This window comes from Artibeus jamaicensis, unplaced genomic scaffold (genome assembly GCF_021234435.1).
Source record: "Artibeus jamaicensis isolate MK-2021 breed Jamaican fruit bat unplaced genomic scaffold, CSHL_Jam_final contig_490, whole genome shotgun sequence".
In the NCBI taxonomy this organism is placed as follows: Eukaryota; Metazoa; Chordata; class Mammalia; order Chiroptera; family Phyllostomidae; genus Artibeus; species Artibeus jamaicensis.
In genome coordinates this window covers 3,446,728-3,562,512 of record NW_026521861.1, presented here as the reverse complement: position 1 = coordinate 3,562,512, position 115,785 = coordinate 3,446,728, and the positions used below count along the sequence as shown (strand labels likewise).

Here is a 115,785-nt window from a genome sequence, read left to right as displayed (position 1 = left end):
ATCACACCCCCCACACACATGCCTAGCTACACCACAAAACATACACATTGAAATTTTGACTATTCCCTGGCAGCAAGGAAGGGAAATACCAAGTTGTGGCAGTTCTCTGGCTATAGAAGGTGATAGAAGATAAGAAGTAATAAAAGGGAACTTTTGCCCTGGCTGGTGTGGCTCACCATGAATATAACCACGAAGCCCCCCTGAGAACTATAGGTGGCTCGGTGGATTGAGCGCTGACCTGTGAACTGAAAGGTCAGCAGTTCGAGTCCTGGTCAGGGCACATGCCTGGATCGCAGGCCGATTCCTGGTTGACGGGGTGTGAGAGGCAACCAGCTGCTGTTTCTCTCACTCATTGACATTTTCTCTCCCTCCCTTTCTCACTCCCTTCCCCTGAAAACAAGTAAATAAAACCTTTAACCCCCCCAAAAAAGGACTTCTTTTACAATGACCTTTGTTTCATTTCCCCATGGTCCCAGAAATGGTTAATCCTCCTAAACAGGTAGGAGAAAATTTCTGCCTCCTATAAAGTTTGATTCCTGGAGGCAGCTTTTTTTTTAATCTAGCAAGTGTCAGATAATTGGAAGGGTGGAGTAACGCAGTAAACCATGACACACCTTTGTCAGGACTTGTCTGGAAGCAAAGAACTGGAAGAAACAAGGGGGAGAGAAGAAGAGAACATTTTTGAAAGATCACTCAGCTTTCACACATCTTGGCTGGGGCTGGATAAAAAAAGTGGGAACTGCAAACCTCTAGAAGGAAACATCAGAGAAAGAGAGAGGGGAGATTTATTCCAAGTTATTTCCTGCTCCTTCAAAATCTCTAACAAGGTAAGTAACAGGAAAAACTTGACCTTTCTCCCGTTTTGAGACTTTGATTTGAGGGTTGCCGTTTAGAACTTAAATGTTTGTTGGAGAAAATAAGATAAAGTTGTTGAATTCCAAGTGTTCTAGTGAAGTGGTTAACTGATCATAAATGATTACTCTGGTTTACCCATTCTGCTTAGGATAGATAGGTCTTTTAAAGGAATAACAGGAAAGATGCATCAATGGGAAAGAGAAGAAAATGGTTAATTAAGATAAACTGAGCTCTAGTGGCCAGATTTTAGGTATTATTTTCAGTATTATAAAATGGTAATTTCAGTATGGTAAAATGGTAAAGTTGTGTTATGGTATTTCATTTAGAATAGGATAAGAGTTTATAACATCTCCTCTCTCTCCCTCTGAGCCTCTCTTTCTCTCTGTCTCTGTCTTTCTCTCAATGCTCCCGCTTTCTCTGTGTCCCTCTCTCCCCTTGACAGCACAGTGAGGTGTAGGGAAGGGGGGCCTTCTAAAAGCAGCCCCTGAGCACTAAGTGTTGATGTGCTACCTAGACCTCGGTGCTGGCAGTTTCTGATTAAGCTCAAGAGGCTGGGTGAACATTGTTGTTTAGCTCGCTCTAAAATTACTGCTTTCTAATCTAAAGTAAAGGGAAATATCTGGAATGATATAATTAATCCAGGAATTTCCCGGAGGCAAATGTAGAACAAAGAAAGAAAAAATAAAACAAGAAAAGAAAATGTTGCAGGTGTCCACACTTTAACTGGCCAATTTGGCCCCACAGAATCATTTTGGGGTGAGAATTACCAGCTTTGGTGTTTCACTGTACCACATTTACTACTGACAAATTACCACTTCACTTTTTAAGTTACACGCAAAGCCACTGGCACATCACTTCTTTTGAGAAGCGGTTAATCAGTAGCCAAAAACTTGGATTCATTATGCCCACAAAATGTAGTAGGAGTTTATGAAGAGTTTCATTTGGAAAGCAGAGTTGTTCCTTCCACGTCTGCACAGCTCTCGCTCAGAGCTCAGCCGCAGAGCGCTGAGTCAGAACTGAACTAAGGCAGGCATCAGCCCCTTCAGAGCATCGGAGGAGCCTGCCCTGTTCTCAGGCCCTTCAAATACTCATGAAATTCTGAGCATGGAAAAAGCTAAAGGGGACAGTTCTGACTTAAGCTTAGACAGAAAATTCTTACTTTAGTAAAACTGATCAGGTCCTAAGAACTGACCTCATTCTCAGATGATACCTGAGCAAAAGAAATGTGTGTCTGCATGATTTGGCTCATTTGTTGTTACTAACAGCAGTAGGATTTAACCAAACATGGCTGCAAGTGAGTGGCATAAATCACAAAGGTGGTGCTCAAGCTTCCCCCATCCCAAGCTATGAAAATCAAGGATGCCAGATATTGCAGGTGGGCAAGCCCATTGATGGGGTGGAGACAAAACCTTCTGAGATGATCAACCCCAGGGCACTGGTTTTCTCTGCTGTCAAACTGCTCGGTCCTCCTGTGCTCACGCATCAATAGCTACTGGATGGGTTTTTTGCACTTTGGCCATTTTGTTGTTATTTTGTTTTAAAATGTGAAGTGTGCAGAGATTGGAGTAATAAAAGCTGTGAAAATACTTACGACACCTTAGCAGGGTATAGGAACATTTATTTTGAAAATAGAAAATACAAAGACACTTATCTTCTGTATTCCCTTCTTTGTATCAGAGACCGAGTGTTTAATGAGACGTTAGAACAAGATTAGGTCTCTGCCATGGTTTACTGCCGCCATCCTCGCTGGTGTGTGTGCTACACCCCGTCTCCACTGGACCAGTTTTAGGTGGATGTCACGTCATTTAAATGAAGTGGAAAGAAAAAACTCATAAAAAGTAGAAAAATGATTTTGAATTGCATTTTCTTGCATCAGAAAATGACACATGGGATCCTTTTTAACATCTTCAGTGGAGCATTAACTAGGAAATAACCATGAAGCCTCCGCTGAGAACCATGCATGGAAATTAGCATACTTTTGAAATTGAGAACTTGAATTATCTGCTCATCCTTAGTGCTAGTGAAGTAGCCCAAGCATCCAAGAAGTTAAAAATTATTCTGCTTGACTGTGCTTCCATTAAGTAGTGTTTTCAGAGGAGAGCACACTGGTGAACACTGCTGGGAAAGATCGGATCGGGCTCGTGCCTGGGCATGTAATTTCCTTTCCCTAATGTTAGTTATACTTTTTAAAACTATCAGCACTTAAAATGTTTTAAAAAAGAAGTCTTGTGGGAATACTGTAGGTCCCACAGGGTAATTCCAGCCTAGGTTTGTGCCTCCGCCCCTCATTTTCCATTTGATAACCCCCTTACAGAAAGTTTCCTTTCATATTGGTTTAAAGAAATTGATCTCCCAACACATTCCTGCCTCTTCACACTGTCAGTCTGGGAGAGAACCTCAGCAAAGTCAACAGAGCTCCATCCTGTACTTCTCAGGCCCAAGAAAGCACCCAGCTTGGTCTGAGACACATTTGAGGGGCTTCAGGCTGAGGGAGAGGCAAGGGGCTATCTACTTACACCCACCTAGGGCACGTTCCATCCCAGGGTACCTGCCAGTAAGGAGCCCCCAGTCCCTGGACAAGGGCATCTGATTTCTTAGCAGGCTGTCTCTGTGCCCTCTGGAAAGCAGGAAATGCTTGGCTTTTTGTTACAGATCTCAAGGCTCCATAATTAGGGTTTAAGAAGATGGAGGGGTTCAGAAATGTCTGTTATTTTTCTGGGTATAGGAAGAACAAGAAAACACTTGCCAGTTTTGCTGCTGGGACACTTCAAATCTTACCAAAGGGAGCCTTTATCAGCCTGCCTTGATGGCTACAGGTGGGATAAACTCATCTGATCCCAAATGTATAGCTGCCAGCAGCAACTTTCATTAAAGGATCAAAATAAGCAATAATTTTGGGGAAGTAAAAGTTTCCATGGATTGTTACAAACAGTTCCTACCAGGATAATATTTTATGTCAGTTCAGGTGCCTTCCTAGGTGCACCTATGGGCAACCAGGTGCATCTGAAGGTTTACTCGCTAAGATGCCTCCTAGTTCATAGTTAATGACCAATTTTTAAAAATGGGGAGGGACTTCAGGGGTACCAAGGCAATTAATGCTTCAACAAAAAATTTCAAAGAGAGTGTCTGGTTGTGTGTAGGCCGACATGGCATTAACCATGCAGGTTGTTACTGGAACACAGGCAGTCCCAGGTCACATTTAGCCTTCCGATGAGGCTAGACTCCCTTATTAAACTGTTTACGGAGCTCTCTCCTCTTGGCTCTGAAACACATACCTGCAAAAAGGCCTTCTGTGGTTTCTGAGATCCACCTAAGAGTTTTCCATGATGCCTCATTCCTTGCCTAGAGCTAGGTTTAAAAAACTTCAACAACCAGGAAGTTGGCACTTCAACCAGGCTCTGAAGCTAACTGTGCCAGCTTTGGTTAATTCTACTGGGTATTTGACCAGCTGGTCTTATGTAGTCTTGCTTTTCAAGCAGGGAAATTACTCAGGACTATATTATGACTTTCATGGGCCCTCAACACTGTTGACTTTGGGATCCCCTTTCTCCATTAAAAAAAAAAAGAAACTTTTAAAATTTGTATTTATTTTATAACTGCATTCAAAGAAGGTAAGCCAGGTTGGATTGTGTCCATTTTCCTTCTGATTTTACTTTTTTGGACACCTGAAAGTATGATGGTATTAGGCACTGAAGTCACCAGGCAAGAAAAAAGCTCGGAAGAAGAGATTTCCAACTATGGTTGTCCTGAGCAGAAGTAGCTTGCCCCAGAGTGCTAGAACCCAATTCGAACTTCATCCCAAAAATAACCTCAGAGGAAGGGAAGGTTGGGGGGTGGGGCAGTTGGAGGAAGAGGACTAAAGGGAAAATCAGATTGTAAGTCCTTCCAGAACCTGAGACAGGCGCCCACAGTCAAAAGAGCCCAGTTGGGCTGTACGGTCCTGTGCCTTTAGGCCTGAGCCCCATCCGCAGCCCCCCTGTGATGTCAGCCCTGCCTCATCCCATCCACACTCCAGGACACAACGGACAAGATCTCAATGACTTTCCTTCCCAGAAGCACAGTAAGCATGAGGGGAGGACATAGCCAACATCTATGAATAGGTGTTTCCTACATATTTCAATAGATTTTACACATATTTTCTTCATCTATTTTTTTCCATTTATGTCTGCAAAGGAGCACTCTAGGGCTGGTTAGCTCTGAAGAGAAAGTTTTGAATTGTTAAAAATATAAAGTTCCATACAAGTATGACCACTGTAATCATTTTTATCCTGATTTCAATCCTGATTTCAATCCACTAAACACCACTCTCACGTCTGGACTCTAAATAATAAAGCATAAATGGCATATATTCAAAGAGCTCCATACAGAACACTGAACATCCTGGGGTACATCAAAATAAGTTAGCTGAAAGCACCAGGTGCTTTGACAGGTAGCTATCCTTCAGCCATTTGTTGCTTTGGCAAAGAATGGAGGTTTTATGGTCAAGGTTAGGGCAGCCCCTCTTCTATGTAAACCCTTTAATGCCCAGCAGGGGGGCAGGGAGCCTGCTCACATACATCCTGAAAAATAAGATCTCAGTACAAGGAATAGAATCTAAATTGGAACTATGAGACTATTCTCCATTTTAACTAATACAAGTGGTAGGATGACTCATAAAGAACATGCACATGAAAGAATTGTGCTTTGAATTCCAGGAATCAAGTTTCAGGTTCTCAGCTTGAATAATAGGAATCTATGCTTTTGAAAAGTGAAGGCAAGGGGCATAGTTTTTTATGGTTTCTGGCTTTTTCCACAGGTGGCTATGGTATGGACGTGACCAAGAAAAACAAGCGAGAAGGCACTGAAGTCACCGAAAGAAGTAAGAACACGATATATATGTCACTATCAAAGTAATAAATATATGGAAAGAGTAAATAATTCATCCCTAATCCCACCATAACTACTGTATCATTTTTTCTGTTTTTTAACTTTTTTGCTTTTGTTTTTAAGGGTTTTTTACTTGCTTTTTAAAGGACTGTATCATTTTAAAGGTATTCCTAAAAAGGCTTTATTTCTTCCCATAGGGTGACTTTTGTTGACTTTTATTTTAATATACTCATAATCAAAATGTATTCTTTTTCTTCAAAAGTGAAAACTGCCACAATAGCATAAATAATAAAATACTTAAATTAAAAATATGAAAACTGCCACTTAAATATATAGTGTTTATAACCAGCATTTTTTTAAATTTTAATTTATTTATTTTTAGAGAGGAAGGGAAAGACAGAAATATCAATGTATGGTTGCCTTCTCGTGAGTCCCCTGCTGGGAACTGGCCTGCAGCCCAGGCATGTGCCCTGACTGGGAATCGAACCACAATTCTTTGGTTCGCAGGCCCGCACTCAATCCACTGAGCTACACCAGCCAGGGCTATAACCAGCATTTTTAATGGTTGATATAACATTCTCTTGAACAAATTTTCTATCGTGTATTTAACCATTTTCTTTTTTAGGGATATAGTGCAACAGAAAACCAAAAAATCAATAGCCCCATTATTGAAGGGACAAAGTTGGAATAACAATAGTGTCACGGTTGCAATCTACACTGAAAATTGAAAACAGACACATTTCTTTCATGGAACTGCCTAAATAACTTCAAAGACATTTAAACTATCCTCTTAGCAGCTCTAACTCTCGCTCATCCTGTGACTTTCATACGCCTCCAACAAAAAAATTCTGGCTCCACAGACTTAGAACTTTAGGTTAAATAACAGTTTCTCCTTATGTGTCAAAGAATCCCAAAAGTCCACGCACTGAGAGTTCAGTGAAAGCTCAAAGCTATTATTCGAATCAAGCTACCACTGTGATCTGAAAAGCCACTTCCCTCTGTGCATGCTGTGCTGATTCCACCGTATTCCCCAATCCCTGCTTCTGCAGCACAGCCAAGCTTGTCGGGGAAACGCGGTCTGAGGACAGAAAGGGCCAGGGGCTGCCAGTAGGACTGGCATGGGCTCAGCATTTGTGAGCAGCACAGCTTTGAGTGGCATGAAAAGATCTCTCACCATCTTCCATCTTTTCCCCTTCACCCCCAGCCCATAGCCACATGCATGCGCACACCACACACACGTATACATGGGCTTGCACACTGTGCATGATACACACACAGAAAGCTAGATAGGTGTCCTTTAGGTCCATCACCGAGGTAGGTAGTGATGAGGCATGGTGAGGGTCAGAGTACAAAATTGGCCCCACTATGGTTTGGGGACTCTATGCCCTTTCCCATGTAGCCACAGGGGAGAGGGTGACTTAGGAAGACATGATTTTTCTTCTGTTGTTTAAAAATAACACTAACAACAACTCCATTGGCTTCTGTGACCTCCATAGACTCACCATCTCTTGGAGTCTTGAGAAACTCAGTTTCGGGAGGCAAAGGGACTGTTTCTTCAAGTCTGTCTTTGATGTTCATCTATTCCCAATTGCACCAAACACCAAATGTGACTTCCCACCCCCTGTTTCTTCCTGTATCTCGTCACACTCAGAAATGGCCCTGCAGATTTTAGAATGAATTACGATGCCCTTGAAACACCCCCAGATTCATTTTAAAAAGTCAAGGTAATTATCCACTTCACAGTGAAACCAGCCAGGATGATGCCCTGGCCCCAGCTGAACTGGGTGACTGTTTGGAAGGGGCAGTGCAGAGGGAGAGTGTGACGTGAGGTACCTGAGAATGACTGGAGGTCTTGATCCTTCTTCAAAGGCAAATCCAGGCCTGGATTGGATCTATTTGTTAAAGGATTGACATTGAAGCCAAGACAACTTATTTTTAAAATCTGAGTAGCTGCCTCCTTTGGGTTCCAAAGGGACATAAACTTGTTTTCCAGGCACATTAAGCCCCACTGTTATCGCACATATTTCCATGTGCAGTGAGGCAGATCACACACCTTACCACACAGTATACATATATCTCCATCGAAGCTAATTTACTGCACCTATGGCAGATATGAGACTTTGCCAAAATACAGGGCTTTCAGTGCATTACATGAGATCTCATCTTTTCCTTGTCTTTTTCAGTTGTCACCGAAACAGTAACTACAAGACTTACATCCTTACCGCCAAGTAAGTGACAATCTCCAGAGCCTTCTTCTCAGGGAGTCGTGTGTGAAGGACACTGCATGCAACCTTTCCCAGGGGCCCCCATACTCCAGTAGAACAAACCCAAAATATCTGAAATCTCTTTTTTCTTTACAGTTAAGATGACATCAATTTATATACCGTAAAACCCACCAGTTAGATGTGTGTAATTCAATGGTTGTTAGTTTATTTGCAGAGTTGTGCAGCCTTCCCAAGAAATCGAATTTTAAAACATTTTCATCACACCCAAAAGAAACCTCATGGCCACTAGTAGTCACTCCCCATTCTCCCCTCCTCCCCAGCCCCTGAAAGCCTCAAATCTACTTTCAGTCTCTATAGATTTGCCTGATCTGGACACTAAAATGTTGAAATTCTCATGCAGCCTGAACATGGGTGGGAGTAGGGAACCACCAGGGAAGGAGGCTTCTGTTTGAGTCCACATTCCCCTCAAGAGGTCCTTATGTTTAGTGGATTCAGTAACAGAGATCTGAGCCCTGATGTAAGTCCTGCCCCTCCCAGGAAGCCCAGCACACGGTGGAGGGGGGAGGTGTGTGGAAATCCCACCCATCAGCACTTAAGGCTGGAGCATGACAGGCTGCCAGACAGAACACCAGCGGCACAGAGCTGTCACTCATTTCTCCAAAACTTCTAGGGGCTGCCAGAGCTGGGGCACTGACCAGGTCTTTGAAAACAGCAAGCCCAACCCAGGTCCCAGGCTCAAGGAGCTTTTCATTACTCACTACCTTTTTTAATATTTAAAGTTTCCTAATAAACAACCTGCTATACTTCCCCCAGAAGCTGTTCCTTTTAAATCGAGTGGAAGAGTTGCTGTAGACATTTGTAACTGAGGCAAACAAAATGGGAGCCTGGCAGCTTGCACTGTGGAAGAGAAAGGGAGCCATACCAAGGGGATCGTGGTTAAGAAGCCTGGGAAGGCTTCCTGGGGCAAGGGATGACTCCACCCATAAGTTGTCACCTCCTCTTTGTTTCTGCAGAAGGGGGGACCAGCAATGGCTATGCTAAAACAGGCTCTCTCAGTGGAGGGAGCAGCAGGCTGGAGAAGCAGAGCCTGACCCATGGCAGTAGCGGCTACTTGAACTCCAGTAAGTGCCTGCAGCTGGGAGGGTTTGGGGACGAGCAGACAGGGGGAGAGAGAGTCCAGCAAGGCGAGGGACAAAACTGTCATCCATCCACATGACCCAAAGGGCTGTGTAAATGACACAGAACCCAGGAAAGGTGAGACTTTCAAATCATCTGCATTTGATACCGACTTAAAGTGGGATCAGTTTTCACTGGTTCCCTAATATAAGTACCATAATTAATTAAGGAGGGCTTCATGAGGAGGTGCCTCCTTTCCCACTGAATCACTCGTGTTAAGCTATCTCTTTTAGAGAAGGGCATGCACATCTTAGGGTTTACAATTTCAATGAACAACAACTAAAGAAACTGAAGGATTGGCTCACTGTGTGCAGGGAATCTGATCCCACACTGCGTGAGTTTCCACTGGGCAAGCATCCAACACAGGGCCATTGTTCCACATGAAATGTTCTTTGAGGTTAGCTTGCACACTGAAATAAAACAAAACAAAGCAAGGGGAAAAAACAAGCACACACATAACCCATGAAGCCATTTAAGAAAGAGAAGAGGAAGACCCAAGACTGACCAAAGGTCAGGTTGACCAAGAGAAGTACCTGTCCTCATCTGTTGAGGAACCTTCCACACTGGATTCTGCTCTAGTCTCTCCAGCAGCTCCCATTAAAAGCCAGGTCCTTGAGAATAGTCCTATTGGAGTCCCTCCATTACTATACACGGCAGCCCAGTGCATCAAGGACCCCTGCCTCCCAGTGGTCAGCTTGGGGGAAAAGGGTGGGAACAGTAATGCCACCACCATTCCTGAGCAGCCAAGGAAATGCTCGGGTGAACCCTTTCAGGCTGACACCCTCTGGACCCTCCAGAGGACCCCTTTCATTATGAGCAGCCTGGTGTACTCAGTTAACATAAGAGATAGCAATCTGCTCAAGTGCTGTGAGGACTGATGTTTCTCTCCACTTGCAGCTGGAAGCACCCGGGGCAATACCACCACCTCCAGTTACAGGAGGGCTCATTCCCCTGCCTCCACCCTACCCAACTCACCAGGCTCAACCTTCGAAAGGAAAACTCGCATCACCCGCCATGGAACATATGAAGGTATCCATCCCACAGGCTTTGCTCCCTCACATTTCTCTCCGCTCTTCCTTTGTTTCTTTTAAGGACTCACATTACTTGGAGATTTAGATGATCTACCCACCCCTTCCTTCATTCACTCATTTAGCCACTTTCTCATGTGGTTATTTTATGTATTTGATACCACACAGAATGCCTTCATGGCCGCTTAAATGAATCAGACAGGGAGCCTGTCTTCAGGGAGCCTATAGTCTAAATAGACAAGTTAAAACAACAGATAAAAACTATAATGCAAAATATAAGGGGGTTATCATCTCTGGCTGAGTTTCCAGGGAAGAGTCTAGGGGGGGAGGTAACATCTGAGAAGGGCCTTCACAATGTATAAGATTTTGATACCCAGGTGTGGAGAGATGGGGTGCTCCAGGCTGTGGGGGTAGCAGCACAGCAAAGACAGGCAGGAGAGGTGGGACCTAAGTAGCAAGCAGCAGTGGTGCTTAGGTAAGAGGGCTTGAGGGACTCAACATCAGTGCTAGGCTAAGACGTTTGGACTTGACTCTGCATATAGTGATAAGCTGCAGTGATTTTTGACCAAAAGGGTCAGTTGGTCATATCTGAGGTCCAGGACTAGCACTCTGGACAGCCATGTGCAGGAAGAGGTTGAACATGATGACCAGTTAGACTGTGCTCCATTGTCCAGGAAGGGAGAACTTGGCGGGACAAGGATGGTGGCAGTGGGAGAGGGCTGGAGGAGTTGGAGGGAAAAGAGATTGCAGAGGGGGAGTTGACAGGTTTGATGATTGATTAAATGTTGAGAAAAAGGGGTGTCAACAGTTCAGAAATAGCAGAATTAAAATCAATGAATCACTAAAACAGTAACTAGTCCAAGTTTATTGAGTGCATACCACAAAGACAGTTTGCAGACTGGGAGCACTCAAAAAAAAAAAAAAAAACACAGAATGAGGTTCCAGGGTATATTGTTACATAGCAGCTCAGGTATTCTTCATGGTAACTGGTTATATTATTAGACTTTTCTTCAGTGATAGGGAACTGGTCAGCTCCCTGGTCATATTAACCTTGGGCAACAGTTTAAGTTTTGCTTATGATTTTCAGAGGCATAAGCCAGAAGCGACTCAAGTTATCTTGCAAAATCAGCTAAATTAAGCTTTGCTTGAGTGACTCAACTGGTTATGTCTGCTCAGGGAACTTTTAAGGCCGGTCTCCATTTGTTTTTGATTTTCACAGGAGAAAAAGGAGTTAGTGATTCTGCTGAGATTTGAAACACAGGTGATTGGGTTCACGTTGGCGCCAACCAGAGCATCAGGGAGCCTGTGTGGATGAGCTCAGTTATTTGGTCCTTAAATACAGCTGCTGGTGTGGTTTTTGGGAGGGAGAACCAAGTGGGTATTGGGACTCATAGGACCTGAGCTTGGGGAAGAAGTCGAGGCCAGATACTCCATCTGGAGTCATTAGTAGGAGGTGGAAAACTGAAGAAGCTGGCCTAGGAAGAGAGTAAAGCAGAAGAGAACAAAGCAAGATAAATTGGGGGAAGAAGGAGAAAAAAGAGCCTGAGGACACAGAGGAAGAAGAGTCTTTGAGGGGAGCCCAGGAACAGGCTGTGTCACTGAAGTCAGCACAAGAATGGGCTCAGGGTCACAAGGAGAAGGCAGGAGGCAGGTTATGGGAGCTGCTGGTGATCTGAACAGGAGGTAGTTTCAGTGTGAAACAGACTAGCCAGGCAGCAAGTGGGGCCCATAGTGACTGGAGAAGTAGGGTTAGGGATGGGTACCCCCAGTAAGGGATTTAAGACCCAGAACAGCCAGGCAGCTTTGAGGAGACCCAAATCCAGGTGAGGAGGGCCGTATCACCACAACACTTTCTGATGTTAGGTCTGCGTGGGGACTGGTACCTCCATTTTAACAGGATCCACACCTGGGATGGCCTTCACAAGATCAGAGACACCCTCGTGCAAACAGCATATTCACTCAACCAGGGCCAGTCCACCTGCACCAGCACGTGCAGCACTTACATAGGCAAACAGCTGAGGAATTAAAAAGAAAGAAACCCTGCCCCCTCCCCTCCTTTGTGCAAACCTTGCCCCCACTGAAGTAGATCAGGGACCAGACTGAAGGCCACAGCTACATCCAATAGGCAAAGAGGATTTAAACTGGAAGCCTGCTGAAGAGCACCTGTCATCCTCAGAAAGGAGGGACCCAGCACCACCCTCTCGAAAGCTGTTTGGCTTCAAGTGATCATTGGCAGAGGCAGACCTCAGAGATGTTGCAGGTTCAGTTCCAGGCCACCACAATGAAGCAATAAAGAGAGTTGTAGTCTTTTCAATGGTGGAGAATCTCAGTTTGTAGAAAATGCAACACCTGTGGAGCACTGTAAAGCAAGGTGTGCCGACACTGAGAGCTTTATCCTCTTTCCAGGGAGCTCCAGTGGCAACTCTTCTCCAGAGTATCCTCGGAAGGAATTAGGTATGTGCTTTCCTTATTTTCTGAAGAGCCAGTCAAAGGAGGCCCTGGGAAAGTGCCTGGGGTACAGGAGGAGGGAGCATCGTGAATTAAATGGATTCTTCTGAAAGAGTTTAACCTCTGCTGACTTATTTTTCTTTTGCTTTTCATCCTGAAACATTTAAGGGGACTGTCAACCACAGTAATTTGCCATCATAGCCTTTGCTCATGAGGCTTCTGAAACAGCAAGCTATTCATACAAGGCTCAGGCTTAGATAGATAAGCCCTAAGGCCAAGCAACTTTCACCATAGTGGTTTCAAAGGGGCATGTATTATGCTGAGTGAAACCCAAGTATCTTCCCTTGGCCTTAAGTTTTCTGTCCATGTTCTTAGATTCTCACTCTGCATATGGATTGATGACATGATCATTGCTTGTACAGTAGTTATAGTTTTATTTACTTACTTTCAGTGGGAAAACCATAGCAATCTCTAATAACAACAATAACAAACAAAGAAAAACTACAGGAAAGATCTGGCTGTCTTTTGATACATTTAATGAGTATGTAGTCAGCCAGTCCAAATGGATCATGCTCCCAAAGGGACTGCCTCAGCTAACTTAACACTCTAAGCATGAGCTAACTTAACATTCATTTATCTATCTCAGCACTCTAAATGCACTGGGGCCTTGCAAAGCTTTCCCTGCCTTTTAGCTATGTGGTCATCATTTATTAAGTACCCACTAGCCATAAGGAATCCTACTGGGAAAAAACATACTGTGAAAACAAACTGCTCCCCCCATCCAAATAGATCTACCCCCATGTCAAAAATATTTAGCAGGCCACCTCTTACATGTGCTCAAGATAACTTTTCTTTGTTTCTCAGCATCTTCTTCAACCAGAGGACGAAGCCAAACACGAGGTGAGCTCTATCTCTGGGTTTGATTCAGTTCCTTCAACGAGTATTTTCTGAGCATCTAATGCGTGTCCAACCTTGAGCCAGGAAATGGGAATGAGTGCAGATGAATAAATAAGGCACAGTTCTGCCCTCCAGGAGCCTACGGCCTCCTGGGAACCTTCCACTGGCTCTACCAGGATGGGAAAGGTAGATTTGAGGGCAGTCTAACAAACACGTGAGGCAGGAATGCAGACGCGTGGTAACCACCCAGGCAGTAGTTGGTTCTGCTGTGTGTGGATTGTCTGAAGACTCTGGTGCTCCATCTTGTTTCACTTCTAATCTCCTGGTTGACTCTATCAAGATGTGCTATGGTTGCCTTTATGCATCCAAACTGAGCAAAAGCTCCGCTCTTCCCAATTATTCCAGGGGACAAAGGGCTCTGTGACAGTTTTGCACTCTCCATGTCTGCTGATGGGTAGGGTTATAGGAGACAAATGTGGTCCCAGGGAAAGCTGCCCTGATGAATCTGATGAGGAGCAGGTGTCAGGCCCGTGCAAAAGGCAAAATACTTCTCAAGCCCCAGGAGTTCTCCATGACCAGCCTAGACTTCCTACGAACCTTATTGCCCCAGTGACTTTAAAGTTAGGAATGTACAAACCACCCACAGCTTTAGGCTGATAGTTGAAAGATGACAGTCTTCCGTCTGAAACTAATAACATTAAACTACCTACACTCTGCCCTTTTCATTTCTGAAGAGGCCAAAATGGCTAAGTAAACACTATAAGGTTTTAGAATTCTCTCACTACTACCTGAGAGACCCTGGAGGCAGGAAGCAGCTTAGTTCTGGCAGTTGGGAAATGAGTGATTGGAAAGGGGCTGGCCATGGATGATTGTGATGGAGCCCACCCTGTTTGGCCTGGGGTTCTTCATCAGGACGTCTCCAGGTGGCTGGAGGTGTGCAGTGGGCAGGGTAGGGTGTAGGGAGAGGACGTCTGCTTTTGAGCAGTACTCATCCTGAGTACTCAGAGCTCAGTGTCAGGCACTGTGACCCGAGTTCCTTCACTCACAGCCTTCTCCGTGTCTCCTCTTGTACAGAGAGTGAAATCCGAGTGCGACTGCAGAGTGCGTCCCCATCAACCCGATGTAAGTGGTCACTGTCTTGCTGAAAAGAAAGGATCTGGGAACCCAGGGTTCTGTGTATATGTGTTCAGTCACTCAATCAGTAAATGTTTCTAAGGGCCTTTGTGAGAGGCACCCTGGGCTGGGTGCAGGGGGTAAGGAGCTCAGTAAGTCACCATCCCTTCTAGTTCATCATTCACAGACTTAAGGGGGACAGAGTCAACAACCAACCATGACAGCTCAGGGAGTGAGGGAGCCAGGGTCCTGGGAAGCCTTCCTGGGTTGGTGTCTGAAGGGCGGATCAGTCAGGCTCCACAGGATGAGCCAGCAGAGACATAGGAGGAACCCATGTTGAGACTCTGGAGAAACGCTACATGTGGCTAAAGGAAAAGCAGCAGGAGGAGACCTAATGGGATCATTAAAATTAGGAAATGTCAGAAGTAGAGGGAGAGAGTTTTAACTCGACCTCAAATGTCAGGGATTCCCCAGTCTCGGTCTGCTGACTGTGTTAGATTTCTGTTGTTCTTGTTGAAGGTTACATGACATTTTGAAATGAGCCCAACTGTTAGGAAGGAAGCCAAGTACAAAGAGTAGGAGGAGAAAGAGCTGGGTGGGTGGCTCAGGAATCAGAGATGGGCACTTGCCCAAAGAGCTCACTCAGTGCCTGGGGTCATGGGGTCTCACCCTAGGCCCGAGGATGCTGTCTCCCTTGAGCACTTCCAGGCTTAGGGTTGCCGAGTCCAAAGGATAGGGATCTCAGGGAAAGGGTCCCAGGCAGTCCTCCAGCACTAGCTGGCTGTGAATCTTTTGGTCTCCTCTTATGCATTGCCCTTGCACCATGCTTCCCTCCTCGCCTCCCTCCTGTCCTGTTTGCCACGTGGGAGGCACAGGGAGTCTGCTCCACGATGTCACCTAGGTACAAATAATATCGGCCAGACAGCCTTGAAATTAACTCACAAAGCAGCATAATGTTTAGGAGTGGGCCACAGATTCCTTTGACACTACAGAGCATACAAGGTCAGGGACCCAACACCTGAGGTGTCCTGTGCAGGGGTTAAAATCACGATTGAACCATTTGTTTCAAGGGGCCTGGTTCTCTCACTGCCCTGGGTGTAAATTTCCCTTGATCCAGAATGACAGTGTCTTCCAGTCACAGAGTCATCCTGTGGTGTCTGATGAGGTATAATTATGAAATGTCTACCGACGTCTTTGACCTCCATGTAGAGGCACTAGATTTATGAGGCCATTAATATTACAAAGTGCCAGGTTATTAAGTGCTATAAATTGACAAAATGTAAAAGTCATAAGGCTAACCAAAAATGTCCCAGCATGTGAAGCAGATGCCACCCTCCCTCATATTCAGAATGCCATAAATGTAACTCCCACCGCACTTGGACTCTGGAAAAAATCCTGGGCCCAATGAAAACTGTGAGGAATGCTTTTACAGGGACAGAACTGGATGAAGTTAAACGTTTGCTCAAGGGGAGCCGATCGGCAAGTGTGAGCCCCACCCGGAATGCCTCCAGCACACTCCCCATCCCTAAGAAAGGCACCGTGGAGACCAAAACCGTGACAGCGAGCTCCCATTCAGGTAAGCCCCACAGCCCAGGGCTGCCATTGAGGGAAGGGAGCAAGGTGGCATATCTGTGCTGGCCCAGGAACTCAGCTGTACCCTGGCAGGCCTTTCCAGCTGTGGCAAAGCACTGCCCTTTATGCAGCATGAAAATGTGGGCTGTGCCCTTCTTACGCCCCTCTGGTCGGCCATCCCATGTGCAGCCTGGAATCGGGCTCTATATCCTACAGAGTCTCTCCCAGAGGTTCTTGACATCTCCGGGGAATGTGCTGGCCAGGCTCCCCAAGTGAAGACTGTTGGGAAAAGTTGTCGTGTTTTTGCTCATTCATTAAGTGAATGTTTGTTATGAGCCTCTTCCATGCCAAGCACCAGGCACTGAGGAAAGGCAATGAACAAGGTAGACACAGCCACTGCCCTCGTGGAGGTGAGGGCCTCTAGAGGGAGTCAGACAACCAAGAGATCGCAGTGAGGTCAGATGAGTGTTCAACGTTCATCTGTCCGTGCCTACCAGGTATAAGGTAGTCTCTGTGGGAGGCACAAAGAGGAATAAGAAGGTTCTTGGGGGGAGGTGAGGAAAGAAGCTTTCCTGTCATTTGCTACTACAAACAGACCCTGAGATTATGATCTTCCTTTTTTTTAATACAAAACCATAACCTCAGAGCACGTTATGACCTGTGTGGCCAGCTCCATCTCGTATGAGGAGTAGGCAGAATTGGCCTCAGGTTTGAAGAAGCACCAAAACCTTCTCTTGGGGACAGAATGCCCCTTGGGTCTCATTGGCAAGGAGAGTTGAAGCAGAGATGGCTGCCATCCGTGTGGTGTGGCCCCGGAAGTGATGTCTCCCTACCGGTGCCGGCTGTGTGCCTAGAATTTTACTGTTGGCATTCGCTGTGGAGCCTCATTGGCTGCGGGGTCTCATTCGCTGCACCCCTGTATCTCTGAAGATGGAGACAGAAACAAATAGAGAGTGAGAGCACTGGTAGGGACAGCACACCAGGAGGTGGGGAGGGGGACTTAGAAGGAGAAATGGGTGACCCCATAGCAAAAGTACCTACTTTAGATTTCATCAAGAGCTAACAAGAACTTCTAAACCAAGAGATCAAGTTTGTACCAGCTCTGAGGTTCCAGACAGAAGTGGGGTGGCGAAGGACCCTGGTTTGGCCAGAACGTTGCCTCGATGTGGGATTTTCAGGGCTAAACCAGGAAAGTCCCAGCAAACCTAGCCAGCTGGGCCGCCCTAGCACACAGTGCTGCTTTGTCTCTCACTGGGGTGTGTGTGTCTGTATGTTTCCAGTGTCTGGCACCTACGACACAGCCATCCTGGATGCCAACCTCCCCTCCCACATGTGGTCCTCCACCTTACCGGCGGGGTCCTCCATGGGGACCTATCACAACAACATGGCAGCCCACAGCTCGTCCCTCCTCAACACCAACGCCTATTCCACAGGGTCAGGTATGTGACGTACAGAGTGCACCCACTCCCACCTCTGAGCCCACCACTCTCTCACCCGAGTGACCTGCTGGCACATGCTATCCCCACAGCTTCCTAGGAAGGCTTTCTGTGGCCAAACATCCAAAGGTGTTTCCACTGGAACTTCAGTTCAGTTCAATCTCTAAGGTGTTTCTTTTGGTGGGTCCCCATAGAAGTGCATCAGGAAAAAAAGAATGGGAAAGAACATGACAATAGATGCAAGGAACCTACTTTCACTTGATGTGGATGAGCTGTGATCTTGAGCAAGTTATTTAACTTCTCTGGATTTCAAGTTTCTTTTCTGTAAAATGGTAACTAACAAGTAAGGCTTTGGCCAGAGCCAGTGTCCACACCAGACCCGACCAACCTATGACCAACCCTTGGCTACAATCTAAGGCACCACAGAGAGAACCTAAGATTTTCCCAACAACAAATTTAACAAAATACGAAAATGCAACCCTGGCATTTCTTCTGGAGCTCCTGTGGCACCCCCCCCCCATCCTGGACTGGACGTCCCTCTCACCAGCCTTCCTCTTCCCCTGCAGTATTCGGAGTTCCCAACAACATGGCGTCCTGCTCCCCGACTCTGCACCCTGGAATCAGCACTGGCTCAGGTCAGAGCTCGCCCACTTCAGCCACCTTTTCCCAGTGGTTTGCTCTAAAAAAATATCAAAATAGGGGTGTTCCTTCCTGGTGAGAAAAATCTAATGGTTTCTAGAGAAGACGTCCTTTCTGCCCAGAGCACGAGGACGTTCCTGCTTACACTGTATGCCAGGTAGTTGCCCGGGGGCTGCGGTAGAAGGCACAGAGCCCGACCCCTCCATCAGAGACCCAGCTCAGTCCCCAAAGGAGAAGCCTAAGGGCGGGAGGGGAAGGGGGCAGGGGGGCCAGAGATCTCACTTATATATTTTCTCTGTGAGGCTTGGCTTAGGACATTCCAGGTAAAGAGCATTGTTAAGTCAGAAGGTTCTTACTTCAGATCTTTTTATAAATACAGTAGTTCACTGAAAGCTCAAATTTATTCACTCTATTTCCACATACATTGCAACTGCCTGGATGTAAGTTACCAGCCACATCTTTTTTTTTTTTTTTTGAAGGAATGTGCCTTCTCCCTGCGATATCATGACTAGTAAATATAGTGATGTGAGCCTCCTTATTTACTTGGCTGGCATATTTCCAAGTGCAAATTAAGCGTTCTGATTTTCAGTACCTCTAATTGACTAGCATCCCACCAAACCCAGAAGACATCTGGTTTATCTTCATTTCCTCTGCCTCTGCTTCTGCTTTGCAGAGTCCTGACTGAGGATATTGGATCGTGATCTTGTACCCTAAACACTAGATGGGGTAGAATAAGAGAAGCCACTAGCCGGGGAGGAGTGAGCTTCTGCACGTTGTTAAAAACAGCCAGTCTCTGGAATCAGAATGGGGCTGAGGACAGCGTGATGCATTTGAGTTAGAAGGAAGAGTTTGAGGGAAAACAAGGGCTCCGTCAAGTTTATGCCTCTTGGCCCATTGGCATCTGTATCCCATGCCCACAGTTCCCACGCTGCACACCAAGGCACCCTAGGGTGCCAGAGGGAATGGGGAACTCTGTGCCATTTTTAAATTTCAAGGGTATTTTTAAATCAGTGAAATCAGTCAGACCCTATGCAAACTACCACTGCAAGTTGTATGGACATAAAACTATTCAAAAAATGGAACTGTACATAACTTTTGGCCTGGGGTGGGGAGGTGGGGAATAAAAATAATTGCTGTGTCACCCAGAACATGAGGACTGAGAAAGTTTGGGAATCTGTCCTATGTAAAGGCATGTATCGTGAAAGTGGTGTTGGGACTGGTGGGGGCAGGGGGTTCCTTAAGCTTAGGACCCTCCTCTCTGCACCTGCACTCAGCTGTCTTCAATTCCTCTCGCAGTGTTTGGCATGCAGAACAATCTGGCCCCCAGCTCTGCCACCCTGTCCCATGGCGCGGCTACCACCTCCGCAGGTCAGTAGCTGAGGTTTGGAGCTTAGGGCTGGGAAGTAACACCTCTGTGCAGCTATAACTCACAATATTCCTTTTCAACAACTGAATCCAAGGGACAAAGATGTTCCTAAAAATCAATCGACCTTTCCTGCCAAAGAAACAGCCCCACCCCCACCCTAGAGATGCTAACCTCTATCATTCACTGGCTCAGATGTGTGAAACCACAGGGGAGCATTGCTGTGGGTGTCACCTGTGTGTCCCCATGACTCACTGCAAATCAGCCATCTGGCTGACTGCATGGTTTACTGCCTGTGCACACGTCGGGGAGGTGGACAGAAGAGGCGTGTCAGCCCTGGCCCTCCACTTCCTTACCATTTAGTTGGAGTGGAAAGTACAGTAAACGTGCAATGGTTGGGGGATTCTGTAAGACGACATGAATGACATTGTGCAGAGTAGGTGTGAGGGTTGTAGGGCTCAGAAGGGAAGGTGATGTGGGAGGGTCTAGGAAGAGTTCATGGAAACGATGACCTTGACACCTGCCCTAGAAGGATGAGAATTATACCGCAGAAAGTTCCATTGCTGCCCCCATAGCTCAAGAGAGTGGACGTCGTTATTCATTGTTCTTCATTTCATTATTCATTCATTATTATTGTCTTCCTCTCACGTGGGGAGGCTGTCTGTCTGCCAGGACCAGTCAGGCTGCTTCAAAGTTATATGGAGCTGCCCTCCCACCCTGGTCCCACTTACTCAGTGGTTCTCTCTTGCAGCGTATGGTATGAAGAAAAACATCCCCCAGGGCCCTGCCACGGTGAGCACTGGTGTGTCCACCTCTGCCGGTGAGTGCTGTCCCCAGCTGCCAAGGAGAATTGCCGTGTGGTGACAAGTCAGGCAGGAGGGGGGGTATAACCCATTGTATTCTAAGGCCCGAAAATGGGCCTCTCTGTTATTTCCAGAATTGAGCAGAGATGAGCATCTCCCTAACTTTACCTTGACCTTTCTGTCCAAGGGGTGCACGAAGCTCCACACACCTGCCTAGAGTCAGACATTTACACCCCAGCTTCCACCTTCGTCTGGAAGCCCCTGTCCTGTTCCTGTTACATGTCACCCACTGCAAGGAACCGGTCAAAGCTGCCATACCCTTCCTGCTTTCTATAGAATCTTTAGCAACTTGGGCTCACAGCACAGGGTTGGCTATTCCCTCCGTTGCTCTGCTGACGCCAGCGTGTTTCCCTCCAAACACTGTTCTAAGTGCATGGACCACAGACATAAGCAGAGCAGGCCAGGTTCCTGCCCTCCCCAGGCTGACAGTTGCCATGGAGGCAGATAAACATGTAGACAAAGGACACAAAAGCAATTTGAAGGAAAGAATATGTGAGGTGGTAGAAAAGGTGATGTGTGTATATTAGATGGGGTAGTGAAGAAAAAAAAACAGGATGCTAACATGAGACCTGAAGGATAGACACAAACCCACCAAGTTTAAGAAGGGTCTGTCTGAGAAAGGGACATTTGTCCATTCACTAAAGATCCTATAACATCCAGGTGAAAGACAGCCACAAGCCAGCTACCCAGTACTTCTCACATGAACCCAACCTCATCACTAGGCTCAGCCAAGCAGGGGAGGTTGTCTTTGGTCCCCAAAATGCTTCTTAGCAGCCACTGTCAGAGAGACCAAGACCCTTGGACACACACCCTAATCTCTCTTTTCCTCCTCCCTCTTCTCTTCCTGCTCCTTCCTCTTCTGGTCATTTCTTCCCTCGGCCTTCTCCTGGCACCTTTTCCTTCCTCCTCACCCACTCCCCTCTCTAGCCTGTACCACAAGTGTCCAGAATGATGACCTTTTGCACAAGGACTGTAAATTCCTGATCCTCGAGAAAGAAAACGTGCCTGCCAAGAAGGAGGTGGAGCTGCTGATCATGAACAAGGACAGTGGAAAGGTCTTCACTGCCTCCCCTGCCAGCATCGCTGCAAGTATGTGGGAGCCCTAGTGACTCGGGTTTCAGAAGCCTGGCAGGCAGTGCAGAAGACCAAATGTCCAAGCAAGGTGGTCTGAGATGCTTTGATAGTGAAAGCACAGTCATTCATTTAAACTTTTAAAAAAAGGTCTGCCTTAATAGGTTGTTCCCAGGGTCCACCTTGAATGCAGACAGGCCAGGAAAGTTCTGGAAAAGAGCTCTCAGAGGGGTCTTTGGGCAACAACAAGACTCCCACTCACAAACACAGAAGGGGGAATTAACCCCAGGAAAGCTGGATCCTCTTCCTACCAGGCTAACTGCTACTTCCCCAAAGGGGATGGGATGTGGAATGTGGCTGGAGAGTGGGGAGAGAATATCCTGGATTGTCATGGGTTGTGCACACAGCTTCCTTTTCAGAGGACACCCTGAAAAAGGAAAAGCAAGCTGCCTACACCGTTGACACCAACCTGATCTCAGAAACTAATGGTAAGATCAAATCTGATCGCTGTCCACCCTGCCTTCAGCTGATCCACATTTCATTTATTCATCTGTCTCCTGAGACCTCACTCCCCAGAGTGGGATTCCTGGACCAGCAGCCATGGCAACACCTGGGAGCGTGTTACAGATGCAGACTCCTAGGCCTTAGCCCTGGCCTGCTGAGTGAGAGGCTGCATTTTAACAGCTTCCAGTCGACTTGTATGTGCACAGTATTGAGTCAAAAGCTTTCCCATGATATGAGTAAGGTCTACAGTGGTATTTTTTTCTCAGTAAACTCATCCTCCCCTAATTTTTAGAACTAATAGAAAAATGCTTTGCAAAGCACTTGCTAGCTTTATTTTTTTCTTCCCAAATATCTGGATCCTCTCCTAGTTAAATACATTGCTTCACTGCTCTGTGTCCTGAACAATCTCTCCAAATCCCTAATTTCAGAGTGGTCAGTAAAGGAAGGAAAAATATGCTATAGAACATTTTTTTAAGATTTTTTAAAATTTATTTTTAGAGAGAGGAAGACATGGGAGAAAGGGAGAGAGACATCAATGTGTGGTTGCCTCTTGAGCACCCCCCAGTGGGAACCTGGCCTGCCTCCCAGGCACGTGCCCTGACTGGGAATGGAACCAGTAACCCTTTGGTTCACAGGCCGGAACTCAGTCCACTGAGCCACACCAGCCACGGCCCATAGAACACTTTTAGATAAATGCAAATGGACTCAGCCACTGTCCTTACCATGCTAACTCTGAGTCTTCTAAGTTAGCAGTTCCTTACATTTTAGGGATGAAAATGGGGCAGTGGAGCCAAAAGACCCTTTTAGAATCAGATGAGAGCTATACACAGTCTTCCCAGAAAATTCTACACATGCCCACGACACTCAATGGTCACATCACATCAGGAACTCACGAACAGCCCTCCTCCCAGCCCATCCTTTCTGTCGGGTTCCTTCCACTGCAGGTTAAGAACTTGCATTCAAAGTCCCTTAACCAAAAAAAAAAAAATTAGGAGTCATTTCTCACAAGCACTTTAATTGTTTGAAAGCAAGGTCACCTAACGTGATCTTCTGAAAATGTCTTGGGCTTTAAAGTTTCAGGTTACACAAGGGTTATGACACTGCCTTTTCCCACCACTGATGGTTTGCCAAGCTACCTCTGCATCAGTGTAATTACTGTAATTACTCGAGGTGCCTGGGGGTGGGGATGGGGGCATATCTATCTAAAGCCCTGCCCAAACTCTACACATAGGCTGTCCTGTGGGCTGCTCACATTTAAGCACTCAGGCCAAAACCTCTGTTCCCGGTGTTTGTCTTTCAGGAGACTTGAAGACGGTGTCCACCAAGGGCAAGACGGCCTCTGCAGGTAGGTGATACCGGAGGGTCCTGCAGTGACGGAAGCCCGTGAGGCCGGTTATGATGAATGCAACAGATAAGGCCCCCTAGCCTGGAGCCCGTGCACACCTGAGTGACCCAACTCTGAAGAGTGTCCCTGAAGGCTTCAGGGGAGCAAAGTGGAAGGCAGTGGAGAGGGCAGGCCGGTTAGAGCTGGCTGCAGAAGCTTAGTTCAGGGGCTGTTGCTCACAGCACACCCACGCTCACCCCCAGGCACCAGCTATCTGCCCTCAGGTGCAGGGTCTCCCCACAGGACAGGAGCAACACAGCAGGGCCGCCGCTGTCTTATTCCCCTAACCCCCCAACACACAGAGGCTTCAAGGCAACACTGATTCACATGTCTCCAATCTTTACACTCTCCTCTCTTCCTCCTGTGGCCTCATAAGAAAGGCAGAGCAAGGCTTAGCACCCCATCTCAGATACTAAACACCAAAACAGTTTTGTAAAAAGAGAAAAGAAAATGTACTGGGTACCCTGTGAGTGCTGAGTGTAATTCTAGGCACTTGGGAATTACAAAGAAAGAGTGGTGAATACTGAGACATGGGGATGGGAATGCCTCTGATTTGGGCTTAATAAAATGCAGGAGGTGGCAGCAGATCAAAGTTTATAATCCAGATTTTTTAAAGATTTTATTTATTTTTAGAGAGAGAGGAAGGGAAGGAGAAAGCAGAGAGAAACAATAGTGTTGGTTTCCTCTTATGCACCCCCTACTGGGGACCTAGCCTACAACCCAGGCATGTGCCCTGACTAGGAATCAAACCAGTGACCCTTTGGTTCACAGGCCCATGCTCAATCCACTGAGTTATACCAGCCAGGGCCATAATCAAGATTTTTAAATCTGGCTGTCTGTTTTATATCCTCTGCTAATTACCCCCATGCCTCTCATTTCATTCTACAACTTAAGGCCAGGATAGTCAGACTTCTGCTCTTCTTCACCAGCCATGGCCCAGTGTTCGTTCATTCCAGGGCCCAGCCTCATTCTTCACTGAGCTACACAGGAACCTGAGAGACCCACTTATGCTCACTCGGGCCCAAAAGTCACCAAAACCCAGAAAATTTAGAGGGAATAGAGCTAGAGCCACCCGCATTCATCCTACCCTTTCCCCTCTCTTCCACAGAAATGTATGGCTACGACCGACAGAACGGTGTCAGTGGCGCTAAAGGTGGCGGCGGCAGAGGAGGTGTGGGCGGAGGTGTTGGCGGAGGTCCGTTGGCGGCGGCACCAGCCTGGTGCCCCTGCGGCTCCTGCTGCAGCTGGTGGAAGTGGCTGCTGGGCCTGCTGCTCACCTGGCTGCTGCTCCTGGGGCTGCTCTTCGGCCTCATTGCTCTGGGTATGTGGCCCGGCTGCCCATTCAATGGGCAAGGATTGGGGCTAAGGGGTCAGACACTGTAGGTGCAGATGAGAAAAATGAGGCTCCAGGAGACACCTGGTGAAGGTCCCAAGGCCACCTAGTGGCAGAGCTGGAATTCTAATGCCACTGTCTATCCTCCCACCCCACCCCCACCCCCACCCCAGGCTTCTGGTTCTGCAGCCTGGCTGCCCTGAGTCGTCAGGCCATGCGTTCTCCCAGCATTCCTGCCCTCCAGGCCCTGTGGGGTTCACCCCAGCTCCCAGGGAGAGTGAGGGCCAGCATTTTCACCATCTCAGATGAGAAGACCCACCCCTGGGCCAGGTTTCGCTAAGGCTCAGTGATAATTTTGAGTGGCTAAAACCTCTGGTAGCCATAAGCATTCCAGCAAAAGGTCCCAGGGCCAGTGGCATGAAGAAGCTGCCACAGACCCCAGAGCACCCAGCTGAGGCCCCCAGTGGGGAGTGAGTGTGCACTGGGAGGGCGCTGGCCCTGTCCCTGGGCTGACACTCCCTGATGTGGTCCAGGGGAGGAGGTGAGGAAGCTGAAAGCTCGCGTGGAAGAGCTGGAGCGAATGCGAAGCAGAATGCAGCTGTATGAGAAGATGGAGAGGGGGAACACAGGCGAGCTGCAGGGGGAGGCGCCCAGCACAGGCACAGGCGTGGGCACGTCTGGCCTGAACGGCTACGGTCAGGAGGAGCTGTGGCATTTCATGAGGAAAAGGCTGATGATGGAACAGGAAAACGGTGAGCTCAGGGGCTAGCACACTCCCTCCACTCTCAGTCCTCTCCATAGTCTAGGGAGGGAGGGAGGAAAACTGACACCTGGAGACAACTGCCCAGCATCACACAGCTGGCACATTCTAGAATCTGACCACTAGTCCTAGCTTCGGTTTCTGCCCCATCCCCTGCACCCCACAGATCCTGCACACGTGTGTGTGCACAGATGTGTGGCCAACTCCGGTTTTCTGTCTCCCACAGGCAACCTCCTAGGAAGCCCTGGCCCTAAAGGTACTGCGGTAAACTGAGCCCTTTCCCCTCATTTCTTGAACTTGGAGCTGTGTTTTCTGGGTGGATTGGAAAACTTTTTCTCCAAACTCTGAAGGACGAACAGTGGAGAAATCTTACAGTATCTGTTGGGAAGGTTGAGAATTGGCTTTACAGTCAGACTGTCTCAGAACAGGAAGGGACTGAAGGCCTCCTCTAAGAGGGGCCCAGTGGTGTGCCAAATGGCACAGTTGGTGACTGAGAGGAACCCACACCCCACACCAGCTCCCCTTGAAGTGCCGCTCCCCTGCTGTCAGCTGGTCTTAAACACTGTCCTTGGGTTCTCACCGCATTCACAGTCTTCTCGTCTTTCTTATTTTAGGTGACATGGGAAGTCAAGGCCCTAAAGGTAACTTTTACTGTGACTATTAGTGAGGTCGATGGTGTGAAGCAATCAGCAGGTGTCAGAGAGCCCACCCCTCACTCTCCCGGTCACCTGCCCCACCCTGACCCCATGGTGGTAGGACCGTGAATTGGGGAGCAGCCTGCAGACCCTTGTTCTCTCTGGGGCAGGGGCTTCATGCCAGAGCAGGGTCTACATCCCTGTTCTTCACCCCTCTCAGGGGACTCCCAGAACACAGGCCTCAGGTGGCCTGTGTCAAGAGCCTGCCTCTCCCCCAGCTCCACAAGGCAGCCTGAGGGCCTACTACTACACACCCCCGCCCCCTGCCGGGACCCCTTGGATTTCTAGAAGTCCAGATTCCTGGGCCCTGCCAAAAATGAGAAGTTCCTGAGGCAGAGCTCTGGGGCTAAACTGCCCCCTCCCCTCAGGTTTTAATCCTGATGAGTCAGGTCAGGAACCACCATTCCAGGTGAGCCAGCTGCTCCCTGGGTCTTAGCTGAGGGAGGCTGGGAATAAGACCCAGCAGCCAGGGACTGAGCTCCAGGGGGGCACCCAGTAGGAACACCTGCCTTCAGGGGGTGTGCAGGGCATAGTCACAGGAGCAGGTACACCACAGTTGGGGGATGATCTCATGCTAATGTGTGTAGTGCACACTTATGTGCTGTAAGAAATTGATGTACTTCTTTAGAAAAGTGGTTTGACAACCAATGGGACAGGCCCTTGGATGGGCAGAAGAGGTCCCAGGGACCCTTGATGAAGCCGTGTGGGTGTCACAAACTTCAGTGTGTGTGAGAATTGACAAAAGATTCTGAGCTCTTCCTTCCAGAGCCACTGATTCGGCAGGTATAGGTGGGTGGGGCCAGGGGCCTGCAGTCTTGATCTCCCCAGGTTGCTCTGAGGCCAAGGGTGCAGTTTATTCTGAGAATCACTGTTTAAGGTAACAGGGTAGCCTCTGAGCTTCACCTCTATTCCCGAGATCCCTGTGCAGGAATCGGGGTTCCTCCACTTCGTGGTCCTCTTCACTTCAGGATCCCCTACCCCCATCCACACACCCTGGGTCACCACCCCAGCCCCCCTTCCCCACACCTTCCTGACCATGCTGGGGTAGGACTGGTGATCCTGGGGACCCTGAGCCAGCAGGTGCGGTACAATACGGGATACCCAGTCAAATTCAAATTACAGGCAAACTACAGATGATATTTCACTGTATGTCCCAAGTATCACATGTAACATACTCATACTAAAAATGTATTTGATGTTTTTCTGCAATTCAGACTTAACTGAGTACCCTGTATTTTTATTTGCTACATTTGGCAATCCTACCTGAATCCCACCTGGTGGCTCCTTTAGGTAGTGGCCCAGGCCTTGTGGCTGATCTCTCTCTCTCATCTCTGTCCCCACAGGAGATCGAGGGCTCCCTGGGACCCCAGGTATGTAACCTCTGATGGTGTGGCTGGTATCATGGGCTGCTCAGTCCCAGCTCCCAAATTCTGGGAGGAAAACAGAGCTGAGGGATTTTCATGCATCCACAGGTATCCCTGGGCTCTTGGGACACCAAGGTCCAGAAGGACCAAAGGGACAAAAAGGCAGCATGGGTAAGAGCCGCTTTTCTCCCTTCCTTCCTTCCTTCCTTCCTTCCTTCCTTCCTTCCTTCCTTCCTTCCTTCCTTCCTTCCTTCCCTCCCTCCCTCCCTCCCTCCCTTCCTTCCTTCCTTCCTTCCCTCCAAAAGCATTTCTTAAGTGCCTGCTGTGTGCCAGGCCATTTTTCAGCACCGGGGAGACATCAGTAAACACAACAGATAACCCCCTGCTCATGTTTGAGTGGGGGAGAAAGACAACAGAATGTTTAATAAGTAAAGTAGTAACAGAGTAGGAGGTGGTTCGGAATAGGCAAGACAGAGGCTGGCAGGACCCTGGGAGTCCCGAGGGGGCCGTCAGGAAAGGCCTCTCACCATGAAGGTGCTGTTTGAGCAAACACTTGAAGCTGGTAAGGGAGCCTGGCTTGAGATCTTGGGGAAGACATTTCAGGCAGAGGGAGCAACCACAGGCCCAGGGGCGAGGGTGTGCCCACTGGTCAGGGAGCAATGCGGACAAGGAGGAGGAGGTGGAGGCCTCAGCTGGAACCCAGGAGTCAGGCAGAGGGTCCAGAGTGAGGGCAAGGTGTGAGGCTGACCAGGCCCTGGAGGTCTTTGTAAAGACTTCTCCCAGTGAGGTGAGAAGCCACTTGCTAGTTTGGGGCAGGGGTGGGACATGATGATCCTCTCCATCCTCTTGCATTTTCAAAGGGGTGCTCTGGTTTCTGGGTTGAGCCTAGACATCAGGAGGCAAGGGGAGGTGCAGCACAGAGACTCCAGGCAGGCGTCCTGCCAGCGAGATGCTGCCTGTGGAGCCCGCAGCTCTGGCTCAGGGTCCCAACTCTGAAACAGCCATTTCTGTTTCTAGGAGAGCCTGGCTTGGAGGGACCTGTGGGCCAGAGAGGGCGCGAAGGCCCCATGGGACCTCGTGGTGAACCAGGGCCACCTGGGTTTGGAGAGAAAGGGGAAAGAGGTAAGAGGTGATCCCTTCCCCAGGAGGATCGGCTACATCCATGCTTCCTTCTTCCATCTCCCTCCCTCCCCCTCCCTCCTTTCACTAGCATTTGCTGGGCACCTTGAGCCAGAGTCTGCACCAGCCTGGTGGGGACAGGCTGGCTGGTTCAGGCTTCAGATGAAGAACTGTGCTGAGCTCAGAATGCATGGAGAATGTGGTCACAGGGAGAAAGGGGTCTCCCCGTGTGGGGCAGGGAGGAGTCAGGGCTGAGATGAAGAGTTTGTGGCAGGGCCTGATGGAAGGCGGAGTGGGGCTCAGGCCCTCGGGCCTCTCTTGGCTGGAACTAGTCAGGGAAGGGGGCATGGAAAGCCCCAGGCCCAGGCCCAGGCCCAGCCCAGGAGGGGCCTAGGAGACTTTCCAGTTAGATTTTTCACACGAATCTGTTTTTATCAAGAAAAACCAAGTACAGACACCAGAAATTCTCTCAATGCCAACAGATTATGAGCAAGAAGCTTTATTTTTAGCTTCCCTTTCTCTTAAAAATATTACCGAAGAAGGCAACAAGTGTTTATCGAGTACCTCAGGTGCCAGACATGGAGCATAAAGGCTCTGAGGGTAGAAGGTGTTCTGCTGACCTGTGGTCTCAGGGAGGCACCAAGTGGGTCAGAGGTTACCGGCAGGGAGGGAGCCATCCCTTAATGACACTGCCAGCCCGGGTGGGCAACCACACTGGGGGACTCTCTCAGAGTGCTCATTTCTCCCCAGGGCTTGCTGGTGAGGTGGGCGTTCCAGGCCCACCGGGTGTCCCAGGTTTTGTGGGTCCCAAAGGTAAGTCAAGGCCCCAGGATGGTCCCCAAGTTTACTCTGCCCAAAATGGACCACAGAGGTCCAGGTGCTGGGATGCCAGGTGGCCGCCACCCCCTATCCCAGGCTTGTGAAGGGGCAATGGGACCTGAGAGGGTCCCCACAAAGGAGTGCCTGGGGGTCAGGATGGGGCTGGTTTTGGCTGCAGGGTGGATTTGGGGCTGCGTTTTCATCTATTTTCAATGGTGCCATTATGTGGACCCTAAGTGAATAGATAGAAGTCAGACAATTTCCCCACCTGTCTGCACGCACTGGGGCCCAGGCGCACACACTCTGAAGCAACCTGTCTGAATGACCGGGAGGATGGGCCTTCCCTGTTTGATGCCTCTCCTCCTTCCCCCGCCCCAGCCCAGATGTTTCCCTCTGACTAGGAAGGAGCAGGGGTCCCGTGATCCCACCAGCCTCAGCTTCCTCCCTGAGGAAGACCTGGCACTGGACTTAGGTCATCTTGGACCCACTGGCTCTGGGGTCCTGACAAGAACCCATACCTTGCGGGGGCAGATGTCCCTGGCCTGCACCCAACCCTTCTGATTATTGTCATTTTGTCATCCTTCCCAGGTGCCAGTGGTTCTCCTGGCCCACAGGGCCCACCAGGTCAGTGCACTGCTTCTTCCTATTAATACATGCTATTCTGGGGAAAGAAAGGGATGCTAAAAAGAAAAACAAACACCTCTTAAGCAAAAGAAGCAATTGTAAAGAGAGCCTGGGGGCACCAAATGCACATCCGCACTGTGTCTCCTGCTGCTGAGGTTGGGAGCTGATGGGCCCTGTGGAGCCACTCTGGCCGCCCCGGCAGCAGGCTGCTCCTCCCTGCCCTGCAGTGCCTGCCTCCGCCTCATCCCTGGGGCCAAGGCTCGTCCTGCTGTCTTGGGAATCTCAAGCTACAGCCCATGTTGTAATGCAGGTCAAGGTCCCTGCCAGGGTCCCAAACTTGTCCTTATGACTAGGGCCTGCTAATCACAGGGGCAAAGGACCTGCACCAGGACGATGTAGAGGGGACATGGGGTGGAGTCTGCAGAGAGCAGCCCTTGGTTTTTACTCCTGAGTGTGTGTGTGTACCTGGGTGTGTGCCTGCGTGTGTCTCTGTGTGCACATGTCCGTCCCTTCCAAAGCCACAGCACTCACCTGCCTGCGTGGTCTCCTCTACCTGCAGGCCCTGTAGGTCTCCAAGGGCTCCGAGGTGAAGCAGGGAGCCCCGGGGTCAAAGGTAAGCTTGTGGGGAGCAGCTGGGAAAGGTGTCACCCTGTAGGTGCTGGTCACTCAGGAGGAAGGTCTTGGGGGGGGACAGAGGGTCAGATGGACACAGACAACAGCCTGTGCAGGCTGATGGAAACATGAGGAGACAGGGAAGTCAGGGTGGTGGGGTGGGGGTGCCTGTCTTCGCACACAGACACACCCTTCTTGGTCCTCCTCACCCAGGCTCTTCATACCAACTTGTCCATTGCTTTTTCAGGTGACAGAGGACCTATGGGACCACCAGGGCCCAAAGGTATGTTGCTCCTACTCCTCCTCAGACATCACCAGAGCCTGCCTGACTCCCAGGAACCCAAATGTGACTCAGGCCCCGGTACCCGGGAGCACACATGGCTTCAGCTTCTGGACCCTGGGGCTAGGAGGGATGTGCCTGCCAGATGGAGAAACTGGGGCACAATGGGGGGCTACAAAGCACCACCATCATAGCACTCGGGGTGGTAAGGGCGCAGCATCGAGGACCTCCTGTGCCCACAGTGCTCATTGTATGACAGCAGAGTCTGGGCTCAGTTTGTGAGGACATCAAAGTTCCCCTTGGGCTTCACAGGGGACATGTTCCCTGCAAAGATTCTGCTGACAGTAGCTTCCATGTAAATGAGAACCATTCAGCAGCAAGGCTCCCTACACCTAGGTGGGAATGTTTTCCTTGCTATTTACTGATGCTTCCTGTCCACCCCATCCCCCCCACCATGTTTTGTTTTAGGTGACCAGGGTGAGAAAGGACCCCGAGGCCTCACAGGTCAGTCCTACATGGGAATCCATATTGATTATTTAAAGACTTTCCATAGGTCTGTTAGGCACTGGGGTGGGGGCAACACACAGAAGTATGAGAGAGAATCTCCATCCACTTCAGAAAACTTGCAGTCTAGCAAAAGGCAGATGAGATAAAGCCTGGACCGCAGTGTAAACCAGCATCAAGATGTAGAGTCCAGACAGCGTATGTTTGGGGCAGAAAAGGAAGTTGTGATTGTCACTGATTCTTTTGGGGAATCAGTTGACAAAATTAAGCTCTTTCCAGAGTAGCAGAAAGTTGGCGCTACTTGTCCCCCTTCTTCCATTCACCTCCTGCCAACTTGCATGATTTAAAAGGAAATTAGTAGTAATGGTACTTTGGATATAAGGGGTAACTCTCTGTTAGCAAGGAAATAAGACTCGTACACATGCAACTTCAGCCCAGGTGTGGCTCCGGGCAGTCTATGCCTGCTGCCCAGGTGGCCCTGACCATAGAATCTAAGCAGACACTGTGTCCCCAATCTGTTTGGCACCCCAAGCTCATCTGGTTGGGAAGTGGCAGGCTTGGGGATGGGCAGGGAGGGTGCAACATTCTCCCATTATTAAGGATGCAAAGCTTGAAAGCTTCCAGCCAGCTAGTCCACTTCCTTTGCAGGTGAACCGGGCTTGAAAGGTCTGCCTGGTGCTATGGGCGAGCCTGGAGCTAAAGGAGCAATGGGTGAGTGTCCCAGGGGAGCGAATGCAGCAAGTCTGCTCCACTCTGGCGTCATCATGGCTGTAGAGCTGAGATCCTTCTAGGGCTACCTCTCCTGGTCTCTGACCTGCCCACCCTTCTAGTGGCTCTAGTCACAGGCCATCGGGGGCCTGCACATCTCTCCTGGGGTTCAGAGAGCAGCAGTCACCTATCTGGGTTTCTCACTGCTCTGGGGGAGACTTGGCAAGCCTTGGCCTCCGCCCTGGTTCCTGCCCCCAAGCCACTTGGGCCTCTGGGGTGGGCAGGCAGTGTGGGAGTACTCCGGGATCTGAAGTATTCCAGACATACCTGTGACATCCCAGGGCCGGTCTCACAGCCAGATCCAGGGTTCATCCTAATGCTGACCCTCACCAGGGGGCCTGTCAGCCAGGACATGGAGCTGGTTCCCCCAAGGAACCTCAGAGGGCCAGGCATTTAGCACCAAGTCCCAGAAGCGCTTAAGCCCTTCCAATGGGGTATGTGACCTACTCACTTTCTCATTCATTTAACAAAATGTTAGGAAGTACTCACTCTGCGCTGGGCAAGTAAGATGCTTCACCTCCCACAAGGGGGGATAAAACCCATATAAAGTGACAAGTGTCATGAAAGGTACAGAGTGCAAGGAGGATAGAGTGGAGAGAGAGCTTTCTTCCCGCCAGGAAGGTGAAGGAGGTAGCATTTCGGATTGTCCTAAAAAGTAGGGAAGATGTTGATCAAGATTAACTTGGAAAATTCCATGAGAAACAACATAAGAAAGGAAAGGCAGAGAGGTAGGGAAAAGCAAGACATAGTCCCAGAAGGACCTCTGAGAAGGTCGGATCATCGGAGCAGAGGAAACAAGAACTTGGAAGACCCTGACTTCTAGGGCCTTGAGTACAGGAGGCCGGCCTTTGTTGGGCATCCGGTGTGTGCGGAGTCCTGCCAAGGGCACTGGAGGTCAACAGGGAGCCAGGGAGCTGTTCTTAACAGGAGAGTGGACGGCTCCTGGTTCCGGATGAGAGGGCAGGGAGAAAGCTGCATCCAGGGGGTGCAACAGAGACTGGGCTCTTTCTGCTTTTGCCGGCCTTGGGAAGGACCCATGGGCTCCCCACCTGGGAGACAACATCATATGAACCTGACGGGCAGCAGAGGGGGGCGTCCAAGAACAGCTCTGGGAGTTGCTGATGAGCTGTGGTTCTGTTTTCCTAGGACCGGCGGGCCCTGATGGACACCAAGGCCCAAGAGGTTGGTCACTGATCGGCTCTCCTCACCCTCACTGCCTCCCCCGCCTGCTACGTGCTGACCTGCCCATGTCCCCAAGTCACAGTGCCCGGGGTGGGGGTGGGGGGGAGATGTGTCATGTAGAAACACACAAAGCAGGGTCTTATTAGCCTTCTCCGCCCCACCTGCCTGCGAGTTACTCAGTAAAACCCCAAGAAAGCCTCAGCAGAAGGCTGGTTCAGCTTCCCCAGAAGGAAGACATTCACACATTGGTCATATTCTCTCCAGGTGAACAAGGCCTCACAGGGATGCCCGGAACCCGAGGCCCCCCAGGACCTTCGGGAGACCCAGGAAAGCCAGGTAACAGCTGGAAGAGGGAGCCAGAGCCCTGCTCTGTGAGTGTGTGCAGGCATGTGCAGGCGTGTGTGTGCGTGCCTTATATCATTCTCCTCCAGCAGCGCAGCAGGGAACCACAACTGCTGGCTTGTGCTATGTGCAGGGGCAGTGTGTCTTGATTCCTGAGTCCCCACGTCTGGCAACTGGGAAGAGAGAGCTTAATGGTTAAAAGCAAGGAGCTGTAGAAAGGGGCAAGGACTCTTCTTTAAAACTGCAGAGTTTAACACCACTTCAGTACCTTGCTCCTCTGAGCCTTCCCCTCTGGTCCACCTCCTCTCGGACTGAGCCTGGACCCTCACTAATTCCTGCCAGTCTGATGAGAGAGGCCATTGTTAGCATCTCCATCGAAGGCCCGACAGGAGCAAGATCCTCAGGGCTGCAGCAGAAGCAAATCAGAACACGCCAAGGAAGCTGAGAGGGGCAAAGCCTTCTTTGGCGGGCAGGGATGAGCAGGGTCCTCCTGGCTGCTTTTTTCGGTGCACAGTTTGGGAGTACCACGCAGGGGGTCTGGGGGTAACCTGATGGCTCAGTTAGAGTGTGAGTTTTCTGGGTTCATGGCTCTCAGGTACCAGTGGGTCTGTGACCCCAAGAGGCTGAGGAACCATCGCCCGATGGAGCAGTGGGTCACTTCACTGCTAAGTCCAGGAACTGCTCTTGGTCCAGTGCTGGGAGGACCCTGGAGTCTGGCTGCCCCAGACTCAGAGCTGGTCCTCCTGCCCCACCAATCCCACCTGCTCCTGCAGCTGAGGGTGTGGCTTCTCAACCCTTCAACCCTCCTCTTCTGTGTTTTGTTTCCCGTAGGCCTCACAGGACCCCCAGGACCTCCAGGTGAGTCACTGGGTCACTCCCACTTCCAAACATCACCCACAAAGCCCCCCATTCCAGCCTTCCAGCATTCCGCAAATGCCTGTCCTCCGATCACCTTGAGTTTCCTCATCCCCTCCTCTCAGTCTCCCAGAGAACATAGGTTTGAGTCCTTTTACTGTGAGTCTTGAGAAGTTTGAGGAAGGAAAAATATTCACAGAACAACCTAGAAAGCCATTCTGGTAGAAATGAAGTTAGCTCATGTGCCAATTCTGCCTGCCTGAGCCCTGCTCCCCTCCGGCCCAGGGCGCAGGAGTTGCACTGGCCCTGCATGGCTCCCGGCCCCATCAGCGAGAGAGGGAGGGGGAGCTCACCTCACGGGTTCTCTGGGACAGCCCAGGGGTCAGAGTCTGTCGTGTGGTTGGGCCTGTGTGCACTGTCGCCACGCCCGACCCCAACTACTAACGCAAACTAGGCAAAGATGTAGAATGAAGTCAAGCAGCATATTCCCCCTAGCGATGAGGGCACAGGGACCCCTTCGGGGGCTCCCTGGTGGAGTTGAGCAGACAAAAGCAGCAGCTGCAGGAAGCCTACCACTGCCCCCCAACTCTGCAGGGTCAGATGGGAACAGCAGCTGCTTTGCAGGCTGGAGGAGGGCAGGGATCCCCTAAAGCTGAGTCCCTGGGCCTCCGTCTCCCTCAAGCCCCACTGTTGCCCTGTTTCCCAGAGAAGCAAAAGGGCTCAGAACAAGAGGATCCCCTAGAAGCACCTCCGCTAGAGCAGAAGGCAAATCCAGGCAGGTCTCTGGGTTGCCACCAGTAATAGTGGCTCTGTAGGTCACAGGCAGGAGCACTTGTCACTATCAGAGGGTGTTTGGACTCACTGGGCCAGAATTGTCCTGACTACCTTGTTTTTAATCACATCAGGACTTCCTGGAACTCCCGGCCAACCAGGGACTAAAGGTAAGTGATTTTCCAAATTTCATTTTCTTTCTTTTCACAAGTCATTTTTTTTTTTTTTTTTTTTGAGGGAAGAAAAGGATTGGCTGGAGGGAAGCCCCCCTCTGGGCAGAGCCTGGATCAACAGTGGCATCTAGTGGCTTGAGTGCAAGGCTGGAGGCTGGGGAGTCAGATGGTGCTAAGCCCCAACCCTGCCCCACACACCTCCCTGGAGCCTCACGTGGTACCTGCACGCCTCCAGGCCATTGTTGGAGGAGGAGCTGGAGGCTGCTGCTCCTGCCCCCAGAAGCTCTTCCATCCCCTGACCTCCCACTAGTGCTCAACCCCCTCGCTTAAGCTTGGTGCCCTGTGACATGACTCTCCCCCGCTGGGAACCACCTTACTTTATCAGTCACATGGGGGCTTTAATGCAGGCAGTGGGAAGAGTCTTAAGAGGCTGCTGGGAAGCGCCGACCCGCATCGGGTGGACCCGGGGGCCAGCCAAGTGATCCCTATGTGTAGATGGAACTCTCCAGTTCCGCACCATCAGGCCCCAACCCTGAGCCAGTCCAGGGGTAACTGTCTGTGCTCAGGGACGGTCTTCCTCCTCCCGCCCCTGCGACCGCACATCCTTGAACCCTGACGGGCGGTGCAGCTGCGCTCTGTCATGACCAGCCACTGTCACCTTGGAAGGACCCAAGGAACAAAATAAATACTTTTTAAAAACTATTTCCAAGGACTGGTCAGACCAAGGCGTTCTTTTAGGACAAATGAATGTAATTCAGAATAACAACAACTGAGTTCACATGTGGCAGACAGAACTCTGGGCCCATAGATGGTGGATCGCTGGCACCTTTAGTGAGACACGTAGGTTTGGAGACTCCCAAGAACACCTGGCACCCTGCCCTCCCAGGGCCCATGACCTCCTGTCCACAGGGGAATTGGGACCCTCCCGGGACAATGTGCACAAAAGGTGGACATTTTACTTAATACCAGCTGCGTTCCAATGAAATGAACTCAAGTACTTTCTCCTCTCTTGACCTTGACTGCCAGGGGCTGGTGAATGACAAGCGGAGACCAGCCCTCCACTTCCCCTGACAGGGGCTCATGCTGCTGCCCTCTGACCTCTCAGTACTTCTCCCACTTAAGCCTGTCCCCAAGAAGATCCCGAGCCACCTGCTGTGGGAGAAGTGTAGGAGTGGGAGTGACTGTACAGTCAGCCTTATCCCAGCCTCACTGGAAGGCAAACTCTTTGACATTCACCTTCAGGGAGTCCTAGCTTCTTCCCAAAGCTAATGTGAGCCAAGAAGATTGATGTTCCAGCTTCCAGGGTCTCCAATGCAGAGACTGGTGCTTGAAGTGTCCTGAACATGCCCCTCAGTTCATTAAAATGCCATTAGCCTGCAGGTTAAAGGCCCAGGAGTGGGTCTCAAATGTAATCAGACGCCTTGGAAATGACTTCCTGGGCCACTAATTGATCCTGGAAACAACCACTCTCCTTTTCCTCCCCTCCCAGGTGAACCAGGAGCTGCAGGCAAGATCATCAGTGCAGGTAGGCAGGCCCTGTGCTGTGCGCTCTCAGACCCAGGCATCTGCCCCGGTTCTGCCTTCACACCCTCAGGAAGCACCAGTCCGTGGACATGGTGCTATGGGCAGGATGCAGTGTGGGCGGGGCTTTTCGAGTCGGCAGCAAGGTTCGGGGTGGAGGGGGGTTAGTTTTGAAGCAATGAGAGCAAGAGGCACTGAGTCAGCCTGGGCTGAGGTCCCAGTGCCTCTGAGCCAGAAGAGTGGGGTTCAGTGCTCCATGTGTCTTCATTTTGCAGAGGGGTCATCGACTCTCACTGTCCCAGGTCCTCCAGGACCTCCTGGACCCATGGGACCCCCAGGACCTCCAGGTATCCCAGGTCAGTCTGTTTCCTTGCTTCGCTCCCAAATCAGCAGCAGGCCTAGGTTACATTTGACTAGGCCAGTGTCGACTCAAATTCCGAAACCCAGGGTAGGACCTGGGGGGTGGGGGCAGGGGCAGGGAGAGTAAGCCCACTCCCAGGCAGCCCTGCACAGGCCTCCCTTCTCCGGGCCCCACAGCACTGTGAGGGGCTCCAGCTTGTAAATGACTTGCCCAAGGTGGCTCAGCTAAGACGCAGCAGAGCCGGGATTTGGCCCAAGCCCTTCTGCCTCCAGAGCCAGTGTGTGAGGGGTTAGAGCCCTCGGTCTTTGAACCATTTCCTCCTGGAAAACAACTGGATAACAGGCATCAAGGGCAACAAAAATGCCAGGGATCTATTTGAAGAAAATATCCCCAAATTGTCCAACGAAAATGAAATTGTTACAAAAATATGAGGACTTAAAAGAAAGTTGTTAGTAGACAATAATGTTATTTAAAAGAGTAGAATGTTCATTAAGTGTGCTGTGTGGTTGCAACAATATTTTTACAAGATGCAAGAAATGCTGGGAAGAAATAAAATGTTACAAGTTAAAGAATTATGGGTGATACTTTTCTCCTGTCTTTCCAAAAGGCCTGTTTATTTTGCTGCCTAGATGGGTTTGAACAGGGCAGGTTCACTTTTACACAACATTTCCCAATGAATATATTGGACCTTTTTTGGGAAATTTGTGGCCACCTGAAAAAACTCACAAACAAACCTTGTGCTTTTCTTAATAACATTTTCTTTCCTCTGGCTTGCTTTATTGTACGAATATAGTTATAGAATACATATGACGTATAAAGTATGTGTTAATTGACCGTTACTGGTAAGGCTTCCAATCAACAGCAGGTTCTTAGTATAGTTTTTTGGAAAGTGAAAAGTTATATGCAAATTTTCAACTACGCAAAGGTTCAGATTCCCTGACCCCCATGTTGTTCAAGGGTCAACTGTGTCTATTCTTTAATTATTAAAAAAATGTTCACATGTGAATGAAATGCATGGTTTAACAAGACCAGTGCAAGTGCAGACCAGCCTTTCCTCCTGATAAGCTCTAGTGAGTCGGGGACAATGGGAGTGTTCCAAAGTCCCTCGTCACTGAAGAGCAGTGTCCAAGAGGCCAGTCTGGCCGTCCCAGGGGCCCGAACCTGGCAGAGGAACCGTCGCCCGAATGGGCCTGCAGGCTGGCCTCCAACTGCACACTGCTCTCCAGTGAGCAAGCTGACCTCTGGGCCACTGTTCTGTGGCTCGCGAGGAAGCTGCGTGTGCGCCCTGGACTTGCGTTTCCCTCAGCACTTCCTAGAACTGTGACCCTAGAGATGTGACAACGCCCTTTCTTCCCCAACCCCATTTCCAGGCCCTATTGGCCCAGCTGGTCTTCCAGGACAGCAAGGTATGTCATGGCTGAAAGGTTGCACGACTGCGGCCTCAGTCGGGAGGGCTTCCTTCCCGGGTGGGACTTGGGCCCCAGTCTGTAAATGAAGCGAGAGATGTGTCTTTGGGGTGTTGGGGGTGGGGAAGGGGGTGACAGTTCTGCATCGAGGGCTTTGGGAAGCCTCAGCTGCAAGAGGAGACACCTGCTCTCACCCCCTTCCTTGTCTCCGAGAAAGCAGGCAGGGGTCCACCGCACAGGGGATTGAAGCTCTGTGGCCACCGGGTCAGGATCAAGCTCAGCTATGTTCGCAGGCCTCGGGCCTCTTGTGACTAGACCCTAATAGTTGTGCTACCACTTAGAGACTAAAAGAAAAACAGTCAGGTTTGGGAAAAGCCCATGCACTCCTCCTGGGGTGTGTCTCCCCAGCAGGAAAGTGTGCAGCCACTCTCTGGCCTGCCATGCCCCAGGCACCTGGGCTGCTGGGCCAACCACTCTAACTCCATGTCTCCCCATAGGCCCACGAGGGGAGCGAGGACTCGCTGGGGAATCGTTCGTCAGCAGCACCTCCATCTCCGAGGTCCTCTCTGCTCGTGAGTGCCCCATGTTCTCCAGGGCAGGTGATGTAGGGGTGGGAGTGGAAGAGAGGTCAGCACCCTGGGGCCTGTGGTAGCTACGCCAGTGTGTCATCCAGAGCCCCAGATGTGGGTGAGGATGGCCAGTTCCTCTGCAATGCAATGCCAGGCAAGACTGAACAGCAAGGGCTTTGTCAGCTGCAGGGGGTGATTCACAGGGGATGGGGAAGCTGTCAGAGAGGTTCTCAGACTCCAGGGGCCCAGGGTCACACAGGGCCTCTGGGGGACCCAGACACTGTTAGTGTTGCTGGCAAGAGGACTGCCTCCCCCACCTGCTGGGAACAGTGACAAGGGTCTGTGGGATCTCAGCCTCAGGCTTGACCTGGGAGGACAGTTTCCCGGATCCTTGTTCTTTGAAGAGCCCGGGCAGAGAGGATGCTGGGCCTCTACCTCAGCACCTGAGCACCTGGCCAGCCCTGGTCCAGCGGTCACACGCGCCAGACACGATGCCGTGGCATCTCACTGAGTCTTTACAAGGCCCCTGTGACACAGGTCTTATGCCTCTGGTTTACAGAGGAGGAAGCTGTTGCTGACAAAGGTTGAGAACTGGCCAAAGTCATCAGCCAGAGGTGGTGGAGCAGGGATTTGAACTCAGGCTCTGTGACACTGAAGCCATGTTCTTACCCATCACTCAAACTCCCCGAGAGTTTGACTTTAGCCCTGCCCTGCCTCTGAGCAAGGGCACTCCTAGCAGAGGGGGTGCTTGAGGGTCATGTGCCATGACCCAGGGCCTGATGTGTGGGGTGTAAGTATAGCGTGTGGTGCTTGACACTGATGATCTTGGCGAGGGGAGAAGGTGGTGGAAAGCAGCCTCACATCAGCTTTTGCTCATTTGTTTCCTTCTCTCTATAGAGGGTGTTGATTTACGAGGTCCTCCAGGCCCACCTGGACCACCTGGGCCACCAGGTGAGCATCTCAGGGACCTTTGGAAGGAGGGGAACCGTGGGGCACAGGAGGACTCAAGGACTTAGTGAGGAAGCCAGGTCCTGCTCCTGGGTTTGGCATTGCCCCTTCCTCACTCTCTTCTGCAGGACCTTCCACTCCAGGCCCACCACAACCCCGAGGCCCAGCAGGGGGAGGCACAAGACAGTGGGTCCAGAGCTCAGGCTTCTTCTGGGCTGGCCCTGGGAAAAGGGCTTTCCCACTGCTTCTCCTGAGCAGAGGGTTCGTGGCCCAGTTCTTGGCATTAATTAATCTTGTGGGTTCTCTTCTTTAGGGAAAGGCTTGCCAGGTCCACCAGGCCCACCAGGATCTCTCCTGGCCAACTCAGGTAATGTGGAGTCAAGTCACACCTGTTCTCCACCTCAGCCCTAACGCCGGTACCTTCCATGGCCACAGGCATTCGGTCTTCCTGACCTACTACCTTGCTTCCTCCTCACTTTCCACCAGGGTGTGGTCACATAAATTCCATGCCACCTGCTCCATGTACAGAGGGTAAATGATGATAACCCAGCCACCTGATATCCTACCTGAGGGAGGGAGCCAGTTCTGCCCTTGGAGAGATCCGGGCTGACTGGCAACACCTGGTTCCTGTCCTTGGGTAGCCCGGGTCTCATGAAGTAGGCAGGACACACATATATGAAATGAGATAAGTGCTGACAATGCAACATAGAAACATATGGCAGTAGCTTTAGAGCAAATAACCCAGAAGTACCCCCTTGTAGAAAATTCATCCATCCATTTATTCATTTATCCACTCATTCATGTAACCATTTATCCTCCATCAATCCATCCATCCATCCATCTACCCGCCCAAGCATCCACTTGTCTATCTACTTCTATCTACTCATCCATCCATATAACCAACCATTTGATAAATATTGATCAAGAATCTGCAGTGTGATGACTGCTGTGTTAGGTGCTGCTGCCTCACAGAATCATTGCGTCCACACTCAAAACTATTTCTTTCCTCTGCAGAGAACTTCTTCTCCGGCCCTCCAGGCCCACCTGGTCCCCGAGGCCCTAAAGGTGACAGAGGTCAGTGAGAGAGTGGCCATGGAGGCAGTGAGGAGTAGGAGTAATGCTGGCTCCCAAAGCCTGACTCAGACCGACATGTACTTATTGGTGCTAAAGCCTGTGGGGAAGAAGAGAGGGAAGAACTGAGCGGCTGGAGGGAGGACGGTGTGGGGATGTGGGGACATCCCTGCCCAAAGGGAGCTCATGGTGTCACTGCAGAGACAGAGACAGGAAGTCATTGTTGAGCCACGTGCAGATAAGGGGAGGTGACGCGAACAGTGCTTCTCATTTTGGATTCCAGGTGATCCCGGATTCCCTGGCACTGCTGGTGGTCCCTCTCAAGGTAAGTACCGTAGGTGACCAAAGTTCCTCTCCCCTTCTTCAAGCAAGTCTGATCATGCTAATGAGAACAACAATTCATTCATTCATTCATTCATTCATTTCTCCATGATTCAGTGTTGATTAGGTACTTTCCACATGCTAGGATCTCTGAGGGGCCTTAAGGAGTTTCCATGTTAGTGGGGGCAGGAGGGAAGAACCCCCACATGTAAAGATGACTAAAAATGCCAGTGACGGAAGGTGGAGACAGAGCAGGCCCTGGGAGCCGGGTGCAGGGGGTGGTGGCTGGTGGTGTGCAGAGGGAGACCCGAGGCAGTGAGCCAGCTGCCGAAGGAGAGGAGGAGGGTCTGGCCTGGAGAGCTCTCATTGCCAGGCCCCTCGCAGACAGCGGCTGCTGCAGGCACTCCTGTCCTCTTTTGGGAGGGCCCCTTCTCTTTGCCACTGTCCTCTTTGTTCCACTGAGGAAGACCCCCATCCCCAGACTGTGGGAGCAGTGCCTGGGCCCCTCGTTTGGACCCTACGGCAGAGAACCCAGCTCGGAGGCCTTCCCTTCTTCCAGGGGGATCATCATCCAGCACCATGTTCATGCCGGGCCTGCCAGGCCCACCGGGGCCCCCTGGGCCTCCGGGCTCCATCAGCAGCTCGGGCCTGGAGATTCAGCAGTACATCTCTGAGTACATGCAGAGTAAGTGTGGGGTCCGGCAGGGTGTGCGTGTGCACGTCTGTGCGTGTGCACGTCTGTGCTGGAGGTCAGTGTCTGTACGGCCAGGCCCAGGCCTTCCTCCCCTGCAGCCAGGACAGCAGGTCCGTGAGCTCCTGCCGTCCAGCTGCCCACACAGATGACTTCAGCCTCACCCCTGTGGAGACTCACACACCCACACCCTTGTCCACATGCATACACAGATACACACTCACGCTCTCACGGGTGCACTCCCCCGACCCCATCCCTGTGCTCTTCATGGATGTGTGTGATTCCCACAAATGTGGGCACCAGAGATCTGTCCAATGGGTGGCTGACTAGAGTCTTCTTGTTGGTCCACAGCCCTCCAGTACTTCCTGACCCAACATATTCCTTGGTTTCTCCATGTATAACAAGACATCTGGCTCCCTGCTGGCCCTGCCTTGGGCCTGTGTGGAGTTGGGGCAGGTGCTTCATCAAGTACTTCAGGTCCCCTCCATGAGGAGGACGTGCCCACTTGGGGACATGCTTGACCTTGCTTTATTTCTTTGTTGGCAGGCGACAATGTTAGGTCTTATCTCTCTGGAGTTCAGGGTCCCCCAGGCCCTCCTGGGCCTCCCGGGCCTGTCACCACCATCGGGGGTGAGACTTTCAACTACGCAGAGCTGGCAAGCCTCGTCGTGAGCTACCTACAGAGTAAGCCTCTCCTGTGGCCCAAACGGCCCTTCCGCCCAGGCTGCACTTCTGTTCCTCGAGTCTCATCTCCCCGTTTGCTGTTGGCTTTTCCTTCTTCTCAGTGTGATGTTCAAATCTGAACTCCTGGTGATCGGGTCTCAAAAAGGGCTTGCTCAGATGAAGGGACACTGCAAAGCCATGTTTAGTGAGCCCTCTGGCTGTGTGTGACAAATGCGTCCTAGATAAGGGAAGAGGGATCCTTTGGGCTGGCAAGGTCTCTGAGGACTTAGACTAAAGCATGTTCCCCAAAACACACTCACTTCTTATCAAACAAGAACAAAAAAAATGCTTGACATTTTCATGCTTTAAAAATAGCCTCCTGACGCTCCTTTCATTCATTTCCGGAATGGAAGCAGCCAGTTGCCCAGGTCTTTGTGACTCTGGGGCAACGGGGTGTTGCTTCAGTGCAATAGGCAGGTAACCCGGGTTTCCCTCCTGACAGCTTCAGGGCACAGCATCAGCTCGTCCGTCACTTCCGAAAACATCTTGGCTGTGCTACAGCGTGAGTCTCCCGCAGTGGGCTGGCGGCGGGCCCTTTGCCTTCTCCTGACTGCCCTTGTCAGGCTCACCTTGTCCCTCGGAGCTTCGTGAGGGCTGCACAGGGGAGGGAGGCCTTCAGGACAAGGAGCCATTCCCTCACTCCTCCCAACCACTGACTGGAAAGGGGGCAGCAGGGCCCCCCCGCCCAGTGTCAGCCAGCCAGGCAGGCGCCCCTCCAGATACCGATGAGCTTGCTGGATCCCCCGTGGGCCTGAGACCTAGAGCCACACTCGTCACTCACCAGCCAGTCTGTGTGGGGGGACCAGGCTCTGGCTGTCCCGGAGCCTGGGTGGGTCCATGCTAACACACCCTTTCCTTTCAGGTGATGACATGCGTCAGTATCTACGTCAGTACCTCGTGGGACCCCCGGGGCCCCCAGGGCCACCAGGGCCACCAGGAGCCGGTGGAGATTGGTCCCTCCAGTCTTTGGACTACACAGAGCTGAGCAATCGCATCCTCAGCTACATGTCGAGTGAGTGTCTGTCTTTTGCAGGCTAGGGCGGTCAGGAGGGCCCTGGATGAGGACATGGGGGCTGAACCTCCCCAAAACGGCCCACGGACCCTCTCCTGCCAGGCTCCACCAAACCCAGAGGGAGTAGGCTACCTGCAGAGCTATTCAAACCCGTGACCCCAAAGCAGGTCAAGGAGCTGGGCCAGGGAAGCCAGAATGAGTGTCTTATGCACCATCCTGTACAGAACTGTCACACACCTCACGCACATTCCCTATACACACACTCACACATACACACTTCCTTACACAAATTTGTACAGACAAAACACACATGCACACTTCTCTATGCACACTCTATACACATATGCACACCTCTATACACACGTCTCTATACACACCACTCACTTCTCTGTACACACACTTCTCTATACACACACACTTCTCTATACACAACACACACACTGCTCTGTACACACACTTCACACATACACACTATACACACATGCACATACTCCACTCTGTGTACACAAGCACACCCAGCAGGATGAAGGTGCAGGCCCTTTTTGGACCTCTGCTTTTCCAGGGACCTGGGGCCCCTCCTCCTTGGCGGGGTTACCCAAGATTGTCTCTCTGTGTCCCTCTCTCTGCCAGTCCCTTCCTGATGCCTCTCTCTTCCCCTTCTTGCCCCCACTTCCATTCACATTGCTTCTGTCTGGCTTCCTCTTACGGGGGGTTTCCCACTGCCTTTCCCTATCTGGTCTAAATCTATCACAATTTGGGATTTTGTTCCTCAGGTTCTGGAATCAGCATTGGTCTTCCTGGCCCCCCGGGCCCCCCCGGCTTGCCAGGAACATCCTATGAGGACCTCCTCTCCTTGCTCCAAGGTAAGGCTGAGCAGGGAACACCTGTCCAAGCGATTTGAGATGGAAGGCAGAGCCCCTCGGTCTGGACCACAACCAACTCCCTGCTTTTCCTTGGTATGTCAGGATCTGAATTCAGAGGCATCGTTGGGCCCCCAGGCCCCCCTGGGCCACCAGGGGTCCCAGGCAATGCGTGGTCCAGCATCAGCATGGAGGATCTCTCTTCTTACTTGCATAGTAAGACATGGGGAGCGGGGTGAGGGCAGAGGACTGCAGCCTGGACTTGGGAGCTCCGGGTTTTAGTAAGGGCAGCTGTGGCGTTAAATCCGTTTACCTGTTCCCCAGTCCTCCTGCAGCATGTACAGGGCTGGGCCCTGGGGCCCTGGGGCCCTGGGGAGGGACGTGCGAGCTTTGAGGTGCTTTTAGCCTAGCAACAGGCGAAGTGGGGAGAGACAGTGCGCCCCGGTGTAGCCCTCAGAGAACTCCACGAACCAATGAGTATGGCACCAGTGTGATCAGGAGCCAGGGCAGGGTTCCCACTCCCAGAGGCGGGGAGGACATGACCTGGGTTGAACGTGGCTCAGAACTGGGAGTGGGATGGCCAGTCATTCCCTGGTGGTGCTCTGGGTGTCAGCTGCTCCCTCCTCATCCCCCTCCTCTGCAGAAGGCACCACCTGGGGCCCTGGGTGGGAAATTCGGTGTTCTCAGCAGGGCCATCTCTGATCTCTTGCTTTTGCCTCCCGCTCAGCTGCTGGCTTGTCCTCCATCCCAGGCCCCCCAGGTCCTCCGGGCCCCCCAGGCCCTCGAGGGCCTCAGGGTGTCTCAGGAGCACTGGCAGCCCACGCGGCTGAGAACACCGACAGCTTCCGGAGTGAACTGATCAGCTACCTGACGAGTAGGTGCCCCTAACATGGCTGTTGCTCATAGGCCCTTTCCCGGGCCTTGCTTCTCTCTGGGAGGGGAGCAAAAGGCAAAGGACCCCGAGAGACCAGTATGTGAATGCCACCAGCCAGGGAAAGCCCAGGGGCTTCCCAGCCAGTACAATCCTGTTCACGGACAAGTGCCTTGCAGTTTATTACATACCCGGTTTAGGAGCGTGGAGACCCCGAGACAGGTCTTAACCCACTTCTTCCTCTCCACCCAGACCTGCGCTCCCACTCACGCAGCTCCCCTCCACAGGTCCTGATGTGCGCAGCTTCATCGTGGGCCCCCCAGGCCCTCCTGGGCCCCAGGGACCGCCTGGAGACAGCCGCCTGGGGTCCGCGGATGGCTCCTACAGCCGGAGCAGCAGCTCTTCCCAGAGCTCGTCGGTCAGCCGGGACACGTCCTACAGCTCTTCCATGGGCGTAGGGGGGTCCAGCGGCGGCTCCCTGGGTGAAGGGGGAGGCTTTGGTGCAGACCTTCGCCTGGGCCAAGGCTACGGGACAGCAGGAGGTGGCATGTATGGTGGTGACGGACTGTTCGGGAATGGCCTTGCTGGAGGTCTGGATTACAACGAGCTGGCTGTCCGGGTGTCCGAGAGCTTGCAACGTAAGTCGGGAGACAGTGCTATGGGGGGAGTGGGAGCACGTGAGCATCTCCACATCGGGCCCAGAAACTGCCCCTTGTTTTCGGAGTGCCCAGGCTGGGAGCCCCGCAGCACTGCAGTCAGGACCTTCAGGGACTGAGGACAGGACACCCCAGCCTAATTTTCTCCCTGCTTGGTTCAAGAGGCCCCCAGGCAGGGCTGGAACCTCTGCTGCAGGGGACAGAGAATGCTGGGGTCCCTGTACTTTGCTTTCCACTAACTGGTGTGGGTCTCGGGAGTCTCTGTGACTGCGACAGTTTCTGCTGGGCCTGAGGGGAGGTTGCTGGCTAAGAAGCCCTCCCTCCCTGCAGCTTGTCAGCCAGTTGTGCAGGCAGGGCCTCTGATGACAGCCTGCTGCTCAGGGCCTGGCGCCGCCTCCAACCTAGTCCAGTGCACTGGGCGCTGGCTCCCCACGGTGAAGCGTGTGCCCACACTCCCGTGTTTCACAGGTCAGGGCCTGCTGCAGGGCATGGCCTACACCGTCCAGGGCCCACCGGGCCACCCTGGGCCTCAGGGGCCCCCCGGCATCAGCAAGGTCTTCTCTGCCTACAGCAACGTGACTGAGGACCTCATGGACTTCTTCCGAAGTAAGGGCCTCCCTAGATCGTTTTCCCAGCACGTAACTTGCCGCACAGTCTCCCACGGAGCCTGCTCCACAGAGACCTGTCTCCTAAAAAACCTCATCGCTAACACTCCAGATGCTTCGAATCTGACAGATTCTGAACTTCGTTTTCCTCTTCCAAGCCCAAACTCTACCACTGCCTTAACCTGTGTTACTTTGAACAAATCACTGTATCTGCCAGCTTCGGGGCCACTGCTAGTCTAAGGCCAGTTTTTCCCCTTGCAGCTTATGGAGCCATTCCAGGACCCCCTGGGCAGAAGGGAGACATGGGCTTTCCAGGACTCAAAGGTAGGTGGTGGCAGGCAACAGCCACCGGGATCCTGAAGAGCAGCCCTGTGCCAGTGCTGGGCTGGGCGCTGTGCCACTCCTCCGGGCCCCGGACCCTGCCGTATGCTGCCTCTCTCTCTCTCCTCCTAGGTCAGAGGGGCCCCGCTGGGCCACCTGGCCAGCCTGGGCCACCCGGCCCTCGAGGGCACAAGGGAGAAAAAGGAGACAAAGGTAAGCCTCCACTGCCACAGTTTCTGGAGTGCTGAGAGGAAGATTTGTTCCATAGCAAGCCTGAAAAATCAAGGCAAATGCCAATTACTGAAGGCAGAGCCTGCCAACAACATAATTAGCATAACAATCAGACAGCTGGGGAGAAAGGAAGGCTGGTGCCAATGCAGGGAGGAAGAGGAGAACCAGTCTGGTAATCAAACGGGGTAAACAATTTAAATAAACTGATAGTCTTACAAGGGTTTATCTTTCAAGCCAGTTAAAGGACCCACAGGCCACAAGATATTTTTTGACTTAACTTTCATTTTCTAACTTTCAGGTGACCAAGTCTACGTCGGGCGGAGAAAGAGAAGCATCGCCACCAGGCCATGAGCCGCCCTTGGCGGACCAGCCCTGAGACCAGTTCTTCCCATGGCTTATGGTGCTCTTCGGTCACAACCTCTCTGAAGGGTGAAAGCTGGAGTCCCAATATCCTCCTGACAACAGCATAGCTGAATAATCAACTAGAACACTTCCTGTAGTCTGAAACAATATATGCACACATAAATAATCCAAAGACACACGATCGAGCAGCGTCTCAGGGCAGCCCTGAGCAGCTGCAGCACTGTGGCGTGAGACCGACTCCTCTGCTTTCTAGCCCAGAGCCCTGGGCTGCTTCAGCACTTAGTTCAAGCCTTAACCTAGTGAAGCCAGGTACATAGAAGTTGGCTCGGGAGTCCACGAGCTTTGCCTAAAAATGAGCTCAGAAAAATGGCACATGGGGTGGGAGATGGGGGGGGGGGCACCTGCCTGGGGTTAACACTTGGTGGGGTATGTGCCAGCTAATGCTTTAAAGCTGTGCTATAGGCTCCTTCCTCCCCTGTTCACTCCGCATTCTCTAGGCACAGAAGAGTTGGCTAACAAGCAACTCTTGCAACGGAAAAGTTAGGAAATTCACTTCCTCTGAAGGTGGCAACAGGGTTTCTTTCTAATAGTTATTTCTCTCTACATATCATAGTCCCACTTGCTTAGAAAGTCTGTTTGACTGTCGCTATGACCTGTATCCACTGGACGGCAGCAAATAGAAAAAAGGAGGGCAAGGGGCATGGGAGAGGGGGACAGGGAAATAGCAATCCTGCTGCGGGGACAGATGTCACCTCTGTTCTGCACTTAGGAAACGGCACCGGGTACTGGGCGCAGTTGGTTTTTAAAGCACTTTTCAATGTCTAAAAACATTAATGTGGTCTATTTGATGGAAAGTCATTTCAAATGTAAAATTTCCAATTAAAGGATTTTTTCCCTTTTTTAATATCATGTGTAGTCTGATTCATCTAACCAAAATTAAGGGGGAAAAAAGAAAATACTTTAGGTTTGACTCTGACACTACTGCAAACACAACATTCTGGGCCAGTTTCTGGCATTTTGTTAAATCATTGAGATTGTTAAAGGCAGACCTTTATCTGTAATAATTCAATTTGGGCAATTACAATCCATACACATAAGTCACTTGAAATATACAACAGATGAGCAACAGAATTGTTCTCAATGTAGTGATTTACCCTGGAGCAAAGTAATTATAATTACAGAGCAAGTAATATGGAATACCGAAGTGCCTATGAAGGAAAAACGCACAAATATCAATGCCCCACAAAAATGCAGAGTAAAATCAGACATGCAAATTCAAAAGAGGCTAACTTTTGAATTGGTTACAAACTGTGACAATGGCTGGATAATTTAAAGTGGAGTTAAATGAAATCTTCTGTAACTCCGTTCTTCTAAAAGACTGGATTGCTTATTTCTCAGGTGGCCTCTCCCAGCTATCTCACATACTATCCTGGGGAAAAAACACAGCGCTTAATTCCACAACACCGAGCGACCACTGGCACAACCACCAGCCAAGCACCACACATCCCCCATGGTCTGTTTGCCTCCTTGGTCATATCCCATTAGGACCTGCTCTGAATCAATGTAGGAACTCTAAAAAATGAGTCCAAAAGGCTTTCAGAATTTCAAACGACTTCTTACTTCCTAATGAAAACTCACTGCGTATAATAAATGACTACACTGCACCTTTTTGATGTTTTAGTTTTACCTAAAGTCTGAGTCTCTTTAGTGCTGTAATAGTTTCAAGGGCTCAAGTATTCTATCCCCTTTGATGATACTCACTTGGTTAATCAGTTTTCCCCTCCTTACCTTTCTAAGCTACCCGAAAGTCTCCAGAGTCCTAAAGCCACATGAAATGGGTGAAAGGACAGAACCCAGGGAAAAAATGGGCAGATACGTCCTCAGCTGGATGGCAATGACTCGGAGCCTCTTTTATTTCTATTAAAAAAAAAAATGATTGGGGTTAAGAACGAGCTCGACACTGTACCATGGTCCTGGATTAGAAAGGGACATGCTTTGCCTCTCTCCAGCCAAGAACACTTGCAAAGAATGAGGCTACTTTTAGCAAAAGTGAGGTCATATGGCTTGTGAAATGTTTGGTGAGAGGAATAATATATCCCAAGGGGGGAAAAATAAAAAATATATACATACGTATGTTGGTGGAAATAGGTAAAGCGCCGCTAGTTAAGTCAGAAACAGTCAGCAGACCTGGAGGACTGCAATTGTCCAAACAGAACCAGGACCAAAAAAGCTGCAAGATGTTCTCATCCACGACAATTCAGTTCCAATGGTTCTCAAGGAAAGACGGCTTCTCAACACAGATTAAGAAATAACTTTATTGTTCATTTGTCAATCCCATGATTGAAAAGACACGTTGCTCCCAAGTAGACAAGAGGCATAATCTGAAACAAAGTTCTTTCTGAAAATTTAGCTTGTGAAGTTATCACACTGCAAATCAGAGGATCACAGAAAGCTGCAGCCAACATTTAAAACTGGTGTAACATTCCATCCAAAGCTTAGAAGCAGAAATTTTAAAGCTGTATCGAAACCATGTCAGCCACAGAAAAGCAACAATAGAGGCATTAACTGTTGTGCCCTCAACTTAAGAAAAGCATTTAAAATATCCCATTTCCTATAAAAGACCATTTCCCAGAAAAGAATTGATTTATTTAATCAGAAGACTATTAGAACTAGAACTAACTCTCCTCTTTCACCTCAGTTCTAGGTTTTCCTTTATTCAACACTATCTCTAGCTAATCATTTGACAGAATTTGGCTTCTCAGAAGAGACTTTGTCATTTAAGCACAGTGTGGAATGGGAAAGAGTGTGTAGTTACAAAGAAACTGAAAAGAGTACAAAAGACAGTCACTTCTGAAACTCACGGATACTCGAGAAATCAGAGACCCTCCATTAGAGTGGATCTCATATGCCTGAGAGCTTTGTGCTTAAGGAAACACTACTTAGAGGTAGCTCTGGTTCTGGTTTATATTTAATTACAATTTGCTGTATCCTGTCAGAGGAAAGTTCTAATATTTTCAGCCAAGTATAAGCACTCAATTTCTTCCTTACCCACCCTACAGCTTCCCCATAGAAAAGGGTAAGAAAAAGCTTAATTGTGACTCTGTACAGAATAGCAGCAAATTCAGCAATTCACTCCCAACTATGGATTGACAGGACGAGGAAAGGCAACCCGGTGCAACAAGCTCCGTGAGCTAGACCTGCGGAAGCGTGGCAATCTGGCGTAGTCACAGCACGCAGGGAGAAGGGGGGTGAGCAATCAGGGTACACACGTGAAGAATTTCTTTTACGCATTTCATAGCACATTTTGCCACAGCAAAAATCAGGAATGGATTTGACTGCATTCTTTGATTTGAAAGAAGTCTGCGCCCCTCCCCCACTCCCCACCTACACTTCATGCAAGCAAGATCACTATCATCTGTTGGAATAGAGGGCCTAAGAAGACCTGTGTAGGGACAGGTACAAACAGCACATTCTGTAACAAAACACTTTTTCAAAGTATTTATGTGACTTAAAGTATTAAAATGAATGTTTCGCCTCTGTACGTTATCATTTTATAGTCCTGCACCCACAAGAACACGATACATTTGAAAGAGGACTCAAGCATAAACACTGAATCCCAAGGGCAGTGTTTAGGGAGATATAGCAGTTGAAGAACTAATCAGAGTGTCAACGTTCTACTCTGAGCCTCTTTCCTTTACTCAATACTCTGAACGTCAAGTTGAAAGAAGTAAAAAGACTCGAATATTCAGATCAAATAAGATTATGTGCCACAAACTAGCACTCAAAATATCATTAAAATGGTACTGAAAAAGTCACTGCCTAAAGTATTAAGTTTTGAAAAGCCAATAACCTGAAAATTTCAAAGAAAGTGGTTTGAGAAACTTCCTCTCCTCTCCCTCTTAAAATAAATCATTAAATACACTAAGTAACTTTATACTGTCATTTTTATAATATAAACAATTTCCATCATCATCCTGAATATTACTTTATAAAGATATATTTTTTAAAAGGCTTTCAAAACATTTTTCAACCCAGCATTTGAGAATAAAGCATTAAAGGAGTTTTGTATACAGTAACACATTCATGTGAAAAGTGTATGAATTTACAACCATACATAATATATGTGTGTATATATATATATATATTTATATTTATATAAAAAACAAACTTGGGCAGAAGTTAAGGCTACCTACAAAGTGTCCAAGTAAATTATGCTTGTGAAAACAATCACAAAATGAAAACCACACATGCATTTAAATCATCTAAACCACTGATGAAATAAGGTTCAGTACTCAAAGTTTTCAAATTAACTGCAAGAAAGTGCTACAGATATTTACATTTTCTTAATATGATAAGTGTTCCCACAGTAACATTTAAATTTTCCACCAGCATCAAATGTAACATAACAAAAACTGAAACTTGTACGATTTGGTACCTAGTCCTCTTAGAAGAGAACAGGCTGATGGCAGGCAGCAAGCGTCACTTACAAATGTGCCGTCTCACATGCCACAGTGCAGTTCGTAACACTGTCCAACTGACACAGGCTCGGAATTCTAAGCCGCAAGAGGGACTGAGAGTGCGCATTTCATTAATAATTACACATATCAGCAACCACATGATAAAGGATTCAGGCTTTTCCCACTAAAATCAAAGTAAATAATTTAAACATAGAACAAAATAAAACCAAAATATAAATGACTTTATTTCAAAACAACTAAGTCATTTCCAACATTTGCCTCTTTTAATTTTTTTAAAAAAGCCTCTTTTGAGATCTACTTCAGAAAATACATTTATAAATACAACTCAGAGCCAGCAGGCCTCTGACAGAGTTCCCAATGGGCAGAATTTGCAAAGATGGGGGAAGTCATTTAACCTGCTCCTGAATTATTTTAAAAAATAAGTTGGGATAGCTAACTATTTCTTTGAATTTGTTGAGTTTTACGTTTCCAATGAGAACATCTAAAAGCTACTGTTTTTCCATTATTCCCAATTTTGTACAACATATGTTTTAGAATGAAAATTTCTATCAAATGGTAATAGAAGATTTAAAAAATGATAATACTTAATGCTAAGGATGTTTTGCTGAGTCAAACAAGGAAACCCTTTTTTAGACTCCAAGTTTAGTGTTTTAGGCACTGCCTTAATAAAACTAGCACCCTTGAGTATTAGCTCATGCCTAAACAGACAACTATTTTAGACAGATTACTGAAATAATTTCTCTTGTAAAAGAATTTCTTGCTATTTGAAGATAAAATAGGTGTATTTAATAAATCGGTATCATATTTTGAGCAACTCCTAGCTTTTTTTCATGAGAGCTGATTTACCAGAGAAAGTTATTCCAACTCTCCACAGCAGAGTTTCAACTACAGAATCCAGGCATCATTGAGAAAAACCAGTATTTACTAATATTCAGTGACATAACAGGTTTTTAAAAAAATAACTTTAATCATTCTATCTTTAAGAATTTTTTTAGGTAAGTGTCTAAAGAACACAATTTTTAAGATCAACATACAAGATCACCTTAGGGAACTGCTGCAGGACGCTCTACGCCAGCACGGCCCAGCACCTGCCTCAGTTCCTTTCCCGTCACCTTTGCTAAACAAACACGACGCACACACAAGAACCACCGAGAAGGTGAGCAGATGATTGTCTCCGTGCACCTTCTAATGCAGACTGCGGCAGAAGATGAAGAGAACAAAACGACCTATTTTAAAAGCCAAACCAGACCACAGGACACTTCCCATTGTTATGATCCAGTAGAATGCAAGCTAGGAATAGGGTAGAATTTGGAAATTCGACTCTGCGTTGATGGGTTAAGGCATTCAGACTCCCCGGTCATTTTAAAGAACACTTCCTGTTCCTGCAGTTTCCTGGCAAATTCTTCTTCCAGTGTCTTAAAAAGGAAGAAAAAAGAAAATCATGTACTGGTATTACAAACAGAATTTATTCTGACAGCAAGATAAAGCTCTTCTCCCCAAACACTCACCCTGTGTATTGCCCTATGGAAGACCAGACTGTTTAATAGCTAAGATCAAAGGCTGTGCAGAGCCCTGGGTTCAAGTCCTAACAAAAAAAAGTTGCTCGGGCAAGATCAGGTAAACAGGGAGGGTGGGGCACAGGGTCACGCCATTCTGGATGAAAAGCAGGTGAACACTCAGCAATGTGGGCAGATGCACCCGTAATCACCAGGAGGAAATGAGCAAACGCGCGGGGAGTCTTCCTAAACGGACCTATCTTCGTGACAGCACAGATGGAACTGGAGACTTACGTTAAGTGAAATAAGCCGGTGAAAGGCAGATACCCTGTGATCTCACTTATAAGAGGACTCTCACGAGCAAAATGATCTAATGAGTAAAAGAGATCCAGAGGCCTAGATCCAGGGAACAGACCGACGGCTGTAACGGAAGGAGGGAGGTGGGGACTGACGGAAGGGGTTAGTCAAAACGTATGAAGGACCCATGGACAATGGTGTGGGAACTGAATGTGGAAGTGGGGTGCAGACTGGGTGGAGGGGGGCATGGGGGAGAAAGTGGGACAACTGTATTATCATAAACAATAAAATTTTGTTTTACAAAAAATTTCACTGAAGCCAAATGCAGCCTCTCACAACAATGCCAGCTGGTACTCTGGTACAGATGGGTTCCTAGAACACCCAACTAGCAGGGGAAGCCTGTTCTACAAGGTGCCCGCCCCCCAGAAGGTAATTCCAGGTTCTTCTGGGGGGTCCCCCCATACACCACCATGACAACACCTGAGACGTTCTGGAAGACGAATGATCTGGTGGTGGCAGGCAAGCAGGGAAAAGGCGAGGGAACTGAAGGCCAGAAGGCCCATGAGGACATCACTGAACAGTTTTAAGCAAGTAGTAGGATGACAACACGGAAAAGAGAAACACATGACTGAATGCAGGTTATCATGGAAATGAAAGATGAGTCAGGTTCCTAGCCTACATGTCCAGAGAACAGCAATGTGAGAACACCTGTTGGTGGAGGGAACTGGCGAGGAGAAAGGCGAGGTGGAGACAAGAAAAAGGACTTGCACACTCCTCCTGCTTTGCTTGCACATCATGCTCTGCTCCGCTGTATCTTATTTTTTAGGTTTTTTAATTTACTTTTTTCCATTACCATTTAACCTCCTTATCCCCAGTATCTTGAGCTTAACTCCTTCAGAGCAATAATCCTGCTGATCTATAATTACTTACCACTAAATTCTGAACTTTTGGAGCACCGGGACTTTGTCTCCCCACCTATGAATTTCCTGTACCTGACACATAGTAGGTAAAGAGCCAACAGCTGGGAGGATGGGTGGATGAATGGATGGACAGACGGACGGATGGATGGACAGATACAAACATTTGAATTAAAGTTTTTTAAATTACCTTTTTCCTAGGTCTCAATTTCTCTCTCCATTCCTTTAATTCCTGGCTGTGTTCTTCATCTAACTCCTTTAGTTTCTGAGTCTCGTGTTCAACCAATAGGTGACACTTTTCATTCTGAAAATAAAGTTTGGGTTAAAACACTTCAGATCAACATAGCAATTTTTCACAAATACAATTAATTATCTTCCAAAATAATAAATTACTCATCAAACACTAGGCTCTTACTGAGGTTCAAATTCTCTAAAAACCAAGGGCCAGAAATTATGAAACGGGTCATAGCTTCAATTTTTTAAAACTGATTTAGAGAGACAGGAAGGGGAGGTAGGGGGAGGCAGAGAGAAATATCAATGTGAGAAACATCACTTGGTTGCCTTCCTCACACGCCCTGACTGGGGATCGAACCCACAACACAGGTATGTGCCCTGACCAGAAACCAAACCCATAACACCTTTCAGTTTACGCCACAGGGGTGTCCCACCTGCAGCCTGCGGGCAGCATGCGGCTCAGGACGGCTGTGAATGCGGCCCGACACAAAACTGTAAATTTACTTAAATCATGATGACATTTTTTTGTGACTACGCGTCACAATGCATTTAATGTGTGGCCCAAGACAACTCCAGCGTGTCCCAGAGACGCAAAAGGCTGGACAGCCCTGGTTATGGGACAATGCGCCAACTGAACCACACCGGCCAGGGCTGCCTACATCATTTTGAAAACACTGTTCACCTTCTTTGAAAAATACACTTAAAATAGTCAATACTGCTTTTGAAAGACTCAACTTCTTAGGTTATAATTTGGCTTATATTATATTACCCACAGTTGTAAAAAATCCAAACAAGTGCCTATGGCATTTTGTTTGGTTTATACAGGAAACAAACGCCGGCATTTCTGTAAGTACAGGGCAGCTCGCCGGTCTCCAGAGAGCCTGGTTAACCGCACATTTCCCCGACTCCGTGCCGCGCATCTACTGCCAGCTTCGTTTCCGCGCTTCGGGCCTGACCTGCAGCTGGTGCAGCTCTCGGACGTTGGCTTCACATTGCAACTGAAGATCCCGCATTTGATTTTCGTGTTTTTGATGCTGGGCCATTCTCTCATTTTTCTGCCTCTTTTCTTCTTGAGCAGCAAACTATAAATAGGAAAGACACAGGTAAATATGGTTAACGAGAAATGTAATTTCTGCATCTTCCAACGGTACAATTAAGGAATTTAACAAAAATGTAAAGTACAATAAATTAAAACTGCAAGTAATAATATACTGTGAGTCAAAGCTGGAGTTTATATCATGGGGAACGGAGGGCCTCTGATTAAAACTCTGTCCTTCCTATCTGCTAAGTAACCTCAGTTCATTTGTGTATGGGACCTGTGATTATGAAACTATAGTGAGACCATGTGTTTTCACTTAAAGGTCTGCCCAAGTCACCTCATTCCCAGAGCTGGTATTAAGACCGGTCTAGCCCACGACCTGGGGTGGGCAATGGGAGGAAGGGCACTGTCCCCTGCGGCTGCCTCCCTTGGAAGACTAAGTTGGTACATGCTGTATATCTAGCCCCAACCCACTGAGCTGAAGTGACCATCCAGGTGCAAGGTGGCTCTAAATAATTACATCACAATCACGTGGCACTCCTAAAGATCATTCACATTTGTTTAACCTTAAAGAGAATAATTTGCTTATTTACCTGTTTAATTTTTTCACGGTCCTGATCTGGAGTGGCCGTTGAGTTAATTCTCAAACTTTTCTTAAACATGGCCATTCGAGTCTTGGCTTCACTACGCTGAATCTTGGGTAGCCTTGCTCTCTCTTGAGTCTGTCTGTTTTTCAATTCCTCAATAAGTCGTTGATTGTAACGGTGCATTTGTTCCGTTTCCTAAGAAAGTTTTACACAGAGCCCAGTGATGCAGATGCAATACTCAGTACCTACAAAGGTGTTCAAACATGCCATTTTGTCGTTGCTGTTTCCCAAAATAACTGTCTCCCTTACTGAATACAAACCAGCAAAATATTAGGCAAAAAGTAATTTGTAAGAAAAATACAAAACTATTAGTAATAAGTATTGTGTTGAAACTCTCAGTAAGTACAGGGAGTCCACAGGCAGATACCTGAACCATGAATGGACCCACAACAGCTGCCTTTCAGAGACCAAGATGGACCTTATCACAGGCCACTGAGCACTGTGATGAGTACTTTCCTCGGAACGTGTGAAAAAGAAGTCTGCAATCATGATCAACACAGAACGAATTACTCCCAAACTTTACCAGAGGCATTTTAGGGTCAAATAAAGAAATCTGATTGCATTTTCTAAGAAATATGAGTTTCAAAAATAAAATTCTCACTCTGCAAACTCTAAAATGAACAAAAAAAATTTCTTTCATTAACCTTCTCATGGCGCTTGAGTAACTGGTGTCTTTGCATGAAATACTGATCTTTAAGTTGCTGTTTGAGCAGCTGGTGTTTTTCTTGTAAGTGTCGCTCCTCAAGTTCCCAAATTGCAGCTTCTCGAGCTGGAAGAAGAAAGCAATTTTCCAAATGTCACTTTGATCTTCTTACTAATGCATCTTGGTCTTCATTTTAATATTTACATAATATATATACACTACAGTATATAGTGTTCTATATACTATATATATAGTATATACTATAGTATATAGTATAGTTAGTGTTCTATATACACTAACTTTTACACACTGACATTCTGAACTATAAATGAAATATTATCAATATAAAGATAATATCTATCATTACTTTCAGTTCTGTTCTAATGTTCTATAACAGAATACCCCACCCCCAATACCAAAATTCCATTTTGTCATCTTCATAGAAATTTTTTTTTAAATCTGAGCTATTTCTTAGGGCAAATAAGTGCTTTAACTCCCATTCTATCGTGTAGCCATTAAGTATACTGACAATCGTAAGAAATAATCAGCATACAAAATTATTCAGGTATATTTCTAGATGTTTTAAGAAGTATGTATTTATGTTCACTTCTACTGTCAAAAAGGAATTCTGTATCTCACAGTATTTCTTAATAATTTTTTCTTCTTATTTACCTCGACGTTACCTTCCCTTCTATCCCTCTGGCAAAGGAAAGCACCCTGACAGTTTCCGAAGCTCAGCTCAGCACTGGTTCTGAGACCCAGTCTGCACAGTCCGCACAGCCCCGCGTACCTCTCATGAGCTGCTGTTTGTTGTTCAGGCACTCTCTTTCGATGTTGGCTAACTCTGCCTTCTGCTGTTGGATGATCTTTTTCAGGGAGCCATCTAATTCTTGTTGTTGCTTCTGAACAAACTCTTGTTCCTATCAGACGTAGTTAATCATAATTAGTAAGTATTCACTGAGCAAAATGTCCATTTATCTATATGACTGCATATATTAGTGGTTAGCAAGACTTCTAAACCAAATTTCTGAAGCTAGCAAAATTTTAAAATACCAAAATTATATAGTGCACATATATATATAAATGCATTAGGCACCAAATTCAAGCCCAGAAAAAAATACTAGGATACTTATTATGCTAAACTCTTTATTAAGAATAATATCAATAGGTTATTATTCACTCAGAATTAAAATGCCCTGATACACGATCATCTTTGGGGAAGTAATAAATTTATATTTTCTAAAACTGACTATCTATTCCACTATGGTGTGCATACAACAAGAACAAACAAGAAATGCCTTTCAGAAAGGCAATAAAGAGCAAATAAATAATAAGCCCTGGCTGGTGTAGCTCAATGGATTGAGCGCGGGCCTTCGAACCACACAATCGTGGTTCGATTCCCAGTCAGGGCACATGTCTGGGTTGCAGGCCCATTCCCTGCAGGCCAGTTCCCAGCAGAGGATGCACGAAAGGCAATCATACATTGATGTTTCTCTCCCTCTCTCCTTCCCTTCCCCTCTAAAGATAAATAAATAAATAATCTTAAAAAAAAAAAAAAAGAACAAATAAATAAAACTGTATCAGAATTTTATATTCTCTATTTTCCCAAGAAATAAAGAGTTAGGGAGAAATACCACGCCTATATCAGCAGAGAAAGATTGTTTCTGTATTGACAGCTGGTGCCTAAAAAGAACAACAGTTGAGGACCTAGCAAGAAAGTGAGCTACATGTTATAAATCTATAAACCAAATTCTTGTAATCAGAAGACTCTACTACCATGTTTGGGATTTGCTCATTATTCAGTAAATACTTATTAAGCACATACTATTTTCCTAAGTGCTAAATTTATCCTAGCTTTAAAAATATCCTTCATTACAGTGTAAGAAAGAAAATGTTACAATGACTTGTGAGCTTTATGCTAGAGCATACATTTACTGAAAAAATGCTGTAGTATTACAGTTTGTGATTAGTTCAAGGGGTATTCTGATCAATTTGAACGTGGATTTAAAAATTGAGTGTTACCCTGGCTGGCATAACTCAGTGTATTGAGCGCGAGCCTGCAAACCAAAGGATCGCGGTTCAATTTCCAGTCAGGGCACATGCCTGGGCTGTGGGCCAGTTCCCAGCAGGGGACATACGAGTGGCAACCATACATTGATATTTCCCTCTCTCCTTCCCCTCTAAAGATAAATAAATAAAAATAAAATCTTTAAAAAAATTGAGTGTTGAAGCACCGCTTCACCTATAATCCCTCTTTCTGTGCACCCTAGAGAAGATAAAACCCCAAGATCCTCAGTGGAACTGAGTGTTAGGCCTCGGACAGACCTGCCGGATGCCGACCGCCGCCAGCCCGACCTTCAGCGCAGCGCTCCTCGGGATGCTGCCCTACCACTGCGCCTGTGGGTGAGGGGCAAGTCTCACCCTTCACGATGTCCTTTAAAGTAATTCGGGGTCACAAATGCAAGTGTCTCTTCTGCATCATAATTTGTATTTTAGCATAAATACAAGTATGCAGTAGCAAAAAGACTATGAATTTGCTTCTATAAAATACAACTGTCAACTTGACTTATAGACACCTACTAACTTTATCACAGCAAAACATAAATAAAACTAAATGAATATTTAAATTCAACTCTACAGAATAAGACCTTTGAGTTGGGCGGGGGAGTTGAGTTTTATTTAGAGACAGAAAATCTCCATGTCTATCTTTTCAGCAGTTACAACAAAGAAAGTTGTTCAAGTCTTTCTTTGTCTTACAGTATATATACTACTTATAATAAAGTTGTTTTCCTAATTTCACTATAAAATCTCTATATGCAACCTTGTTACATAAACTTACTATAATCTCTAGATATATCAACGGGTTTTCTTTTGTTCAACATTTTTACCATTGGTTTGCATAAAAAACGTTTTAAAAGTATCTGTGTGGACAGAAACAATGGGTCGAAATTAACTAGCATAAATATAAATATTACATTTAGGCTCAAAGAAATCAAGTGCAAAAGTACAAGATGGGGTGAATAAATATTTGTGTGAAAATTTAAAAGGTTTAAGCCTGTACCACTAAAAAAGTGAACGTAATTTCTTATCAATGCAATTTTTGGTCACATTACTGTATTTATGTCTAGATAAACAATGTAAGGATTCAATTTCACAAAAACCTTTATGAAGCACTTAGTACAATGCCGGGCACTGCACTAGTTACAGGGTTACTAAATCTAATAAAAGATAGCGTTGCCTTCCAAGAACTTCTACTCCATTGGTCCCAAACTGGTTATCAGTTCCCATAAAGAGTAGTGGGCCCCTTTCCTTTGTATTGGATTCCAAAAGTTCTCAAGTTAACCACAAAAAACTCAAACCTGGGACTAAAGGGTCCAGAAACCACGTTGCACAATGAATGACTGAGAGAGCTGCAGCATGCCCTGAAGTGGCTAATAACAAACAAGAGGAAAAGAAGAGCTAAGACTGTTGCTAGAAGCAGGCAGAACTAGCACTGCTCTGCTCCAGGAGATGAAATGTGAATCCATAGGTAAGAGTCAAGGTAGACAACGTATGGAAGTGCTTGCTGACAATCAGAGTTAGCAAACACACCAGCTATCTCATAGACCTTGGACTTGAAAGGTCCCTTACATACTAATTAATATATTTTATTACCTCAAAAGAAATGAAATTTTCATGTTATTGTGCTTTCACTAAATTTCCTAATTTCAAAAGATAAGTACAATATGTTCACAATGGAAGTTTTAATTAAAAATTACTCTTAGAATAACATCTAAATGCATTATGTTGTTCAATTGAAAAAAAATTACTCTTAGGATCTAAATAAAACGTGATGTTACATTCCAAAAAAGATTGTACAAGTTACATTCACCCTATAAAAAACTAACAGATTAATCTGATCACTACAAGTAACAAATAATTTAAAAATAGATATATAAATTATAAAATGAGTGCCCTTTAAATGTATAAGTTTGAATTTCTGTAAGTAATTTTACCATATAATCAGATAATTATGAAAATGAAAAATAAACTTTGGGTTCTAAAAAACTACACGGAAGGGTTACGATATATTGGGCTATTTGTACAGAATTTTATCACTTTAACACAAAAGAAAAGCTAAAAATGGTAATGATCAGAAAAGTGAACGTAATTCATGATTTTTCCCTCTCATTGAAAAAAACTGCTTTGCTTACATTTTTAGAAAACTATAGAGCCCAACAGCTGCCAATGATAAAAAAGTAAGTCTAATTTCGGGAGAGGGGAAGAGAAGGCTGAAACCAAGCTGTACTCTATCTGCTCCAGTTGTGTGTCTCCAACACACAAACGGAAGTTACAGTGTTCGGTGAGCTCGTCACTTCCCGACAGAAACTGCGAGAAAGAATACAGCCTTGAATTCCAGACTCAATTTAAAACTACAACGAGAAGAGCAAACTCACTATTCATCACGGACAATTTGAATAGTGAAAACTAGAGTTAAACAAAACTAAAATCACCACTTTTAATATGGCTTTTCTGACCATATCCATAATTAAAACATCTACATAAACACATATGCAATCAAAATGTCACTTCACACAAAGATAGAAATCTAATCACAGCATTCAATTTCTCACATGTGCAAAGCTCATAAAATAGCTTTGGGAAGATATTTCTTGAAAAATATGGGCATTCGAATTACAATTTGGGGTGGGTAGATGAGAAAGAACACTGTGTGAGAAGTGTTCCAGCCCCACCGCACCGCCAGTGCGTTTGTGGCTTCAGGCAGACCACGCGGACTCCGTGCCCTGACATCTGCATCTGTAACATGAACAGCCTCCAACCCCTTGTAAGGGTGGTGGCAGGGAGAGCAAACGTGCCGACTCTGAAGAATACTGTTCTGTCGTGGTCATGTCAGGTTATTACTGTTACTGTCATTAGTGACATATCATCTACCCATCTTCTAAGATTTTAACAAATAAAGCTAACAATGAAAAGGCACATGTGAGCCACAGAAAAAGCAGGTAAAACAGGAGAAGGCATCCTCCTATAGGCACGCGGGACTTACGTCCTGCACTGAAGGGGCGTTGAAGACTGCACAAGATGACAACTGAAAAGACTGAATCATGACCTGAGCCACGCCCTGTGGATCAGAATACAATGCACCTCCCAGGTGAGAACACAGCTGAATGACTTCTTGTAAATGGAAAAATAATTACACAAATGTTGAGTTTCTTGAGGCCTGAAACAGAGGAGTCTCTTTCTCCTCTATAAAATCAAAGATTTGAACTACATCGATGGTTTCCAAGCTCTAGTTTGCTGACATTGTTTTCTAAATCAGTCAAACCCTTTCTAAAAAACTCACCCAAAAGTCTAGCCACTGTTAATATAAAAAGAATGGTTTGCATGAGAAAGATGTAACCTGGTAGCCAAGGAGAGTGGACTGGAATGCGCATGTGTGAACAGTGACAACTTCACTGTCCTAGTCAGTGGGGGCAGTAGATGCTGCTGAGTGAGCATGTGTACTGTGTGGCCGTCACGTTCAGAATGATTGAACCAGTACAGCAACAAATCTGCATTAAATTTTGCATTAGACTCGAACATTCCTCTGTGGAAACTATTCAGATTCAGAAGCCTATAGCTATGGGCAACTGGTGATGGGCAGCTTCATCACAGCAATGTGCCCGCTCATGCATCATGTCTCCTGCAGTTTTTTGGTGAAACATAGACCCAGCTGACTCAGCCCCCCAAAGCCCAGATTTGATGCCCTGCAACTTCTGGCTTTTCCCAAAACTAAATCACCTTAGAAAGGGAAGGGATTTCAGACCGTTGATGAGATTCAAGAAAATACAATAGGGCAGCTGATGGCAATCCCAACAAAGGATTTTTCAGAATGTTTTGAACAGCTGAAGAGTCGCTGGGAGAACTGTGTGAGGTCCCAAGGTGCCTACTTTAAAGGAGACTGAGTCATCTCCTACTTTGAGGAGACTGTACCTACGTACCTTCCTCAATAAATGCCTCCATTTTTCATAACACATGGCTGGACGCTTCCTGGACAGACCTTGTATGTAACATGTATGGAGCAGATAAGAAGTGGCACTGCCTGAGTTGAAGTGGAAGCAGGAGCATGGAGCCCCCTAGTCCTTACTTTGAAGGACTCTCAAGGTGCTTCTTCCAAACCCAAGAGCTCCTGGAAGCACAGTTTGAAAACCACTGGACCAGATGATCAAACATTCTAGCTCCATGATTGTATGGCTATTATTTATAAACTCTCAAAAAAGTTTAAAACAGACTCTGTGAAGTTATCAAGTTTTATCACCTCCATTAAAAGCAGTAGCTGAAGAGGAACTCTTTTCAAATTTGTCAGACTACTGAATTCTTCATTAAATTTACAAAAATTATTGCTTTCAGCTTTAGTTGGAAAACACAGGCTAGCACCCAAAGTTATATGAATAATCACCAACAGAGTTTTATTAAAGCATAAGATCACCTAATTCAATCAACACTAAATTCTTAATTTCAACTCTATAGTCTGATATAATTACCTTTTGGAAGTTAAAAAGTCTATATGCTTTTACAAAGCAAACCCATCATCATACTAGGTGGTTTGAAATCCAAATTATTCAAACACAGATGGACAACCAGCAAGGACTTCCTTTTCACCTATAATAAGACATGGCCGACAAGCACGAAGCTAAGCTGGTAAGAGTTTAGATTTGGCACAGACAGGGTAGCTTTCTCCATATGTATATGGAGGGAAACATGGTTCAGGGTGTGAAATGTGGAACCAGACTCACTCGGATAAGAATTCTGGTTCTATTATTAACCAGACCTGTGACCCTGGGAAAGTCACTCAACTGTCCTGTGCTTTAGAGTTCCCTCACTGTAGGATGGAGGTGTGATAAGAGTAACTACCTCATTTATCGTAAAGTTCAGTGAGTTTATACATGTAAAGCATTTAAACAGTGCTTGACACTTAGTAAATGCTGTGTTTGCTATTTAGTGATCTCTACAATGGCCAAGATGAAATTTTTCACTCACTCACAGCAGAAACTAAATTTGTTTAAACAGGCTAGTTTTATTGAAATCTTAAATCCTGAGATATTTTTATTTTCCATGGTGTTAAAATAGCCTCCCCTTTGAAATGATGGTGACAAGTAAATGGCAGTTTTTAAAATATCCTTACTTGGCAAAAACAAAAAAAAAAAATGTTTAATGGCAATCCATTTATCACGGTCCCCAATGTTTTTTTGTTATTTTTATGTTTTTTTTCATGGGTCTACAAAACTTAAAAGTCTGGGAACCACTTTTTAAATTAAATAAAACCACATTAAAGAGATAATATAAAGCAACAGTTAATATATAATCCATGTCTATTCTTCCTTTCATGACATATGTAACTACAAATTGAGCTCACCTTGCTTTGCCTCCAGGCTGAGTGCAAACTTAATTTTAAAAAGATCATTCCTAGCATAAAGAAACCTTGTAGAGTCATGGGAAGGAATTCTAAAAGAATATGTTGAAAATACTCATGTATCTAGTTTTATAAGGAATTCGCCCATCTTAATTGGCTCAGCCTTATAATCCAGAATCAAACTTATAACAAACTGCTTGTTTGATAGAATCCAGAATCAAACTTGTTTTTACTTATATGTGTGTGTGTGTAAAAACAATCTACTTTTTAAACTGCTAGATTCTGAATCAAAAAGAACAGACTTATATTTAAAATCAGGTTTAAGTTGCTTATGTTGTTGAGTTTAACATAAATGTTTGGTATATCATTTAATATTACCATTGACCATTTTTCTTTTAACTGAACTTTTTAAAAATGATGGCCTTTTACAGGCATTCTTTTCATACTCACCCTCCATATTTTTCTGTCCTGAAAGACTTTTATCAAACATTTGCATTACTACTTAAAAATATAAGCCTCCATCATAATTAAAATAATACAGTGGATTATACATTAACATACTTATTTATTCATCTGGCATCAACTTTCCAAACATTCCACTTAACTTCATGTTAGCAACTTAAATGTCACCATTAGTGTGCATTTTATTACTATATAAAGAGTGCCCTGGGAACCTCTGTATGAGGAAAAGTCAGTATCATATAAGTACAGTTAAGAATTTACCCTTTCAACCACGGTTTATTGAGCTGTGAGAACAATGCTGCTCTCTGTTTTTAGTAGCATTAAGCTGCTGCTGTTACCTGAGCATGCTGGCTTTGTGCAAGCTCCTCTTTCCTGCGTTTCATAAGCTCTTTTCTCAGCTCTTTGGGTGCTTTCTCCACTTCATTTATAACCTACAGTGTATAAGCATGCAGGAGGTGGGGAAATAATACTTTCTCTACAGCAAGCATTTATGTGAGCAGACAAGCTACAAGTCAAATATTACAGCTGTTAAAAAGTTTAACATGCATTAGCATAGGTGTTAGTTTGGTGAAAAAGAATGAAAGGACAGAACATGCTTAATCTCAGTGCAGAAAAAGGACCATGTAGAAGTTAATTAGTTGCTTAATTATCCCTATATATCATTCCCTCTTAAAGATCCAAAGACAATCAGTAAAGGATTACTTACAGCACCAATGCTGAACTAATTAATGGTAATAAACTCAACTAACCTTGAAAGTTCATAAAATTATAAATTTATCTATTGACACTGAAATATTGGACATAAGGAAAGCTAATGCCACTTATAAAAGCAAAACATTGTGTCCTGGCTGGTGTGGCTCAGTAGACTGAGTGCCAGACTACAAACCAAAGGGTCACCGGTTCAATTCCTTGCCAGGGCACATGCCTCGGTTGCAGGTCAGGTCCCCAGCTGGGGGCACATGAGAGGCAACCACACACTGCTGTTTCTCTCCCTCTCTTTCTCCCTCCCTTTCTCTAAAAAAATAAATAAAATCTTTTTAAGAACGAAAAAAAGTAAAATATTTCATAACTTTATTGATAAAACCAAAAAAATAATAATTTCTGCCCTGGCTGGGTGGCTGAGTTGGCCACTGTCCTGTGGCCAAAGAACTGTCCTATGCACCAAATGATCATGGGTTCGATCCCCAGTCAGAGCACAACCTAGATCATGTGCTCTGTCTTGGACAGGAAGTGTACAGGAGGCAACTGAGTGATGTTTCTCACATCGATGTTTCTCCATCCCTCTCTAAAATCAATAAAAATATCCTCAGGTGAGGATTAGAATAACAAAAAATAATTTTAAATAAAATCTACTAAATGAGACAAAAAAGAAAAACAATAAGAAAAGTAAGCCTCAGAATACACAACGGAGAAAAAATGGATACTACATTTTCTTTTTTCTCAAAACATACCATTTCACATACGGCGTGATAAAAACGAACATATCTGATGATTTCGTGTTGGATTAGAATAGCATTCTCCTTTGCTGACAATTTAATCCAAACTTAACTGTCAAGTTTAAAATTAGTAACATAAGCACTCATAAGTTTAATATGTTATGATTATACCAGATGAAGTATATTATAAAACAAAGTATTTTTTAGAGCTCCCTCTTTTAAATCATTTCAAAATCCAAGCTATATATTCCACCTATAAATAGACCAACTTTGAATAAACGATCATGTGTTTACAAGTAGAAGCACCAAAAGCAACCAGATTCCAAATCACCACATGCTACTGATGGTCTGCGGAAGAGACTGATTTTGATTTGACACAGCACATTTAAAATTTCCCATCAGTAATTCCTCATGAAACCAAATCACCATTAAAAGGAAGAGACTCCCCAAATCCAAGAAGTTTAGTGATAAGGGAAAAAATACATAATAAAATTATTTAAAATATGCATATCATGATCTTAAACATATTCACTGGCTAAAACTCTCCTATCCAAAACAGTAATAACTAGACACTTTCATATACTTAGGATTAAGTCATATATTTACCTGGGAAATTTGTTTATTTAATCTGATATTAAAAATAACCTCTCAATGAAAATTACCCATGGTCTCAAGAGAATGAACATGTAGCCTCAGCAAGTCATACGTCACATGTAGAGCCGTTCTACATACAGCGTAACATGTGCCGACACTGTAAGTTTTAGAAATGGTAGCCACAGCAAATGAGATTATATACCATTTCATTCATCTTTACCTAAAGAAATCATAGAACACACTGTGTTAATGTATGATTCTATCGTTTTTAGAGTAGATCCTCAAGCTCAGTAATATCATGTTCAATTTTCTGCATAATTTAAATGTTAAAGTCAATGAAGCTGGGTATTTAAAACATACAGAAGTGAAAATACATTCACTAGTTTGGCTGAGATATTTTGGTTTCAATCTAATAGAAGTAATCATAATTATTACCCCTGGGATCTTTATAATCATGAAAAGGTAAATGCTTTTCCTAAACTAAAGGTACAGAATAAATCATAAAACTATCTCTGAAAACTGCTAATATAAAATGTTCTCTTAGTTTTATTTAACTTGGGGAGAAAAAGACACATTAATACAATATGTAAATGTTCTTTCTCAATCAATGACAATTCTTCATACCACAAATACAGATTCTACCACCATATGGAATGGTTTCAGGAAAAATGAAAAATTTCATTCTACTCAAATGACTTCTCGGATACTTTCTCCATGTGATTCTTCAAAGTATCTCACAAGCTGACGAATTTATAGGTATTATTTCAGATTTCGTTTTGGCACAATGACCAAGAAAGGCAATCCAGCTAATAAAACTAGATTAAGTATGAATTAAATATTACAAATAAATAATAAGATGAATTATTATTGCCACCTGCAAACACAATGCTCTAAGTTTTCTTGAAAAAATATTTCTGTGACAGGCCTTGAATGCTGCATTAATGAAAGAGAAATGATACTATGGAAGGAAAATGAAGACCTGGTTCAACATTTAGCTGGATATATAATGGTAATTCATGACCTTAAACGGGCCATTAAAAGCTCTTCTACTCCAGTCTCCTTGGTAGTAAAATGGGGTAACAGCTGACCTTACTATTATCCCACATGACTATTGAGAAGACCAAAAAAAAGAAGAATCAATGCTATTTAACTAGTATTATTATCACATATTATTTCTGATCCCATTGACATTCTTACATGTGCATTAAAAATAATAGCTTTTGTAATTAAAAATAGTAGTTACACTTACCTCCTTTTTCCGGTTCTTCAACATACTCTGAAATTTCGACAACTCTTTCTCTTGTTCGCCTTTAATGCGTTTGGCTTCATCTCGCAAGCGATTTGTGTGCTCTTGTTCCAGACGTTCAATAGTCTGTTTCTGCTGTTTTTCTAGATTCTCAATTTCTTGGTCATATTGTCGCTTTTTGCTCTGAAAAACAATGTAGCTCGATTATCACTTAACTTTTCTATCACTCATATTAAATCACTAGAATGAAGATGTTTACTAAGAATACCTAACTAGCATTTTAATTTAGTGATGTAAATACAACCTTTGTAGTAATGAACAAGTCAAATCAACTAAAATACGGTAAGCACTTCGTTTCTTCTGAAGTGGAAAATAAATACAATTGATGCCTGAACAGATTTGAACTACACAGGTCCACTTATATACAGATTTTTTTCAATAAATATACAGGTTCTGCATATACGGATTCAACCAACCACAAATTGAAAACAGTATTTTTGATCCCCACAGTTGGGAATCCATGGAGGCAAAGGGCCTATTTATTATACGCACTATTCTACACCGTATTGTATGCGGGACTTGAACATCTGCAGATATTGGTATCCATGGGGAGTCCTGAAACCAATCTCATGCAGATACCGAAGGACAATGTAGTTAAGTTTTGGGGGAGTTTAAAATATTAAACATGGATTTCCAACTGCACAGGAAGGGGGCAGTGAGGGGGTGAACAAATGCAGGGTCACTGTCCCTAACTCCCTGCACTATTCCGGAGTGAACTGTACTTTTCTCTATTTTACAAGTACTGGAATGTTCAAAATTTTTACAAAATCCAGAAGAATGGCCAGTTGCTATGAAGTACCAAAGTTACGAAAAATTTCAATATTTATACAATAAAATGTGTGATAACTCAAAGATCTTATCTGAAGTCTATCTTAATTATGAACCATTGTCATTTTCAGATTTACTCTTCTTCATTAAGATGCTTAAAATAAAAATCCTATTTCATTAAAACAAGTCTTTTGGAATTATAAATCCATGTTTCAACAAAAGACTGATGCTTATAAAAAACTTGAATAATACTGCAATTTTAGATAAAGGTTGAGTTAAATATTTGTAAAGGGTGTTTTCTTTAAACAAATTAAAATGCGAAACATTCTGAAAAATATCTGGGGTGGGGAGAAACACAGCTAAGGTTCTGGAAAATAGAATGTTAAGTACCATAAAAATATTTGGTGAAGAAAAAAAGTTCATTTTTTTTCTTAGGAATTCTCAGTTGTGATTGAACAAATACAATCAACAGTATACTCTTTACATAAAGGAATTCTTAGCACTTAAAATTACAAGAATAATAAAAGAACTATATTGAAGTTCTTATATTGCTTATATGCTTATATTGAAAGCATAAGCACTACAACATTTCAAATCATCTTTTTTCTAACTACATTAGGCTACATGTTCAACATAAGTCATCAAAAGTTACATCACATTACTAATTCCTTTTCTTACTTTGAACATAGGTAAAAACCAAAAATCTCAGTTCCAATTATCCTTGATTAGTTAGCACTAACTTCTCTAACAGCTGTGAAAAGGGAAATAGAAGCTTAACTGTAGGAGCCAGAGAATTAACTGTGTTTTGAAAAAGCCCCCAGTAAATTCCAATACTCAGCAAGGTTTAAAGATAACTGCTTAGACCTGCTTAAAATCTTGAGAGTCCAAATCTGAGGGGTCAAACTGTAACACTGAAAAATTACCCAGCAATAGGCACACCAAAGAACTTTGTAAACTGTCTACTAGCTCCATGATTCCAGGTTTTCATGACAGATGCTAACCAAAGAAAAATGAAGACAATCATCACACTACAAATCAGTGATGGGAAGACTGGATGGAAGACCCTTTTGGGCAAAGGTGGGGGGAGAAGGCATCAAGAATACTAAAGAGATAAAGGCCATCATATCACAAAATTTAAAAAAAAAACTAGTCATCAGAGAATACATTGTAACTTCAAAAAAATTTAAAGCACCAAATTTTATAACTAACAAATCGGTACAAATATCTAAGACTTTACCATCATTTCTTGCTCAAAGCGCCGGAAAATTTGTTCTCGCTGCTGCTGCAGTTTGCCATTGAGCTGTTGTTGGGCTCTTTGCTCTTCTTTTTGAAGAAATCTTAATTCCCGAAGTTCCTGGCGCCTAATAAAATACAACAGCAATAATAGAGCAAAGTAACAAAAATTATACCTCTGAAGTAATTACACCTTGAAAACATTATTTCAAAGTAATGCTTTTAAAAAAACTTGAAAAATATTTTTTCAAATGTATAATAAAAGAATAGTTCCTAATTAGCCAAGACTTTGTTTCTCTAGTCTTTAGATTTTATACAAACTGAAAACAAGTCGCAAAACCAGTTTTAATTATGCTGTTTCTCTACTCACCTAAGAAACCTCAACTCTTCAGTTTTGGAATCACTATCTGTGACTATCTTTGATGTTGTTACACTCACTTCTACACCATCAACAATGAATTTGCGTGTTTTCTTCAATGTTTTCTTTTGTCTTCTTGTTTCCTGAGTGAGATTTTATTTTCGTTAGGCTTTACACGGACAATATTAGAGATAGAACACATTTCCTTCTTTAAAAAAAATCTGAACAGCCATGAAGACTACAAATATGAAGAATATAAAGCAGTAAGGTTCACCTGTGTAACCAGTTATACCATCTTATACTTCATTAGACTTTCACATGACTTTACAGATGAAATCAAAATTTTTTCAAGTGAAATTATGCTTTTTGATGATGTACATGTATAATTTTTATGATACCACACTACAATCAAGCACAATAGTAAGGAGCAATTCACATAAAAGACTAACTAGTAAATCTTTTACACACTTACCCCTTTTTTCTCCCTCTTTTCACCTTGTAGGTTCTCAGATGATACCTCTGCTTTTCAGTTTTAGAACCACTCACAAAACAAAAATGAATTCCTGGGAATCATGCCATAAAAAATCTAAATCAATAGTGCTGACGGTAGCTAGGAATTTGTATTTTGAAAAGGACTCCCAGGTAATTTTTAAACACTGCCAAAACTGGGAATCTGAATCTACTTCATCAGCAAGAGTATGAACAGCTCTCCTCCATCTCAAGGCCTGAGGTGAATATGTGATTTTAGTTACTAAAAAGACAGCTCTATTTGTACCTCAAAAGAACCTTATTTGCCTCCTCGCTACTGCCTACAATTCTTTAAGACCAAACTCTTCACTCCTCAACCAGTATTCAAATGCTTTTTAAATGTTAATAAAAATAATAGAAGTGTACCACTCTCACGAATACATTTGATAACATAGTAAGTATTGAGGGCAGATAATTACTTGGTTTTGATACGGAGCGAGAGGTTAGAAAGCAAAGGGAGCAGAGGTGGAATGTGAAAACACTAAATTCAAAATGCATTAGAGTTTTAAAGCTCGTCTTCAGCACTTCCTAGTCACCTCTTTCGATCTCTTACTGTTCTGTTCCCCAGGCTTCCAGTGTCCTCACACTCCTGTCCCTGAGCCCTGTACTGTGGCCCTCTATCCAGGCTTCCTCTACGATCTAAAGTGGGCATGCCCCCAAACTCCATCTACCTCCCTGAACCCTCCAAACTTTCCATTTCTTCAGTTCCTACTAAAATATCCATAATTAACATGACCTTAATTCTTAAATTCTTAATCCTTAAAATGCAGTAAGTTATTGCATTTTAAATAAATATTAGGTTCTAAGTGGAGTGGCTCAGTTGGTTGAGCATCTTCCCACAAAGTGAAAGGTTACTGGTTCAATTCTCGGGGCACAGGCCTAAGTTGCAGGATAGGGACCGGTTGGAGGCATGCGAGATGCAACTACACATTAATGTTCCTCTCCCTCTCTTACTCCCTCTCTTAAAATAAATAAATAAAATATTTTTTTAAAATTTGTATATTTTGCCCTGGCTGGTGTGGCTCAATGGATTGAGTGCCAGCCTGCAAACCAAAGGGTTGCCAGTTCAATTCCCAGTTAGAGCACATGCCTGGGTTGTGGGACAGGTCCCAGCAGGAGGCAGCCAGAGGCAACCACACACTGATGTTTCTGTCCCTCTCTTTCTCCTTCCCTTTCCCTCTCTCTAAAAATAAAATAAAAATCATAAAAATATTAGTATACTTTTATAGTATAACTTGAAAGTTAATATATATAATTACAGTACCTATTATTAAGTCAGTGAATGGATGTTACATGTACAGAATTTCAGTCAGTGAAACAAAATAAACCAAAGATAATTGAGGCCAGACATGCAGTAATCTGGGGCAGACAGGCAGGCTGGTCCGTCCTGCCCTGGAGTCCTGTCCCTAAGGTCAGTTCCCCTAAGTTATTTCTGCTTTTTACAGTCTTCTCTTCTGCCACCTGCCACAATCCAAAGTCTTTAGTTGGTCCATAGCTCACCTAGATCAGAATTCCATGGGATCTTTTGTTACAAATACTGATTCTCAGGATCCACCCCATCCTTCTACATGGCTACACCTGCTAACTCTTAAGCACACTAATATTTGAGAATTATTCTCTAGAAATTGCAAGTGTGCTGGGTTTTAGATTTTAGTACTGCTTGTTTTCCCACTATGGTTCTCATGGCAGTAGTGACAGCTATGACTGAGGAAGCAACAGTGGTCATCTGTATGGTCCAATAGCAAATCGAGGGCTATTTAAACCCTAAACATGCTTTAAAAAAGATCATTATCTCATATATTATTCATTCTTGCCAAAATAGCATCTACATATGTGCAATAAGAGAACCCAAATCACAATAAGCAACTATACTATACTGTTTATATCAAGTTGGCAAAAATAAGCAGTACTACCAAAAAATTTGAAGGTCACATTCAGAACCTCTCTTCTTGGTTCTTTTCAACTGATTCCTTCAAAGTCTTAAGAATTTTATAGGGAAAAAAGAAGAAAACTTTATAGGGGTAATACTATATTGATCTAGTGCTGTTTTAGTTCCAATACATCAGTTTCAAGTAAATACTGAATTGCCAAAATGACAAAGAAAAACTCAAAGGAGGACCCATGCACACTTACTTGTAAAGATATGGATCCACTGTCTTTAGTTTTGCTTAGGAAGCTAGAGATGGATAAATTCAAGTCAATGCTGCTATTATCAGCAGTGGAACCAGTGCCCGAATCTGTATCATTTTCCTTTTGATTCTCAGATTCTGGTAGTAACATGGTTTCAGTTTTTGATAAAGCACCTCTTTCCCCTTTCTTTTCTGCATCTTCAGAGTTGATATTAATACTAGGTATTGGAGCAGGCTGAGGTTCACTGGGCTGTGAAGCAGCAGCAACTTCAAGTTCTGTTTTAATTGGCACTTCACATGGAATTTCTTTTAGTTCTGTATCTGTCTGGGTAGTGGCTTCACGAACATCCTGAATTTCACTTCCTGAAGCCTTGTGGTCAGTATGAATCACTGAACTTCCGACCTCTACTTCTTCAGTGCTACTTGACTCAGTAATTTCCTCGGCTTCATTTGTCCTGGTCTCCACTGTGTTCTCGGAAATGTTGATTAACTGCTTTTCACCTTTATCTTCCACAGGTTTTTCATCTATTTCATTAGTATCAACCACTTCTCTAACAGAAACGTCCTCAGCACCACCAGCCTCTGGACCCTCCGCGGGTTTGCTTGCTAATTCCTGGCCTACTTCAACCATTTCTTTCCCATCGTCACTCTGAGTGTCCTCCACGATGTTTTCCACAGCCTTCTGAGCAACATCTACCGCCTCATCTGTTCCTCTCGCATTGCTTGCAGCACTGATCACATCTTTTTGAGATTTCTCATCTTTTCCCAAATTCTCTTGGACATCGTCCTCCTTTGAAAGCTCAACTTCATTGTCAATTGCCTGAATACCTGCCTCCTTTTCTCCAGTCTCTTGAGAAACTAAATCCATTGTTTGAATAGTAGTATCTTTAATTTCTTCAGATTTTAGAACCGTATTTTCAAATACGTTTTGCTTTTCCTGATCTCTTTCTTCCTCAGGTTCCATATCCTGTTCCACATTTGTTTCTAAAGTTATCCTATTATTCTCTTTTCCTTCACTGACTGAATTCACATCTACTGTTTCTCGGTCTTCCGTGTCAAGTGGATTTTCAAGCTTGGGTCTCTTCTCCTCTCTCTCGTTGTCCTTTATTACTTTTCTGTTATGGAGCTCAGCCACAGCTTCTAAATGAGCATCATTAATATGTTCATTGATACCCTCCACAACTTTATCAGGCTCACCAATAGTGGGTTTTTCATTAATAACTCTGCTGTTAAATTTGTCTTCAGGGGTATTACATTCTGTTTTTTCTGAGACAGATCCCAAAATGCAAGCATTCTGTGAAAGTTTATCTTCTTCAGAGCTGGCAATACTAAGGTCAGAGGAGGCGCGCTTACTTGCAGGTATTGGCTAAAAAAGATTTCATACGTTTTTAGTGTTAAAACAAAATGGTGGTGAAAACAACATTTTATTTACTATTTATTTACTTATTTATATTTAAAATTATTTAATTCATGTATAATCTTTATTCAGTAAATCTAATGAAGTTACAAATATAATTTAAAGAACTGACAAGTCTTCACATAATAAATATGACAAAAATGGGCAGCAAGAGTAAACTTGCTATTAATCTTCACCTCCAAAATTAAAGGTTTTGTTCTGCTCCTCATCAATTAATCCTTAGACACGGGTGCAATCATTCCTCAAAAACCAACTCTAAAAATTACCTAAATACAACTTCCTTTCTACTACATACTGACCAGAGAATTTTCTGGTTCTTCATCGTCATCATCCTCTTTTCCATCTTCAACTTCTTCTGTTACTTCAGCCTTTGCCTCTGCAATCAACTCTCGGACTGGTCGGTTAGAATCCACAGTAACAAAGGGATGCTGTTGGATCATTAAAAAGGGCATACTCAATAACACTTGAAATGCTTGCTTGTAAAGTAGTTTCAAGAATATAAAACATATTATTACTTGGTAAAAATATGAATATACCGGTAGGAAAAATACAGACACGTCAAATAATGTCACACCTGGGGAAGGAAGGAGGTAGAGGAGATAGTGGAGTGGGGCAGCCTGCAACCCCTGTTCTACCTGTTTTTAAGAATCTGGAGGAAATATGTCAAAAATAATAACATATCTAGATAGTAGGAACATGTACTTTTACATATGTTTTAAAATCCCATAATCTAAAATGTAAAGTAAAGCCCCAGCCAGTGTTGCTCAGCTGGTTGGAGCATCATCCAGTGGACCAAAGGGTCAAGGATTCAATCAGTGGTCAGGGCACACACCCGGGTTGCAGGTTCAAACCCCAGTCAGGGTACGCAGGCAACCGACCAACTGATGTTTCCCTCTCTCTCTCCCCCTCCCCCTCAGAACAATGAAAAAATGTCCTCAGGTAAGAATTAAAAAAATGAAACTTAAAGTAAGTTTTAGTTGTACATTACCAGTTCTTAAAAAATAACAATACGTATAAATCCAGTATAGAGCCTCAGTGGAAGAGTAACAAAAAGCTTTAAAGTTCTGTTCAAAGTGTCTACAAACACCTGCTTTTTTGACATGATTCTAATGTTCTTAAGAAGCGTAAGAAGACCCTTTATTTATCTCTGTATACTCAGCACTAAGCTGTGTCTGTCACAGACTAAAGTCTTCAAATGTGGGGGTAGCAAAAGAATAAAAGTGTGCCCTAGGGATTCACTTGTTGCACAGGACAAGGCGATTTTTCCTGCTTTCTCTCGATTTTTCCTGCTTTCTCTCGTGTAGATACATCAGTTAACTAAAATGCAGGAGTCAACAAACGACAGAAATGACCCCTGAAAGTGGTGTCATTATAACGCAGGACTTGAACAGTAATTCAGCCTAAATGCCTTAAGATTTGCCTTTCTTTTTGTTCACCTGTAATATGAATTATTTGATGTTTTATTTCAAATATTATAAACAGGTCCTGCTATAAAACAAAATTATCCAATCACTTTCACACCATTAGTTAAAGTCAGCAACATTTACTAAACATTCACCCTCAAGAGACATAAAAAAATTCATTAGCTCATGCCCTTGCCCCCAAGTTGTTCACTTTCCAGTAACTGGAGAGAGAAAATGGAAGCAAGTAACAAAGTGAAAATAACTAACAAAATAAAAAGGACACAAACTGAAACAAAAAAGCACAGGAGGAATGATTTATAAGTCAAATGCCTTTTAGCAATGGCAACGCTATATTTGTAAAGCAAATGTTTACTACTACAAAGTACTCTGAGTTGCCACAGAGAAATTCAAGTGGAAGGAGAGCACAATGAAAGAATGAGAAACTACTCTTCTCTGAAAGATGTTAAAACAATTATAAGGTTTACTGCTGTCATACTACTCTTATCTTACCAGCAGTAGCTGAGACGTTGTCCACCTGGAATCCACGTTTTTTTCCAAGCATTTCTTTAGAAAGTCCTTAAAATTTGAAGACCTTCAAAATAAAATTTTAGCAATGACATTCTATTTTACATCATTGTTAAAATCAAACAAAGCTCTGATAAATTGTGCTTATTTCATTATGTATCCAACAATATCAACTCAACATAGGAGAACTAGTATGAGAATATTAAGTTTGTGTAAGTTATTCATTTATAAATACAATGAGAAATAACCACATATTCACAAGTATACCAAAAAAATCACAAAAATTCTTCCACAAATAAGATCAAACAAATATATGCCTCACTTTCTCCTGCTACAAAAAACACCTTTTTCAGTGAAACTCCAGTCCCTGGTATTTTCAAATTTATGGAAAAAGTTAATTATGATAATTTATATGGTCGTTAAATCTTAAAAATACCAAAAATCAGTTTTCCACATCATATAATCTTTGTACCGTAAATTTAAATACCCTTGAAAAGTTGGAAGAATAAAGCATCAAGTTTTACTTCTTAAAAAGGTTTGTTTAGAGTATTTACCATTTTGATGGCTGTGCTAATGTCGGGGGTTCAGATTTTGCTATTTTTAGCAACACCCGCATTGGATTTAATTCATGATGAGGAGGTTCTATCTCGGCCATCTCTATTAAAGTGATCCCCAGGGACCAAACATCAGCTTTGTAGTCGTAGGGTCTGTCCTTCGACGTTTCACACATGACCACCTCAGGAGCCATCCTGTGAAAACAGAGAACTGAGAGTTACGATATTTAACCTAAGATAGTATCACTAATTATGTGGTCAAATTAATGAATCTATTAACTGCTGACATCACTAACACCGTAAATCCATGAAAATGAATACATACCAATATGGCGTGCCAATAAAGGAATCTCTTCTTTGAATTGTCCTTGTGTTTTTAGCTGATACTCCAAAATCCGCTTGAAATAAATAATCATACAAAAGTGTTAATTACAGTTTTAAGCAAAGTTCACTGTAGTCAACAAAGGGGAAGGTATATCAAGTCTTTCACGAGGCCATTCTGAGTAAAGGGTAAGAAAATAACTTCTCTACCATCCTAATTTTGACCACCCTCTTTCTACCACACCCACCCTCAAAAACTGCCACAGAAAAGAGTCCATCATTAATACACTAATACCACTATCTTTATACACCTTCAGATCACAATTTCTCCAGAACTGAAGGAAAAATACTAACCTTAAAATAGACCAGTCTATCCACCTCAAACAAATGCTATCTAGTGCTATGTTATAATTAAATCAATACACATGAACATTTTTTTGTAGTGTGAAAAACAGAAATTATACCAAAGCAGCTTTATGACAGCATATGGCCTGCTAACTTCTTCATAAAATTATATTACAAAGAAAAAAACTCGAAAACATGCTTTCTAATTCAAATTACAGAAAAAGACCAACGACCAACGATATGGTCTAATTGGTTGTTAACCCCGCCTGTTAAGCTTACAGCTCAGACGACCATTAATGGCAACATAAAACCACTACTGCTGCCTAAACTACCTCATGCCGACATATGCATACCTATTAGTTTCATGGTGGACATGCAACAATTCTCCAAATTAAATAAATACCAAAGTGCAGCATTGAGTGCTCACGCCGCAAGGCCTGGCACCTGATATATACATAATGAAGGGTAGCTACTATTTTAACCATATCTACAATTCTCACCTTTGTGATATTTTGTTGACAGAACTCTTAAAACTCACTAAACCCTGCCTTGTAGTAGTCTAACTATGTGTTTATTATATGGTTCTCTTTGTTTGGTTTTTGACCATACAGTTTTTCTGCTTAAATATAAATAAGCAACTACCTATTGCCTATGGAATGAAGTTCAACCTTTCTAATATAAAGTACAAAGTCCTTCATTACATAATTAATGTTTTATAATTACTAAAGGAATAAGCAAACAGAATATACTATTTTTTGTGTGTATACTGCACTCCTGTGTATAACGCATACCTACATTTCTATGCATATTTCTATGCATGGATTATTATCACCCATGTGTAATGCACATCTTTATTTCTCCCTCAAAAATTTGGGCAAAAAAAGTACACATTATACATGGCAAAACACAGTGTTATACTTGGAATATATTGTTTACAGAAGATGCAACACAGATAGATTTACTCAGGACTCCTCATCCTATTACCTGCCCCTACCTCCTCTACTTAAAAGCTTTTTATGCTCTGGAGGAAGGAGCTGAGATCACAACATGATACTCCTGCTAGAAGAGGTTCTGTACTCAGGTAAAGTCACCGTGGCACTTATTCCAGTGGTTTCCTAGAAAGTATTACCACTATTCTTTTTAACTTTCTCCCCTCAACATGACTGGGGAAGGAGGTCCAGAAAGAGGCCTGAACAAGAACTATCTAGTGTCAACATTCATACTTCTCTAAGCACTCTTACAAACAGGAAGGAAACTAGAGGGACAAAAGGCATGTTTATTTTCTGTGGAAAGGGGAAAATTAAGTTTGCCTTGTGCTTTGTATTCCTACTTATAATGATGTGGCATGTACACACCGTGGCTGTCTCATTAAAGATGCGATCTAATGACATGATCCATTTGCCATAACGTGATCCAATAAGATAATAAAAATGTTGGTATTGTAATATGGCTCTGGAAGATAGTACAGTTGTATACTTCTGTGTACTTTTAACAGGGAATGAAGCTGTATTTACAAATTAAAGATTTTATTTATTTAATTTTAGAGAAGGGGGAAGGGAGGGAGAAAGAGAAAGATCAATGTACGAGAGACCCGTGGATGGCCCCGTGTATCTTGCATGCCCCGAACTGGGGACCTGGTTCGCACCCCAGGCATGCGCCCTGACCAGTAATTGAACTGGCAACCTTTCAGTTTGCAGACTGGCACTCAACCCACTGAGCCACACCAGCCCAGGCTGTATTTACAAACTGATAAAACAGAAATTGAAACTGTTTTATATGTCAACCAACTTAAAACTATTTGGCATTCCTAAATCTTCCAGTATATACTTATTTTCAAAGTATACAGTATTTTATACAAAAGTATGTTCCTGTATTCAAATAAGATTTTAATACACTTACAGGAAAACATTCATTAAAAATGGATCATAACATATTATTTCAAATTGAGCTATGAGACTTCAAAAAATGATGGAAGTCATAAAAGAGTAACCTAAGTCAGAATTACAAAAACTCAGAAATGAGGTGGCAGAACTTGAAAAAATCAGAAATAAAAAATCATTTTAGAAAAAAGACTAAACTAGGAGGAATGCAAGAACAGATAAACACCACAAATTCATACCCACTAATTACACTTCACACCCATCAGGATGGCTATCATCACAAATACAGAAAATAACCAGTTTTTGTAAGGCTGTGTAAAAAACTGAAACCCGTCTGCATTACTGGTATGAATGTAAAATGGTGCATCTGCTATGAACAATGATATGCTGGTTCCTCAAAAAAGTAAACCCAGAATCACCACATAATCCAGCAACTCCACTTCTGGATATACATCCCAAAGAACTGACAGCAGGGATTCAAACGGGTATTTGTACACCCGTGTCCACAGCAACATTCTTCACAAAAGCCAAAAGGTGGAGTCAACCAAAGTGTCCGTGAATGGATGAAGGATAAACAAAATGTGGGAAGGGTGTGTACAACTCAAAATATTATTCGGCTTTAAAGAGGAAGGAAACTGACACATGCTACAACATGAACAAACCCTAAAGATATGCCAAGTAACATAAGCCAGACACAGGACAAATATCGTATGATTCCACTTATAAGAAGTACCTAGAGTTGTCAAATTCTTAGAAACAGAAAGTTAATGGTGGTTGCCAGAGACAGAGGGGAGGGGGCATGGGGAGTTAGTGTCTGAAGGGTACAGAGTTTCAGTGTGGAAGGCGAAAAACTTTTGGACAGTGGTGATGGTTGTACAACAATGTGAATGTACTTAATGGTACAGAACTGTACACTTAAAATAGATAAACAGTACATTTTGTTAAGTATATTTCACCATAATAAAAAAAATGGAGAGCCCTGGCTCAGGTGTGGCTTAGTTGGTTAGAGCGTCATCCCATAGATGGAATGGTCATAGGTTTGACCCCTGGTCAGGACACATACTCAGACTGTGAGTTTGATCCCCAGTCAGGGCATGTACAAAAAGGCAGCCAATCAATGTTTCTCTCTCACGTCCATGTTTCTCTGTCTCTATCTCTCTCCCCCCAACCCTCTCTCTCTAAAAGCAATGAAAAAATGTCCTCAGGTAAGAATAAAAAGAATAAAGATTTTGAAAAATGAAGAAAGATGAAAAGAACTTGAGAGAAAGTTATAAATATTGATAACAGGCAAATCCCAGAAGTAGATAAAAAACCCTAAAGAAGAAAGTCAATGCAAGGGAACAGAATATTCAAATCAGTAATTTCATAAAACCTTTCTAAAAAAAAGTTGGATATTATAAGAACATATATTTTATTTTAAAAAGTCTAGTCAAATTATTAGTATTGGCATTTCCTGACATCTAGGAAAAAAGGGCACATTACTTGTAACAGAAAGAAAATCGTTTTGCCACCAGACTTTTCAACACTTTATGACAGAAGAAAACACAGTAACATTATTTCAGATACTCAAGTAAAAAAATGTGAGCCAAAGATTTCCTATCCAGCAAAACTAACCTTTGAAGTATAAAGAGCAAAATTGCTATAATTATATAGAAACTCAGAAAGCTCTTCCAGAGGAATCTACCAGGGAATGAACTTCAGACAACAAACATGACCAAAGACACATTGACACATATGGACTAGTGATTAGCATTAAATATAGAAATGAGGATTAAAATGAGTTATTATGGTACATTCTAAATCTATCATCAATGTCTTTGAGAAGCAGGACAGAAGAAAGAAGACACAGATGTACTACAGGAGAGGTTAGGTGGTGGTGGGTTGGGGGAACGCACCTTTATGCTGGATTTGAACAGAAAACGTGGGAATTCTTTGACAGTCTAACTCTGTCCTTTGGAAAGGCCAAGCAGGAGTGTCTGACCTGCAGCCCATGGGCCCCACGCACCCAGGACGGCTGTGAATGCGACCCAACACAAAATTGTAAATTTACTTAAAACACTGAGGTTTTTGGGCTTTTTTTGCGATTATGTGTCATGATGTATTTCATGTGTGGCCCAAGAAAATCCCTCTCCTTCCAGTGTGACATCTCAAAAGTTTGAACACCCTTGGCCTACAACAACGGCCAATCCAGAAACTATAAAAATCTTTAACACTCAAAAAGTGGTCCTGAAATAACGTATCCTGAACAACAATTTTAAAAAAAGAAGAAATGTACAAATTTGAACTTACAAAATCAAGCTAATACAGTATCATTTTTATCTGTTAAGAGAAAAAAGTTGACATAAAAAAAAAAAGAAATACCATATCCTAATAAACCAGGGCTTCTTGAAGAAATGGCTAATTACAGGTCTGAGGCAGGAAATACACAACATGAGCCTGAAACATCTCAACCTAACAAATAACAAGGAAGCTATCAAAGACTAGACTCATGTCAAAACAATTAACAAGCCAACTTGAGCAAAAATGGTACAGTGTGAGCTTCAATGAAGATAAAAATTCTGTTAGATTTGAAACTTACAAAATTAAATTCATGAATTAGTAATGTTTTTTTTTAATCTTCAACGGAGGATATTTTTTCATTGCTTTTGGGAAGGAGAAGGAGAGGGACAGGTAGAAGGAGAGGGGGAGGGGAAGAAGAGGAGGAGGGAGCATGAAAGAGAAAGAGAAGCATCAACTGGTTGCCTCTCACATGCGTACTGACCCGGGATCAAACCCACAACCTGTGTATGTGCTGACTGGGAACTGAACCCACAAGCTTCCAGTCTGGGATGATCTTCAACCAACTGAGCCACACCAGCCAGTAATGGTATTTTTAAAAATACCGGTCACCAACCAGTATTTTTGGATGAGAAAGCACCAATTCACTGTCTTAAGCTAAGCTGTTTGTGTGGTTTTCTATATCCATTGATTTCAAAGTAAAAGGGTAAAATTTAGTATATTAAATTATACCTGCTTAAATATCATAAAGTGAAATGGCTATGATCACTGGAATCAATATATTTTCAAATTTCTATTTATTTTTAAAAAGATTTTATTCATTTATCTTTAGAGGAAAGGGAAGAAGAGAAGGAGAGAAATATCAATGTACGGTTGCCTCTCATGTGTCCCCTGCTGGGACCTGGCCTACAACCCAGGCATGTGCCCTGACTGGGAATCTAACCGTGATCCTTTGGTTCGCAGGCCCACCCACGCTCAATCCACTGAGCTTACTCGCCAGGTCTCAATACATTTTTTTAATACACTTTATCCTTTTAACGTCCTTCCAAAATATATAAATTTAGAATTCACTACCAGCTTTTTAAAAAATGTATTATCTTGGGAGTACTTAAAACGATATCTTCCATATGTATATATATATGAAATTAATTTCCCATTTAAATCTACATCTATTTCTCCTTATTAAGTTTTATTTATTCCTTCAGCATAAGAAAGTAAAAACTATATTTATATTTACTTTAGGCATCCTTTTCAGACCTAAGATTTATTTACTTTGTTAGTTTAGCCAAGACACCACAGGTATAGAATAGTAAACTAAACATTAGACCTGAGTTTTAGAATTAAAAATGAAGTTAGCAGTTTTACATACTATATCATACTCTATATGTATTATATTAATAAGTATTAAGTCTACATACAAAAATTTAAGGGGAAAAAAAAGAATCAACCAGTTCTTAAAAGTTTGCTTTTTGAAAATAAATATCCATCCTTCCTTTCTTTTTAAAGTGTCTTTATATCAGATAACTACACTACACTTAGGAATTCTTCAAGTTAATGAATTATTATTTATCCAAGGAAGTACTTAAAAAATTAATATGAAGCCCCGACCAGCATGGCTCAGTTAGTTGAGTGTCGTCCCTTAAAACAAAAGATTGCCAGTCTGATTCCCAGTCAGAGAACATGCCTGGGTTGAGGGTTTGGTCCCCAGTTGGGATGTGTGTAAGAGGCAAGTGACTGATGTTTCTCTCATACATTCATGTTTCTTTTCTTTCCCTCTCTTTCTTCCTCCCTATCTCTCTCTGTAAAAATAAATAAATAAAATCTTAAACAATAAAAAAATTAAAAATTAATGTGGAGAATTACTCCATGTTTCACATATTTGAGTCATAACAAAACAATATTAAATCACATACCTACAAAGGGGAATCTCATGGCACAAATGCAAATGTTTTACTTACAAGAATAAACTTACCCAACTTAATATCTCCATCGAGGGTTAAAAGAATGTTGCCAGCCTTTAGATCTCTGTGGATGATTTTATTATCATGTAAGTAGTTTAACGCCTCTAAGGTCTGTTTACAAACTACTTGTATTTGGGACTCGGTTAATGGTCTCTCAAGTTCTGTAAGGAAAAAGGAAACAAATCTGCATCTCTGCACAGCACGTAGGCAGGCCCTCTACTCTCCCATCACTGACAAAGACCACATCAAGTGAACTTACTGTAGAAGAACTAAATATCTAAAAGATTTCTTTCTTAACATATTATACTCCACATTTTAGAGTTTTATTACAATTACCCAAGAACAGAAAACTATAGTTAAGCTGACTTCTTAACTGACTGAATGTCACTTAACAGTAAGACATATGTATAGATATTTGAAATCCACTGATTTTTATTGTGTTATTTAAGACATAAGCATAAAAAAAAGGTATTTACCAAGCATCACAGCATCCACTGCTCCCCCGGCACAAAATTCAATGAGGATCTGCGGGCAAATAAAAAGAGCATGTGTCTAACACAACATTGTGTTTCAGTATTTTTTTCTTCAATTCAGCAAAAAAGATAAAGAAAAGTAATCAAATAACCTAGGTTATGGAAACAATATTATGCTAACTATAAAGATTTTCTTTGTCAAAAGTTAGGAGTCTTAATGATAGCACTTGAGAAAGCACAAGGAGAACATTATGGAAGTATGTGCACTTTTGCTAATGACCATTTTTAGTATCCCTGCTTCTCTAAAATAACCAAGCACAGAATTTTTCTTCAGGACAGTATGACATATCCATTTCATCACTACTGCATGATTTTATTACTCTCATTTTTAAGGTAACTTCTGTGATTTAAGTGAGCAAATATAATTTTTAGCTTCACCAATGAGAATAAATCCTGAAAAATTAGAGACTTAAGTTTATAAAAAAACAAAAAATATAGACAACAGCTTCAGATCCTAGCTCAATTATCACTTCCTGATGGATGCCGTCCCAGACCTCCCTGGTACCTACTACACACCACCATGTGGTACCTTTCCTTCTTGAAGTTTTCTATTTACTATGATTCTTTGGTTAATTAATACCCACCTCTCCCACTAGACTGTCTCTTCACAGTTATCTAACTTTTTATTCTATAATAGTCAGAAGTAAAGATCTTATCTATTTATTAAATTGTCTAGGAGTTCATTTCCATTAAAATCTCTGGAAATATTTTGCTAAAGACCTGAATAACTATATTAGAAGAGACTGCACTAATAATAACTATAGGTAACTTTTACATATCTTAACAAATTGTATACCTTCCTGGTTTGTTTTCCCTCTATGTATATGATAACACTTTATTTTTTATGGATGCCAATTACAGGCTGTTTTCAAATGCATTATATCATTTGAAAAATAATTTGGGAGGTAGATAGATCATTAGTCATCCTTTAAGTGAGTACACAGACTTACAAAGGTTAATTGACTTATTTAAGCTCCTGCCCAGCAAGAACAGGATTAAAACTTATAGACCTTTTAACTCCGAGTCAGGTATTACTTGCACTACCTACTCTTCTCTTACACACTTTGCTTCTTCCTTCAAGGAGAAAAACAAAAACTCCATTTCAAAAAGTCCTACTGACCATAAAATACCTTAAGAAAAAAAAAAAGTCCTATTGATTAAATTAGTGTTGATGCAGACCAAGTGACTGGTTATTATAATGAATATTAATATTTTATTTCTGCATCTATTTTTGCCTAATATTTTTAAAAATAAGCATAATTTATACATACAGCCCATGCCACCTATGTAATAAAGCTGGTCCTGATTTTGTAAGATAAATATTAAACATTTCTAGTAAGCATTTTATAATTTATTACGTGATGTAGAAGAAGTTTTAGGTATAAAAACTATAAATAATTTCTAGGAAAACAAAAGAAACTTAAAATTTTAAGTAAATGCTTAAATTTAAATTACAAATAGCCCTGGCTGGTGTAGCTCAGTGGATTGAGCGTGGGCCTGCAAACCACACGATCGCGGTTCGATTCCCAGTCAGGGCACATGCCTGGGTTGCAGGCCGGTTCCCTGCAGGCCAGTTCCCAGCAGGGGATGCACAAAAGGCAAGCATACATTGATGTTTCTCTCCTTCTCTCCTCCCCCCCCTTCCCCTCTAAAGATAAATAATAAAATATTTTTAAAAAGTGTTGTTTAAAAAAAAATTTTTTTAATTACAAATAAAAGAAAACCACCTAATTTCATAGTTTAGGAAATTTAATATTCATAACCAAGTTTCTCCATCTGGGTCCAACGTCACACAATCATGAAATATGGCACAATCTGAAATACACATCTGAATACAAGAATGTGCAAAAGTAGGTTTATAGTGGTGAACACATGAGATACACAAAGCTACTGCAATAGTCATGACCTGCATGCTTTTTTCCACATGAACAACAGTAAGCCTACTTTTGCCCACCCTGTACCTGTTGAGGTTAAGGGTAATTATGTTATTAATGACCCTCTTCTCATCAGCAGATCAGCTCTCAACACAAGTAACACAAAAGAGGTTATCCATCAAATAGGCTTTAACAACTTACAAACCTCTTTAGGACAATTAACTCACTTTGACTACTATGGATCAATAGAAAATACTTACCCAAAGATTGTTCTCATAATAGAAGGCATCTAGAAGTTTGACTATATTTGGGTGATCACAAGATGCTAAAATATCAATTTCAACCATGTAATCTTCAAGTTCTTCTTCAGATTTGGTGTCAATCACCTTTGCAGCAGCTAAAACATTGGTTTCTTTATTCTGGGCCTAAAAATATAAGTATCAAAAATGTCTCAATGCATACTTGCTTTTTAAATTTTATTTTCAATTTTTTAATAAACGTAATTTTTTAGAATAGTTTTAGGTTCACAGCAAAGCTGAGCAGAAAGTACAGAGAGTCCCCACAATACTCCGTTTCTTCACATGCACAACCTTCCCCACCACCAAGATTCTGCACCAGAAAGGCACGTCTGCTACAATCGAAGCCCTGTGCTCACACATTATCATCACCTACAGACTGAACCGTATTTACACCTGGATTCACTCTTGTTGCACACTCTATGGGTTTTGACAAACGTATGACATGTGTCCACCACTGTATTATACAGAATAGTTTCACTGACCTAAAAATCCTCTATGCTCTACCTATTCACCCCTCCTCTTCCTAACCCGACAACCACTGATCTTTTACCCCACAGTTTTGTCTTTCCATCATGTCACAGAGCTGGAATTATATAGTATACATAGCATTTTCAGACTGGCTTCTTTCACTTAGTAACACGCATCTGAGGTTCCTCCATGGAACCTGTTCATGGTTGGACCTTTTTTTTTTTAGCACTGAGTAACAGCTCATTACATAGATGTACCAGTTTATGTATCCATCACCTACTATAGGCATCTTGGTTGTTTCCAAGTTTCAGCAATCATAAAGAAAGCTGCTATAAACATACATTTGCAGGTTTTTGTGTAGACATAAGTTTTCAATTACTTTGGGTAAATACCAAGGAGCACAATTACTGGGTCATATGGTAAGAATATGGTTAGTTTGTAACAAACCGCCAAACTGTCTCCCAAAGTGGCTGTACCATTTTGCATTCCCACCAGCAGTGGTCGAGAGTTCCTGCTGCACCACATCCTCAGCAGCATTTGGTGCTGTCAGTGTTTTGGATTTCTGCCATTGTAACATAGGTGTACCACGGTGTATCTCCGTTTCGATTTGCAATTCCCTTAATGACATAGGATGTCAAGCATTTTTTTATATACTCACTGACCATTTGTAAATCTTCTTTGGTGAGATGTCTGCCCAGATCTTTTGCCCATTTTTAATCAAATTGTTGGTTTTCTAATTGTTAAGTATTAAGAGTTATTCATATATTTTGAATAATAGTCCTTTATCAGATATCCATTGCAAATATAGCATTCAGGAGAAGCAATGCCTGCTTTAGTGTGGTTGGTAGGGTAATAATACAGATATAATAATTTATAGTTTTAATTTGAACATCTTACCTAAAATGTCATAGGTGTGTTTGAGTGTGATATTGTTACAGAATTACATGCTTATGATTTTATAATAAAAGATTTTTTAATTAAAAAAATTTTTAATAAAAAAGAGGCATTACTTGTGCCAGATCCTGTATTTTTTCCAAGTTAGTAGCTTTTCTTCTCATTATTTGGCATACTTATTCTAAAAGATAGCCTAAACATAAGTATTAACTAAAGCATGCTATGCACCATGCTAAGTGCTTAATCATATCTTAAAATATTAATTAGGTTTTTAAAAGACATTTCAATATTATATGTTATCACTTCAGTGTAACTGTACCTATAACCTTAAAAAAAAAAACAAAACAGCACCCTGGCTGATGTGGCTCAGTGGATTGAGCACCAGCCTGACAAACAAAGAGTTGCCAGTTCGATTCCCAGTCAGGAAACACTCCTGGATTGAGGGCCGGGTCCCCATTAGGGAGCACACGAGAGGCAACAACACATTGATGTTTCTTCCCCTCTTTCTCTCTCCTTTCCCCTCTCCCTGAAAATAAATAAATAAAATCTTTTTTTAAAAAAAGGTCAAACTTTTAAAAGCTACTAATAAGGGTTTCAATAAATAAATAAATGTCCTAATCCCACTTTTAAGAATTTATCATAAGGTAATTTTACAAAATAAAAAACATGCATATATAAAATATCCATCAAAGCACTATTTACAGTAAGGAAAACTGAATCAACCTAAATGCCCATTCACAAGAACCTGCTTAAATCACCCAATATAATTCTATAACGAAACATTATGCAGTCTTAAAATTAATTGACTAATTAACATATCCTAAGATGAAAGTCTCCCTAACATATCAATGAATGAGAAAAGAGACAACTTATTAAATATGAGAAGTATGTAATTTTACAGAAACTATACATCCATGTTCATGTATGGAGAGCTGCCCAAGAAGTATCTGGAAAGACATCATTAGTAAGGATGATAGAATTTCAGGTGCTTTTTTACTTTTTTTATATTTCATACTATTGTTTGAACTTGCTAAAAATGGACATGTATTATTATTATCACAGAAGCAACAAAGTATTTTTAAAAATCAGTATATGGGAGATTTCTTAGTGCTCTATTATCTAAATTTGGCAATGATGAAGAATAAACAGGTATCAGCCTGCATGTGGGAATTTTTTATCAAGAGAAAATTCTGATACGCTCTAAATTAAATTACAGTGGGCAAAAGAGAGAAAGAGACTGGAATAATTAACCAGTCAATAGCTGTGGACCAACGAACAAAAGACTGCTCATTCCTAAAAGTACGCAGGAGCTTAGAATCAACCCCCAGGGTCTATTAGCCAACCACAACACAACACAGGCATAAACTTTCAGGACTGCTGCCTAGACCCAGTCAAAGCTAGTAAGTATTTCTTCCTTATAGATGGTGTAACTATCACAAAACTGCCCCAACTTCACCTCTTCCCACCCCCGCCTGATCTGTAGCCAATGTAAATTCTTCCAAAACAACTCAATCTTTCTTCCTGAAAACAGAACATGTAAGAGTCCCCAACACCACCGGTACCACACTCACGCTCATCTTTTCTGTCTAGCCGCGATGCCAGTGGTTTAGACTTTATGCCCCAGAACTGGTCCTTTCTTGACTAGCACTTGGCTCAATAAAATCTTTCTTTCAAAAAACTTTTGGCTGTTAAGTCTTTTGTTTAACATTTTTAAGTGCATTATTGCTTTATGTTTTATTTCCCTAGAAAAAAATAGGGACAAAAATACTAATTACTAACTAAGCAACCCTCATGTTTAGGGTTCAGAGCCTATGTTTTGCATGAAAGATAACACATACTGATTATCAGGACCACTCTATAAAAATATTCTAAACTACCAGATTTTAACAAATCTACAATGCCTTTGAGATATGCCATCACCTTATACTCCACAAAGGACGAAACACTTCCAATTAAACTATGTCAACACTTTATCATTTAGAATTTTTGGTATACATTTTTTAAGAACTCTTTTGGACATATTTAGACAAAAATTGTTATTATCTATTATCCTTGTTCATACATAAAAATTTAAATACTTATATTTAGGTTTTACTCTTCTGAATCACTTTCTCACTCAAGTTATCTATTGTATGTGTTTTCTCCACAATATCATTCTCTGGTCATTAAAAGCTTGGTGGCCCTGGCTGGATGGCTCAATTGGTTAGAGTATCATTCCACTATGCCAAGGTTGCGGGTTTGATCCCCGGTCAGGGCATGTATAAGGATCAACCAGTGAATGCATAAATAACTGGAATAACAAATCAATATTTCTCTCTCCCTTCCTCTCTAGAAATCAATCAAGTTAAAAAAAAATACCTTAATACACCACTGCTCCTTAACTGCTGTCTCCAAAATTTTCTTTAAAGCCATTGTCTCCCACTTTGCAATTATAATGATGATACTTCCTTTTTTAAAAGACTTTATTTATTTATTTTTACAGAGAGGGGAAGGGAGGGAGAAAGAAAGGGAGAGAAACATTGACCTGCAAACCCAGGCATGTGCCCTAACTGGGAATTGAACCCAAGACCCTTTGGTTCAAAGGCAGGAGTTCAATCCACTCAGCCAAGCCAGCCAGGGCTGATACTACTTTCTTGATCTTATCACAAGTGCTCAACGATGTTTAGGTAACAACCAGGACTCCCATTCTTTCTTCAAGAGGTCTTTCAACAGTTTATTAATTTAAACATCAAGGGACCTTAACTGCATGATAACACAGATACAACTAGTTCAATAATACATATATCATGATCTCTAATTACCTGGCCAAAAATAATACTATAACATCAATCAATAAAGGACATATCCAAATTTTCAGAGGCATTAAAAAGCAAAAAGCCCGTCATAACTGGTGAAAATATAGCATTAATTTGTCTCTCTAAGAAACATACCACAGTTGAGTCAAAGTAATTATAACTCATCCTTCCCAGAGCGAGAGGAAATAAGCCAGTGAGAGATAAGCCTTCCAAATCTCACCATTCTAATGTAACACTTTGGGAAGAAAAGAGACCAGAGGAACGCTCTGTGAAGAAAAACACTATAAAATATAAGCCTTTGTGGGAGACCAAGGCTACTGTTGAGTGGAGTTAAAAGTCAGCCTACTTCTGCGTGCTTAGGCTAATGTCCTCAGATATTAAAAACGTGTCTTTTATTTGTGAATGGAATAAACATGAATGGGGAGAGGTGGGCAGGATAAGGAATAACACTAGATAACCTCTAAAGTTATTTACAGTAACAAATTTCATTATTCCATTCCCCTGGATATACTGATTAAACCAATAATGGTACCATTTGGTTTAATGTAAGTACTAAGTAGAAGTTACATTAAAAAGTATAGTGCTTCCCACATTATTGCTTGAAAATAACTTGATTCTTCATAAGGATCTAGTTCTAGAACACTCTGAAAATCAAATCTAATAAACACCGATAAGTATGCGATACTTTACACAAATACAATGAATAACAGTGTTAAAGAGAAATACTGTCATATAACTACTACCTAAGAGCATGAAAATTCTTCACATAAAGACAATGAAATAACTACACAAATGTTAATAAAAACAAGAACAGAATAACACATACTGAGATATTACTTTAAAATGATAAACTATTCTCTAAGATCGGTCATGATCTCTCAAAAATCACCGCTGTCCGGCCAGCATGGCTCAGGTGGTCAGGTGTCATCCTGCAACTGAAAGGTCACCAGCTGATTCCCAGTCAGAGCACACGCCTGGTTGCAGGTTCGGTCCCCAGTAGGGGTATGTGCAAGAGGCAACCGATCAACGTCTCTCTTACATTATTTCTCTCTTTCTCCCTCTCTAGAATCAATAACAGAAAAAACAACTGTAATAAAAATAAAAAGCATTGCATTTTCATAAATCATGAATACGGCTTGGCCACTTTACATAAATAGGAGGCTACAGAAAAACAGAGCTTATTAAGTGTTCTGTACTGATTTCATGTTCTCAATGGAGTAGAGTAAAAACTACATCCTCTTATATTACTCTTGTTTCAACAGTGGCTACGTTCCTAGATGGTGAGAACACAGGTAATTTTTATAATTTCATTTATTTTCTTTCCATATTTCTAAGACTCTGATACTTTCATAATGGGAAACTTTTTAAAATTTAATTTATTGGGGTAACATTGATTTGCAAAACCATAAAGGTTTCAATAAAACGTCATTTGCGTACTGTATCATGTAACAGAAAAAATATTTTAATTAAGTTCTCAGCTAGAAACTGAAAGACTAGCCGACAAAATATAAGTGACTTTAATACCACAGAGGTGCTAGTCAATCAAAAGAAGAAGGAAAAAAAGTTAGATAGGTACAAAACGAATCTAAAAGACAAAGAAAAGAAGAGATGGATTCAATCACTTCAATAACCACTGGGACTGATTCTATTGATGTGGCTGATGTATTTGAGCTCAAAGGTATTCTTCCTCCCACCGAGACATCTTGGTCCCTTACTGTCCAGTGTATCAATACAACCACAATCTAAAAATTAAACAAACTGAATCACAGTTTATCAATATCTACTACATGCAAGGCATTAGATGAAGCTGAGGGAACACAAAGACAAACCCAACACCCCACGAAAATCTGTTCTCAGGAAGAAATACAATATAGGAATCTATTATGCTTGCCCGGCTTGGCACAGCTTAGCTGGTTAAGCATCATCCCACAAAGAGAAAGGTCTCCAGTTCAGTTCCTGGCCAGGAAAAATGCCTGGGTTTCAGGCCTTGTCCCTGGGCTTGTGTGAGAGGCAACAGATCGTTATTTCTCTCCTCTTTCTCCCTCCCTTTCCACTCTCTAAAAAGAAATAAACTCTCTTTAAGATACAAAATGCCTGTCCTCATGATACTTATTACTGTGGGCAGAGGATAGTCATTAGGCAAATTTTTTAAAAAAAGAATATGTAAGAGATTAGTACTGTGGAAAAAAGATAAAGAAAGATGAGGAAATGATGGGGGTTACACAGGGAAGAAGTTACAATTTAAATAGGGTAACTAAATTAGACTTCACTGAGAAGATATTTGAGCATATCAGTATCAAGAAGTTCAATTATTATTTTTATGTTTTTGACTATATCATTACATTGGAAATTTTAGTATTTTGCAAAGAAATGGAGTATAAAATCTTAAGTTTCAAGTACGCTGTTCTATAAAATAGTATCCATTATGCTATGAGATGACGTTATTCATTGAGCGATTACCTTGTGCCAAGCCAACACTGTCCTCTGCATTCTCCACTTTTTAGCTTATTTAATCTTTGTACCAATCAGGGTCCAGCCAGGAGGAAGAAATCATATTGATTATTTTAATACAGAAAATTTAATAGAAGTAATTACTGACTCTGTTGGTAACCAGTTAACTAAAAAGATAAAAAGAGAAGGTGAAGGGAGTTGTTACCCTTCTGGGAGGTAACAACTGCAGGAAAAAGCTACTACCCAAGGATCAGAGGAGCCAAAGGGTCTGGAATTATTAAAACTCAGAAGCTTGGAAGAAAGGTTCTGCAGAGCTAAAACTCAGATCCCTGAGGAAATAGTGTTGCTCAGCTGCTACTTGCATCTCTGAACTTGGAAGAGGGGTCTTATGGGACTAGGGTACCTTTTGAGGAAGTGGAGACCAGCCAACTGGAGCTGGTATTATGAAGGGTTATGATGAGGTTAGCTCTGCGTGTGTTGCAAAACCTACAAACTGGATTCAACTTCTGTTGCTGGGGTGAGGAATTTCCACTAGAATGATGACCACAGCAACAGGAAAGCAGACAGGAAGCCCACAGGAAACAAAGAGAAAGGTGCAAGTCCTTCCTTCCTCATCCTTCTTACAGCCTCCCTCTAGTGCTCCATAACTGTGAAAACCAAAGGTGAACAGCCAGCAAGGTAGAAAAGTGGTTTGCAAAATGATAAAAATGAAAAATACACAAATAAACAAGAGAAAGACATGTTCAATAGGAACATGAACAAGAGACTTCAACACAAAAGAAATCCAATTTACCAATACACCTGTGAAAAAGAATTATTTACTAGTAGAGAAAAAAGAATTAAAACCACAATAAAATATATAGCAACATCAGATTGTCAAAACTGAAAAATTCTGATAATATCGAATGTTAGCAAGGATGTAGAGCAAGTAAATTCTCATACGCTGCTGGTAGGAGTGTAAACTGGTATGGCTTGGCATCATCTAGTAAAATTAAAGATACGCTACCCTATAACCCAGCAATTCTACCCCAGTTAAGTCTTAGTGAAACTCATGCATATATGCATCAGTATTGTGTATAAAAGCCAAAAACTGGAAACAACCGATATACCCATAACAGTAGAGTGGTAAATAACTAGTGATATAATCATACAATGGAATTCCATGCAATAATGAAAATGAAGGTAACTACAGCTCTAGGTGATTCAACAAAGATGAACCTCACAAACAGAATGCTGACTTTGATAGAGGCAAGACACTAAATATGATCCCATTCATATAAAGTTCAAGTGCATTCAAAACTAAATTGTAGTATTTCAGGGTACATACCTAGAAGGTAAGCTATAAAGAAAAGCAAAGAGATGAATAACCTAAAGACAGGACAGTGGTTTCCTTTAGAGGAAGACAGGATAAATTAGAAGGAAGGTGAAAGTGATTCTGGGGTTCTGGCAGAATTCCTTGACTCTGATGATTAACATCAGTTCATTTTATTATTATTTGCTAAATGTACATGTACATTTTCATACTCTTTAAAACAAAGATTATATATTTCACTAGTTTTTTAAAGGTACGCATTCATCAGTGCCATAAAAAGGAACACTTGCATCCAGCAGAGTCAGGAAGTCAACCTTGACTCAATACATAATTTTATGTCACTCCTTTTTATTTCCTGTTAAAAACAACAGAAATCCAAATGTAAAAGCACAAAAAAACCTGTGAGGGATATTACATATCTTCTCTTACGTGTCACATAATACTAAATTTTTTAATTTTTTTACTGATTGACTGTGGGTTGGGGAGAGAGACATCAATTTGTTGTTCTACTCATCGATGCATTTGTTGGTTGAGTCTTATATGTGCCCTGACCAGGGATCAAACCTGCAACCTCAGCATAATGGGATGCAGCTCTAACCAACTGAGATGCCCAGCCAGGAATAATACTACATTAAAAAAGAGAAAATTTCAATAAAAATAAAAAATAAAGATAAAACACAGATTTAAAAAAAGAGAAATAGATCAAAATATGGAAGCTGTTTCAGGCAAGAAAGTAACTGTTACAGAGTTGTGTAGTGCTGAGCTGAGTAGAAAGAATACAACTATGTGTTAGAAAAATTTCAAACAAACTAAGTACACAAGATGATTGCCTATTTATAATTTAATCTTTGTAACAGTTACTACTTTCCCTAAAAAGACAGTTAGAACCAAATTTAAGAAACAGTTTTCTACTGCATACAATATTAAGGTTTAATAGCTTTCCCCCCCAACACTGAAAGAGGTTTATAAATTTAAAAAAATTTCTCGAGTATCTTGAAAAACAAAACCTTTCAGGAAAAACAGATCAGATAAGTTTAAATTTTCTTTTAAAGAAATCTCAGAGCCTTGGAAGCACAGAATAGTGAAATGAAAACATGCAAAGAATTCATGGTCTTCAAATATCACACTGAAACAGTCATGGAGCCCACAAAAATTATTCTCGACACAAGTTTATAGTTTACAGTGTTCGACTACATAGTCTCTTCTTTTTCAGAAAATTTCAATTAATGTCTTACTATACACTTTGCAGAGTCATTACATAATTAAATCCCAGAGCACTGTCATGTCCACATCACCCTGTGCCATGAAAAAATAGGAAAATGGTTCTCTATTGCTCTGGCCAGGTAGCCCAGCTGGTTAGAGTGTTGTCCTGATACACCAAGGCTGCAGAGGCCTGGGCACATACAAGAATCAGCCAATGAATGCATAAATAGGTGGAACGACAAACTGATGACTCTCTTTCTCTCTTTCTGTCTGTCTCTTTCTCACCCTCCCCCAAAATCATTTTTAAAATATTTTTTAAAAGAAAACAGTTCACTATTTTCATAGGTCCCTTTTCCTGTCCTCCTATATTTTGCTTCTGAGTTCTAAATACAAAACAGTAATTTCTATCACTTACTGGGCCCTTCTTATGTGCCTTTCATTTACTATCTCCTTTACTTTTCACACACTGAGGTCTTACTGATGAGGAAAGTGAGACATTGAACAAGTAAGTAATTCGTCCAAGCTGAAAGGCTGCTACTGAGGGATCCAAGACAGAGTACAACTCCTGAACCAATGTCTTAACACTGCAGTGTTCCTACTCAATAAATCATCTGCGCCATGTGAACTGCCCACCGTTACCCACTGCCGTCTAACCACAGGATTCCAGATGCCTCAAGGATTTCTTTCTGCCTTTCCTAGATAAATCCATACTAACAGAACTTTCAAGGGTGAAGAAATCTAAACAAACATGTGGGGAAATGTATGATTTCCAGATTTTAAAAAAACGGAGGTCCAGAGAAGTGTTCTGTTCAGACCACAGAGCTGTGACAGCCACCACTAACACACAGTTCCCAAGAGTGATCTTCCCACTGCACTAAAAGCCCTTCCTTCCTACCATACATCTATTCTTGCCACAAGCACTGATACCTCCACACAAGCACTAAAGTTTACTTTGCCAACTTTCAAAGGATACAATTAACTCCAATAGCACTCACAGGTAGGTAACAGACATTCTTTCAACAAACAGAAAAATGCACTAATATGCTAAGGCAATTCACAAACCCAAATGTGTATCATAATTTTAGCCCCCGGTGTTATCATAAAAACAAACACTAGCTATAACACGTAGGAGTGTCATAGTGACCACATGGACAATGCGTTCGTTAAACACACAGAGAGGAGTGGCTATTTCAGCCTGGGTAAAGAATGAAAAAGACAAGAGGCTATGAGATGCCTCTGAGGCAAGGCAGAGGCTGGAGTGTGCTGGTGTTTAGAGGACAGGAAAAAAATTCTATCATTTTTTTACCAATGGATATTAAAGTAAAAAACAACCATCAATATGGGTTCGGAAGACCAGAGTTCAAATCTAGACTGTGACTGGTGTGACTGAACAATTTCTAAGTCTCAGTGTCCTCCTCTGTGGACCTGCTCTGGGCCAACTTATGTGAAAGTGCTTTGAAAACTGCAAAGTCCTGGATAAACATTATTTATGTTTTCACTTCTAGGCAACCCTGTGGATCTTCCCCTCTAACCTGTGTCTCATATAAACCTCACCCATCAGGATGCAAATATTCCAATGACATCATTCATTTACCCATGAGGTAGTAAACAGTTAACACTGTCTTCAGGTTGAAACATCAAGCCTTTCTCCCGAAATAAATATATATTTGTGTATGTATATATAAAATATGTTTTTAATTTCTGGAACACTAGTATTGACTTCTGGTCAATGGTTACTCTGAAACAAATATCAGATGCAGGTCTTCCTGAAATTTTCTATCAGAAATCCTACTCCATTTCATAGTAGGTCGTCAGCAGCCAACTCAAGAACAGTGGCAATCACTGTGTCCTCATCCCAAAAGAATGGTTGTATATTAGCTATAGACACAACTAAGTGTCTATAGTTAGACACCTTGGACCCTAGAAAAGAAACTGTTCTAGTGCAATCACACATAACGACTGCAGACAGCTAGTACACAAATATAAATCCACTGAAAAGTAAGTCATAATAAGTGTAAAGATGCTTGAACACTCGAAGGCCACAATCTGACCCCTGCTTTAAATTAAAGAACGCCCCCCTCCTCCCTTTCGAGCTGGACAGTGTAGCCTGTGGAACCGCGCCTCCCTTTAGCAATCACTCTTTAAAACTACATCCAGGCCCCATTTTGTTCAACCCGAAACCCTGCCGTCTTAGCCACTCCTTGGATGATAGCCTAAAGTTTCAACGCACGTTTGTCGTCAAAAGACCGGGCAAGACACGAGAATGGGACAAGAGGGGCAGAAATCCTCGCGCCACTCCCGGACAGTGGTTAACTTCCCGTTTTCTCCCTCTTACCTTGTACACTTTACCAAAAGCTCCGTCGCCCAATTCTCCTATAATTTCCCAAAACTCCTCAGGGTTCAGGTCCCTCTTCACATGTTCGTACTGCTTCTTCTTCTTCTCGCTCCCCAACTTGAAGATCTTACGGAAATTGAAGAAGGACATTTTTCCTGCTAATAGAGTTCCTAGCACTTAAGGACTAAAACAAAAATAAAAGGCAAAGTTTTTCCTCCCTCCTCTCCCGCGTGAGCCTGGCGGGCGGCAGCGGGCGCGGGCTCTCCCGGCTCCCGCCGCTCGGTCGGGCGTCCCCGGGGAAGGCGGGGCACGACTCGGGCTCCGACCCACGGAGGGGGGGGGGGGTTGTGCGGGCGGTCCCTCCGCCGAGCCCGGCCCGCGGGCCGCGCGGTGGGTGACTTGCCCCCAGTCGGCCCTAGGGGTCTGCACTCGTCCGGATTTTCGCCCCGATCTAGCCCGGCCCGACGGGTCCCAGCGGTCCGGACGCCCGCGGTCGCCGCGGCTTAGGCCCGTTTCAAGACGAGTCTCCAGGGGCGGCGGCCACTCCAGGCAAGGGACGCGGCCGGCGACCTCTGAGGCCGGCAGCCCACAGACCGCGCTTTTCCGCCTCGGACCGCGAGCCCGAGATCGCCTCCGCAGCTGTCTTCTCCCGCGGCGCGAGGCCCGCGCGTCCCCTCGGCTCCCGGGCACCGCCACCGCCTCCTCTCTCCCTCCCCAGCCCACTCGCTCCGGAGCGCGCGCCCACGCCGACGCCAATGCCGCAGCGCGCCCGCGCGCTCCCCCGGTCGCGCGCCCCGCTCACCGCGCTGGCGCGGGGGCGTGCCCTCTGGCCCCGCGCACGCGCGTTGAGCTCGTCGCGCTGCGCTCAGCCTGCTGACGGTTTTGAGGGGCTCACGAACCTGCGGCGCTGGTTACGTCGTGGACGCTTGACATTTGTCGTTCTTTGCGGGTTGTTCCTCCTTTGCCCCCTTGAGCTCTAGAATTCTATCAGCCCACGGCTTTAGTGGAGTTCCCTCAGCGGGCACTACCCTGTTGGTTTTGCTTGAGGATGTTGCCTCCATTCTGGATCTGGGAAAATTTGAGCGGCCCCAATTGTGGCTCAAAAGTGGACTTTTTTTCACTCTCAGGTGGGTCCAACGGTACAGTGAGAAGGAACTATGTGTAGTGGCTGGGAGCTTTGGAGCCAGAGATTACCAGCTCTGTGACCCTGGGCGGTAACCTTTCCCAAACTCAGTTTTTCATTATGGAGAGGAATAAATGAGGCAATGGATGTAATCCCTCTGCGCGGTACCTGCAGCAGCAAATCCTCGATTTTAGTTCTTGATGTTACAAATGAGGTGAGATAGATACAGGTGAGGTAGATATATCTATATCTATTTATATAGATATAGGTGAGATAGATATCTCTACAGGTGAGATAGATATCTCTACAGGTGAGATAGATATATCTTACCCCAAAATCATTTAAGCCCTGGCCAGGTAGCTCAGATGGTTAGAGCTCTGTCAGCATTCACTAAGGTTGCAGGTTATCAGAACATATAAAGAAGCACCTAATGGCACTGGCTGGTGTGGCTCGGAGGATTGAGCACCGGCCTGGAAACTAAAAGAGTCACCGGTTTGATCCCCAACCAGGACACATTCCTGGGTTTAGGGCCAAGTTTCCGGTAGGGTGTGCGTGGGAGGCAACCATACATTGATGTTTCTCTTTCTTCCTCCATTGCCCTCTTTCTAAATTTTTTTAATCGTAAAAAAAAAAAAAAGTAACCAATGAATGCATCAACCTCTCAATAAATTAAATAAATTCAATTGTTTAAACCCACTTTTTGTTTGATGACCACCACACTCCTTGAGGGTAATCTACCTCCTCCTGGCCACTGCTACAGCTGTATTCCCTTGCCACCCTTCCCGACTTCACCTGAACCACCTACTAAGGCTTTGGCCTCCTGATCTGCCTCCAGGCTCCTTGGACAACACCAGTGGAAGACTGCTTGGCAATGTGGGCGTGGGCTAGAATCTATCAGATAGTGACCTGACTTCCTGTCCTCCCCCAGAAGGGAGCATTTTCAGAGCAGTGGTTGCTCCTCATTGTATCCAACTACCTGACAACATTCCTAGCATATAATAGGAAGGCAGATCCCTTGAATGAATGGAGGTTATCTGGAGCAGAGGCCCAGTTACTATCTATATAATTCCCAAACATTTTGCCCTCCAGCCCCAAAATGGTCTAACAAAACCCTTGTTCCAGTAAGAGGTTAGAATGATTTTGTTTCTCAAGATCCCTCTATTTTTTAATAGTTTTATTGAGGCATAATTGACCTACAATAAACTGTACATATTTAAAATATACACTTTTATGTTTTGCCAGATGTATACACCTGTGAAAGCAATAATCTATATTATCATTTATGTAGGTAGCACTAGATGTAAAGGTAATACACACTCATTGTGGAAAACTAATAAATTCACAAAGAATAAAATAAAAAGTACTTTAATTCTACCATCCAGAGATTACCACTGGTAAGATTATATTATAGTTCCAAATAGGACTTTTTGGCTGTGGATTAATTTTTTTATGTGGACTAAATTATATTACATATAAAAGTTTGCATTATACCATTAATAATTGTTTTCTTCAAACCTGCAATATTTTTATTATTTTAGATAAAATGCTGATAAATATCTGTTTACAAATCCTTTTCCACATATTTATTTCCTTAGGCAAATTACCAGGAGTAAATTTGGGTCAAAGAGTTTAAATCTGTTTCCTTTTTGTTCTTTTCAAAATAGAAAAGAAAAGTTTATTGTTTTCTCAAATTAAAAGATAGTGTATGCCCTTGTTGTAAATTAATTGAAATAACACAGAGCTGTCTGTAAGTTTTTCCTTCTGCCTTCCCCTACCCAACTTCAGCCCCAGTCTAACCACTGGGAAAGTTAAGCCTATGAGCAGGAGGGAACTTTTGGGGGTAACCAAAAAGTTCTAAAACTTGATTGTAGTAGTGATCGTGCAACTGTAGACATTTACTAAAAATAATTAGGTTGTATACTAACAGTGGCTGATTTTTTTTTTGGTGTGTAAATTATACCACAATAAAGCTGCTTTTAAAAAGTTATTTATAGATATAGCAATATAGGTATTTAACTAGATTTTTTCTATGCATACACTTTTCTAATATAAAAATGAAATCCAATATGGATCATGGGTATCTTTCTATGTGATTACAAATAGATCTATTGAATCTTTTTTAATAAGTGCATGGAGTCCCAGGGTATAGCTGTACCATAATTTATTTAAGAATTTCCCTGTTGGTGGCAAGAAGGGGCTGGAAAGAAGTATTCCAAGTCATGAAATCCAAAGACCTACATCCAAGATTGCTCTATCCAGCAAAGCTTTCATTTAGAATGGACGGACAGATAAAGTGCTTCTCAGATAAGGTCAAGTTCAAGGAGTTCATCATCACCAAGCCCTTATTATATGAAATGTTAAAGGGACTTATCTAAGAAAAAGAAGATAAACAATATGAACAGTGAAAGGACAGCAAACTCACAGCTATTAACAACCACACCTAAAACAAAAGCAAACTAAGAGGACAGCTAGATCAGGAGCAGAACCGTAGAAATGGAGATCACATGGAGGGTTAGCAACAGGGGAGTTGGGGGAGGAGAAGTGGGGAGAAGGTACAGAGAATAAGTAGCGTAGACGATAGGTAGAAAATAGACAGGGGGGAGGGCAAGAATAGTATGGGAAATATAGAATCTAAAGAACTTGTGACACATGGACATAAACTAAAGGGGGGAATGGTGGGGATGGGGGGGTAGGGTGGAGGGGAATGAAGGGGGAATAGGACAACTATAATGGCATAATCAATAAAATATATTTTAAAAAAAGAATTTCCCTGTTGGTAGTCATTTAAGTGGTTTCCAAATTTTTGTCATCATAAACAACACTGCAGTGAGCATGCGTATACAAGCATCTTTGGGTATTTGTCTCATTATATTTCCTTAAGATTAAATACAAGAAGTGCAGCTGTGGAGTCAAAGACCATAGCCAGAATGCTTTTACCTGTACGGCCATGTTGACCTCTAGAAAGGTTATGCTAATTCACACTCCTGCTAGCAACGTATGAGAATGCCAGTTTCACCACACCCCAAAGAGCACCAAGGGTTATCTCATGTTTTTAATTTTTGTCAAGCTGATAGCCCCAAATAACCTCTCATTTACAATTCTCTAATTGTTAATGATGTAACATCTTTTCATATGTATATTAGCCACCTCTATTTCTTATTTTATGAATTGACTCATCAGTGAATAACATCAAATGGCATTGGTAGTATTGTATAAATTAGATGATCAAGTCTGACATACTTCAGTGAAATGGTGATGGCGTTAGTAGTAGCTTCTACATTTTTCCATGATGTTATAGCCATAGATATTATTTAATAATACCAATGAGATATCACTTAGACAGATACAGATTTCCCCAGTGAGCCCTGGGAGCCCACTGGGAAATGGCCCTGATATATATATGGTTGTATTATTTGTAAAAGTAAAGTTTAACCAGTGACCATGCAAAGTATTCATTTTTTACACAATTTGTTGGCTCCACTCACCTTTGAAAGAGTTTAAGACATGATCACTAACTGTTTAGTGAGGGGAGAACTATCTTCACAATTTGCCAGGTGACTAACCTTCAGTAAAAATAATAAGGATATCATTAAAAATTAAAAATTGAATATGTACTGCCCTGGCCAGCTGGCTCAGTTGGTGGAGTGTTGTCCCGTACACCAAAAGGTTGCAGGTGTGGTACCTGGTCAGGTCACATGCCTAGGTTGCAGGTTCAATAACCTGTTAGAGGCACATATGAAAGGCAACCAACCATTGTTTCTCCCTCTCTCTCTTAAAAAAATCAATAAATATATCTTTGGGTGAGGCTTTTAAACAAATTTTTAACTGAATATATATTGAGTGCTTACTACAAGCCAGCACTATGCTAAATGGTTCACACACATTTCATTTAAGTCTCAGTGAAATCTCATATCAACCTTATGAGGTAGGTACTATGATAGTCCCCAGAAAAGCAAGGAAAACTGAGACAGAGATACTCAGTGATAGTCATGGCCGATTCAAACTGGAATCCACACCTTGGAAAACCCAATTCCTTAGCACTGAACAACTGAGATGGTCTCCTTAGCCTGCTGAGCTTCTGTAGTAAAATAACTGTCTCACGGCGTCGTTGCCACCCACTGGTGTTTCTTTCTCCTTTCCTTCTTAACTTGAAAACATACCCTACTCACTGTCTTCCCTTTGTTACCTCCCAAGTGTGTATGTGTGCATTTATATGGGTGTATGTGTTTATATGTGAACATGTATGTGAGTGTATGTAAACATGTGGGAGTATATGGGTCGTGTGTTTGTGTGTGAACATGTGTGTGAATGTGTGTATGTGGCTATTTGAGGGTATGTTTGTGTGTAGGCATACCCATATCTGAGTGTATTGTGAGGGTATGTGTGTTTCTCCCTATAGACGGGGACCACTTTGAGGACGGGGGCTCCGTCTTGCTCATCCCTACAACCCCTGCATCTAGCCACACATCTTCCTATTCCATACATTTGTGTTGAATAATGAAAGAAGTTTATACCTACTCAATGCAAATTACATATCAATTCTTTTCCCTTCCTTATTTCTAATTTAGGCAGCAAATTTACTAGTAAGTTTTTAAATGCTACTGTGAAGGTTACTTGGAAGTAGCACATTCCTTTGGTGTCCAGGACTGTGGTGGAAATACATTTGTCTATACTTGTGGAGTCATATTTTTAGAAAGAATTTTTTCAGGTAGTTTTAAAAAGTAACCTGTAATCATGACAATTATACTCCTGAAATAGGATTGTGTGTCATTCAGAAAATTCCAAATGGGATTTTTGGTCATTTTTTTTCCTATTTTAAAAGTAAACAAATCACCTAGTAAACTATTTTTGTTTCAAAAAGAAAATCTAAAAATATCCTCCCTTTGACTTCATGTCCTTTTCTGCGTCACACAGAATTATTACACTCTCACTCCCACCCTCTCCTCATCCTTAGCTGCTTCAGCCGAGATGAGTCATAAACATTTGGCAGTGGTAACGGCAAGACTTAACATACTCAAATCTGGAGGAACTGAAAAACAAAAACTGTACAGACATACTTCTTTTACAAGTGGCACTCACACTGCAATTTAAAAACCTAGATACCGTAACTTCTTTTGAGCTTTAAGGACTTGAGTGGTCAATGTTGGATTTATTTCATTCAGACATTAACTAGGTACAGTGGTCAGGCAGCCAACTCTTCAGAGTTAATAAAAGTTTTGTGCTATTCTGTTGTCCATACTTTTATGTATTGAAATTCTATCTTTGTTTTATAAGAAAAACAAGTTGGATGTGATAGTTTTGGGCACTGACTCAAAATTATTTGTCCATCATTAACTAGCTCTCTGGGCAAGTCACTACTTTCTGACTTTCAGTTTTAACAGAGATGGCTTCAGGGAGATGAAACAATTCAAAATGACCCAGAAAATAAGATATCTTCTAAGGGACAATTTTGGTAGTAGATTGCTTCTTCAGTATGACCTCTAAGAGCCCTTGCAACTGTAATATTCTGTTTTCATTGTGCCCCTAACTTTTGTTTCTTACACACATACTAGTAACTGTGTCCATTTTTTCGGACGCAACTGTGACTGAAGAGTAAATCAATTCAGTCAGGCATTTCAAAAAAGGAGGACTTGTGTATCGAAATTCACTGAGAATCCTGCTTCTACCGAAAACTATTATTGGAATAACCCTCCAGAAATTTACCTTAACATAGGAAAGCCCGACACATGCCCTGGGGTTGGAGAGGGTGGAGGACATTTTCAGAGTAGTGTCAGAGACTATCTTCCGAAAGAAATGTTCGAGTTTTCCCTGCAAGGAAATAACAGGTTCTTACTGCCGTCTTATAATCTTCCTCCTTAACTCTATTTTTTTTTTCAATTTTTTATTCAATTATGAGGGTGACATTAGCTGACAGGACCTTATAGGTTTCAAGCATGTGTTGCTAGGATACAAGATCTGTATATTGCACTGTGTGCCCTCCTTTAATTCTTCTCATCTTTCCGAGCAGCAGGTTTTTAATGAAAACTTTATTACTGCACATTCCTGTTTCACAAAGCTGCCACAGTCAGAAACTGATGTTTGCGACACTGCCTGTCTGTCTGGGAAATCAGCCTTTTCTCTTTTCTCTTTCTGTGGCTCAGTTTTCATGCTGCTGCAGGAGAAAATTAACCAATACAGGTTCCTACTAGAGCCATATCTATTATTGACTTTCTAATCCATGTGAACTTTATAAAATGGCCATTTCCAACAAAAACGAACCAATCACTTGCAATCGGGGGTTCAGCTGAATAAAAAATATATATTCCAGAGTTGACCCTTCACCTTTCTAGAATTGCCACCTCCTATGCATTTCTTCACTTAACAGACGGTCTCAATTTTGTACTGTATGCTCGGCAGTATCCTACCGTATAACTCAGTAGGGATGACTGGAGAATGGGTCAGAATCAAAATATTTAAAAAACAAACAAAAAAACCTGCAGCCTCTTGGAATGTATATTCTCGATAGTTAAGTGGGGTGTAGACAAGTAATAAAAGGCAGATGTTATCTTCTAACCCAGTGATTCTCAACTAGGGTGATTTGCTCACACACACCCCCCACCAGGGATATTTGGCAATTTCTGCAGATTTTTTTGGTTGTCACAAGTGGAGGGGGCCAGGGCTAATGGCATCTGGTAGGCAGGGGCCAGGAATGCTGCTAAACATCCTACAGTGCACAAGACAGTTCCCCATCACCACCTCCAGCAAGGAATCATCCAGCTCAGGTGGACAAACCCTGTACCAATCTTTAGTATCAGAGATCAGGGTATTGGCTACCCTTGAGGGGACGGTGACTAGAAGAGGACATAGCGGGACACTTCTGGATGCTAATTACATGGATGGGTTTATTATGCAAAAATGCACTAAACACTGCTCTGATTATGATTTGCATGTTTTTCTGTGTGTATAATTTCAACATATAGCCACTACATTTTTTTTGAAACTCATCCTGTCAAGAAGTGAGGGAGCAGCAGTCTACGAACCCTCCCCTTGAATCCTGGAGCTATGACTGCTTAACCCATGTGACATGGCAGAAGTGACACTCCCAGTTTCCAGACCCATTACTTAAGAAATTGGCAGTTTCCACTTCCTGTCACTTGGGACACTCAGTCTTGGAAACTAGCCACCATGCACTGAGAAAGCCCGAACAACCCATGAAGAGGCCCACGTGGGGAGACCTGTGTGGAAAGGAGCACAGGTCCCAGGCCCACAGCCCTGGTTCAGCTCCTACCTACCAGCCACGTGAGTACATCACGCTGAAGTTCTCTCCCAGCCTCTAGGGAATGAATGACCCCAGATGACATCAGGTGGAGAAGAGCCAAGTCTTCCCTCCAGAGCCCCGGACACACTGCACATTCGTGAGCTAAATAAACAACTGCTGATCACTTACGGCACTAAATTTTAGTGAGGCTTGTTATACAACAATCTATAATTGAAACAATATTAGGTCAACCAAAATTTTACTTCAACAAGGAGTACTATAGCCATATAACTCTGGGAAACTCTTGGTTAAATAAAGTTTAAGTTTCTCTTACTACAGAACTTTTAATGGGCTAATGTGTTTTGAGTATCTTGTATTTCTCAAACATTTTAACCCCAGAACATGTCTCATTTATTTTTTAATATATATCATTTTATGACAAATTTTTTAAAAACAAAATGCAACATTCCAAAAAACCCAAAATTTACTATTGAAACTAATTCCTAAGAGTTGGTTGTGCTACCATACATGCAAGAAATTAAAGGACCCATTACATATTTAGAAACATTAACATCAGAAGCCTTACGATCTCACTGTAAGTAGTAGCCTCCCCCCCAACAAAGCTACAACCTGCTTTTTTTAAACAGTATTTTTCTCTACAAAGAATCTTATGCACTCCACAAACATCGGGACAGCTTTTGAAGCTACTGTGATAGTGAGCTGCACTTGAACTCACATTCTCAGCAAAGCCATTGCCGGAGCACTCAGACCCCACACACGGCACTGCGGGAGAGCCGGGTATTCTTCATCTGTGTCCTCCTCCTCCTCCTCCTCCCCTTTCTCTTCCGCCTCCTCCTCATCTTGCGGTTCCTTCTTCTGCTTGGAGCCCCTCGGCCTGCCAGGGGCCTCTTCCCGCTCCGCACGGTGCGCCGCGGTGTCGTGTTCCCACTTCTCTCTTAGCTCCGCTGCTTTCTCTCCACGTGGTTGCTTATCTTTGACCGACTGTTCAGACCACATTTCACCCGATTTTTTTTTTTTTTTTTCAGTATCCCCAGTCCATACCCCGGGGAGTTCGCTTTTGATCTTTGGGTGACGCTCAGAGCCGAACGGGAAGCAGGCGGGTGGAGGCCGTTCAGGGGCATCGGGGTCTTTCATCTCTCCTGTCACCTTTAGGAGGAAAGTGATTTTTCATCTCCCTGTCACAGCGAGCTTGGTCACTCAGTCATACCTTGAACTTTGACTTTTTCTTTGCAGACGTCGTCTCCCATCTCTCCGAACTTTTCTTGGAGAATTCGGAAAAATCGACAGGAGAGGCTGGGTGTCGCTTCCTGTGCTCTTCCCCGCGGGTTCGCGCAAAGAAGGCCCTGCAAGGACCTCTTGCCCCTCGGCTTGCCGGAGTCCCCTTTACTTCTGGTGACGGGTGGCGTCGCCCTGGTGGCCGGTTTCCCTCAGCGTCCCACGGTGGGGCCGCATCCGACCAGAACGCTTCTGTCCCTGGGCTGTCGGAGTCTGTGTTTTCAAGTGCCGTCTTGAAAGATCGCTTGGTTTAAAAGGACCAGACTTCAAGGAAACCAGACTAACCTTTCAGTAATTCAGTAAACTGAAAGTTTAACCCTAAGAAATGCAAAGTTAATATCAGAGTACTTTTGACTGGAAAATGCATATGTAATATAGTCAATCCTGGTAATCAGGTGAAATACCTTAAATTTGCCTAATAAAATTTTTTAAATTATGAAAAGTTCCAATGGCAGTTAAATAAAAAACACTTGGATGGCATCTCACTAGTTATTTCAAAGTCCCTGAGATCAATGGCTACATAAATATATATTTTTAATTTAAACTGTTTTACTTGGAAGGCAATAGTGGCAATTATACTTAGATGCTGAGTGTTATAGAATGCCTTCTGTGTTCCCTTAAATTCGCACTCGACCTTAAATTGAACTACGTAACATATTTCTAGTACACTGATACAAATTTACGGCATTGCCCAGAGCTTAAAAACAACATTGGACTGAAGTGGATAGATTGAGAATTTATATCCTGTTTCGTATCTAGTGAAATTCAAGTTTATTCTTAATTGTCACCACCCAAAATCAAGTGGAGGTTTTGTTTTGGTTTTCTTATCAAAGACCAATTCCCATTCCTCCGTCCCCACTCAGTTCCCCCATGTCTCAGCTCAGATAAACCACTTCAGCGTGAGAGAATTTTGGAACAAAAGCTTCAGCATCAAAGCACAGCATTATACAGACCAGGATGCTGACCAGTTCCCAGGTACCCTTTGGGCACCATTCTCCTTTCGGGGCCTTTACTAGAGCCTGACCCCGGAGATGGCATTCTCTGGCCCCTCTTCCTTATTCTACTCTAGACATGTCCTAGATCAGCACTGCCCAGATTTCCACCCCTGACCTCTCTGCCAAGTCTAATCTACCCTGATCTATGCCTGATTGCTAGAAAAGTTATTTTCTCTTCAAACAGTGCTGACTTTAATCGCCTCACTCCCAAAACAACCAAGTCAGGAATTCTGGTTTCCAGATTTCTCTTTGGCTTGCGGAAAGCACCACACAAAGGCACACCCCTGAAGAAGCAGGGGGAGGCTGAAGTTCAGCCTGCATTTTATTAACTAGGCCGAGAGCTTATGAGTCTTTCTACCCAAGGGAACACCTTTTTGTTGTTTTAACAGAGAGAATTTATAAAGTAGTATTAGCGTTGGCCTCTGACTTAGACCTCAGTGTCATCGTTTAAACTTCTGGGATGTTCTCTTTTCTATCTCTGTTGTCTTAGAATGCCTTCTAAGAATGCCTGTCCTATTCTGTGGCATTTCAGACATGTTTTTTAAAGATTTTATTTATTTATTTTTAGAGAGGGGAAGGGAAAGAAACATCAGTGTGTGGTTGCCTCTCATGCACCCCCTATGGGGACTTGGCCCACAACCCAGACATGTGCCCTAGACTGGGAATTGAACTGGCAATCCTTTGGTTCACAAGCCAGTGCTCAATCCACTGAGTCACACCAGCCTGGGCTCAGACATGTTTTTTAAATGTGGAAGATCTCCCCCTTTTTGTGACTCCTCCTAAAATATGGAAGTACTTTGGTGGCCCGTGGTTAGCACCAATAATTATACTGAGACTTGAAGATTTTGCTGCTTCTAATCAATATTCATTGAAGTCCTCAAATGTGAGCTTTAAGTGGAATCCTGCAAGTTCTTTGCACCCACTGAGCCTTTCTGCATCACTCAGGAGACCACCCCAAGTCTTCTCTCCAGCTTTGCCTTTCAAATGTTTGCTGGTTCACATAACAACAGGGATTAGGGAATTACTGAAGGATCAAGACTGCTTTGAAGCCAAGTATTACTGCCATCCAACCCCAGACCAATCTTGCTAAACCCACAAACTCAGAAGCACTAGCTCTTTCCCAGAGGGCTTTCCTTTGTCTTCCCCTCAAGCTGCGTGATTTACTTTTCCAAAGGAGGTTATGTTCCATTATGCTTTGATAGCATCCAGATTCTGCAGATAAACTCATTTACAATGTGGTACATTCCTGTAAATGAGGCCAACTGAATTATTTTCAAATTACCCTAGTGAGGGGGCAAAACAAGCTAGCTCAATTATTAATATAAAAGCACTATAAGGTGAGGTGCTTCTTCAGCTTCAGTAAAAACATAATTTCATTTAAAGAATGAGGCCTTCTGTGCAAAGTATTTCTTATTTGTGTGCTACACAGAAGGAAAAAATCTGTATTCTCTTAATTCCCAAGAGCAGATGGAAAATTAACCAGAGGATTTAAAACTACTTCAATGAGTCTTAAACAGTGAAAGGGTAGAAGCAGGGAAGCAGCGTTTTTTTTTTATTAAAAGAAGTGAACAGTGACTATTGTGATAATTATGTATGGTGCCAGTTTGCCAGGTGAATACTGAAAATATCAGGGGAACACTTTGCAAAGTACATGATTCTCTAACCACTATGATCTACATCTGAAACCAATAATAATAATAACAACAACAATAATATCAAAAGGAAAAATATTGAAAGTAAAAAAAAGAACAGTGATGCTTCTGATATACAAGACATTTTATCTTTTATAATTTGTTTAACGCAAGAAGTTAAGCACCTGGGGGGACAAGCAATTAAACAGTGTTGGTCAACATGTTAATATCAGAGTCCAGAGTAAGGAGCAAAAGCTGAAAGCCAGCGCTGTTCTTAGCTGTATCTGTTTTCATTGAAAGGATTAACTGGGCTTTCACTGACAAATTTAAAGTGTCATTGGACAGAATGACAGACAGCTGGCTTTGCTAGAGAAGCGGTGCTAAATGTGCCAAGCAGTACCCCCTTCAGAACTGAAGGACTTACTCCCTTGGGTGATGGGAGACAGTCCTCTCCAGAAATGACCCAGACTAAGAGTGCCGTCTCCCCAGGTCATGTCCTCTTCCTCATCCATTGACATATGGATGCCAGGGTACATCAAGGCTTGGTCCTCTTGCCCCGATGCAGGGCAACTGTGAAGGGCCATCCCAGCTCCAGAGATCCCAACAGGCTTAGTGGAGGCCTGTGCGGAGTCTCTTTCACTGTCTGCCTCCTCCCTGCCCAATGCTGATTCCTTCCCTTTGTGTCCACAGGTGTCAGCCCCAACCTTGCTCTCCAAGTACTAAACTTTCAGGACACTTATCTCAGTCTCTGAGCTGGTTCCCCAAAACCTCCTTTCCCCCCAAGCTTTTTAGATATAATTAACACAGAACATTGTGTAAGTTTGAGGTATACAACGTGTTGATTTGACACACTTGCATATTACAAAATGATGATGGCCATAGCTGTTAGCTAACAACTCCATCACATCACAAAATTACTGTATTTTTTTGTGTGTGGTGAAAACATTTAAGATGTACTCTCTTAACAACTTTTAACTATTTAATACAGTATTGTTAACTGTAACCACCATATTGTACATTAGATCCCCAGAACAAATTCACCTTATACCTGGAAGTTTGTACCTTTTAACCAACATCTTCCCTTTTGGAATTTGCCATTCAGAACTCTATTTCCGCCTCACTCTCCCCTTGGCCGGTCAACTTTGCACAATGCTTAAACTGAACAGCTATACATGGCAGCCCTGGAAACTCATTGCTCGAAATTGCATTTTTTTAAACTATGAATTAAGTCTATGCAACCCTTAGTATTTGTATTGGCCATTTGTTTCTCAATTTTTTTCTTTATGGAAAGATGTTCTGAGTAACTCGAAATCTATCAAGATGATATTTTCATGAATCTCTGTAATACCCCAGTAGAAGAGATGAATAATAAATGATAACATTATCTGGTAACAAATGTGGTAAGCAGATGTGTTGTGTGAATAAGTATTTGGTCCTGTGATATCCCAGCCTGAGTATCCCCAGAATATGGGGTCATAAAACAGCAGAGTGACAGTGAGACATTGTTTCTCAAAAGTTCCAAACACTGAACTGGAAATGAGCACTCTTGTCCCTGGAGTGGTATGTAGTCCAGAAAATAGACCTACTGACTGCACAGTGAACTAATATGTTTGGACAGAAGTCCCTTTTCTCCGCAGCCCCTGTGAAGAAGCTGTTTGGATGTCTCCGAAGAGCAGTCCATCAGACCTCTTCTCCTGGGTGACAGCCCACCCCACACGTGGCAAATTAAATGTCGATGTGATAGTGTGTCTCACAGTCCTGCGTGTTGGTGACCAAGGCTTCTTTTTTCCAGGCCTAGCTGGGGTCACGGAGGTAGGGTAGCCAGAAGACCGCCAACCTGTACCTTCAGGGTCCAAGCTGATCTCACTCTCGGGCCTGGCGGTCAGTGCTGGCTGGCTGCTAGGACCCAGTGTTCTTACATTACACCACACACACACACACACACACACACACACGCGCGCGCGCAGAGGAATGAGACTGATGAATTTAAATTATACATCAAAGATACTTTAAACGAAGTAAAAATATAGACTACAGATTTGGAAAAAGTGTTTGCACTGAATATAACTGATAAAAGATTTGTTTCCAAAATACAGGAGCAGGCAAAAGTAGGTTTACAGTTGTGAGTACACAAAACACAGACTTTATTCTTATATTATTATTAATGATTGTATTATTTTTCATATGAACAGCCATAACATACTTTTGCCCACTCTGTAAGGAAAGTATCCCTATAAAACACCAGGATAACGGACACCGCCACCACCATGGTGAAAGATATGAACAGGCAGGCACGGAAGAAGAACCCAAGTGACAGTCAAGCGTTTGAAAAGATGCCCAGTGTCACTTATAATCATAAGCAAAATACAAATTAAAACAGTGATTTCACTGTTGGCAAAAAAAGTTTTAAAAACTGACAAAACTCAGTGTTGATGATGATCTGGATAGATCAAGGGAAATTCTCAAACACTGATCCATCTAGCAATAGGCTGCTGAGGTTCCAGAATCTTTTTTTTTAATTAGTTTATTTGGTTTTTTTAAGATTTTATTTCTTTATCTTTAGAGGGGGAGGGAAGAAGAGAGGGAGAGAAATATCAATGTATGGTTGCCTCTCGTGTGTCCGCTCCTGGGAACTGGCCTGCAACCCAGGCATGTGCCCTGACTGGGAATTGAACCACAATCATCTGGTTCACAGGCCCGCACTCAATCCTCTGAGCTACACCAGCCAGGGTAAATCTTTTGAGAACACCATTTTAAAACATGGCCCCATGGTCTCTATGACAGGGGAAGAGAGCACAGAGAATTCAGTCACTCTCTGCTGACCCTGGAAGTAACCCACACCACACCTGCTTACACCCTAAGGCACAACCAGTCTCATGGAACCAATCTAACTGCAAAGTAGGCGAGCGGTCCTTTTGTGCCGGGGAAGCAGACAATGAAATAGGCTTTGGTGGACACATGTGACCCGCTCCATCACATTTGACAAAATAGCAAAATTTTATAAAACTTGGGGGTAGATAGACATTCATTTTTATTATTCTTGACATTTGTCTGCTTAAATGTGTCAAAACTGTTTTTAAAAGGGAGGAAAAGAAAACGTAAATGATCTGTTCAGTGTTACAGAGATAACAAGTGGTGAATTGGATGAGAACTATCTCTCTCTAAGAACCTCTCTTTAAGGGTCAAATCCAAGTACTAATTTCATATTATTTACTTAGAAATATTTATTGAATTTCTGTTCCATTCCTGCCCTTCACCAGGGCACCGTCCACTGGTAGAAGAGGCAGATGGAATATGAAGAAAAATATGTTCAAGGTACTACTCATCATTATAACTTGGTTAACATAATAACTGGAAACTTCTTCATGATGGTCTTGCTTCCCAGGAAGTTTTAAATATGCACAAGCAGTTCATGAGGTCAATGTCATCTTCACTGAGAGCCAAACTTATGTGGAGAGTAAGTTCAGGAACTTCCTGAAGTAACACTTCACCACGCACTCCTCCCAGTTCACGCTCAGCCGGTGCAGACTTGTTAGGGAGGTGCAGCGAACACAATGTACCGAGTCCCGTTCAGCCTCGAGTCCTCAAATAACAGGTCCTTTGCTTTGCTACACAGAAGGAGAACAGAGAAAAACAGGTTCCCAATGGAAAGGAGAATTGTTCAGCTTCCTAGTATTGAAGTCTTCTGCCTTCTGGGAAGGGCGAGGCTGACGACTTGCAGTGCACAGTTGTGGGGGGTGGACAGTAAAAAGACCTAGTGTGTTTTCTAGACCATCCTCCATGACCAAGGACACAATTGCCTCCAGTAACCCATCTCCTTATATTCTCTTCAATGTAGTTTAAAAGTCATCCTCATTATATAGATGAGGGGGACCCACAAACCCAGAATTTTCTTCTGGAGAGCATGCCCCTTGTAGTATATAGGCTTCCACCGCTAGGTGAGTGTTCCTAGGAACCCATCAGTGTCAGTGTACCAGCTGGCGTTGTTGTGAGAGGCTGCATTCGGAGTCAGTGAATTATTTTGGAAGATTCTTTCAACATGTTTTTCCATTTCACGATGGGTGATTTACAAGCGCACCTGCCCACACAGGTGTGTTCAGCAGTTTTTGACCAAAAAATGTCACGACCCCTATTCACCCAATCAGGCCCTAAGTGACTTTCTTTTGTTTCCCTGGATGAAAAGATCCTCAAAAGGAGACATTGTGCCACTGTGGAAGAGGTGAAACGAAAAATGGCAGAAGCACTAAAAGGCATCAGAATCAACAAATTAAAAAACTGTTTTGAACAGTGGAAACAATTTCTCAATAGGTATATTGCATCATATGGAGAGTACTTTGAAGGTGACTGAAGTTTGAACCTGTAAGAATAAATATACAATGTTCTATAAACACATTCTGTGTTTTAGTTTTTTCAATCTGCCCTTCATGGATGGATATTTATGTTGTTTCCAATTACAGGCCATTACCAACAACACTGCAGTAAATAAGCTTCACATACCCATTTCACTCATGTGGAAGGTCAACAGGGAGA

The 115,785-nt window shown here is 43.5% G+C and overlaps 2 protein-coding genes across 4 annotated transcripts; one reads left to right on the top strand and one right to left on the bottom strand.

Moving 5' to 3' along the window:
• Positions 1-621: 621 nt before the first annotated feature.
• COL17A1 (collagen type XVII alpha 1 chain) lies at positions 622-49,075 on the top strand. 2 transcript variants are annotated; one of them, XM_053668416.1, is made up of 53 exons: positions 622-827; positions 5,651-5,713; positions 7,905-7,949; positions 8,960-9,067; positions 10,020-10,151; positions 12,557-12,604; positions 13,463-13,498; positions 14,570-14,617; positions 16,041-16,184; positions 17,461-17,619; positions 18,183-18,251; positions 19,552-19,623; positions 20,370-20,438; positions 21,409-21,570; positions 21,972-22,040; positions 23,357-23,401; positions 24,549-24,761; positions 25,307-25,525; positions 25,760-25,789; positions 26,148-26,174; positions 27,572-27,598; positions 27,701-27,763; positions 28,610-28,714; positions 29,462-29,524; positions 30,119-30,154; positions 30,714-30,767; positions 31,014-31,049; positions 31,515-31,550; positions 32,199-32,261; positions 33,465-33,500; positions 33,765-33,836; positions 34,674-34,700; positions 35,603-35,638; positions 37,131-37,166; positions 37,438-37,518; positions 38,894-38,929; positions 39,427-39,501; positions 40,396-40,449; positions 40,760-40,813; positions 41,461-41,520; positions 41,801-41,842; positions 42,398-42,523; positions 43,076-43,213; positions 43,695-43,754; positions 44,115-44,264; positions 45,038-45,127; positions 45,230-45,340; positions 45,852-45,998; positions 46,283-46,633; positions 47,120-47,257; positions 47,518-47,580; positions 47,710-47,790; positions 48,107-49,075. In XM_053668416.1, the coding sequence occupies exons 2-53, from the start codon at positions 5,662-5,664 to the stop codon at positions 48,157-48,159; spliced, it is 4,347 nt and encodes a 1,448-aa protein (XP_053524391.1). In that variant the 5' UTR covers positions 622-827; positions 5,651-5,661; the 3' UTR covers positions 48,160-49,075. The 2 variants fall into 2 exon arrangements, with proteins under 2 accessions (XP_053524391.1, XP_037015413.2); XM_037159518.2 differs by having other exon boundaries at positions 21,960-22,040.
• Positions 49,076-50,467: 1,392 nt separating this feature from the next.
• SLK (STE20 like kinase) lies at positions 50,468-99,667 on the bottom strand. 2 transcript variants are annotated; one of them, XM_037159365.2, is made up of 19 exons: positions 98,974-99,667; positions 87,477-87,641; positions 85,286-85,334; positions 84,821-84,970; positions 78,351-78,423; positions 78,026-78,220; positions 77,457-77,538; positions 75,843-75,971; positions 74,131-75,492; positions 71,482-71,612; positions 71,116-71,239; positions 69,054-69,233; positions 66,113-66,205; positions 58,713-58,842; positions 57,924-58,048; positions 57,226-57,414; positions 56,550-56,675; positions 55,550-55,663; positions 50,468-54,064 (listed from the first exon to the last, which is right to left on the bottom strand). In XM_037159365.2, the coding sequence occupies exons 1-19, from the start codon at positions 99,121-99,123 to the stop codon at positions 53,918-53,920; spliced, it is 3,714 nt and encodes a 1,237-aa protein (XP_037015260.2). In that variant the 5' UTR covers positions 99,124-99,667; the 3' UTR covers positions 50,468-53,917. The 2 variants fall into 2 exon arrangements, with proteins under 2 accessions (XP_037015260.2, XP_037015261.2); XM_037159366.2 differs by lacking the exon at positions 66,113-66,205 and having other exon boundaries at positions 98,974-99,666.
• Between the last annotated feature and the right edge of the window lie 16,118 nt (positions 99,668-115,785).

What these genes read in the sequence shown, in the direction of transcription:
- COL17A1 (XM_037159518.2), top strand. Translation starts at nt 5,662, where the DNA reads ATGGACGTGACCAAGAAAAACAAGCGAGAAGGCACTGAAGTCACCGAA. An exon ending in CTCCGAGGTCCTCTCTGCTC is followed by an intron (nt 39,502 to 40,395) that starts GTGAGTGCCCCA and finishes TTCTCTCTATAG; the next exon opens with AGGGTGTTGATTTACGAGGT. An exon ending in TGGACCACCTGGGCCACCAG is followed by an intron (nt 40,450 to 40,759) that starts GTGAGCATCTCA and finishes TCTCTTCTTTAG; the next exon opens with GGAAAGGCTTGCCAGGTCCA.
- SLK (XM_037159365.2), bottom strand. Translation starts at nt 99,123, where the DNA reads ATGTCCTTCTTCAATTTCCGTAAGATCTTCAAGTTGGGGAGCGAGAAG. An exon ending in GTGGATCCATATCTTTACAA is followed by an intron (nt 71,613 to 74,130) that starts GTAAGTGTGCAT and finishes AATCTCACTCAG; the next exon opens with GAAACAAGAAGACAAAAGAA. An exon ending in GAGAGCTGCACCAGCTGCAG is followed by an intron (nt 55,664 to 56,549) that starts GTCAGGCCCGAA and finishes CTTTATTTTCAG; the next exon opens with AATGAAAAGTGTCACCTATT.